Source organism: Osmerus eperlanus, chromosome 3, assembly GCF_963692335.1.
Source record: "Osmerus eperlanus chromosome 3, fOsmEpe2.1, whole genome shotgun sequence".
Taxonomy (NCBI): domain Eukaryota; kingdom Metazoa; phylum Chordata; class Actinopteri; order Osmeriformes; family Osmeridae; genus Osmerus; species Osmerus eperlanus.
Window position 1 is genome coordinate 22,583,624 of NC_085020.1, and position 141,575 is coordinate 22,725,198.

The following is a 141,575-nucleotide window of genomic DNA, read 5'->3' on the forward strand; positions in this document are numbered from 1 at the left end:
CGCTTTCATTAAATTGTTCCAGTTGAGAAAACGCCTTAATTACAGAATAATTGTGCAAAAAACTATGTTTTATCATCCCTTACATAATTCGGTTTCTGTTTATCACAGAAAAACATTTTTGTATCACAAGATTTGGATAGGAGTATGCCTTTAGTACTTGCAGCTGTCCAGTGGCATATATAACTAAATAAACAGTAAACAAGGAATTAGGAAACCTGAGCATTACAGTTTTTCTCGATTGGTTTCACACATTTTCTGAATGCCTACCTCATACTCTCAGAACTCTACACACAAATCAAAAAAACACACACACAATGGGCAAAACCCCTCACTTCTCCTGCAAAATTAAACTTAACATTCAAAACAATGTTATTTAATCTCAAAATGGTATTTTGTTTTCAAATGACAAACACAAACCATCATATGAATAGACATTTATAAGAACCATTTGAACAGTGATGTGCTCAATGTAAAACACTATGATGAATGGAAAACACTTCTTCTTCATTCATCATAGTGAGTTAGGCCTTTTTTTGTTCAGTGTTACATTTACTACAGACAGTACATACATAAGTGTGTTGTAAAATATTTGAGAATATTGTTTTTATACTCAGAACACAGAAATACACGGTAACAAATATATTTTACATATATGTACACAGTGTACATCCCAACCAACACAAAGTTGCACATACAGCGGTTTACATACAAAATAACAGAATAATTTACTGTATAGTGTATACAGTTACATTATTATTATTTTTCTTTGTATTTGCCGTAATTTTATGGCATCATTTTCGATGTTCCATGTTCATGATTTCAGTTTCGTGTTCAGGAGACAGAAGACGTTCCCGACCACCTTGTGTTGGTAATCTTTCAGTTCTGCCAAACATATAGTAAAATACTGTAAATACTGTGTAGGAATACAAAGTAGGAAAACATTTTCCAAATACTTGAAACATACTTTATTTTTACAGTCCTACAGAACAGTCCACAGGCAATACTTTACTACTGTACTCATTGAGTACTGTATTGATATGCTGTAGGCCTACTGCAATTTTGTAGTAAGAGTAGATTTCTTACCTATTCTCATTTCGGAAAGTCCCGATGATGGATGCTACAGTGTACCTGCTCAAATTTGGCTGTACTCTTTGCCCAGCCTCCCTCATTGTTAGACCATGGTTGACTACATGGTCAACCAAAGTGGCTCGGATCATCAGAGATTATGGTCCTTGGCCTTCCTCATCCTCGTCCTCCCTGTCCTCCTCCTCTTACTCTCACTCCTCTGCCTCTGTTTCCAATGTTGGCATCCATTGCTCAAAAACAGAAAAGGTCACCTGTTGCCCTTTTATTCTAAAGCTCTGATTGCTAATTGTAAAACTGTGTGACAGGTGTTTGTCCATGCGATGAGTCAGTGTGCGTATTTGAATGGCAGTGTGTTCTTTGTGAAAACAAAAGATTTTCTTCATGAAAATTGTGCCAAATGCAGAGAATTGTGTGTAGTGTTTTGAAAAAAGTATGTGTTAGAACTGCAATTTGAGTGTAAAGCAGGAATTGTGCTTGTAGTTTAGCACAATTGGTTCATGGGGTTGGTGCATGAGTTACATGTTGTGGTCATTGTGTCTCAAGTACCAGTATTTGTGTGTAAACAATTGAGAAAAACTGTAATTTAACCCCCAAAAAAACACAAAACAGTCCATAGAAGAAGTTGATAGGATGATGTTTAATGAGTGGATATGCTCCTTGGTTGATTTGGAGCACCGAAGCGTAACATATAAAATATTTAGCTGAACTGTGTGAATCCTTTGAGTGTCTTTTAACCACTGGAACTCTAGTGGCAGTTTAAATGAGGGGCCTAAATCCCCAGGGAGGCCTTCTCCTGGCAGAAAGAGAGCGCTCATTTACTCCATGACTATACAAATTGCCAAACCGCATTAGATGGAGATTTTGCTTCTCTAAACTAATGTCAGGTTAAATATGTTTATGATTCATTTCTAAACAAACATAGAAATCCCAGACTGGAGAGAGAGAGAGAGAGAGAGAGAGAGAGAGAGAGAGAGAGAGAGAGAGAGAGAGAGAGAGAGAGAGAGAGAGAGAGAGAGAGAGAGAGAACGAGAGAAGAGAGAGAGAGGGAGAGAGAGAGAGAGAGAGAGAGAGAGAGAGAGAGAGAACGAGAGAAGAGAGAGAGAGGGAGAGAGAGAAGAGAGAGGGAGAGAAGGAGAAAGAGAGAGAGAGAGGGAGAGAAGGAGAAAGATAAAAGGGAGAAGGAGAAAGAGAGGCATCACACAGCCCTGGTTAGGGCAAGATTTACATCATTTGCATTCAACTTTAAAGTACCTTAATTAACCTTTATTAGCCGGAGGTCTGTTGACCTTGAGGGATTAAATCCTCACAGTAAATGTGGACCTGATCTGTCTGAACCCTGAAGCACAATAAGGCAGACTTCTCCAGGAAGAGGCATTCAGGAACATACATGGTAATGGGATATCAGACACACTATGTATGCCATTATTACTAAGACAACATTAGGTGCTTCAGGTTTAGCCAGATCAAAAATGTAGCTGCATTCAAGGTATTATGCAACAGACAGTTGATGGGTGAGTGGGCAAAGATAGGTGAGTGCCTGTCATGGACAGGGCTGTTCCAAGCTTAGACAAGAGAAACGAACAAACATTATCTTGAAATCTCCTCAAGCAGGATCCGACAAATGTAAGAACGAAATGAAATGGAAAAGGCAACCAACCGTTAGGCCTACTTCACAGCACTTAATGAGACTCATCCTCTTAATTATACAATATTTTTCATTTTACATCTAGATTGAACTCCTGTGCTACTTTTGAAATGTCAGATGCCCCACTATGACAGAGTATCTAGAATGTTCAATATAGCATTTAGTTGCCATACCTTTCCCTGGTAAATAAGGATTGTACAAGTGTGAAACATTACTGTTAAACATCCACTGAAATCACATTGCAGCCTGGCAATCTATATTTTTTTAAACAATTGATACAAATATAGTCCATATTGTGTTTGTTACTTACATGAGAACAACACATTCAGACAACAAAATGCAGCATAATCTCTTTTATAGATTTTCTTGTTAGCCAATTTATCTCTTGACAGATATCTGGATCTGAAAAGGTTTTGACAAATTGACTTTTGAGGCAATCAAAAGGGGGGCACTGGGAGGAGAAACTAAATCTGATTTAAAGTCAGCTTGGAAACAGCTAAACCTTGTGGAGTTACCCATCTGACCGAGCCCAACAAGCAGCCAGAGAAAGTCATATCAAGGGGATTACAATGCTGTGCTTTGCTGACGAGTCTGAATAGCTGTGTCAACAACACATACAGGCACACTCCTGGAAGATAGGAACACAAGGACATACAGCCACAGGAAGCACATCAAACACCAGCAACATTTGAACCAATCAGAACCAGATTAAAAGGTGCATAATTGCATAACTAAAATGACTGACCTTTAGATTAATCGGTGCAATGCTGCCAGGTAAATGTAAATGACTAAATGTAAATGTAGGTAAGGACAGAATTTACAGTTCTATTTGGTTGGCTTTTAACTGATTTGTGGAGGCGTTATTAATAGTTAATCAGTCGGCACCTCTCAGGAATGAGAGGTGTTATTGTTATACAATAATTTCAATGGATATACGTTCATTTTGCAGTTGGATTATGTCCATTTTGTTCCATCTTCCCCACTCGGGCCCAGGGGCTAGGGCTCAGGTCTCTACTTGGCTCCACTCTGAATGAGACAGCTGCTTACTTCAGAGGTGTCAGAAACACATTGTGAAACTGAAAGTGGTTTGTTTACTATTGAGGGGATGTTTAAAATGTGTCACAAACATGACGAGAAAATACCAGCGTGCCAGAGAATCACATACACGTCTATTCCAATGTGTTAAAGCATACTATCACAACTCTCAACACATCTCCCAGACTAAAACAATCCCATCATTGTCCTGCAGCACAGACACAGATGCAGCACAGACACAGATGCAGCACAGACACAGATGCAGCACAGACACAGATGCAGCACAGGCACCGATGCAGCACAGACACAGATGCAGCACAGACACAGATGCAGCACAGATACATTTCAAGATGTGTGTGAGTCTTAAACTAATATTAGCCTCCACTGACAAACAGAGGAAGAAAGATATTCAACATTGTATGAGGCAGGACTGAAATGAGGATCTGCAGATATTCAGATGAGAAGCCTCTTGTGGAACATGCTTTGCAACACAGAAGGGAAGGCCGTCACAAACTTCTCCAGTTGGATTCCAGCATAATCCCATGCAGGCAGACGATTTACAACACCCAGAGATTTACATGAATATGAATGCACTGCACTGCAAAGGCAAATCCATTATTGTACAGCCTATTCTTGCACACACAAGAATATAGCTGCATGTCTAAAATGCCACCAGTGAGAAAAGATCCTAAATACAAACATCTGTTGTTTTCCGGATTCTTTTGACAATAACAATGAGGATATACTGGTCATGTACTTGCTTTGACCTTCCATGACAAAAGAAAAACCTTGTCATGCTCCAACACCAACACCTACCCAGACTTTGTTTAGTCATTTCAAGGTCATGGATTCAGCTGAAAACAACAAAAGGAGAGCATTTACGTGAGAGCTCTAAAACATTTGGGCCTGGTCGCCTGGGAAATCAAGCCCACCCTCAGGTGGTCACGGCCCACAGCGCCGCACGTCTGAGCACATTCTGCAGGGGCAAGGAGACCAACATCCTATCGCTCCCTTTTCAATATCTTCTTCAAACAATAGCTCACAATGTCGCACTCTCAACATTGTAGACTTACACCATGCATACATACTCAGAGAATTTGCATAACATCCATTTGGCTCTCGGCTTTCGGAACTAACTAGGGGGTACGGAGTAACTACAGTCTCGGCATCACATACTCGCCTGTGTGTCTTTGAATTGCATTTTAAACTATTCAAGACACTTAACATCTGATCAGCATGCGATGAGAACAGCACCTGCATGAGGGGTGTATCCTCCAGAGCCTTGTTTGATTGCTAATGTTCCCTTCTGAGACCTTCCAGTACAGGACAGGGGGGGGGGGGGGGGGGGAGTGATGATTGCTGGGAGAGAGGAGCAGAATGATAAAACTGGGGAATAAATATATATGATAAAATAAAACGTGGATGTTTCCACGACAAACCAGGATGTTTACAGGCCGGGGAGTATTTAGAGCCACACTCCTGGTCCCAGAGCCACACTCCTGGTCCCAGAGTTATGGCTCTGACTCCGAGGCACCTTAGGCTCTTACCCCACCAAATAAATTGTTGTGGCCAATTTTGTTACAGGGAGGTGTGTGAGAGGCGGGGGGCAGACCTGATGGAGGAGTTTGTTTTTCGATCCCTGCACCGTCTCCTCATCCCCACATTGATTCCACGGTGATCCTGATGAGGAATGAGAGCTGCTAAAACAGGTAATCAGGAAAATAAACTGAGATGAAAGCAGAAGGAGATCCTTTCTACACTGCTTTCAACTTCTTATGTTGGCTTGCTGCCTGGGTATGTACTTAGAGCAGACCCCACAAGCCTAAGATGTGCTATTAAGTGACTTAAAGATGATATGTTCTCCAGTCTACATCATGTTAATGGGGGTATCTGAATTATTCAACGGTAATTTTCTGTTCATCAAATGATGGTTCCGAACAATTTATGAAGTCTGTATGTAGATACAGAATGGTTAGAAAGTATCTGCAGACAAAGCTGTAAAGTCATTATCCAATCAAGAAGACTTAGAAAGAGAAATGACCCTGCTATTGTGTTTATCCTCTTTCGCATGAAAATACAGACGTGAGATTCCAGCTCCTTTAACGGGCTATAAAGGTCCTTCTATTTCACTGGAGCAACACAAGGCAACTCCAGACCCAGTAACACTGTCTCTCTTACTCACTGGCATGCTCTGAACTGGTTATCCAGAGTGTGGTCTCTCAGGCTAAGTTTGCAGTACCCAACATTTGGTCAAGTGAAGTAGACCATTCAGAGGGACTTTCGTGTGCATGACACAACGGGTAGAGCGCAGGCAGATGCTCAGCCCTGACTGGTGACCCTGAGATGGAGCTACTGGCCACTGCAGCCTCACTGTAATACCTGGCCTCATTACCACAACAAGGATTCTCCCACACTCCTGAGCACTAGGACTGAGAACGTCCACTAACCATGCCCGAGAGTCAGCAAATCCCCTCAGAGATACCCAATTATAGAACCAGGGCTCCTTCAGGCATGGGCTTTAAATACACTGGCCCCGTCCAGAGGGACTTTGGAGAGGCAAGTAGGGTGAACTTCAAAAGGGCTGTCCGAGAGTTCTGTGTGAGAAGAGCTTGCTGAAACGCAGTCTGGAATCAAGCTCCCGTGATCCGACCTGACACAAGAAAAACATCCAAATGTGTGGGACCGCCAAGCCATGCCTCACATATTCATTTAAAAAACAAACATTATGTTCTTACTTAAACATTATATTACATTCGAATTATTCGACCTATAATTCCAAATTAATATTTGGACCCACTGCACACCTTGCTACTGCAAATCACCTTCAATGCAGGGATCAATTACCTCCAGCATCAATCAATACATCTATGTTGAGGGACTAGACACTAGACAATGGCAGTAATACTTATGAGGGTTTACATCGTGGCTAAATAGACTTTTCGATAATGCACCCTAAATCAATCTGTTTGTGTGTCTTTGGCAATGACAAAGGTTGTTACCAAGACACATGTGCAGTACTGTATAAGGTGCACATTGTGTATACAACGAGCTCATTCCCTGTAGGGAATTGGACTTCACACACACTTTACACCAGAGCAGCCCCTGCATGTCAGACACACATCAAACACAAAGAAGTCTATGAACCTGCAGTTCCCTCTAGTGAAGACTGCAATTGAAAACATATTATTAAAGGGGACTTTAATAATATGCTAATTATTTGCATATTATTATACGATTATTTGCTAAACAAATAATCGTTGTGTTTCAAAGGTCCATAAAGCTGAGCATTCAGCACAGAGCTTGGTCACTGGGGGCTTGTTGAAAGAAAACAGGCACCTTGAAGACACTGACAATACAGGATCAGAACATTTCAAAACTGCATCCAAATAAGCTATGATTCCTCTCTCTTCACTGCATAAAGAGATGTACGATACAGTTATAAGATATTATTCTCGAGGGGAAGAGCTATGAGCAAACTACACTTGGAAGAGAGGAGAAGAAAATCGTAAATGTATGTGCCATTATTTGCGTGATATACAAACTCACGATTTTAATTTTAATAATTAAAGTATATTTCAGTAGATCATATACGTAAACCTCCACGCTACAACATTCAGATTATATCACAGTAGACTTTACCACCAAGCTGGTGGCAAGAAACAGAAAAACCTCCAAAAAAACTTCAGTCTAGAAAATGTGTCATCGATATTGAGACCTTAATTGTCTACGGTCTGACTTGACAGAGCAAAGTCTGTAATTGCGGTTATTACAATGTAACTGTTCTAGAGTTAGAAGACCGACAAAAAGAGCAGTTCCGGTCGGACAACCTGGCATTCTCAACATTTACATTTTTTACATTTTAGTCATTTAGCAGACGCTCTTACATACAGAGAAACCCATCATGTGGCTGGGATGGAAATTCGGATGTTACCACTGAATCAACAATAGGCCTATTCCTTAATAAGAGAACAAATTAACAGCATCTAAAACAGATTTTTTCACAAAGATCGCCTCCTACTTCTTGACCTCACAGTCAGTCAGACTAAAATCCCAAGCAGCCTGATAAAAACTCAATATGAATTCTTACTGACATGGCCGATACAACACGCTGTTAATACCATATTTATATACTTTTTTAAACACATATATGACTTGCATAGTGTGAAAAATTGTCCTCAATTCTAGCTTTGTTTCACATTCATATCACCAACCTGAAATAAACGAATCCCGTTCGGAAAACTATTTTCACGTGGACAGTGGACACACATACATTCCTTTGCAAATCAGTGTATAGCACCTGCAGTTATTCTCCGCACGATTCTAAACCTTGAGCTACAAACTGAATATAAGAAATTGCGCATGCACTCATGAAACAGACGAAGGCAAGGGAAGAGAGAGGTCCTGCAGGGTTTACAGTCAAGGAACTCAATTGCCTACAACGGGGACGTATAGGCTACAGTGCGCACTCAATCAGCGTTTAAGAAGAGATAAGCGCTTAAAGACATAAGTAAAAGTACATGAAAAATCTCCGACATTTTCAAAGATCCGTGCAGTATCACCAACGTCCAAATATGTACACTGTGACACCGTGTGAATTACATGCTCAGCCTACCTTTTAAATCGACTCCATCCCATTCACACTCCTGGTCCTAATGCTACGATTGAGACTGGCTCAGCATCCGAAGGGAGCATCTATTTGTCCCGAGGAAACTTGATGGCAGAGCATGGAACTTGACATTACAGCTGTCCAATCAGAGTATAATCCGAAAGCCTCGTAGCCAATCCGGTTTTAAAGGGAAAGAGTTCATTCTGCAGACTGTACTGCAGCAAGATAGTTTGACGCTATAGGGGAATTCAACAGATTTTTATTTTGGTATGGTTGAAAAATTGTAAACGGGGAATTCATTTATACCGTTATAAATGAACTTAATCTGACAAAGTTATTAATAATAGCCTACATTAGAACAAAAAAAACGGTTAAAATATGATTACAACTGCACCCCATACGATGTTCCCATCCTGACTGACTTGAAGTGTAAAACTGAAGTTGAGAGAACAGTGTCCTCTACAGGCTACCCACACTTGCGATTAGTCACACTAGTTACATAGACAGTGAGCAAACATTGGAATAAAATACTGATATAAAATATAAAGCTACATTTGAAGTGAATGAAATAATATAGCCTAACCTTGATAGAATAATTAAAACTGTACATTCAAATCGGAATAAACTATATTAATGTGAGCCAGGCATTTTCGCTAATCGATTGATGTCCAGGTTCTATAGGTTTTTGTAGAGATAGTATTACGGATGTGCGTGTCAAAGAAAAGTTTTTTATTACAAATAGCATAAACTTCCACTTCTCTCTGGCCGCTGCAGTAGAGCCCTGAGCAGCAGTACCGGTGCTCAGAGATAGCACGTGATGGAGTTTGAGACCACAGGATACCTGTGGTCTCAAACTCATTTTAAAGCGGTTGTATTTATTTTTAAAACAGGTCTTTTTGCCTTCTTCACTATCTCACTCTCGACTCTTGTTGATAAACATTTCCCTCTGCATCTCGAATTATAGTTTACCACTCTTTATTGTGGGGGATTAGGCCTACATAGTAGAAGGGTAGCCTATCCCTACAAACTTAATCTGGAGGTTAAATGTTTAAGGGATTATGTTGAGTGGAAAATATGCATAAAAGATTGCTACAGTATACACATGTTCCAATGTAAGCAAACGCTTCTAATGAGTAATATTGATCCATCATTACCCATTTATAAATAAAAGAGTTGCTGAACTGTAAAGTGATCCAAAAGTGCCGTATTTTTTCGAATGAACGCCGCAACGTTTACACAACGTTCATTTTTGGTGTGGCGTTTATTCGAGAGCGGCGTTTATTCGAAGAATTACGGTAATTGCAGACCATGAGTAGATACAATCTCTTTAAGTGTATACTTTCTGACAGTATGACGTTTATTTTGTGAAACCGTGTCATACGTTCCTATATTTAGACTTTATAGATGGATCAGAAACCACAGCGGAGCCTTTTCAATTAAATCTTTTTATTGCCCCTGGATCAGCAATAAATTAAAAAGTAAACCAGCCTGACAAGATGATAGCATCAGGAAATCTCTTGTACAAAGCAAGATAGGCTAATCTACGAAATAAAATGTGCATTGCAAAATATTTGCTTTTTTTAAATAGGATACAAATCTCCAAAACAAACATGATTAATACCAATTAATAGGATATAGTATATACTGTATATATTATAAAGAAAATATTTCCAAGATCATTTTTACTAGGCTGCACACCAGGTGCTAGAAAAAGGTAATTGTAAAAATGTTGATATGTTGAAAGAAAAAGGCCCAGACAAATATAAGCAGTAATGGTACACTTGATTCAATTTGTAACTCTCTCCATGGACGAAAACGACAAACTAAGATTATTGCAATACATTTGCATCAAATAATTTCTTAAAACGTAATGGGTAAAGATTGATGATATGATCATGTAGATCAGGGTACTGTATGACAGAAGTGTATAAAACACTTTGAATATCCAGTTGTAATTCTCTCTGCGTCTTACATTCTCCCTTTAGTTACCATTTCATCTTAAATGTGACGTTGATGTCATCAAACCTGACAGACCAATCACATTTGTGATGTCCATTTCTCCCAATGTAACATTTCACACTCTACATTTACCCTCATTTGACTTACTCTTCTCTAACCTGCAGCACATTCATTTCCTTCTAATTCCCTTCTCTTAAAATACCATTATTTACAGTCCACCATCTCCCACAATCTCTTCTCTTCGCCCACTATATTCATTTACATACATTTACATACATGACACATTTTCCCTCTTCTAAGGTCACTTCTCTTACCACCATCATTTTAACAGGCTCTTCCTGTTCTTCTGCAGGTGTGTGTTTGTGTTGCGTTCTCAAGGCCTCTACTGTTCTCCATGATACAGCACTGCGATTAATCTACATGTCATACTAATTCATTGGGTTGCTCTATTTTAAAGGACGCTTCTGGGAACAGCCTTTCTGTGTTGGTGTTTGGGAGACATGCTGGCCTCATCCTGAGGCGGCCACTGGGGTTTAATGAGCTTGATATCCTCCTCTAGCTGAAAGGGTTTCTTAGGGGGTTGTGATTGTGGGGGCCATACAACAGATATCTTATTACTATTATGTTTGGTTTCCTTGATTGGTTTTCGGAATTCCTTTTCAAGAGTATTTGACGTGTCTAATGAACTAACACTGCTCTGTGAAATTGAGTATCTCCAATTAAGTTGGTCTGGTACAAGGGTAACGCCGCTTCCTGAAGGTGGCGTCTGTTCGGGGCCGTTACCATGGTTCCCTTTGGACTTCAGGAGTTGTTTGTAATGGTGAAGACAGTACAGATGTCCATGGAGAGAGACATAGTTGCCAAGGCTGGAAAAGATTATGATTTAGAGTAAAGCACAAACAAGATGGTACAACTACTGCATACAAGTCAGTTTATAAACTTTCATTTTGGTTTTGGTGATGACAGTGTTAATGACTCAAAGCATACATCCATTTCTCGTCGTATAGATGTTCTCTTGAGTCGTATAGATGTTCTCTTGAATTTACCTTAATTTAGTTCTGCAGTGCTCGCAGCAGAAACAGGATTTATGGAACTTTTTTCTGTCCGCTATTAGAGCATCCATGGGATAGACCCTCCTCCGACACACAGTACACAGCTCCGACTTGGGAACTCGAACCTGGTGAAGTGAGGGGAAAATGTTTTCTTTCATCTCAGTGAGCAAGTACTGTGCAAGTATTTTGTTGGACTTGTTGGATCAGTACTCTGCGATGTTCATGCGAATATCAAAAAGGTTTTCATACAGCATCACAGAGTTTAATTACAGATGAAAACATACAAATTATGTCACATCTGCACCCATAGCACCACCCAAATCAGTAAACATGTCACACGAATGACACAGGCTTGTCATCCAAAAGGCTTATGTGGTTATACACTTTCAGATTCCTTCTTGGTTACTCATCACAAAAGCCAACTTCCAAACCCCCTCCATCACATCTGGAACAGCCATGTGAATATGGGATTGGTTAATATATAGTCACATGCCATTCCTGTCCATTAGTTTTCAATCCCATCATGCCGCTCTTTTTACCGGTTGTAACGGTCTGATGCGAAACGACGTGTGCTGCCCTCTCCTCTGAGACGTTGTAGCCCAGACTCTTGAAAACGTTCTCGCTCTCCGTCCACGTCTTGTGGAAGTTCTGGAGCAGCTCCTCCGTGGACGCTTCCGCACGGGCCTCAGCGGCCTTCAGCTCCTGAGCTTTCCGTTTGACCGCGTCAGCGTACGAGAAGGGGACGGGCACGGGCGAAGCAGACAGGGTCTTGTAGACGGGCACTGGCGAAGCAGACAGGGTCTTGTAGACGGGCACTGGCGAAGCAGACAGGGTCTTGTAGACGGGCACTGGCGAAGCAGACAGGGTCTTGTAGACGGGCACTGGCGAAGCAGACAGGGTCTTGGAGTGCTGGGAGACCGTTGTGATGCAACGTGACCCGACTGTCTTGTTGCCGAATTCATCGACGCTTGAGAACTGTTCAGTGACTGACTTTGTCCCGGAAAAGCCTGTTGGCTGAGCTGGCTTTGTTTCCACCTCATCCTGTCGAGGAGGGGAGGGGGTGCTCTGCCAGGAGCTCCCCTCTGTCCCCTGAGGACCCTCCTGCTTTGAACTGCCTGATGCTGTTTCCAACTCCTCCTGTTTGTTTTTCTCCTCTTTGAACGCGGCGCTCGCTTCACCAAGCTCAAAAACATTTTTAATAGTCCGGATGTCAAATGTTGGCATTTCGTCCTCCAGACTTTCTGATTTCTCTGAGTCAGCCTCAGGCTTCTCCATCTCTGCCCCAAGTCTGTCTGCGATCACAATAGGCTCCTTTCTAATGTAGATTTTCTCTTCTGGTGTTTCGAATTTGTTGACCAGACCTGACAAGTCCACCTTGAGAAGGTCCTCCTCTTTCTCTTGGTGTTCGGCCTCTGGTTCCTCCGTGTCTGGGCCCAGGCGCTCTGGGATATCGATGGGCTCCTTCCGAACATAGGTCTTATTTACCTTCGCTTTACGAGCCTCTTCGAAAAACTCTGTCTTGTCTCTCACCGATGTGATGACAGTCGATGAGTCAGACGTCTCTGCTGTAGCATCTGAATCAGTTTGGCGGAAGGAGGCGTTGCCCTCTGTGAACTGCTCCAGGTGGTCAGCTGGCTTGTCTGTGTCTACACCCAATCTCCTCTGAGCATCCACAAAGCAAGCGCTCTCCTCCCTCACCGATGTGTTATCGCTTGCTGTGTCGGACAGTTTCACCACATGTGTCTCTGTTTTGATTTGCCGATGGAATGAAGCAGGAGATTCCACAATTTCCGATTTCTTTTCTGTGATTTGCTGGGGGGGCAAAATTGGAGGCGGTGTTACTCCGCGGGAGAGCTTTGCTGTGGTGTCCTTCAGTCGAGTCAAGTTCTCCGCCCTGTCGAAGGTGGGGGAGGGGGTGACTCTGTTGATGCGAGACGTCGGGGTGTCGGACCTGCGAGGGGGGGGGGTAGGAGGCGTGGCCGGTCGGTGCAGCGGGGTGGGTGAGGGGGTTACGCGCTGAGGGGAGTCTGTTCTCCGTGCGGACTCGATGGTAATGTATGTGGGTGAGGGAGGGCGCATCTTTAATGATGGAGAGGGCGTTCTGGGGTCACTTAGCTTCACTGAGATCGTCTCTTGCTTTTTGCTTTCATGTGAAGTCTTTTTCTTCTCTACAACCTTCTTCTGACATTCAACTTTCGCAGAGCCAATACTTATTTTAGATATTCTCTGTGTTGTCCCGCCAATAACAATCTTTTCAGACACCTGCTCACATTCATGTTTCTCCACAGTGCCCTTGCCTTCTAAATACGTTAATGTGGCCTCTGTCAGTTTCTTCACATACTGTACTATTTCTATCAGTTTTTCCATATTATGTTCAGTTGCTTTTTCCTCCAAATCACTTTTCTCCTCTGAGCCCATTAGCCACTCAGGAACTGTATTGAGCAGAGTCTTCACAGACTTGGAATCAATCTGTCCTGTAGCTCCCTGCAGTTCAATTATGTGTGAGATTAACTTTTGAACTTCTGCTTGTCTCTGAACATCCCGTGTGCTCTCTGTTGACATTGTAACAGGTTGGCGTTGTGCTGGCTTGTCAGTCACTTTCACTGCAACATTCTTGCATCCCTCCTTAGACTTCACTCCTGTTTCCCCTTTCTTTTTCTGAGAAGCTTTTACTTGCTTTTGAACAGTAACAGTCTCCTGTTGTTGAAAACTCTGATAAACTTTACTTTCCGTGATTATAACCTCTTTGTGGACCTTGCTATGCTCCTCCTTCACGCCTGCGTGCATCTGGATGACCGTGACCTCCTGATTCTGGAGGGACTTCTCAGACACAGAGGAGGACTTCTCAGACACAGAGGGGGACTTCTCAGACACAGAGGGGGACTTCTCAGACACAGAGGAGGACTTCTCAGACACAGAGGGGGACTTCTCAGACACAGAGGAGGACTTCTCAGACACAGAGGCAGACTTCTCAGACACAGAGGGGGACTTCTCAGACACAGAGGAGGACTTCTCAGACACAGAGGAGGACTTCACAGACACAGAGGAGGACTTCACAGACACAGAAGAGGACTTCTCAGACACAGAGGACTTCTCAGACACAGAGGCGGCTGCTTCTGCGGGGGCGGCCTGTGTCACTCCGTTTGGTTTCCGGGACTTCTTCTTCTTGCGTTTGGGAGTCGGAGTCGCTGGAGGTTGATTGTCCTTGGCCTCTGGAGCAGCGGAGAGATCTGTCTGGGTGTCCTGCTTGACCCCAGGCTCGGCCACTTTCTCCACCCTTTTCTCCACAACCACCTTTTCCTTTTCACTCTCGCTTGTCTGCCTTGTATCTTTGATCTCCACTTGCGTGTCTTGTTTAATGCTCTTCCTTGTCTTATGTGCTGAATTTCCTGCGTTGACAACAGCCTCCTGTGTGGCCGTGACAGTTATGGAGGGCTGATTAGGTACTTTCTCATTTTCATTTATCTTTTTGTTCTCAGATTGGGGTGATTTTCCCATCTTTACATTCTTCACAGTGATTGTGTTTTCTGTTTTTGTTGGCGGATGAGCAACCTTCTCAGCCACAGGGAGATTATCTTTTATCTTTTTGTCTTCAGATTGCAAGGATTTATCAGCTTTCCCCTTCCTCTCTGTTGTCAATTCTGACTTTGCCGTGACCTTTACAGACGCAACTGCCTTCTCGGTTATCTTTTTCACTCCAGATTTATCGGAACCCTTTGTTTTTAGATTTTTGAATTCTTTCTTGTCTGTTTGGATCGAATCGTTTTTTGTGACAGCACTGGTCGAGGTCTGGACTTTGTTTGTTTCAATCGACTGAGACTGCTGGGAAGAGCTGGAAGCAGTTTGCTGTTTCATTTCCGTGAATGTCTGTTGTGTTGAGGATGAAAAGGATGTGATCTCCTGAACAGAGGCAACTTTTGAACTCTGATTAGAGACTATATGCTGTTTAGTTGAAGAAATAACAGTGGAATCTGGCAGATTTTTCACATTTACAGCAGTAATCAAAGCCGTGCTGGAGGGGGTATCTGAATTTTTCACTCGCTTGGATGATTCAGATGATACTGTGTCTGATTGGACTTTAGTCACAGTCTTTTTAGCCATCTCCTGGGTGAAATCAAATGTTACGCTGCTCTGCTTTGATTGCTCAGTACCTGCGCCCTCAGAGGAAACCATCTCAGGTTCAGCAGTGACTGAATCGTATGTAGAAACGGGACCTGGAATAGCTGGTGAAGGATCATCGTCTTTCAGCTTTCTATATTTTTCTTCTGCTTTTATCAATGGTGTGGTGAATCTGCTCATGTTAGACTTGGCTTTAATGGAAGGAGGAGGGGAAGGAGGAGGTGTGAATCTCACTGGGGAGACACAAACGTTCCTCAGCGGGCGTGGCGATACAGGTGGCATGGGGATTTCAGAGGAAATCGTTTTTGATGAATGACCCACAGACTCAGTTTGACTTTGGCTCGTTTCCACCACTGACGTTCTGGCCGTGGTGGTGTTGGTTGCCGACTGAACCATTCGATTCGTCTGCACCTGGACTTGAGGCCCCAGCTTTGGGACCTTCTGCAACACAGGAGCTTTGACTTTCTTGACGATCATTTTGGTTGCTTTAGCCGGCGCGGGGTGAGGCGTCTGGGAAGGCATGGAGTCGAGCTCCTGCTGAGACGGGGGGGGGGGGAGGAAGTCTTGCTCTGTGGTGCCGGGAGGGGGTGAAGGAGGTGGGGGCAGTGCATCCAGCTCAGAGTCAACAGCGGGTGGGGGAGTTGGGGGAGGGGGAATGTCGCTGATGGGTGGGGGAGGGGTGGGGCACTGGTTATCGTGTTCAGACATTGATGGAGGAGGGGGGGGCAGAGGCAGATCAGATTCTTGCAGTGTTGGTTTGGGGACATAAACACCCCTTTTAACTTTGGTTTTATCCAATTTGATGAAACCCTTTCGATTTGAATTCAGATTGCGGAACTCCGTCTTCAAAGTTTTGATGTCGTGGTTCTGGGTGATGGTTTTGTGTTCTACCACGGTAGCGGATTGCTGAGTGGTCTGAGATTCGGTTGTGCTGATTGTGGATTGAGTTGAGTGAGAATGATTCTCCACCGTAGAATTCTCAGTCTTCGAGGAATTAGCAGTTCTTATCTTTTGTACGTTTCTTTGTGCGTCAGCGCTCTGAGTCGTAGCTACAGGGGTCGCTTTGATCTCAGCCTTCACAGGAGTTTTGACTCGCCTGTATGCTCCAATTTTGATTTTAGGAGCTTCGCGCTTCGCTGTCTCCAACAATGACTTTATTGTGCCTTTAACATCCCCCTTTAAAACCTCCTCCTTCTCAGACTGGCTTTGTTCCTGAATCTCCTGAGTGTCATACAGAGACCTTATTGACATCTTCACGTCTCCCTCGGTGCTGGGTCGACGCTGCATGCGCGGGGAGGCTGGAGCTTCCAATAGGAGCTGGATAGTTCCTCTCACATCTCCCTGAACATCTATTTCATGCTGGAAGACCCTCCTATCACTAGAGGCGTCTTGCAGGCACATCATCGCTGAATGAATGTCCCCCCCCACAATCTCCTCCTTTTCCACCTCCTTCACCAGGTGGGTCGCCTTCGCCAGAGACTTCAAGGTTCCTTTGACATCTCCGGCCACGAGATCCTCGACCATGTTTTCAACTCTGGAGGTCGCTGACAACTCAAGGGACCTCAGGGCTCCTTTAATGTTGCCCCGGACGATATCTGGCTTCTCCACCTCCTTGTAGCGTTTCTGAGCCTTCTCCAGGCAGCGCAGAGATTTGGTTATGTTGCCTTTTACTACTTCCTCTTTCTCCACCACCACAGACTGGTTCACTGACTGTGACAAGGAATTCATAGTCGCCCTTAAATCCCCCCTCACAATTTCCTCTTTCTGCAGACCATCCATGGAGGCCATCGGTTCGGTCATGAAAACCTTCACAGTGCTGTGAACATCTCCAGGAACAATATCCTCGACCGTACGTTCAATCTGTGCTTGGCTGCGTCCCAGAATGAGTTTTGTTCCTTTAATGTCACCTCCAACTATCTCCTCTTTCTGGGCTTTGTCAGGCAGAACTTCATCCGGCCCTACTTGGAGCTGTTTGAGATAGTCAAGTGCTCCCGATTCGATACACGTGGAGAAAAAGTTGACATTTCCCTTTTCGGAGTCGTCTACCTTTATCCTTATCTGTTCCGAGTTCTCCAGGCTTGACAGGCTCTGGAGCGCGCTCTTAATGTTGCCCCTGACGATGTCCTCTTTCTCCATGCTCACGTCGTCTTGTTTATTTAGGAGGGAATATATTGTCATCCTCACGTCTCCCTTCTCATCCTCCTGGATGAGCACGCCGCGTTTGGCGGAGCCTGCCTCCTTCAGAAGACTGCTCACCGCTTCCTGAATGTCTCCTCGAATGATTTCCTCTTTTTCCACAGTGCTGTCTCTCTCCTGGCTGAACAGCTGCTGCACTGTTGTGCTGATGTTTCCTTTCTCTTCTGAATCGATCACGATGCCGCTCTCCCGTGTGTCTCGTCTGTTCAGGAGGTTCATCATGATGCTCTGCATGTCCCCGCGTATCACCTCCTCCTTCTGGATCTCTGGAGCCTGCTTATTCATTAGCTGGTATTTTGCCATTCTAATATCCCCAATTTCATCTGCTTCAAGGAGAATTCCTTTTGAACTTACCATTTTCTGACTGTAGAGTTCCTCAAGGGTTCCTTTGATACTTTTCCCCACGATTTCCGTCTTCTCCGTATTGGTCTCGTTAAAGTCGTGGAACGGAGTGGTTTCAAACAGCCATGTTGTTGTCTGCACGTCTGCCTTGGGGATTTCTTCTCTAGTGAATATGCCGTTCTCATCCACCTCTTTAATGTGGTCGAGGGGATTCTTCTCAAAGAGCCAAACTGATTGTTTCACATCTCCCTTTGCCACCTCCTCCTTCATGACTGTCTCCACAATATTTTCAGAGCTCATGCTACGTATTTTGTCAATTGTCTGGGTTTCAAACATCCATTTGGCTGTCCTCACATCGCCTTTTTGAATCTCGCTGACATTCACCGTTCGAACAGACGTCTGCGCCGGGTCGTCCGACTCAAAGCGTCTTTTGTTCATTCGGACGTCTCCTCCTTGAATATCATCTACGGTTTTGACGAACATCTTTTTGTCCTCGGCGATCCTGTCTAGAGGCTGCGTCTCAAATCTCCACTTTGCGGAAGTCACATCTCCTTTCTGAACGTCCTCCTGTGTGACAGACTTGATTATGTAGACCTCGTCAGTATCTCTGATAGAATCAAGGGGCTTGGTTTCAAATAACCATCGAGACCCTACCACATCTCCACGCATGACCTCCTCACTGGTGACGGTCGTGACCTCATGGTAATGCCCTTCTTTGTCCTGAATGGCGTACAGGGGCTGAGTTTCGAACATCATGGTGTAGTTCTTCACATCCCCTTTCTCTTCGTCTTCGCGGACGATTTTCTGCATTTTCGTGACGTCTGTCTCCTCTGTCTCGGAAGACACCTCTTGAATTTTGTCCAAGGTGTAGGTCTCAAAAATAAAACGACCTTTATCGACATTGCCGCCTTGCACGTCCTTCACAGTACGGCCGCTTACAGATTCATCTTGGCTGTCACGAATCGTATCTATGGATTGGTTCTCAAAGAGCCATCTGCAGTTGACAACATTTCCTTTCTGTATATCCTCTGACTGAAGGCTCTTCAGCTTGTGCATGACTTCCTTAGATGTGGAGGTCATGATATCTGATGTCTGGTTCTCAAAGATACACTTCATGTGAGACACGTCCCCAGATTGAACGTCTATCTCAGTTATTCTCTTAAAACCTTCCTCCTCCCCCGTGAGATTCTCAAGGTTCTCGGTCTCAAAGAGGAAGCAAGCCATTCGTACGTCCTTGCCCTGGACGTCGTCTTGTTTCACAGTACACGCTTTCAGAACCGTTTCTGTCTCATCTCGGATAGTATCGAGCGCTTGTGTCTCAAACAGCCACGTGCAGGTCTTCACATCTCCTTTGTGAATCTCTTCACTTTCATCCTCAACTTTGATTTCAGCCCTCTCGTAGAGGACGTCCATTGGTTTAGTCTCAAACAGCCACTTGCAGGTTTTCACATCACCTTTCACAACGTCAACTTTCTCTGCAGTCCCAACATCTTCTTCATCCTCCATATTGCTGAAGTATTTAATAGCATCGAGAGGCTGTGTTTCAAACAGCCACTTGGCGGTTTTCACGTCCCCAGACTCGACCTCTTGTTTGGATATCCCCTTGATAATTTGGAAATTGTTTATGCTTTCATCAAATTGGTCTATAGGGCGAGTTTCGAACATCCATTTGCAAGATGTCACATCTCCTTTGACCACCTCTTCACGGCGCACGGTCCTCACCTCGTGGTAGTGTCCGGAGCTGTCCTGCATGGCGTACATGGTTGTCGACTCAAAGAGGTCTTTGTTCGATTTCACAGAGCCACACGTGACACCTTCTACAAGGATCTTTTGAGATTCATCCTTTCTGCTCAGGTCTGTAGTTTCAAATATCTTCTTGTAGTTTGAGACATCCCCTTTATTCATCTCCCCGAGGTCGACGGTGCGAACCACCTCCTTCTTCTCATCTCTAATGCTCTCCAGGGGTTGGCTTTCAAAAAGCCACTTTTGGTGTCTAACATCCCCCTTCTCTTCTTCCAGGGCTACCATTTTTTGTAGTTTACCCACCTCAGCAAGATCTTTCAAATCGTCACTTGGGACTGTCTCAAAATAGTTTCTTGCTGATCTGACATTACCGGAAATAATCTCCTCCTTAGATGAGGGCTTCGAGTTGGAATCGTCTTTCAGTGTATCCATGGGCTGTGTCTCAAAAACCCAGCAGTTCTTTCGGACGTTGGCCTTGACGGTTGTGCCATCCTCCTGAGTGAGGTCTTCCTGCAGGTTCACGGTGCGAACAACCTCTTTTTTCTCTTCTCTTATTTGCTCCAATGGTTGAGTCTCAAACAGCCACTTCTGATGTCTCACATCTCCTCTCTCCTCCTCGTGCGTCAGAGCCTTTTTAAGCTTCCCCACCTCAAGACCATTCTTAGCAGCGGACTTTGGACTGGTCTCAAAAAAGTGTCTTGCGGATCGGACGTTACCCCCGATGACTTCCTCTATGGTAGGGGGTCTGGCGTTTGAGTCGTCCTTCAGAGAGTCCATGGGCTGAGTTTCAAACACCATGCAGTGTTTCCTAACGTCAGCGCCTACGATCTCCTCCCTCTGCAGCTTGGTACTTTCCCAGTCATAGTTTAAAGCGTCCAACGTCTTGGTCTCAAAGAGCCACCTACCCCAGCTGCTTCTGTTGTTGTCTTCCAAGGAGAGGCTGCACACCAACTTCACAGTGGTGCACGTCTTGGCGGTCATGTCCAGGGGCTGGGTGTCAAACAGCCAGCGAGAGGTGGTGGAGGACTGGGTCTCCATCTCCACCTTCCTCACAGACTTGATCTCCAGCAGCTGCCCCGCTGCCTGTCCCATGAGGACGCACGTGAACTGGGTCTCAAAGGTGCTGGTGACGATCTTCGCTTCTCCTTTGATCTCCTCCAGGACGGACCTCAGGCTGAGCAGGTGGCTCTCGTCGATGGTCTCGGTGTGACCCAGCGTTTCCATGTACTGACTCTCCACCATGTACACGGTGGAGTTCACGTCCTCTTCGGTGAACACGAGCTCTTTGGTTAGCTCCTGCTCCCCCAGCCTCCTGTTGAGCATCTCCATGGGCTGGGTCTCGAACAGCCAGGCGGCGGCACGGACCTCTCCTTTGTCCAGCTTGTTGAACTTGTTCCTGTATGCTGTGGACTCTGTGTTGTGAGAGCCCAGCTCGTCCATGGGCTGGGTCTCAAACATCCACGCCGTGCGCCTCACGTCCTTCCCCACGATGATCTCCTGCTGGGTGATCTTCTTATCGTCGTCCTCCTCGGGGAGCTCGTCTTTGATGGCGTCCAACGGTTTGTTTTCAAACATCCAGCGCATCGACTGAACCTCCCCGTGGAGGATTTCATCCCATTCCAGATACTCTTGGTCTGGGCTGATGCTGATGTTGTTAGGACTGCTGCCGTCGTCGTAGTACATGTATTCCTGGCAGTCTAGTTGTTGTGTCTCAGACACATTGGTGTGGTACTCTTTCTCGATGTTCTTGCGAACCTCGGGATGGATGTGCTTGTAGAGACGTTTCAACTCGAAGAGGTTTCTCTGCTTTGAGTACTCCTCGCGGTTCATTGGTTGTTTGGATGTGTAACTTGCTTCTGGGGGCTCCGGGGAGTAGAATTCTTCTGGCATGTCTGGACTGTCTGGCAGGAGCTGCAGTAAGTCTGGAGGAGGAGGCGGAAGGTTCTCTGATTCCTCAGGTGGTGGTGGAGGGAAGTATTCAGCGTCTTCATAGTCAAAGACACCTTGGTTTGAGTCTTCACAAGCTGACACTTCGTACATCTCACCAGTTGAGACTTTTTGAGATACATTGCAGGACCACTGAGAGCGGTTTACATCACGTTCCATCTTTTTGGGGGAAAAACATATTTATGAAACACTGTTCGAGAAGATCCCTGCCTTGTTTAGACAGCTAGTTTTATGACAGCGAGAGAACTTTGTTACCTTTTCTCACAGTAAAAAAAAAAACACATTTGAGGATTGACTAAAAGTATATATTATAATACAGTTTATATTATAATATATCATAATTCATATAATCTCTATTGTGTTCATGTGGATTTGAGACCAATCGATTTAATGATGTAACTGAATTACCTTTACTTTCTTGCTGGGAGCAGCTTCTTCTATGGTTTTTTCAAAGCGATCCCTCAGCTCCTTGGTGGTGAGTCTTGGGAGGTCATCCTCTGTGGGTGTTCACACCACATGAGCAACACTGTCTGCATCTACTGGGACTCTACAAGAGTGTGTGCCATCACAAGAGTATCATCACATTTCCATGCTGGGGTTTACCTGTTTCCTGATCATGGTTGTCATAACTGGAGGTCAAGTTGTTTTCCTCGTGTGTGGCCTGTATGAAAACATATGGGCTGATATGAATCAAATCCTACGCCGTTCAAACAGATCTTCTCATGCAGTGCACTGTATGGTGTCTCAGTCAAGCAGCAGATCTTAAATAGCGGTTGGCACGGTAGCAGTTTCGAAGAGCCTTTTGAGAATGGAACGTCGTTTTTTACCATGTCATTCTGGTAGAAATGGATGTGCTGATTGGCTGGGATGACGTGTCTGACGTTGCCTCTCACTGTGACCTCAGAGCTGGACACTTCCTGTCAGGAGAAACACACTGGCTGTCACACACAGCATGACACACAGCATGCACACAGCATGCACACAGGAACACACAAGGTACCATCACAGCAGGGCATTCAGGTCTACCTCTCATGGGGGCGAAATACTATAATTGCCTGGAGTGGATTTAATTATTGCTCAAACTGTGGAGGATAAGCATCCATCATTACTGACAATCAGGAGAAAGGCCTGATAATTAGAGGGGTTAACCCACCATACTTTGCCCTAATTACAGAAAGAGACAGTGCACTCTAGCAGTGGATGAATGCCAGAACCTCTAATCACTCACATCGTATTTGTCAGAGTGGAGAGACAGAGACACCTATTTGCTTCAAGTCTTCTCACAATGAGTCACACAATCGAGTTTACCTGACTACAGAAATGCAGCCATTAAAACCGTGAGACGGTGCTTTTACAGACACAAGGTAGACTAGGATAATGTCATTTTCTGCATGGTGACTGTGGCAGTAAGTGGTCAAGATCGTAACATGTGTAACCCAGATCCTGAGAGCTCTACACAGGCTTGGATGCAATGCTAACAAATGCTGAGAGCCTCTTCAATCATTCAACATTCCGCCAGATTCATGCTCTCTGGCTGAGTGTCCTCTGCGGCGTATCTCATGCCCGCTGGAACAGAGAGAGGGAAATGGATGGATGGATGGTCGGATGGATGGGCAGATGGATGGGTGGATGGATGGGTGGATGGATGGGTGGATGGATGGATGGCAGAGAGGCAGAATCAGACCCGCTGGGGTCAGACCGAAACGCACCCCTCGTTTCATTGCAGGTACCCTGTTCTCCCTCATGCATTAGGCCCAGCTGACGTCCACTCAGACCCCCCTAATTACCTGCACGCTTCTGTGATGGACATGGAACTGGGTCACATTGTGCGATGTTGCCGTTTCCTGGGCTTCAAATTGTTTTCTGACGCTGGCGAGCCCCCCAGGCAGGGAACACACCTCCGACTCCTCCATGACCTAATGAAGCAGGGAAATATCATTAGCAGGCTTCACCTCTACACGGCCTGGAATCAGACAGATGCCTAATGAACCACTGCCTCCTGTGTTCTCATGGAAACACTGCTGCAGCTGTACAGAGCAATAGCAAACAGACGTAACACACACACACACACACACACACACAGGGAATGGGATATAAATGCATGTGACATATTGTTTACACAATGGCAGGACAATATTTTTAGCTGGTTGCTTTTAGAGAAGCAGTGTGACTGGATGGTGTCTGGGCAAATACAGCTGGTAGTTTTCCAGCCACGGTGGAGTTCCCATGACAGCTCTAAGATCCAAGACATGAGTAATGGAAACCAGAGTTCTCCTGCAGGGGGCATTACAGCAACAGGTGATTGTGTTGCCTTCCCCTCCTCCCAGTCTGTGGCCAGTGAGAGAGGGCTTGCTATTTCCCTGGGTCTGACAGCCCTGCTGAACTCACCCACTGGTCAGCTGTCATCGGGTTCCACTTATACAGGCTGACAAAGCCATCAGCAGCTATCATACCACTCGCTGCTCTCCCGCGCCATGCGTGACAGCCAGCACTGTGCTACACTGGCATGACCGGGGCTGTTGCACTGTGCTGAACAAGCAGGTCGTCAGAATGCGCCACGAAGGATCTCTGTAACTTGGAAGGTCTTCAGAAAGTGTCAGATGTAATGCTGTTGGCCTGGCTAATGAGGGAGCAAAACGTGTATCTCAAAATAGTGGAGGCAGCTGATTACAATCCAAGTCAATGTCATTTTTAAATGAGTTTTACCCAGGCTCTGTGTGTGTGTGTGTGTGTGTGTGTGTGTGTGTGTGTGTGTGCGTGCGTGTGTGTATGTCCATGAGTGAGTGCAGGCGTGTGTGTGTGCATATGTGTGTGTGTGTACCCCACTGAAGGCGTCTGTCTGGTCTGTGGCCATAGGGTCTGTCGGCCTGTCTGTGGGACACTATCACTTCGTCCTCAGAGCGAATCCTGTTCCTCTGGTTCTACTGTTCCTCAGGAAGTCCTGCCCTGGATCCACCTGCGCTGCCGGCAGCTGGGCCAGACACACACAACACACACACACACACACAACACAGGCTCATTAGTCCGAGAAACAGGAGCCTCTCACTTCACCTCTGAACCGCTCTGTCACCAGGGGAGCCGTGCAAACGGTCCAAACAGAGGAAATAAAGAACTCAATTATTCATAATCACATTATCCATCGATACAGGAAGCGTAAACACAGGGGGGGATGTGTGAGAAGTGAACCTGTTGAATCACATCGTTGTGTTTGTGTTTGCACTGCAGCAGAACGGGATATTTTTTCTTGACAATGAGGGATCAGATTTCAAATCTAGCTAAAGACCGTACAAGGTTACGACGTTCTTGGAAAGCATGGACGGATGACTGTCTCGTCTGCCTCATCTGCCTCGTCTGCCTCATCTGCCTCATCTGCCTCATCTGCCTCGTTACCCAGCAAACGTTCATGCACATGTAGGAAGTAGGAGAGCTGTGAACAACATGTGGACTTAAAAAATCGTTTTAAAGTTCTAAATCTGATAGTGACAGCCAACCATTAATCTTTCAGTCATCATTCAGCACATCATTCATCACTCTCAGATGGCTTCAGAGGTCGGAGCATGGAGGCGTGGGCAGGTGGAGGAAGCACAGTGGGGTGGTGTGGAGGTGGAGGAAGCACAGTGGGGTGGGGCCCTCCCTGGAGGGGTGGTGCCCTCCCTGGAGGTGTGCAGATGTTCACCAGTGATGCACCACGCTCCTCCAGGAGATTCATTCAAATCAATTAAGCTACTCCCTGCGGACAGCCAGTTTTATAGATGGGGGATATAGATTTATGTTTGGCTCTGTGCTGTAAAACATTGTTAAGTTAATGAAGGCGTGACAGGGCAGACTGTTAACACTCCCCGTGGAAAACACATTAGGCCTGGCGCTGAGGCAGCACTGTGTCGCTCTGACTGAGGAGAGGAGGAGAGGAGGAGAGGAGGAGAGGAGGAGAGGAGCGCACGCTCGCCTCACCTCTCATGGCCGGCCGCTGTGACGCTACAAAACACCGGGCAAGAGGGGGACTTTGTCATTAAGAACTAAAAGGTTGTAACGTTTTGCGTTGAGGGAACTTGGATAATAATTTGAAAAAGTGGATTTCGTCTAATTTGTCAGATTCATATTGTTTTGGATCATAATTAGCATTTGCCACATGGGTTCTGAACAGAAGCCAACTGTTATTTTATAAAAACTGAATGAAAAATAGAACTCTGTCAGCGGGAAATTCAGTCATACTGGAAATGTTAGATGATATTTCCCTTACGTAATATGATTTATGACAGCAAAGCACAGATTTAATCATTTCAAATTATATTTTGTTGCATCAATATGCAATGAGGTTCCCAGTCAATGAAACATGTCAAATCTCTTCAAGGCACTCAAGAGAATATTTCTCATTGAAAGGACACTTCTTTGAACTGAAGATAAGGAATACTTCACAATTTATAAGTTACAAAAAAAAACTTTTTGTTTGATCTAGTAAACAATTGTCTGGATGTAAATCAGTGCGCGGCCTAATCAACTCAACGTGTCTGGGGAACAATAAAAACCGTGAAAAGCCCAGAATGATACAGAATTTATAACTTTTCTTTTGGTACTTTGTCATAAGACTGCAGCATGTTGGAGCAGAGCTCTCCTTACTCTATTTTAGCCCCCAAGGAATGACAGCTATGCTAGAGCAATCCCATCAGCCTGTCAGAGCGGATGGGGGACCAGCAGAGGCACTTCCCTAAATAAGGTAGGTTTCACCTACTCCAAAACCATAAATCCACTTTGGCTACTGTATATATAATCAGTGCTCTATGCTATTCAATCATACAAAGCTGTAACGTTTTAAAATTATTTTGCCAGTTGCCATTGTGGGAATGCAATGTTTCATGTACAGAGAACTGCGAATCCGATGCCAAATGTGTCTACAGCCTCGGGCCTATCTCATGTTGGGTTAGGAGCTCACGTAACAGGAAAGTGAAGTAATCTAGGCGCCAAGTACCTGCAAAAATAAATCAACCCTATTTTAAACTTTGGTGCCTGTCAGAGTCATATTTCTCTCTGAAAGCTGAAGAGAAACTGCAGGTCCATGCTTGGTTGTCCCAGAGAAGTGGATCTCGTAATCTCCGCATCCAAACACACAGTTAACGTACAACAAAGTACCAATCTGCAGGATTCAAATGGTGTTTCCATGGTGGCACCACCTTTCATAGAAACGCCATCTGTCTTTGACAGAGTGCCAGATACCTTGTTTGTGGTATGTTCAGATCAGCAGGTATGTTGAACCTGCCCTCCGACTGGACGCGAGGCCTTCAGGTTGGTTGTGAACCCAAACTTTCCCAAATCAAAATGCCCCCGTTGCTCCAGGTGGACCCACAGTCTGATGGCTAAACGCCAGTCCATCAGCCCTGGCCCGTGGTGATACACAGTGTCTGATTGGCCTGCTATTCTGAGGGTAGGGTGTTTGCAGTGTGAGAAAACAGCGAAAGCGCTGTCAGAGCCCACTCCAAAAACATGGATTCAGCGCTCAAAACCTACGACTTGGATATAAAAGTTCCTTTTCCATCTTTTACTTTCTTACTCATAAATTCCTCAAGTTTCACAATAAGTGACAGGACACGATATCAGAGCAGCACAGTACATCAACATCAAGGTATACTAATCAGTTGCCATGTGCTTCTAACCAGAGCCTGAATTAGTAGCACTGTGAGCAGACTAAACCAGACACATACAGGTTGCTGGTTAAAGACTGTGCCACCTACCAGGTCAACGAAGTCTATAAAACTCGTCACTCAGAAGGTAGAATCCCACACGAAGGCCAAAGCCACCCCTGTCCTGCAGGGCGTCTGTCCGAGCCACAAGCAAATCCCAGTCAGAGTTGGAGACCAGCTCCAGAAGTACGTTTTCTCCTCTGTCCAACGAGCGGACAGAGACAGCTGATTTTATTTTAGACCCCCCGCCCACTTGTAAAACGACGGGCCCAGAGGTGCTTTTTTTAGCAGGTGAAGCTTTCGTGCCTTTCGTGTCAACTCCCAGAAATCTACATGCGCATACTTCCTGTAGGCCATCACTCCAGGACCAGACCTCTGTCCGCTAATAAATCAGATCACGCCGGTTTCATCATCACCAGATTCCAGCTTGGCCCACTGTCCGCACTGACGCTGCAGCTGTCTCAGGCTTTCATACACACCCAATCACATACATCACATACATCAGGAGGGCTACAACAAATACTTAAACGGTCTCTCTGTCCTAAAATACTCCAGACAGTGTGAAAAGGACGACAGGGGACTGATTGTGTGAGTGACAGTTAATGGCAGCGAAAACGACCCTTACCCCCGCCCCAGCCTCCCCTTCCTCATCCCATGTGATGTGTGTTGTTGGGTTCAGGGGTGTAATATTAGGTGATGTCATGATGTGGACCTCAGGGGTGGGGGGATGGAGGGAGGGAGGGAGGGAGGGAGGGAGAGAGGGAGGGGGGGGATGATGGGGGGGCTGGGAAGGCATGGCTGGCAGAAGAGACACCTGCGGCTCGTCGTTAGAAAGAGAGAGAGAGAGAGGGGGGAGGAGAAAGAGACAGAGAGAGATTGAGAGAGAGAGAGAGAGAGACAGAGAGACAGAGAGAGATTGAAAGACAGAGAGAGGGAGAGAGGAGGAGAGAGAGAGAGACAGAGAGAGAGACAGAAAGAGAGAGACAGAGAAACAGAGAGAGAGAGAGAGAGAAACAGAAGGAGCGAGGGAGAGAGAGAGAGAGAGACATAGAGAAAAAGAGAGAGAGAGAGACAGAAGGAGAGAGGGAGAGAGAGAGAGACATAGAGAAAAAGAGAGAGAGAGAGACAGAAGGAGAGAGGGAGAGAGAGAGAGACATAGAGAAAAAGAGAGAGAGAGAGACAGAAGGAGAGAGGGAGAGAGAGAGAGACATAGAGAAAAAGAGAGAGAGAGAGAGACAGAAGGAGAGAGGGAGAGAGCCAGAGCAGGGCTGCTCGCCCCTGGCTGGCTTGGCTCAGCTGGAGTGAGAACCGAGGCGCCAGCCTGACTCTGGTATCCCCTGGAGACTGAGAGGAGGGGTGAGGTGGGGAGGAGGGGAGGAAGGGGGAGGGGTGTGGTGGGGGGAGGGGGGAGGTGAGGTGGGGAGGAGGGGAGGAAGGGGGAGGGGTGTGGTGGGGGGAGGGGGGAGGTGAGGTGGGGAGGAGGGGAGGAAGGGGGAGGGGTGTGGTGGGGGGAGGGGGGAGGTGAGGTGGGGATAGGGTTGGGTATCGAGAACCGGTTCCATTTTAGAACCGGTTCCAAATTTCCAAGAACCATGGATTCAATAAGACACACACATTTCGATTATTCATTTTGGTTCCTAACTTTATTGAGGGGTATTTTTCCATAGATGAAATGGCTAATTTGCAATTTGAGTTTTTTACGCACTGTCGTTTGTACTCCACCTGAGCATTTCACATGGCTACAGGCTCATGGGTTCTTTACAGCTCAAATACAAAGCCAAAACTTTTCTGGCCTACTGCCTCTCCATTAAATGATCGCCTGACAAAATGAAACCAAAATGGCTGAGTGGGGCACAAAAAAGACAAAAATGGCGGAGAGCTCTGAGATATTTTGAGGCGAAATATGGCCAAGACAAATGAATGGATGGATGTTGAGGATCAGTATGAGGACTGTGTTTCACATTCACATATGAAACACATACACAAACACACATTCACACTACTGAAAACTCACATCCACGTATGTGAAATGCTCGCATAGACACATATGAAACGCATTCACATTCACAGGTGAAGTGCTCACATGTGCTTTCATAGTACTGAAAACGTACACCTACATACATATGAAAAGCTCTCCCAGCGCATGTGAAACACATTCACACACTCATATATGAAAGTCTTATAAGAATGAGTAAGAAGCTTTGAACATTTTCATTATATCCAGAAGGCATTTCAATATATCTGGAAGTCAGTTCAGTATATTCAGAAGGCATTTCAGTATATCTGGGAATCAGTTCAGTAGTTTAGCTATTTTACAGAAACAGGGGCAAAATAACTTTAAACTAGAATGAAGATTTTAAATACTGGGTGACCAAACACACAGATCTAGAAAAAGTCAAGAAAGCAGGATTCTGGAATTTGATCGAGAGCGAAGATTTTTTTCTGTCGCTTCATTTCCTGGCAAGACACAATACGGCCCTGCCCTGAAATGCACCCCCACAATACAGCCCTGCCCTGAAATGCACCTCCATGTGATCACAATACAGCCCTGCCCTGAAATGCACCACCATGTGATCACAATACAGCCCTGCCTTGAAATGCACCGTCACAATACAGCCCTGCCCTGAAATGCACCCCCACAATACAGCCCTGCCCTGAAATGCACCCCCACAGTACAGCCTTGCCCTGAAATGCACCCCCACAATACAGCCCTGCCCTGAAATGCGCCCCCATGTGATCCTGGCAAGACACAATACAGCCCTGCCCTGAAATGCACCCCCATGTGATCAAGACACAATACAGCAATGCCCTGAATTGCACCCCCCATGTGTTTTTATGTTCTGTATATTCTAGCATAAAATGATTCTTACTGTACATTGCGGGGACTAATATGAGTAACCAGAGTAAGTTTCATGCATGTGTCACTTTCCCAGTCAGAGTTAGCAGGGGGTGCATTTCCTGGCAAGACACAATACAGCCCTGCCCTGAAATGCACCCCCATGTGATTTCTGTTCTGTATATCCCAGCATCAAATGATTCTTACTGTACATTGCAGGGACTAATATGAGTAACCAGAGTAAGTTTCATGCATGTGTCACTTTCCTAGTCAGAGTTAGCAGGGGGTGCATTTCCTTGCAAGACACAAGCCCTGCCCTGAAATGCACCCCCATGTGATTTATGTTCTGTATATCCCAGCATCAAATTATTCTTACTGTACATTGTGGGGACTAATATGAGTAACCAGAGTAAGTTTCATGCATGTGTCACTTTCCTAGTCAGAGTTAGCAGGGGGTGCATTTCCTGGCAAGACACAAGCCCTGCCCTGAAATGCACCCCCATGTGATTTATGTTCTGTATATCCCAGCATCAAATTATTTGTATTGTACATTGAGGGGACTAGTATGAGTAATCAGAGTAAGTGTCATGCATGTGGCACTTTCCTAGTCAGAGTTAGCAGGGGGTGCATTTCCTGGCAAGACAGAATACAGCCCTGCCCTGAAATGCACCCCCCATGTAATTTCTGTTCCGTATATCCCAGCTTCAAATTATTCTTACAGTGGGAAGGTGAGGAGGGGAGGAAGGGGGGGGGGGGGGAGGGAGGGGAGGAGGGAGGGAGTAGGGGAGGTGTAGGATGGAAGAGGAGGGGAGGGAGGGAGTAGGGGAGGTGTAGGATGGAAGAGGAGGGGAGGGAGGGAGTAGGGGAGGTGTAGGATGGAAGAGGAGGGGAGGGAGGGAGTAGGGGAGGTGTAGGATGGAAGAGGAGGGGAGGGAGGGAGTAGGGGAGGTGTAGGATGGAAGAGGAGGGGAGGGAGGGAGGGAGTAGGGGAGGTGTAGGATGGAAGAGGAGGGGAGGGAGGGAGTAGGGGAGGTGTAGGATGGAAGAGGAGGGGAGGGAGGGAGTAGGGGAGGTGTAGGATGGAAGAGGAGGGGAGGGAGGGAGGGAGTAGGGGAGGTGTAGGATGGAAGAGGAGGGGAGGGAGGGAGCCAGACGTGGCTGCCATGCATCAACTGTACGGCGTCTGCCGCCTGTGTAACCCACACCCGCCTCTCTAGATGTCAACTGCCTTGAAGAAGGACACCGTGGCATTCTAGCTGCCGCCACCCCACAGGAACGATGCAGGCGGATCCTGTTCACGCCGAGCTCTCTGACAGGCCGGGATGAGTCTTAGACACTGAGCCAAACACTCACTGCAAGTGGGAGAGACTAGACAACTGTTTAGCTTTGGCATGCTTTCAAGGAAAGTGTTTCCGGTTAAACGATGCTTTTAAATCTCATTAATGTGTAAAATAACGGTGACGTTTGCAGTTTTTCTGTGGCTGTTCAGGCCTCTTGTTAGCCTCATGGAAGCTCTGCTTCAGTCGGCGCCAGTTAGCCCTTTGTGATCCAGAAGAGAGGGAGAAGTCATGCAGAGCCGAGGAGGAGACACACACTCACACACTCACACAAACACACACACACACCCTCACACACACACACACACACAGACACACACACACAGACATACACACACCTACAGACACAGACACACACAGACATACACTCACACACACACACATACTCCTGGATAGGCAGGCGTACACACACGACTGTCAAAGGTGGGGTGTTGCCCTCACAGGAGATAAGAAGTGACTTCCATCAGACACTTAAAGCCTTTACATATCAGTGAACACATGCCAAGCCTGCCAAGCAGGGGAAAGGCTGCCACTGTCCAGCAGGAATAATGAGCTAACTATTTAAGAGACAGCAGATTCCTCTGCTGCCTGGCCCCTGGGCTCCACATCAGTCCTGCCACCTTCCACACTCTCCCTGGACCACGGCCCCCCGAGCCCCTGGGCTCCACATCAGTCCTGCCACCTTCCACACTCTCCCTGGACCACGGCCCCCCGAGCCCCTGCCAAATTCTTCCACAGCCTTGCCCAGCTGCACACTTTTGTTGCTTGTATTGTGAGCTGTAGTTAAGCAAGTGCTAAAGTATGATTAACAATTAAGATAAGGGTTTAGTTGATAAGCATCCAAATGAATTAGCATCGTTATCAGATATGTGCTGGAGGTTGATCATATCCCAGTCCTGTGTGTCAGACACACATCCCAGTCCTGTGTGTCAGACACACATCCCAGTCCTGTGTGTCAGACACACATCCCAGTCCTGTGTGTCAGACACACATCCCAGTCCTGTGTGTCTGACACACATCCCAGTCCTGTGTGTCTGACACACATCCCAGTCCTGTGTGTCTGACACACATCCCAGTCCTGTGTCAGACACACATCCCAGTCCTGTGTGTCTGACACACATCCCAGTCCTGTGTGTCTGACACACATCCCAGTCCTGTGTCAGACACACATCCCAGTCCTGTGTGTCAGACACACATCCCAGTCCTGTGTGTCTGACACACATCCCAGTCCTGTGTGTCAGACACACATCCCAGTCCTGTGTGTCAGACACACATCCCAGTCCTGTGTGTCAGACACACATCCCAGTCCTGTGTGTCAGACACACATCCCAGTCCTGTGTGTCAGACACACATCCCAGTCCTGTGTGTCAGACACACATCCCAGTCCTGTGTGTCAGACACACATCCCAGTCCTGTGTGTCTGACACACATCCCAGTCCTGTGTGTCTGACACACATCCCAGTCCTGTGTGTCTGACACACATCCCAGTCCTGTGTCAGACACACATCCCAGTCCTGTGTGTCTGACACACATCCCAGTCCTGTGTGTCTGACACACATCCCAGTCCTGTGTCAGACACACATCCCAGTCCTGTGTGTCAGACACACATCCCAGTCCTGTGTGTCTGACACACATCCCAGTCCTGTGTGTCAGACACACATCCCAGTCCTGTGTGTCAGACACACATCCCAGTCCTGTGTGTCTGACACACATCCCAGTCCTGTGTGTCAGACACACATCCCAGTCCTGTGTGTCAGACACACATCCCAGTCCTGTGTGTCTGACAAGGATTCTTCTCTCTGCAGCCACATGGGAGCTTTCCTCATTATGATGCCAGTCTTAGAATCATTTCAAACAGAATGCAAATAGTATCTGCACTTGTAAAAACAACACTGCGAAAAATAATTTACATAATCAGCTTATTTTATCTGCGTTATCTACAACCTATGGTTGATTAAATGAACAGAAATCTAAAAAGGTAATTTCCGTTTTCTAGGGCAGCACAAAGCAGCAATTTCCATTTCAGGTATTTTATTACTGCAGAGTAACATCAAAACTAATGTGTTTATTTCATGTCTACTTTTATTTGTAAATCATAATTTTGTTAGATTGAACGTTAATGTTATCCTGACATGCTACAATGGCAATTTGTATATTTCCTGCTGTGCATTTACTAGGCAGTTTAATCATATTACAACATCACACTGAATGTTACCAGTGCTAATTAATAGTCCTCCAACAACCAACAGCAAGATGGAATCACCAACACGGTGACCACCACATTACATCAACCTGGTGTTCCATCACTGCCTGACCCCTGTCACTGCCTGACCCGTCATCTGTTCCTGGTTACCATGGGGTGTCCACACAGCCCATAATATCTGAGCCGAGACCCTAAGAGCCCATTTTCATTACCAGGGTTTCAGTCAGGGTTGACACCATCTGGTGGTCTACAACAGATGAGCCCCCCCCGCCCCCCGCCCCCCGCCCCCCGCCCCCTGCCCCCCGCCCCCTGCCCCCCGCCCCCCGCCCCCGCAGAAATCAGCATGATGCTCAGCACCACAGCGCTCTGACGCTGAGTGGGCACAGCTGACACTTCACAGAGATTTGACCGTGCAACCCTGGCCGGCCTCCCAGTCTGGACGGGACACTGAGGTACTTCCCAGGGGTTGGACCGTCTGCACAGTACAGTAGCTTAGCGCTGCTGTGGAGGCAGGCTGCCTCGGGCGCTGCTGTGGAGGCAGGCTGCCTCGGGCGCTGCTGTGGAGGCAGGCTGCCTCGGGCGCTGCTGTGGAGGCAGGCTGCCTCGGGCGCTGCTACCCCCAGAAGACGGAGGGGTCTTCTGGCAGAGCTGCCCCCCTCCTCGCTGCTCCTCAGGCAGGCCACAATCACAGAGAGCCGTGGGCCGCATCACAATGAGTCCCATCCCCGCCACAGCCCCTCCGAGACAGATCGATACATCACAAAAAGAAGTCGAGGGGACGTTTTCTCCGACCACAGACACTCTGAGCAACATGTTTCACCATGTCTGTCGAGTCCCTCAAGCTGCACAGAAACCGTTTGTTCGATTTGACCCTCATAAAGATGTCAGTTTCATACAGTGTTACAAACAGGGTGTCCAGTTTTCCCTGGGTGGATAAACGGGGAGTTCTACTGTAGCATTGGCTGGGGTATGCAGGTAAGAGTCACTGAGCAACATCCCTGTAATTGACACTAGAGTATCGCTAATAAAATCACACACTAGGAAAATGCTATTTAGTAGCCCACAGTGTGACACCTTCTCCATTGCATCAGGTTACTTCAGCTTGAGTATACTTCATTCCTGCAATCCTGAGACTGGCACAGTGTCTAAGTACCAGTCAGAGGTTGGCTTATGGTAACTGCAGGACGCGACTATAGATGAAAGGAGAATATGTGTGGCGTCCTATCTGACCCCCCGAGCGCTGATGAACACAACCTGGTAGGTTTATTCAAGTCCCAAACTGGTCACTCAGCCGTGACACACATTCTCTCAAGAAACAGGTTGAGGCGAGCATGCAGGATAACTTTCCAAAATAAATCAACACTCACAAATGTACTGATTGCAAAGCAAATAAGTAAACCAGGAAAGAACTGACGTTTGGATGATAACTTGGAGAAGATCCAAGAATATAAATGAATTATAACTTTGTTTTGTTGAGATTTATTCCTGACTATACTGCAGACCGTGTGAGTGGAGGTGGCCTGATTTAGCAAACAATCTGAAAAGCTAATAATTGAAAACATTTCTAGATTATGTAAAGACTAATATAGCACTAGTAATTACAGAGCCTTTAGCTACATATTTTATGTGACCAACATGATGAAAATGTTACAATCCACATGAATAACTGTGAACATTGCGATATCGGCGTGGCATAGACAAACACTAAGCGCATGCATATTCAGCGCATGACATCAATAACAAAATCTGTTGTCATTCATTTTTAATCATTCCCCTGCTACAGTCTGTACTCGGTTACTTGTTTTTCCTTTCCTGACATACTATCGTGGCAGCCTGTACACTGTAAAAGCTAATTTCCCCTGCTTGGAGGCAGCTATGAACAACAATGGGAAGAATAGAATCTAGCAATTTGTGTACGATTTATTGAAGCACTATTGTTCTCTATGGTTTCAGTTGGTTCTTTGAAAGGAAAGTTTGGAAGTAAGTGTGTTTTTAATGGTGACGTTTAACTGTGGCTGAAGCGTGGTCGGCCTGGCTCGAGCCGCTTCAGTTCTACAGATGTTCTATTGAAAGAGCAGACAGGCTTGTCTCCCTGCAGACATGAGAAGGTTGCTGACCGTTCAGCATAGCAACATCCTGGACTGGAGGAATCAGAGTGGAAAATCCCACGGAGGGAGGCAGGCTCCAGAACCCCAGAAGTCTTCTCTCTCTAGCTGTCCTCTACAGCCACATCCTCCCCCACCACATTCAGCAGCTCCTGGATCTCCATCATGTTTGTTTGTGATGTGACAGCTCCACGGCTCAAAACAGGAAGCACACTCAAGCAACACATCTCAGGCCCTTGCTTCCTAATTGCCATGAAGCCAGGAAGGTAGGTGACATCAGCAACAAGATATGCTTACCTCCCTCTTTCTTTTATAAACTCTCTCAGGAGGATTGGGAGTCTGAGGGTGCAACAGCACAGCTCACTGTCTTCGAATCAGCGTTGCTGGGCACAGAAATATACCTCTTTATGTTTCCGAAACTGTTTGCAAATGAACTGCACCCCTGGTTGGCACATTTCCCAACAGTGTCTCTCCTGGGGGATTAGGCAGAACCAGTCTGGATTCAGACACAGCCTGTCTCTTCCCCGGTTAGAAGCTCAAACCACCATCTTAGAACTCCGCTGCTGGAGAACCCCGGGGTCTGTCAGATCAGCAAGACTAAACAGTCACACGAGAGAACGAGAACAGATGGGAGAGGAGCGGAGATAACAGAATGTAAATAGAAAGAAGAGAGGAGAAGAGAGGAGAAGAGATGAGGAGAGGAGAAGAGAGGAGAAGAGAGGAGCAGAGAGGAGAAGAGAGGAGCAGAGAGGAGAGGAGAAGAGAGGAGAAGAGAGGAGAAGAGAGGAGCAGAGATGAGAAGAGGAGAAGAGAGGAGAAGAGAGGAGAAGAGAGGAGAAGAGAGGAGCAGAGAGGAGAGAGAAGAGAGGAGAAGAGAGGACAAGAGAGGAGAGGAGAGGAGAGGAGAAGAGAAGAGAAGAGAAGAGAGGAGAAGAGAAGAGAGGAGAGGAGAAGAGAGGAGAAGAGAGGAGAAGAGAGGAGAAGAGAGGAGAAGAGAAGAGAGGAGCGGAGAGGAGAGGAGAAGAGAGGAGAAGAGAGAAGAGAGGAGAAGAGAGGAGAAGAGAAGAGAGGAGAGGAGAAGAGAGGAGAGGAGAAGAGAAGAGAAGAGAGGAGCGGAGAGGAGAGGAGCGGAGAGGAGAGGAGAAGAGAGGAGAAGAGAAGAGAGGAGAAGAGAGGAGAAGAGAGGAGAAGAGAGGAGCAGAGATGAGGAGAGGAGAAGAGAGGAGAAGAGAGGAGAAGAGAGGAGAAGAGAGGAGCAGAGAGGAGCAGAGAGGAGAGGAGAAGAGGGGAGAAGAGAGGAGAAGAGAGGAGAGGAGAGGAGAGGAGAAGAGAAGAGAAGAGAGGAGAAGAGAGGAGAAGAGAGGAGAAGAGAGGAGAGGAGAAGAGAAGAGAGGAGCGGAGAGGAGAGGAAAAGAGAGGAGAAGAGAGGAGAAGAGAGGAGAGGAGAGGAGAGGAGAAGAGAGGAGAGGAGAAAAGGAGATAACAGAATGTAAATTGACTGAAGAGAGGAGAAGAGAGAAGAGGAGAAAAGAAGATAACAGAGGAGATGAGAAAATCTCCTCAGGAGATGTCTCCCTCTGGAACAAATTATTGCATTCCCGACTCGCTTTAAAATGTCTGAGCTCTCTCTCTCTGCAAACGGCTCTAAGATCTTCCCTACCCTACACGCCTACTCATACAAAATAATTCAGGTTATTTTCCATTTGTGTTTTTCTTTGCTGCTGTTCGTGGCATTGTCAAAGAAAAACATTGCCACGCCGACTAAGCAGGAACGACATGTGACTGTGCTCTTGCTCATGTCAACACCAGGTTCTGGATGTGTTCTGTATTCTGAGGCAGGGGGGGTGTTCAGTTTACACTATTTAGAAAAGATGGGTGTCTGGATTTCCCGAGCATCTCTATGTTTAACTCAGATATATTTAGGATGGTGTTGGGTCACTGGCTACTTTGGAAAGGTGGTTTCCAATAGGAACACCAAGTCTGGCTCAAGATAGCATGCTCTAAAAAGGAAAACTCAAAATCAACGAAATGTCGCTTCTGACGTAGGCCTACCCAAGGATGTGCCGCATTGAAATAACCAACATTCAAATCATCACGAATGCTCCTTAAAAATCTGGAAAGCTTAGCTATGAAAACCACCCCAATACCTTGAACACTTGTGTGTTTAACATTCAACACAAACCTGGAGCATCATCGCAAGCTCTTGCACGAGCCCCCCTGTCAAACTGTCCAGAAACAGCAAGGAGATGAGATGAGGCTGTCAGTCGGTGAAAGTGTGCCAACATATTTCCAATAGTGATTACCTAGATCAGGGAGCCAGATTGAGACGTAAACTGTGAGGCGGGCAGCGCCTGTGCGCGGCAGGAGATGGGGAGAGGAGAGATGGTGTGTGTAAAGCTTTATCTCCCTCGCGACAGGCCAGCCCTCGTCCTGAGGACAAATGCTTGTCTGAGAAAGTTGACAGACAGATGCAGCTCATACGTGACTGGGATTGGCTGATTTATATTCCAGGACTCTGGTTCGCATCTTCATTTGGCTGCGTGTCTACCCTGCGTGATTGCTTTTCGGACTGAGGCAACAGGATACAACTGCTGTCGAGACGCTTTTTACTGCGTGTGTCCGCCACATGAACGTAAAGGCATTCAAAAATTGTGGGACGGGATTGTGTTGGAGGACAAACCAACCGACTGCGAGTACAAAAGCACTGAAAACACAAAGCATTTCCAATACACCCTGCCCCAACCCATCACCTGCACAGTCTGAATCCCATCGCTCGCTCTGTTCATTGGAGGAAGATTAGAGAACCGTGTCTTTCTAACACACATCCCACTGCTGTTATGACCGGCACAGTGATGACTTCCCTCCAGCGGCAGACCTCCTTCTATCAGATTGGAGGTGGGGGGAGCCCTGTCATTGTGAACAAATCAGCGGCAGCTCTTACAGCAGAGCGCTTCCACCTACGCAGTCAGCCAGGTACACGAGGCTGTCAGGCCTACAGACAGCCCGCCTCACCGCCTCACCGCCTCACCGCCTCACCGCCGCACCACCAGCTACCTTGTGAGGGGGCGACAGAGGCCGACAGAGGCTGCACCGCGCCTCTGATGTGAGAGGAGAGGGCTGACGGCATGCAGTGGAACGCGAGGCAAGCTTCCTTGTTCTGGCAGACTGTGTGTGTGTGCGTGTGTGTGTGTGTGCGTGTGTGTGTGCGTGTGTGTGTCTGTGTGTCATGCTAATTGGAGACACACTTTAGTCCAGTTGTGTAGCTGGTCCTAAGTGGAGTACTGGGAATGCAAGGCACACACACACACACCTACACTCACACACACACACCTACACACACACACCTACACACACACACATGGCTTGAACACTGCATTGAACAGGATTGTAAAGCTTTACCGCCTTCCAAGCTTGGGAGAAGACAGCTTTATGGGATTGTTTTATACAGTTGGTGCACCATAACCGAGGATTGCTGCCAAATTCTACAAAAATATCAAATGTCACAAGAAAGCACAGCAGAATCCCCTGTTGAGAAGAACATACAATTTTAGGGTTCAGAAAAAACAAATGAAAGTTAACAGGAAGACAAGGGGGTTTCAAGCAACGAGACATTTGTTCCATATTTGGAATGATGGAATTTGGATAAATCGCTTGGTGAATTCACACAACTGGCAAATGTGTGCCGCTGTGGACACGCTCTGAGAAATGGTAAATGGACTGCATTTATATAGCGCGTTTTTATGCCTTAGCGGCACCCAAAGCGCTTTACGATTTTGCCTCTCATTCACCCATTCATAGTCTCACTCACACACCGACGGCAGCGAGCTACCATGCAAGGCACCGGCCTGCCCATTGGGAGCAACTTGGGGTTCAGAGTCTTGCTCAAGGATACTTCGGCACATGACCTAGGAGGAGTCGGGGATCGAACCGCCAACCAACTCTCTCACCGGGACCTCTGCTTTCCCTCCCTGAATGATTTACGTAATGAATGCAAAGCATATATGTCTGTTTCGCATTACTCCTGATGATGCGTGCTGATCATCAACATACAGCCCAAGCATTGTTTGGAGACCTGCTTCACGACCACAACATTTTCATACAGTATGGATTTACTGCGTCAGGTGGCTGAGCGGTTAGAGAATCGGGCTACTAATCAGAAGGTCGCTGGTTCGATTCCCAGCCGTGTCAATTAACGTTGTGTCCTTGGGCAAGGCACTTCACCCTACTTGCCTCGGGGGGAATGTCCCTGTACTTACTGTAAGTCGCTCTGGATAAGAGTGTCTGCTAAATGACTACATGTAAATGTGAATGTACTGCTCTGGCAACTGTTGATGAACATACTATCTGGGTCTCTGTGAGAAATGACAAACAGTCTGCTTGACTACAGTGCATTGCAAAAGGCACGTTTACTGGATGAGGGAAATCCTGCAGGAGGCTCTTGGAGTTTTCTATCTGGAACAGTACCAGGTTTTGTTAGGCTTTGGTGCTGTTCGAGAATGCCCTGTTCTAGAATCTCCTGTTCTAGAATCTCCTGTTCTAGAATCTCCTGTTCGAGAATGCCCTGTTCTAGAATCTTCTGTTCGAGAATGCCCCGTTCTAGAATCTCCTGTTCTAGAATGCCCTGTTCTAGAATCTCCTGTTCTAGAATGCCCCGTTCTAGAATCTCCTGTTCTAGAATGCCCCGTTCTAGAATGGTGGATTGGCTCAGTTGTCTGTCTCTAAACGACCTTCACAGCTCCCTTCACAAACACTTCTTTCTCCCTGACTTCTCAACACCTCCTCATCACAGTTTGCCATGGCAACAAAACAGACTCCGTTCTGAAAAAAGGCATTCATGTATAGAAAAAAATGAAGAACACACCGGCAAGATAATGCATATCATTCAGCCTAAAAACAAACAGGGTTTTAACACAGGTTCCTAGTACATATTCAGACTACTACTGAAGCAACTTACTTGTTTAACCTGAATTTACAGTGTGTCAATCATTGTAACTCGCCTTATGCAGAGAGCTGTCAAACTGCCAAACACCATTAAACTGAGTTGATGTTTCAAATGCCTGTATTTTTCACATAAGAGTGTAGCAAGGAACCTCCTAGCTGACACACTGGAGAATATTGTGTAAAAGATGAACAGCAGCGGACCTGCAACCTTGTATCTAAAAGGCACAGCTCTCCGTAGGAATTATTAACATGGAGGCATAGAGCATATTGCCTTCTTTCACCAAAGCCTGCAGCGTGGGGATTAAACAGTGTAATTTGTGAGAGGCTTAGTGCCACTATTGAAAACTCCTCACTGGAAAGAATCACACAGTGGTTTGACAATGTGGGGAATGACCAATTTGGATTCACAGAGACCGGCAGAATAGGAACGTCTGGAATTATGTATGGGCTGAATGTTTCATTCAAACCCAAGCTTCCAGGCTATGGACTGCAGGGTCACAAACTAGAGGACAGGTTATCCCCTCCAACTCTCTTTCTCCCCCTTTCCTGTCTCTCTCTCTCTTTCTCCCTTCTCTTTCTCTCTCTCTCTCCTTTTCATCTTTTTTTCTCTCATTCTCCTTTTCATCTCTCTCTCTCTCCTTCTCACCTCTTTCCTACGCTCTCTGTCTCTGTCTCTGTGTCTCTCTCTCTCTCTCTCTCTCTCTCTCTCTCTCTCTCTCTCTCTCTCTCTCACCTCTTTCCTCCGCTCTCTCTGTCTCTCTCTGTCTCTGTCTCTCTCTCTCTCCCCATGTCTTCCCACCTCTCATTCCTTCACCCTCCCTCCCTCCCTCCATTCTTCACATTCCTAGGATTGAGCACATAGAGTTAATTAGATCTGCGGCCAATCCAAAAATGGATTATAAAGCATTAACAATTAAATGGGCAGATTTCTTTGGAGCATCGCTACTTAGAATGATTAAAATGGCACATCCAATATGCCTCAGGATTGGCCGAAGGTCCTCTCCAGCGCTCCTCTACACCCTACGTCTGAGCGGAGGCTGGGCCTCCTCCGCACCCTACGTCTGGGCGGAGGCTGGGCCTCCTCCGCACCCTACGTCTGGGCGGAGGCTGGGCCTCCTCCGCACCCTACGTCTGGGCGGAGGCTGGGCCTCCTCCGCACCCTACGTCTGGGCGGAGGCTGGGCCTCCTCCGCACCCTACGTCTGGGCGGAGGCTGGGCCTCCTTCCATCAGGGGCGGATGTGGCTGAGGCTTGATGACCTCACGTCTGTGGCGGCACTTAGCCCACCTGAGCGCACGCATCATCCTGATGGAATGTCAGGTCAGTGTTTCCCATAACTATCGTGCAGAGGAAACGGGACAGATATATAGCTGCTGCCAGCCCCCTCGCCTGTCTGTCTGTCACAGTCTCAGGTGTCGGTAAGATAATCACCAGGGACTTCAGCCACCAGCTCCCAGGGCCCTCTCTCCTTACTGCAGCACAAAGTTTGAGGCTCTGTGCGAAGACTGGGTCCTGAGAAAGTGGGCATCTGAGACACAGGATGAGTTTTTCTGTCAGGGAGAGCCGACCTGGGAGCTGGCGGTGGGCTGCCCCGCCCTCCCGAAGGAGGGCAGCGGCATGAGGAACAGCATGAGCACAGCGCTCCTCTTCACACGGCCTGCGACGGGGCCCATCACGAGGGTCCCAGGCATCAGGGGCGTCGAGGACGAGGCAAAACGTAAAGATGTGCAGCGAACAACATGCCACATTCATGGCAACAGCACGTATATATAGCCTTGTCCTAGGACACTGGCACGCTCGTCACCCAATCTCCGCACCCAAAGCTACGACTGAAACTAAAAAAGAATCTAAAAATAACTGTCTCAAGTGACAAAAGAGCAATGACACAAGAGAGGGTGCCCTACATTTCTGACAGCAAAATATGAGGTATGGTCAACCTTAGGCCGATGTCCAATCAAGACCTGTACCTGCAGTATGTTGGCTGATGAACTGAAGTTGCTATTGTAGCATCTGCCATCGGTCTTCATCTGTAAGAAGTTGACCGTGTCCTTGCCTGAAACTGCTGCCTACAGGATGCTAAAAAGAACAGCACATCTCCTCACAGAGCACATCACTGGTGTGATACATGAACAGCCACGAGGATGTGCACAGACGGCTTGTTTAGCCTACTGGGGACAGACTACAGTACAGGCAGACCTGCAACCACATTCTTTAGTTTAGACAGTGGATAATCACACGCAAATAATCTGATGCTCATAGCTATTGAGAAAAAGATAACTCTCAATAGTTGGTAATACTGTCACTCAACATGATGTTGGTGTAGCATTTTTTGGTACAAAAAAATCACAGTGACTTAGAAAACAGTGCTAGTCAAGCTGAGCCAGAGGTGTTCCAGAGTGCTATACTGCCACCTGGTGGCAGAAATAAATCTGAACATAGTTGTTCACTGTGTGGTCACATGACAACAACCAGTTAACTTTCAATTGGCTAGGATTAATCATACATGTCTGTTCAGGTCACATCATGCCAAATTTCTCATTTTCTCATCCAGGTAATTACACTTTCATTACCTATCGTTAAAATCAATTAAAGGTACATTAATTACACAACTGTGTTTCCTTTTGCAAGGCCTTTCCCCTGACTGTGACAACACAACATCTCAAAAGTATGTCTGCACTTTTTCAGGAGGCTGGAAAAAGATTAGGAGCATGAAACAGATGTGTGCAGCATGACATAGACTCCCATCATCTGAATTCCTAATCTGTACAATGTCATGTATTCATTTGTCAGAAATGTTTAATCAAAGAAACATACAGGGGGATTTGTACCTGCGACCAGCTGATCCACTGTCAAATGCTCTAACCACAAGCTTTACTTTTCCCACCCTGCAATATACTCATACAATTATTTACAATCACGCTACGAAAGAGAGAGGTTTCTATCCCAGACCACCTTGTTAGAGAAAGACTCGAATAACGAGGTTCGAGGATGAAAGTAATTTGCAGAACAGACGGCAGACACAAAAGGAAAATGACACAAGGGAAGTTTTCATTAACGCCTGTTATAATGACGTGAAGAGGGGTCAAAAAACACGACATAAACTCATTAAGAATTAAAAAGGCATCGCTTTATGCCATCTGAGGACATAATGTGTGAATGCGCAGCGTGTTTGAACAGATCCACTCAACGAGGGCAAGGTGTCAGTGGAGCCTGGAAGAGGGCAGTGGAGGAGGGCAGTGGAGGAGGGCAGCGGAGGAGGGCAGCGGAGGAGGGCAGCGGAGGAGGGCAGCGGAGGAGGGCAGCGGAGGAGGGCAGCGGGGGAGGGCAGCGGAGGAGGGCAGCGGAGGAGGGCAGTGGAGGAGGGCAGTGGAGGAGGGCAGCGGAGGAGGGCAGCGGAGGAGGGCAGCGGAGGAGGGCAGCGGGGGAGGGCAGCGGAGGAGGGCAGTGGAGGAGGGCAGTGGAGGAGGGCAGTGGAGGAGGGCAGCGGAGGAGGGCAGCGGAGGAGGGCAGCGGGGGAGGGCAGTGGAGGAGGGCAGTGGAGGAGGGCAGTGGAGGAGGGCAGCGGAGGAGGGCAGCGAAGGAGGGCAGCGGAGGAGGGCAGCGGAGGAGGGCGGTGGGGGAGGGCGGTGGAGGAGGGCGGTGGGGGAGGGCAGTGGAGGAGGGCAGTGGAGGAGGGCAGCGGAGGAGGGCAGTGGAGGAGGGCAGTGGAGGAGGGCAGTGGGGGAGGGCAGTGGAGGAGGGCCGTGGAGGAGGGCGGTGGAGGAGGGCGGTGGGGGAGGGCAGTGGAGGAGGGCAGCGGAGGAGGGCAGCGGAGGAGGGCAGTGGAGGAGGGCAGTGGGGGAGGGCAGTGGAGGAGGGCAGTGGAGGAGGGCGGTGGAGGAGGGCGGTGGAGGAGGGCGGTGGGGGAGGGCAGTGGGGGAGGGCGGTGGAGGAGTGTTTTGCCTGTAATCAGGAAAACAGTGAGGCCAGTCCTTAAACCTCTTCCATTCACACATGAGACGAGTAACAACCAGCTCTCAAAACCCCAGCCTCACTCTTCAGCTCTCCGAACCCCAGCCTCACTCTTCAGCTCTCAAAACCCCAGCCTCACTCTTCAGCTCTCCGAACCCCAGCCTCACTCTTCAGCTCTCAAAACCCCAGCCTCACTCTTCAGCTCTCAGAACCCCAGCCTTACTCTTCAGCTCTCAGAACCCCAGCCTCACTCTTCAGCTCTCAGAACCCCAGCCTCACTCTTCAGCTCTCATCAAACGCTGACCAGAACATTCCTTTGATACCTTCGACCCCCAGACCTATATACCCGAACACCCCTACTCCCCCTAATCCAGACCTATATACCTGTGCAGTCCACACCACCCAGGCCATTCATACAAGTACGATGAAGGAGTAAAAACAAGCAAAGGCTGGAATAAATTTGATTCAGAATGACAGCCTCTACTTGCTCTGAATCATTGGCTTTTTGACCCACAAACAATTGTCTAATTGTCTTGCTACAGTGCACTATTAAATATGTGTTTTTTAACCTGAGGCAAAACATGTAGTAGACAAATGGTGTTTGTGGGTGTACTTGACACAAAATAAGTGAACGGTGAGTCTGTAGCATTCAGAAGAAGCCATCCTGCAGCTCTCCAGAATACTGCATATAAATAACACATTTCCATAAATGTTTATGCTGTAGTGGTGAGCGCTGAGAATGGATCCACAAGTCCTTCACGTCTCTAGTTACCTGACCAGAGGTCACTGTTCCAACTCACAGGTTACCTGACCAGAGGTCACTGTTCCAACTCACAGGTTACCTGACCAGAGGTCACTGTTCCAACTCACAGGTTACCTGACCCGAGGTCACTGTTACAACTCACAGGTTACCTGACCAGACGTCACTGTTCCAACTCACAGGTTACCTGACCAGAGGTCACTGTTCCAACTCACAGGTTACCTGACCAGACGTCACTGTTCCAACTCACAGGTTACCTGACCAGAGGTCACTGTTCCAACTCACAGGTTACCTGACCAGAGGTCACTGTTCCAACTCACAGGTTACATACATACAGCCGCCATATGGCAACTCCTCATGTTGTGTAAATATGCACCTGATCACATAGCAGGGAATACAGCCAGGAATAATCGCTTCTCCATCTACTCACATGGGACACAGGATGACGTCGTAATTGGTATGAAGATGTACACCTACTGAGCCAACACTTCCCCTGTAGAAAACAGGGAAATCAAAAATGACACAAGGTCTATGACGTCGCATAGGAGTCGTACTGTATTCACAGTTTTGGGAACAAGCGGTGTATAACATTGTCTAGATCATTTCGGCTCGGTCTTCAGAAACAAGGTACTTTTGTCTTTCTCCTGTATTGTGACAAAGCCGTTCACAGCAGCGTTGGCGTGGCAGCGTGCTCGGGGAGGTGAGAGCGAGCGTGCTCGGGGAGGTGAGAGCGAGCGTGCTCGGGGAGGTGAGAGCGAGCGTGCTCGGGGAGGTGAGAGCGAGCGTGCTCGGGGAGGTGAGAGCGAGCGTGCTCGGGGAGGTGAGAGCGAGCGTGCTCGGGGAGGTGAGAGCGAGCGTGCTCGGGGAGGTGAAAGCGAGCGTGCTCGGGGAGGTGAGAGCGAGCGTGCTCGGGGAGGTGAGAGCGAGCGTGCTCGGGGAGGTGAAAGCGAGCGTGCTCGGGGAGGTGAGAGCGAGCGTGCTCGGGGAGGTGAGAGCGAGCGTGCTCGGGGAGGTGAGAGTGAGCGTGCTCGGGGAGGTGAGAGTGAGCGTGCTCGGGGAGGTGAGAGCGAGCGTGCTCGGGGCTCCAGTCCCTGAACGCGGGGCCCATCTCTTGATTGAATTTCCATGAGAGGGGCACTGTATCACCTTGCTTTAGGGAAGCCTACATGGACTTCCTCCAAGCAGCGAGGACACGGGTCGCCACGGGCGACAGGGTTTCACTTTCTATTAAGTCTAAGAGAAGTCTATCAGTAGATCTGCAGTGGAGCGAGGAAACCAACTTTGAACAAAAGCTCTCCAAAGCATTCTGAAGGCACGCACACATCCAGACTGTTTAGCACAGGCTCTCACACACGGACACACACATACACACACACACAGGCTCTCTCTCACATACACACAAAATGTGTAAAATGTCAGCTTTTTGGTCACATTGGCAGCATGCAATTTGCATTGTGAAATTCCAGAAAACAAACATTATAGAGCAATAATTACTGATGTGAGTAGGTCTACTGTAGACATGTTCACTAGTACTCAAGACAGATAGCAGTATATGGTTGTATATCACTCTACAATGCAGTCACAAAACAAAACACAGCGACTCAAATTCTTACTTTTCTGTGTTGGTTGTCCCCTTTTCAAAGTCACCCGAAGCTTGCTGTTGTAGAATGAACAGAGAGGGTGAGAAAGAAAGCGAGAGAGAGAGAGAGAGAGAGAGAGAGAGAGAGAGAGAGAGAGAGAGAGAGAGAGAGAGGGAGAGAGGGAGAGAGGGAGAGAGAGAGTCGGAGAGAGAGAGAGAGAGAGAGAGAGAGAGAGAGAGAGAGAGAGAGAGAGAGAGAGAGAGAGAGAGAGAGAGAGAGAGAGAGAGAGAGAGAGAGAGAGAGAGAGAGAGAGAGAGAGAGAGAGAGAGAGAGAGAGAGAGAGAGAGGGGGAGAGAGAGAGACGTGTCATTTCAATGCACAGGCATGATATTCAGGAAGCATCCGGTGTTTGGTGTTGACTGAGGGACACCAGATCAGCTTCGTTCACCTGAGAGGAATGCATAATTCAGCCCAGGCCAGAGAGACGCGTTTCAGAGAGCCTGATCCCATATCGATTCCCTTCACTCAGATTACACAGCCTGGAGGGCTGTTTGTTCATACCGTCAAGGTGATTTAAACACACACACACACTTGTTTTTAACTAGTAAAACTGGTGCGTTACTTTGATTGCTGCTGTGTACGTATTTTTAAATCATTCGTCCAAATCACAGAGCTCTCATTGTCTTTGACGCTTCCTGGCGTTCAGGGATAAGGATCAATTGGCCCTACACAGCAAGATTATTATCTAAGCGCTAAAGTGGATGTAAATTCAATATCGATGGGAAGTCAAGCTACCCACATACCTGTAACAAGGACTGGAAGCTGAATATAAAATGAACTGAATGAAATGTGAAACCGTAAGCCCTTAAAGAAATCTAAAATGCCCTCTGTCTTCCCCTGGTAGTCTTCCTCAATATGTCACATCAATGTAATAAAATCACAAATAAAAACATTGTTTATCTGACCTTAAATTATTTGGTGTGTCTGTAATTATCATCGTATTCACAGTTGTCTGGATGATTCACACTGTACCTGACATTATCAACACAAGATTACTGTACTAGGCTTGTAACTTTCTTATGAAATGAATAAGGACACTTAGTTTTTTCCCCATCACCTACTGTTCTGGGTGAAACAGCAGACTATTGTCTGTCGTGCCCATTGGTTTTAACACGACAATGACTAGTAACAAAAAAATCGTCTTGAAATGGTCGGACATTATATTTATTTAAACGTTATTATAACACGTAGGCCTACTTAAGTGGATTCTTAATTGGATTATTCATTAGTGATAGCTATTAACTCCCTGTACTCAATGTAAGTCGCTCTGGATAAGAGCGACTAAATGTAAATGTGTTAAGCTCTTGAATTTGAGCGTGATTCTGGTTTCATTCGAAGACTCTAATTGCTAGACTGTAAGATGTGTACTTTATCCACGAGATGGCACTGCACGTTCATTTTGTGTGGCTGTATCAGCGACCCATGTGTTACTGTCGTAACTCTGTAGGGAAAACCAGACCACTCTAATTCAGACATCTGTCTTCTATTAACATAGAATACACAAAGCTCAATTTACACAATAATGTTTTCCCTCTGTTATGTTCCCCTAACCTTCAGAAAGATTGGTGATTAATGTGGGCTAATAAAGGATTTTTCTCAGACAATGGAAGGTGTTTTTTCAACGTCTCGTTGCTTTGCGGCTTGAATTTGATAAAGATTCCATCTCTTGGCACGCTCATACTTGCGCGGGAACAATGCCTTTCAGTCCTGTGTCTGTCATTCATGTTGAAACGTTGCCATGATGCCATAAGCAGCTTGAATCGGGCTTGCTCGGCATGCATTGCATGGTGTCTAGTGGACAATTTCTGATTCCTGAAACCATGTAAGGTGATTGGTTAAGAGAAGTCACGTTGGGGTGTAGCTGTCAGACCGCTGCTGCACCATTGTTCCGCGAGCAGCCGGAAAGAGAGCGTCTGTGCTGCGCTGTAGATGCGACAACTGTACCGGCTGTAGGCAATTCTTAATTACGGTGCACTCACGTTATGTATTGATACAGTAGTGTCCTTGTGTTTTATAAATGAAACGAGTCCCACGTTCTATGAAGATAACGTTTATGTGCATGTTTTCAAGCGGGAGGGGCGATGGAGGAGCTGACAGCGTAATGAATGGTAAGTGTCTAATTTGGGCATCATTCTTGGGTATCACACAGTACGCTGTGTTTGAATTAGTGCTGCATCCATTCACGGAATAATTGTTTTGGGAAACGGGGAGTTAGAAAGTGCTCCTCTTAATAATGTCTACAATGTTGTCACTGGTGCTATATATTTATTTTACATTAGAATCTGGACAATGGTTAGAAATTACAGAATGATACTTTTACAGTAGCCTACCTTAAATTAATTCAAACAAAATAATTTACGTGAATGTACGAAAAAGATCACATAATATCCTTGATATTTACAAAACCAGTATGAATGACTTCCATCCAGTAAGTGCTTTCATAGTCCATTCATGTTTGATATGAAGCATTTTGCAGAGATATGTATTTTGACTCAAGGTGTCCCATGATTTGAGTGTGATTCCTTTTTTCTTTTTTTGCATTGGGCATGTGTATAGGGTTAGGTTTGTGTGTTCTGCACATGGGTTACTGTATGTGCAGACCTACAGTCCAGTTGCATGGGGACCCTGCAGAGTGAAGGGAGGGTGTTCCCTGCAGAGGTGTCCTGGAGCACAGGCAGCTCTGTGAGGGAGGGAGGCAGCATGCTGCCTGTGCTGTCCCCTCCGACCTCTCCCTCTGAGCCCCACTGCAGAGCGAAGCCTGGGCCTGCCCTCTGTGTGCCACGACTGACATGTTTCACACACGTTTCCACGGGAATGAGGCTCATCCTCATCACGCTGGAATGACATCATCCATACACCATGATGTTTGGTGTTATTGTGTATTTATGGGATGTTGTAACCAGATTAGTTGGGGTTTGTCTGAGGGGCTGTGGAGAGGTGGTTCCTCTTTGCTAATTCAGAACTTACACTGGACTGACGTTTTATAGACTGTCATCTTGGTTTTACCTGACACCCCTTTTAAATCTCACCGTACCTCAGAATCATTTGTGTTTCTATCCTCCCCAGGGCACACTCAATTCAGGACAGCATAACAACAACATCTTTGATTCGAGGTAAGCCTACAATATGTCTGTTCTTGTCAACTGGCGATGTCATGCTTTGTCATGAAATACTGATATGCAGTGCCTGCGGTCATTTGCAATTAGCCTTTATGTGTTGGGTTTATGGATGGGAGACCCTGTGAAAAGCTTGCACAGGTGCTGGACTGTTGCCACAAAAGCTCTCATGAGACTGGGACAAGTTGATTTAAGAGTTGATCGTTGCTGATATCCTGCCTATGGGATGTTTCCCCAGAGCTGTCAATGACAGCCCACATTGTTCTTACTGGCTCAAATTTCAGTCGGGAGACCTTTTGATAAATCGGCTATCAGATGGGAGGGAAATGAATGTGACCGTTTCATAACGTGGAGAGTGTAATCTACATTGCTCATCATCATTACTGAGAGTTAGTCATAACAGGTCATAAATGGGAGACAGTGTTCTTTTTTTCCATTTAACGAGAGCCAGCAAAGTGAAGTCTCATTGGTTGTGCACTTCTTCAATGGCTTTTAGTGCAGATGATCACCCACATTTAAATAACTGTTTGATTGTAACTGAATGGATTATTTTAAATTATCTTTTTTGAATGATTGAATCCCTCAAATTGATGCTTTTTAATCTAAAATGCACCGATATCAGAAACCCAAATCCAAAATTGATGGGTCACCCTGCTAGGTTCATGGGTATTTCACAAGGCAGAAGTCCATACTTATTGGTTGTAGTGAAATTGAGATTTAATGGCTCATCTGAATATTCAGTGCTTTATCAGGAAGTAGGTAGGTAGCAGAGGTTGTGTAATTGGTTGTCAGTGTTTGGCACTGCATGAGGAACCGTGCTGTTTCAGTGAGATGGTGACGGGGGGTTGGAATATGGCAGCTTGTCTCATTCTCCAGCGCTGCCGTCTTTGTTGTTCCCTTAACCAGACTCTTTTGTCAAACAGGAAGGAGGCACGGAGACAGCTCTGTGGAGCCCTCCTCTCGCTCTTTCTCTCACTCTCACTCTCACTCTCACTCTCACTCATTCATACACACACACTCAGACACACACAGATGTATTCCCTGCTAGCGACTGAGATCTGGGAGGCAAAGGGGCTCCCTCTCTTATCGTCACTGTTTATTTTTTCCTCTTCAATCCATCTGTTTATCTGTCCAATCTATGAAGCCCTCTGTGCCCATGGGGGTTAGAATTAATTAGTACAGCTGACACAGTTAAAGCACATTGAAACATTTACTAACTGTATTTATTGGGTGCGAGGCTGAATCATTAAACGGGTTCATTTGAATAACAGAGTTCTGTGCGGTGGTATTACAAATACTGTTGCCCAGATGGGGGCTGTGCAGTCAATATGGGCCATTAACGATTCACAGGAAAAGGTGGCACGGCTTTTAAAGATAACGGCACCGAGTAGTCTCCTGGCACGACTCCAGCGAGGGGGAATAGACTTCACAGAGGTTCACATTCACAGCCAAATCAATTTGGCTTCTCTTTTATGTAGGAATGACAGGAATTCATGATTTTTCTTCAAACTTAACCTGAAGTTCCATTCAGGATCACTTGTAGAACAGTCTCAAAGGTCAGACTTTTAATATTGTAATGGTGTGGAAAATCCTAATGCTTCACATTAGCGATTCATATCTTTAATCTTCTGGAATTTTCTTTCTCCTGTAGAACATTTGCCCTCAGGAAGGTGGAAGATTGTAGAGTCTGTTTTCTCTTTGGGGATTGAACAAAGAACACCTTAAAAATGCTTTTCAGTTTTGAAGATTGTTTCAGCAGCCTTGAAGAAACTCCCATCGACCCTCCCATTATCGGTGATAATAATGTCAACCTTAAAGTAAAATGCCATATTAGCACGATTGTGGGCTCAATGCCATGTATTGTACTTTAACTTAAAACTGCATTCAAACTGTCAGAGCTTTAATCAGAGGGTTTAAAGACACGATGCCTTGCATTTCCCCCCCCCCCCACTTGTTTTGTCTGTCTCTTTCATCGCTGTATATTTGACAGTAATAGGAATATTCTGTTTGTCCACAGTCTATAACGCTGAGCTGAACCCCGTGGCTATGTGTTTACTTCACCAGAGTAGTTACAAATGATTCAAGATGATTGGTTCTTTTGTGTGATTCTGTGCTGAATGTGCTGTAGTAATGCTACAGTCCTGTGACCCTGGCACCGCTGGCAGAAATATATAATGTAGGCACAGGGAACCTTGTTCATTTTAAAATGTATATTGATGTCCTCTATTTGGAAAAACACTCAAACGTTGCAGCTCACTGGTGAAATACACTTCTCTCTAGCGCCCTTTATACACTGAGATTTTTTTTCTCTCCTTTCGATCAAATTTTCATGTTTCCTCACTCTCGTCTCTTCTATTAAGGCATCAGTTGCAGAAATGATTTGGCATAGATTATTCACCTCACAAATTCAGTATTGAGTTAGGCTGTGATTTTGACTGGCCTGTGTCTCATTGATGGTTTGTTTCCTTATAACATGGACGTCTTATCTGTGTGGAAAATCGGATTTCAAGGGAAATTAGGTTCACAGTTGTGTTCTTCCATGAATCATGATGTAGCCTACCCTAATTGTAATGTTCTCAACAAACGATTTCCCCCTTCATAGAGTTGCGTTGCTCAACATGCCTTCCATCGCTATGGCAACCGGTATTAATGTTGGGAAAGCTCCGTTAAAATGACTCATATAAAACATGGAGTGGATTGCTGTACGCTTTGTTTTGGATTTTGTCAGGTCATGGAAGTATGATCATGTGGCAGTTTTTGAATGAATTGTAATCACAAACAAGTAGTTTATCTGCGAAAATTGATTTATTTTAGCCTACCGTATTTTGTTTACCTTGCATCACAGTTCAGTGCAAATAAAATCCCAGGTATTCAAATCCTTTCAGCAATGTGTGTGTATATAAAGTAGATATGAAAATACTTATACGTTGGCTTCATATACTTGCTTAAAATCTTCCTGCTAGAATTTCAATGGGAATAATTTGTCCCCATGACTACTGTGCAACGTGGGTCTACAAGTATATTCAGCTTCGTGAATTTTCCCAGATAATGGCGCAAATGTTTTACATATGAAAATGGTTCGAGTTCTCAACAGATACTAGTTATATATAAATAATAAGGCTCGTCTGCCGATCCTGAACTCCGAGTCCCCCGGCTTCATCAGCCCGTTTGAAAGATGAAAGCGCATCGTCTGAGAGAGCGGCTTTGACAGCTCTGTTTCTGCCAGAGAACCAGCCCCGCCGAACTTTCAGGTGGCATGGGAAAAACGCGGTCATAAATAATATAGGCTCGCATGAATAATTCAGGTAAGCATTGTGATTGACACGAGGGTAAAAGTAGCTGATTAGGCCTCCACAGTGCGTGATTCGAATTGCAGGGAAAACTGAAAAAAGTTGGGAAATGGTTCTAAAAACACCCTAGTAGTCCATTCTGCTGTAGAAGTCACTGCCATGCTCCCATTATGAGGCAGATAGTGGTGAGTGATATTCACCGCGTACACATGGATCCCCATTAGCTGGGTTTAAAGTGTGTGATAGATCTGTCCATCACATTAACTCCAGTGTAACATCCCTAAATTAGATCATCATAATAAGGTTGTAACAGACTTTGAAAGACGGTGCTGCATGCAAAGAATGAAATGAGCTACTTATTTAAATGATTCTACCAACAGACGGCTATAGAAAATAAAGGATAAATAATCATATTCTGGTTAAATTCCCTTATTGAATTCTCCTCTGCGTTCATTCTTATTCTTTGACTTGGGAGTTGCTGTGAGGATATTACCATCTCCAGCTCTCCAAGTTGCCATTGGGAGGTTCTGAAACGTCTCCAGCCCAGTTTGATGTGTCTTAATGACGGGGATGTGGGAAGCAGGCCGCTCGCTCACCTGGCTGCCCTGAGAGGAGCCACGCTACAAGGGGCTCACACCTCAGTCGAGGTATCTCTATTGTTCTGTGAGGAGGAACAGGACGTCACGGTATCTCTATTGTTCTGTGAGGAGGAACAGGACGTCACGGTATCTCTATTGTTCTGTGAGGAGGAACAGGACGTCGAGGTATCTCTATTGTTCTGTGAGGAGAGAGAGGAAGAGGAGATCAGTGGTCCTCAGTGCTACAGTAGCAGGCTGCCCCGTCCGTGTGCTGTGTGCAGAGCAGTGGGCTGGTCTGACTGCCCTCCCTCTTTCCCCTCCTCCTTTCTCTCTCTCATGTGTATGGAGCTGCTGTCTGCAGCCTCAGGCAAGACCAAGTTAACAATGTACAGAACCCATGTGAAGCCTCATTTGCATAAATCTGTGAATGTCGCTGCATTTCCTTAAATGGATTTCCTTTGTGTTTAATTGCAAGATTGTTTTCCCTGTGCATGTGGCATCTCAACAAGCTCCCTGCTTCGGAATATTAGCACTTCCTTTTGTTCCTAATTTGACCATCTGATCTGAAGCTGAACAACGTGATATTATTGCAATATAGTTACAGAGGAAAATCAGAGGATTTGTTCATCCCTCTCCCTAACCCCTAGCCCTGCATGCTTTTAACGATGCAAGAAGAGGCCATCTTTGAGTGTAATGACCAGCCTGCTTTTATCCGGCTCTCTGCAGACCTATAAATATACACACATTACAACGCTGCATATGAATGACACGTTTCTCTGAGGTTAAAGTAACAGTAAGTTCTCATTTTCACAAGATTACATTGGATGTGAATAGGCTGATGAGATGGGTAAGCCAACATGCAGCATGCTTCTGTTTTCATATGAAATGTTATTCAGATGTGGCTAATCTAGAGCAGCCTCCATTTAAGCCATCCTGTACATTGATCGTTTTGCATGAAGGGGTGGGGTGATGAGGGAGGGGGGGATGAGGGAGGGGGGGATGAGGGAGGGGGGGGATGAGGGAGGGGGGTGATGAGGGAGGGGGGGATGAGGGAGGGGGGGATGAGGGAGGGGGGGTGCGCACAGCGGCTGCTGTGAGTCTGTGGTCCCCCCCCCCCCCCAGGGATACAGCCATGCTAATAGGTGTGCCTGTCGTGTTATTTCTGAGCATATGTGATTATGGTACACAGAGAGAGTGACGGAGAGCTTGCTAGAGAGAGTACCTCATGACCCCTCACCAAACCTATTCCGCTGTGGCCTTTTCATGTATAATTTAAGAGTCTAACACCCCCCCCCCCCCCCCCCACACACACACACACACACACACACACACACACACACACACACACACACACACACACACATTCACCCCCACCCATCCTCCTCTGAACAGTGCCGATGGGTGTGGAATACATCAGCTGAGAGTTTATGTTCTCTGAGAGGAGGGGGAGAGAGGGGGAGAGAGGGGGAGAGAGGGGGAGAGAGGGGGAGAGAGGGGGAGAGAGGGGGAGAGAGGGGGAGAGAGGGGGAGAGAGGGGGAGAGGGATCCTCTGTTGACATCAGCTGTAGCTGTGTAATCATGCAGCTCACAGCCTCTCCTTTGGGGGTCGAGGGAGGCCAGCTGGGCCCTGGCCTCCCAAGGCCTCTGTTTACGGCTCTCTCTGACACCAGTGGTGGAGGGGGTTTGACACGCCGTCAGACTGGAAACACGTACCTCACCGGGTCCTCAGGGTGGAGGGCTGGAGACACGGACCTCACCGGGTCCTCAAGGTGGAGGGCTGCAGACACGGACCTCACCGGGTCCTCAAGGTGGAGGGCTGGAGACACGTACCTCACCGGGTCCTCAGGGTGGAGGGCTGCAGACACGTACCTCACCGGGTCCTCAGGGTGGAGGGCTGGAGACACGGACCTCACCGGGTCCTCAGGGTGGAGGGCTGCAGACACGTACCTCACCGGGTCCTCAGGGTGGAGGGCTGGAGACACGGACCTCACCGGGTCCTCAGGGTGGAGGGCTGCAGACACAGACCTCACCGGGTCCTCAGGGTGGAGGGCTGCAGACACGGACCTCACCGGGTCCTCAGGGTGGAGGGCTGCAGACACGTACCTCACCGGGTCCTCAGGGTGGAGGGCTGGGTCTGTCAGCCCGGCGCTCACATCTCTCTCATGGTTTTCATCCTACAGTCCCGTCACTCCTCCTGTCTAGTCTCACTGGCTCGTCTCTTCATCCCCTCCCAAACAGAGAGATCTTCCTGGCCATCTGTTAGTTTTTCTTTGTGTGAACGTTTGCTGTGCTGGATGCTAGAACAAACACTTGCACTCTGAGACCCGTCCAGATTGAGTCTTGTCTGACGCTGGCGAGATTCCCTCCTCAAGCGTCACAGAGAGAGAGCGCTCTGCTGTCTGAAGTCTGACTCATCCCCCCCCACCCCCGTGCACCCAACAGTCAGTGTCACCTCCACTGCGATGCATATTAGATTTTTTTTAATAGACAGCCCTGACATCAGGGAGGTCAAGATGAAATAAGGCAATTTTCTGCTCCAGGCTCGGTCAGGGGGGTCTCTGGAGGAGACATACAGCTGGAGGAGGAGCAGCTCTGGGTGGAGGAGGAGCAGCTCTGGGTGGAGGAGGGGCTCTGGGTGGAGGAGGGGCTCTGGGTGGAGGACGGGCTCTGGGTGGAGGAGGGGCTCTGGGTGGAGGAGGGGCTCTGGGTGGAGGAAGGGCTCTGGGTGGAGGAGGGGCTCTGGGTGGAGGACGGGCTCTGGGTGGAGGAGGGGCTCTGGGTGGAGGACGGGCTCTATGCATTGTAAATGAGGATTATTGTCTGGGCCATCATCTCCTCTTTATGATCTACAACAAGACGGTTAGTTACACTATTCTGACTGGTTGTGAGCACAACAATTATTTGTATGCTCTGATATGGATGTCAATATGTTGAAGAGCATGTTCTGTTCAAATGCATAAAGGAGAAGTTCATTGTTTGGATATTTTCCTCCATGTCCTTTCCAAGGAGATGGTATCAGTGAACACTCTTGAACCGATTATTTGCATTTGACCTACATCAAACAATGAGGGTGGTCACAGAGATTATGATTGTGTTTTCATTATAAGTCTGTGTGCTGATGTGCTTGCCTTCCACCTTTTTTTAAATGTGCTTCATTTAAATAAGAAAGTCACTTGCGAGTCGGAGCAAATATAGGTCATCAGCTCTGGTGCATTTCTATGTGAGGAACACCGTCTCTCCAGTTAATGTTTTGCATTTTTATGTAATCGAGCTGCATTAGTGTTACTCGCAGGATGAGCATGAAAGGCATGTAGATTAGACATTCTAGGATTCCGACAACACAATAGAAAACATATCCGCATTTATAGAAAAGAAATCTTGATCAAAGAAAATCTGAAAGGAGAAGAAATTGGTCAGGCTTGTGGTCTCCTTTTGTTGTGCCATCAGCATGGCCTTGTGCTGTCAATTAAGTAATAAAACATCGTTGGATCCTTTTTGTAGTTATTTCATCGCATGACTGCTTTTATACACCATGTTCATGTCTTGAAGTCTCGTCTTCAGCTGCTGTGCTCTTGGAGAGGACTGCAAATATGTAAAACAATCTGTATTCTTGATCTGAGGCAAAGGATCTGTTAACAGAGAATACGGCCCATACTCTTGACCTGGAGAAAGGATCTGTTAACAGAGTGTATGGTTTTATATATACAAACCAGGGGTGAACCAAATGTATATGTTACTTTTAAGATGCATGTTTTAAGTTGTTTTCTCTCTTGAACAGAGATCTTATTGGGATTTTTATTTTTGTTTGAATTGTTTATCACTTGTATTATTGTTTTTATTGATTTTATGTAAAGCACCTTGAGCTACAATTCTTGTATGAAATGTGCTATATAAATAAATTCTTACTTACTTACTTACTTACTTACTGCAGTCGTACAGATCGCCATCACTGATATACACAACCTCTGGGGCAGGGCCAGAACTCTGCTTTTACTTCACGTCCAGTAGATCAAGATGATCACACACACAGCTGAATGCAAAGGTCAAACTGACGTCCGCACTGCCTTTTGAAAAGGTGCGGCCTTGAAGGATTCCAGTGTGCTGTGAGTGTGTGAGGCTGGGGTGGGAGAGGCTATCTGTGTGGAGGGGAGGGCTAGCGAGGGCGATGCAGCACAAAGGGCTCTCCAGTCGGTCGACAGCCGTGTTTCAACGCCTGTTCGGATGAAACAATGTGATCCCATTAACCACACTGTCAGGAACCAGCACGCCTCGTGTTCGCTGACCCGCCCACAGGACACGCTCCCTGATTGGGCCCATGTGGGACTTCCATCCTCCTCCATCTAGCTGTGAGCCGTCAGGTGTTGACCACATCGCTCACGGCAGAGGTGTGAAGCAGTGTGTTTGTGTGTTTAATGGACTTAGTAGCCCAAAATGAACTCCCTTTTTTTTGTCTCGTGAATCCTGCATGGTAATGCATTTTTGCACTCTGCACTGTGGGCTTCTGCATTGCTTTGTGTTTGACTTGACTGTGGAGGCTCTACATCCAGGCAGTGCTCTGTGGGAGGCAGTGCTCTGTAGGAGGCAGTGCTCTGTAGGAGGCAGTGCTCTGTGGGAAGCAGTGCTCTGTGGGGGGCAGTGCTCTGTAGGAGGCAGTGCTCTGTAGGAGGCAGTGCTCTGTGGGAAGCAGTGCTCTGTGGGAGGCAGTGCTCTGTAGGAGGCAGTGCTCTGTGGGGGGCAGTGCTCTGTGGGGGGCAGTGCTCTGTGGGAGGCAGTGCTCTGTAGGAGGCAGTGCTCTGTGGGAGGCAGTGCTCTGTAGGAGGCAGTGCTCTGTGGGAGGCGGTGCTCTATGGGAGGCGGTGCTCTGTGGGAGGCAGTGTCAGGGCTTCCTGTTTGGATTCATTGTCCAGTTGAGCATGAGAACGGTATCAGCGGTGTTGGAGTCCTCAGACCTGTGGCCGAACTCACACTTACCAGGACCTCCGGACGTAGGAAATGTTCGGAGCCTTCATCACCCCACCTGTGACGGCTGACTTACTTTCTCTGTGTGATCAACTGAAGTTTCTACGGTTTCTGTTGATTGTCCTGTTACTATGGGGATGGTTGTGGAGCAGTCCTTTTCAGCAGGCTCTTGAGGGTTGTCTTATGGTACAGTGTGTGTGGGTTTGTAAATCCCAGTGGCAGTTCTTTTCCTGAGAGAATACAAACTGTGTATACTTCTAAATGATTTGCACAGTGTCAGGGTCCTCTTAGAGCAAGTCAAGTGTTTAACATTCTCCAGCTTGCATTTGACACTTCCTGGAGATGTTTCTCCATGTTTCAGGGTTGTAAGTCATGTTAGGCTCTCTCCTGTAGTTTTTAAGCCCAGAGCCACTTAAAATCTTCTGGGGTTATCATGCCAGGAATCAAATGTCCCTCTCTTTTTCCACTTCCTCTTTTCTACGTCACTCCATCTCTCTCTCTCTCTCCCCCTCCCCCCCATTTTCTTTTTCTCCCTACCACCCAGAACTCCTCTCCTGAATCACTCTCACTTCCCCCCCTCTGTCTCCTTTCCTTTCTCGCTCCCTCCCCGTCTCTCTGCCCCCCCTCCCCCTCCCCCGCCGGCTCATGCTGGTAAAAATATCTGCAGACAGCAGGGGCAGAGGCACGCCTGACTCTCTCGCTCTCTCTTTCTCTCCCTCTCTCGCGCTCTCTCTTTCTCTCTATCTCTGTCTCTCCCTCTCTTTCTCTTCCACTCTCTCTCCCTCTATCCTGCTCTCGCTCTTTTTGTCTCTTGTGCTCTTTCTCTGTTTCTCTCAGACAACCCACAATGTGATCTCACAGACTGCCTCCGCTCTGCTCTGCTCCGCTCCAGTCTTTCAGCCGGCTGCGGCTAATGAGCCTTTGTGTGGCCAGGGTGAGTAGGAGAGAGGGAGAGAGGGAGAGAGGGAGAGAGGGAGAGAGGGAGAGAGGGAGAGAGGGAGAGAGGGAGAGAGGGAGAGAGGGAGAGAGGGAGAGAGGGAGAGAGGGAGCGAGCTCCTATCGTTATTCAACAATAAAGCATATGGTACCGGCAGTGGAGTCCGGGGTGGAATATGTACAAGACTTTCTCTATTTTTTCTCTGTTGCTTTCTCCTTTCTCCCCTCCCTCTCACCTCTCTCTCTCTCCCATTTCTCAAGCCCCTAGAGTACAGGGGCTGCTACAAGTCAGTGGACTGAAGCGAAAATGGGAGCCTTTTCATTTATCATGTTTCACCTTTTTTTCTTTTCTTTGAGTACCTCCATTGAGATTTCCCAGTCCTGCCCTGCTGTGAGGCGGGTGTGCAGGGGGAACACCAGTGGACTCAGGTTAGTTGTTGCGTCGAGGGCTGCTGCCTCGCCCTGCTGCCTCGCCCTGCTGCCTCGCCCTGCTGCCTTGCCCTGCCTCTGAATGGCGTTAACAGGACTGATGTGTCCTGACTCGCTCCAGATGTTGTGGGCTGGAGGGCGTCAATGGAGACGAGCCGCTTGGCTGGGATTCCCCGCGGCAGCTCCCCCCTGCCTGGGCCCTTGGTCCACTGGGACTGGGAACCAAATGAACGAGTTGGAAAGGGGAAACTTGTCTGTAGCGTGTGGTGCAGGGTGTACGCCTAGGAGAGAGGGGCTGGGGATGCAGTTGATTAGGGACCATAGTTGGGTTTCCAAACTGTGTGTGTGTGCTTAGTGACGAGAGGGGGACAGGGAGGGGCTTTCCAAGCTGGGCTTTTGCTGCATTATTTTCCCCAGGATTCTCTTGCACGATGTTGCTCTCGAACGCAGCTCTGGAGGAGACAAAGAAGGAGCGGCATGATGTCGAGGAGGGGACATGCTCTCCTCCTGGTGACTGGATCAGCACTGAGGAGGGGACATGCTCTCCTCCTGGTGACTGGATCAGCACTGAGGAGGGGACACGCTCTCCTCCTGGTGACTGGATCAGCACTGAGGAGGGGACACGCTCTCCTCCTGGTGACTGGATCAGCACTGAGGAGGGGACATGCTCTCCTCCTGGTGACTGGATCAGCACTGAGGAGGGGACACGCTCTCCTCCTGGTGACTGGATCAGCACTGAGGAGGGGACACGCTCTCCTCCTGGTGACTGGATCAGCACTGAGGAGGGGACACGCTCTCCTCCTGGTGACTGGATCAGCACTGAGGAGGGGACACGCTCTCCTCCTGGTGACTGGATCAGCACTGAGGAGGGGAACAAGGTCTGCTTCCATTAGCAGCCCTACTGTTGCACATGATGTCATGATGTTATGATGTCATGGCCATCCACAGTTGTGGAGACGGCCCAGTGTTGTGATTCACAGAGGGCGGTAGACCGATGTTCAGAGACGGATGTGTGAGATGGTCTGTTCAATGACAGGTTTCTGTTCATTCAGAGTTGTGTGAATATTCATGTTTGTGGTGTACACTCATTGCTTTGGTTTGTGTGGAGTGTGAGTGGGCATTGATCTTATTCCACGGACTGTCTACACATGGATATTTTTTCTTTGACTCCCCCCAGTCCTCCTCCAAGCTAATCTACTGTATTTATAGTATCGATATTTTCCGGAGTGTAGGTGGCTGTTGGTGTTTAGCCAAGACAGCATCAGATGTGAAATCACTAGTTGTGCAAGTGTATTAGCATCTCCATGGAAACCACTTTGGATATCAAGGCATAGGGCAGCATCTGCTGAGGTCTAAGGATTCAGATGGATTTTTAACAATGGGAAAACATTGTGATTACATTGCAGGGGGCACTCGTTTTTGAGTTACAAAAAAGCCCATTATTGTTTTTATTGCTCGAGATATAAGTGAATTAGTGTATTAGTACATATCTGAAAAAGATCAGAAAAAGACTGGATTACTGTACTCTGTTTTGCCTTGTTTGTGCAAACATCAAGACTGCCTTGTGCCTGTTTCTGTTAAGGTGATCATTTTGTCCTCAAATACTGAAAGTAGCTAGCAATGAAGTAGGGCTGCAACAACGAATCGATTAAATCGATTAAAATCGATTATTAAAAGCGTTGGCAACGAATTTCATTATCGATTCGTTGTGTCGCGCGATTATTACGCCACTCAATATGTCGCGGAGATGTTTGAGTATTAAAAAAAAAGTTTAGCTGAGCGCGGAGTGGAGCAGAGGTCGAGGAAAGGCCATCGGAGAGAAGTTGTTGAGTGACGTTGTTCTGAAACACATGGCGGAGGCAGAGAAATCAGTACGACCCAAGTCATCCAAGGTGTGGGAGCATTTCACGCTAAATACATCGAAACAGTGTGTTAATTGACCGAGGTGAAGTTAGTTTCATATTCGACATTCGTCTCACATTCGGAAGACGCTACTTTGCAGCATCGCGTTAGGGACCGGGTGAAAACAACCCATACCATTTTGAAAAATGTAGACTTTTATAATATTTTTTGGAATCTAAAACCTCAAACAGACACCAGAGTATCTTAACAATGTCTGGTATACTTCCACAGCCTTTACTTTTTCAATGACGTTTCAAATAAAATGATAGAAAATCACTAATCTTTGAAAATAGCTTAATCCTCGCAAATTTTAACTTTTTTCAAAATTGTGTCAAAAAATCTTAAATATACACCAGATTATTCTAAGAAAGTCTGGCCTACTGCCACAATCTTTCAATTTTCATGAATTTTTTAAACAAAACTTAATCGAAAAAAGAATCGACAGATTAATCGATTATTAAAATAATCGTTAGTTGCAGCCCTACAATGAAGTGTACCCAACCAGACCACAGGAGGCTCTGATGGACCATTAGATATGGTAACATGTCGAATGAACCTGAACAATGTTGTGTTACATACATAGCACGTTAAGAACAATGTAGTGCTAGGGTTGTAAATCTGCTCTTTGAGTATTCACTTTATTGAATTTAACTGGACCCTTGCCTGTATAGGTACAACAGCCTTGTGAAGATAATTATCAGAAACAAAATGAGGCTGTAGCCAAGGTGCTGCTGTTATAATTTCGCCCCCTTCTCTCCGTGACTGATGACAGCGCTAGGTTGAGCGTTTTCCTCTGGAACATCTCCAGGCCTCGCCAGCACTGGCAGGGATCTGTCGCAGAGAGGCACAAGCACGGCCGCCACGGAGCTGACCCTCCGGCAGCCTCGCGGTCCTCTCCCGGTCGCGCCTGGCTAGCTCGCTGTCTCTCACGCTGGGTTAGCATCTGTAATGAGTCGGCAGCACGGCCCGGCGACAGGAGACCTGACGAAACGGCATGGGCCAGTCTGAATGGAACTGCAACACACGCTTTTCTGGCAGATACTCTGGCTTTGTATTTTTCTTTCTTTCTTTTCCGTTTCAGAAAGAAAGAGGAGGCCGGCTGAAGTTGTCAGTCATAATAGCTTCAGGCTGGAGCCTTCAGCCATGCAACTGTCATTTGATGACGTGCTCGAATCTATTTTTGGAAGATGCTGTCTGACGTCTGGGAAGGAACACCAGCAAATTGAGGAGAAGAATTCAACGTCTATTTTCGCCCCAAATACAGATGTATTGTTCTTGCAGATAATTGGTATAAAAATCTTGTGGAACATCATGTTTGGATGCAGCAATTTGTTTAGCAGATTGTTTGAAGCATCTATTATTACCGCCTGTAATTTGGTAATTGTGTCTCCAGTTGAGGGATGAGCCTGTAGGCTACTTGTTTATATTTGTTTAATTGCATCATCAGTCAGGGTTTAATGGCGGAGGCTAATGGCTACTCTCCAGTGCCAGTCGAGTGGTCTGGGGCCCTCAAGAACCTGCCCCAGTGTCTCCACAACAATCATCTCCTTAGGTGGATGACTCAGAGAATTATGGAGCGGATAAAGGAATACATTGAGAAGAAAATCATAGCCGGCACCATAGAACATTATTTACAACAGCCTCCCACTTTCACAGACTTGTGAAAGTGTGTGGCCTTACAATGCTTCATGACTGCATTTATACCGTGCTTATAAATGCAGTAGCAGGAGGTCAATTGCTGGTATATTACCTCATAAACCTGGGTGTCTAGTGCCATAGACTGTCAAATCACTTGTCCATAGGGGGATGAGCCTGTTAAAGTCCTCTGACCTCTTCATTCATCCACTTCCCAGCCCTCAGCAGCTCCTCCAGGTCCATGTCATGTTAGCTCTGTTTAATAGGACTCCTGTCATCATTTCCTATCAACAGTCTCTTCATGTCCGGCACTCGTAAGAGCAGATTCCCCCCCAGGAACACTGACGTCGACATTACGAAACCTTTTCTTTTTTTCTGTGAGTGTGTCTTAGTGTGTCCATCTCATGGTTCATGTGTGCAGTCAATCACATCATTTTCTTCTCTGCAGTCCCTTTGGCCGAGGCACAGTCAGGCTTTTTTTAATTTCCCATAAGATGTGAATTAATTAATTTTGAAGCTAGGGGATATTTTCAATCAGTTGTCTAGTTGCATTGTGTTATTTGGGAGTTCGGGGGTGAAACAGCAATTAAGTCGCACCATTTCTTATTTTCATCTGCTCAGGATAGATATTTAAAACTTGCTGGAGGCCTTTGCTTCATCAGTCATATTTCATTTTCTCTGTCCTGTGTTTTTCTCTGAGTTGAAGAAACAATCATTGTAATGCTCATCATTCCTATAGAATAGAAGAAAGACTCACCAGTCTGTCCTTTTCCCTGATGTTCACCCAACACGCCATCAGAGACAACAAAGGAACTTCCTGTGAGGTAAACAGTGTGTGCCATGAGCAGCTTTCTTCTCTTGCAAGTCTTTAGTGGCAAGGTGATCAGTGCCCCGAGGGGGCCTGGAGAGGCGGGGTGTAGGGAGGGGAGGGGTGTGTTCTGGGTTCGCTAATTGATCGTGTCGAGGACCGCGGCCCTGAGCGGGGTATGTAATGACGTGTTTGTGCGCCGGCTTGTGTGTTCCAGGTGTCGAGGGCCATGAGCAGAATACTGAAGAGGAAGTTCGAGGAGGTGGAGGCGTGCTCCTCTCCCTGCTCCTTGCTGCAGGAGGCAGTGGAGGCGTGCTCCTCTCCCTGCTCCTCGCTGCAGGAGGCAGTGGAGGCGTGCTCCTCTCCCTGCTCCTCGCTGCAGGAGGTGGGCCACGAGGAGTCCTGCAGTGAGAGTGGCGACAGCAGAGACAGTGTCAACACCTCAGCCTCACGTCCCTTCCCCCGTGAGTCACCACACACACACACACACACGCAACACACACACACACACGCAGCACACACACGCAACACACACACACACACGCAGCACACACACGCAACACACACACACGCAGCACACACACGCAACACACACACACACACACGCAGCACACACACGCAGCACACACACACGCAACACACACACGCAGCACACACACACGCAACACACACACGCAGCACACACACGCAACACACACACGCAGCACACACACGCAACACACACACACGCAGCACACACACGCAACACACACACACGCAGCACACACACACGCAACACACACACGCAGCACACACACACGCAACACACACACGCAACACACACACGCAACACACACACACGCAACACACACACACACACACGCAGCACACACATGCACGTAGCACACACATGCACGCAGCACACACATGCAACACACACGCATACGCAACACACACACACACACGCAGCACACACATGCACGCAGCACACACATGCACGCAGCACACACACACGCAACACACACACACGCAACACACAGACACGCAACACACACACGCAACACACACACGCAACACACACACACAGCACACACATGCACGTAGCACACACATGCATGCAGCACACACATACACAACACACACACATACGCAGCACACACGCAACACACACGCAACACACACACACATGCAACACACACACGCAGGCAGCACACACATGAACATGAAAGACTGCACTGGTCAATAAGGCCAGCACTGACCCAGACACCAACAAACGAACAACATCATATGTTTGGGTTATGCTACTAGAAGGGAACTCTATTCATTTATTATTAATCTGAACATATATGATGTATTTCTAAATGCAGGCCGTTTAGACAAGAACAGGTCATGTGACGTGTGGAGTACTCTCCGGTCACACTGAGGACAGGTCATGTGACGTGTGGAGTACTCTCTGGTCACAAAGAGGACAGGTCATGTGATGTGTGGGGTACTCTGGTCACACAGAGGACAGGTCATGTGACGTGTGGAGTACTCTCCGGTCACACAGAGGACAGGTCATGTGACGTGTGGAGTACTCTCTGGTCACAAAGAGGACAGGTCATGTGACGTGTGGGGTACTCTCTGGTCACACAGAGGTTCTGGTCACTGGTACTAGTCACACGGTTACCATGCCTCTTGGTTACCGTAGTTATACTGGAAATTGTATTTGCAGGTGAATTATTGTGGGAACCGACCCTCACTTGATTTACAAATATAGTTTTAAGGAAACAATTTGTATTGTAATGGCCCTGCTCGTGCAAGAGTGTCCTAAGAAAACTAGTGTCTGTACAGTACGCTCAAACATGAGGTCTTCATGCTGGGACTAGAGGATGTGGACTAGAGGATGTGGACTAGAGGATGTGGACTAGGATGTGGACTAGAGGATGTGGACTAGGATGTGGACTAGAGGATGTGGATGTGGACAACCAGGAGTCTAGGCTGGGACTAGTGCTAGACCCAGACTTAGGGTTGACAGAGAGAATGAGGGCAGAGAGGGAGAGAGAGCTTGGACAGAGCAAGAGCTGAAGAGAGGGAGCGAGCGAGCGGTCTACCACAGACGCAGAGCTAGAGAGAGAGGGAGAGAGAGCCAGAGAGAGGGGGCTACAGCAGGCAGAGAGCTGAGGCTGTAATAAAAGAGAAGACTGCCCAGGCAGCCCAGTCTCTCATTAGGAGCCCTGTCAGCACACAGGCCCCACCAGATGAATGGGATGATGCAACCTGGGCTCTGTGTGTGTGTACAGTGTTGTGTGTCTGTGTGGGTGTGTATTTCTGCTGTGCTCCTAGTGTGTTCAACTGTTGGAGAACCTCCACAGCCTAATGGACCTGGGATCCTTTATTTGCCCTTAGGAAAGCCTCAACAGCATGTTTGGCAAAACAGCAACCTGCGACATCGCTTCATTGAGTTTGTTTCGAACAGTGTCAGAAAAGCGATTGTTTGCAGCCGTTCCTTTCTCTATTGGATGTCTCCTGGCTTGCTTTGGGGTTGCAGTTTGAACAATGAACGTTTGTTCTTGACTCACTTTAATAGATAAAGCTGGAGACTGCAGACGTTTTGGGGGGGGGTGACAGAACTCCATCCTGTGGCGAGGGGGTGTTTCTGGAGGTGACAGAACTCCATCCTGTGGCGAGGGGGTGTTTCTGGGGGGTGACAGAACTCCATCCTGTGGCGAGGGGGTGTTTCTGGAGGTGACAGAACTCCATCCTGTGGCAAGGGGGTGTTTCTGGGGGGTGACAGAACTCCATCCTGTGGCGAGGGGGTGTTTCTGGAGGTGACAGAACTCCATCCTGTGGCGAGGGGGTGTTTCTGGGGGGTGACAGAACTCCATCCTGTGGCGAGGGGGTGTTTCTGGAGGTGACAGAACTCCATCCTGTGGCGAGGGGGTGTTTCTGGGGGGTGACAGAACTCCATCCTGTGGCGAGGGTGTGTTTCTGGAGGTGACAGAACTCCATCCTGTGGCGAGGGGGTGTTTCTGGAGGTGACAGAACTCCATCCTGTGGCAAGGGGGTGTTTCTGGAGGTGACAGAACTCCATCCTGTGGCAAGGGGGTGTTTCTGGGGGGTGACAGAACTCCATCCTGTGGCGAGGGGGTGTTTCTGGAGGTGACAGAACTCCATCCTGTGGCGAGGGGGTGTTTCTGGGGGGTGACAGAACTCCATCCTGTGGCGAGGGGGTGTTTCTGGAGGTGACAGAACTCCATCCTGTGGCGAGGGGGTGTTTCTGGGGGGTGACAGAACTCCATCCTGTGGCGAGGGTGTGTTTCTGGAGGTGACAGAACTCCATCCTGTGGCGAGGGGGTGTTTCTGGAGGTGACAGAACTCCATCCTCTGGCGAGGGGGTGTTTCTGGAGGTGACAGAACTCCATCCTGTGGCGAGGGGGTGTTTCTGGGGGGTGACAGAACTCCATCCTGTGGCGAGGGGGTGTTTCTGGGGGGTGACAGAACTCCATCCTGTGGCGAGGGGGTGTTTCTGGAGGTGACAGAACTCCATCCTGTGGCGAGGGGGTGTTTCTGGGGGGTGACAGAACTCCATCCTGTGGCGAGGGGGTGTTTCTGGGGGGTGACAGAACTCCATCCTGTGGCGAGGGGGTGTTTCTGGAGGTGACAGAACTCCATCCTGTGGCGAGGGGGTGTTTCTGGGGGGTGACAGAACTCCATCCTGTGGCGAGGGGGTGTTTCTGGAGGTGACAGAACTCCATCCTGTGGCGAGGGGGTGTTTCTGGGGGGTGACAGAACTCCATCCTGTGGCGAGGGGGTGTTTATGGGGGTGTGACAGAACTCCATCCTGTGGCGAGGGGGTGTGTCTGGGGGGTGACAGAACTCCATCCTGTGGCGAGGGGGTGTTTCTGGAGGTGACAGAACTCCATCCTGTGGCGAGGGGGTGTTTCTGGGGGGTGACAGAACTCCATCCTGTGGCGAGGGGGTGTTTATGGGGGTGTGACAGAACTCCATCCTGTGGCGAGGGGGTGTGTCTGGGGGGTGACAGAACTCCATCCTGTGGCGAGGGGGTGTTTCTGGGGGTGTGACAGAACTCCATCCTGTGGCGAGGGGGTGTTTCCGGGGTGTTTCCAGGGTGTTTCAGGGGGGTGACAGAACTCCATCCTGTGGCGAGGGGGTGTTTCTGGGGGTTTTCCAGGGTGTTTCCAGGGTGGCAGGCCCTCTAAGGCTGCCTGTCAGCTGCTACTGAAAGCTTGCCTCCTCCAGCCTCCCATCACTGCACCACACTGCACAGCAGAGCACAGTGTAGGAGAGCATAGAGTATAGCAGGGGATAGGATAGCATAGTATTGTATAGTATAGCAAACAATAGCATCATATACTATAGTACGTTGTATTTCCTTGTGCCTATTTTAACTGGGGACATTGTGATAGGGTTAGACAGAAATCTGTTGTCTCTTTCCTCTTTAAAATAGAGCTTTGAAATGCAAAGCACACAACAGGCCAGTTCAGAAGGACTACCAGAACCCTGCTTTGATGCCCAAGGCTTGTACTGTACCATCCAGTCTGTTGCAGTCTACTGGGTGGTATTGATTGAGAAAGGATCGCCTTAAAAGCTTTGCAAACAAAACGTGTCAAGTCTCAGGCAGATCCCATTGTCCCTTTTATCTAAACTACAGATAACGGTGTACAATTGTACACAATAACAATGGATTAAAACTGTCAGCTATGAAATGGAAGCATGCAGTTAACTGATAATTATTGTAATATTTTAGTTGCATTTCTCTGAGTGCGACGTGCTTCAGCACATCAAGCCAAACCATAGGAAGCTGTTTCCAGAAGACAATGATTCCAACCAAGGGCCGTTCACACTGAGTGTTTGGTCCTCATGGTGCTGGGTGGGGAGCTGTTGGAACCAGATGGTTTATTTCTCTCCTGTTAGTCTAACAGGGAGCGAGCAGTGGGGAGGCTGTGTGTGTGTGTCTGTAAAAACCACCACTCCACACTACTCCACATCTCCAGGGCTGCCAGGGCATTATTTATGCTCTGCTCCCCACCCCTCCCTGCCAGAGATCTGTCCTTAGAAGCCACACGGAGGCCTTGCATGCCAAGTGGCAGCAGAGCGATGATGAAGTGAACCCTAACCCTGTAAAGCTGGGTTGACTGGGAGAACAAGTCCCTGTGGCGTAGAGGGATATTGCACCACTAGGTTTAATAACAATGCAATGAATGTGAGTTGTGTTTCCTGCCGAAACATAACCACGCAGTCAATACATTGGCAAAACAATTAGCTTTTTCACACTGCGTAATGCAACGCCGACATCAAAACGCAGAACTCGTCCACGCGCGAATGTGTCTAACTGCCAGCTCTCGTTTCTCCAGAGGAAGCGCCTGTAATCGCCATCGCTGTCTAGCCTGTCCCCAACCGCTCCCTGTGTCTCCCCCCCTCGCCATCGCAGTCTAGCCTGTCCCCCACTAGCCTGTCCCCCACTAGCCTGTCCCCCACTAGCCTGTCCCCCACTAGCCTGTCCCCCACTAGCCTGTCCCCCACTAGCCTGTCCCCCACTAGCCTGTCCCCCACTAGCCTGTCCCCAACTAGCCTGTCCCCCACTAGCCTGTCCCCCACTAGCCTGTCCCCCACTAGCCTGTCCCCCACTAGCCTGTCCCCAACTAGCCTGTCCCCCACTAGCCTGTCCCCCACTAGCCTGTCCTCCACTAGCCTGTCCCCCACTAGCCTGTCCCCCACTAGCCTGTCCCCCACTAGCCTGTCCCCCACTAGCCTGTCCCCCACTAGCCTGTCCCCCACTAGCCTGTCCCCCACTAGCCTGTCCCCCACTAGCCTGTCCCCCACTAGCCTGTCCCCCACTAGCCTGTCCCTCACTAGCCTGTCCCCCACTAGCCTGTCCCCCACTAGCCTGTCCCTCACTAGCCTGTCCCCCACTAGCCTGTCCCCCACTAGCCTGTCCCTCACTAGCCTGTCCCCCACTAGCCTGTCCCCCACTAGCCTGACCGCTCCCTGTGTCTCCCCCTCGGCAGCTCACTCCATCCTGAAGAGGGAGAAGCGCCCGAGGACCAGACGCGTGCGCTTCCACAACGTGACGGTGTACTACTTCAGCCGGAGGCAGGGCTTCACCAGCGTGCCCAGCCAGGGAGGCAGCACCCTGGGCATGTCCAACAGGCACAGCTGGGTGAGGCAGTACTCCCTGGGGGAGTTTGCCCTGGAGCAGGAGCGCATCCACAGAGACATGCTGAGGGAGCACCTGAAGGAGGAGAAGCTCAACTCCATCAGGCTGAAGGTGGGGGCGAGAGGAGCTGCGTCGCAGTCACACCGTGCTTTTGTTGGGAAAAGAAAACCATGCAATGATCTTCAATAGCCTTTATTGTGTGACCATATGTGCTAGAGATACTCTTAGAGATGCACGTCATTATATTGCGATTCGTCCTGATGAAACGCTATTAACGGACTTTTGAAAAGACTTCCTGTTTACATGTTGGGAGGATTCCCCAGTCCCCTGTATGGATGTGCAGCAGTGTGTCGCCCTGGCCTGAACCCGACCCCTTTCTCCTCTCCAGCTGACCAAGAACGGCACCATGGAGTCGGAGGAGGCCAACGCCCTCACCGTGGACGACATCTCGGACGACGACCTCGACGTGGACAACACGGAGGTGGACGAGTACTTCTTCCTGCAGCCGCTGACCACCAAGAAGAGGCGTTCGCTGCTGCGCTCGTCGGGCGTGAAGAAGCTGGACGTGGAGGAGAAGCACGAGCTGCGGGACATCCGCGTGTCCAGGGAGGACTGCGGCTGCGACTGCAGGGTGTTCTGTGACCCGGAGACATGCGCCTGCAGCATGGCAGGGATCAAGTGTCAGGTACCCCCCCCCTCCTCCTCCTCCTCCTCCTTATTCCTTTTAATCTTCCTTTCTCCTGTTTAATCTTATTCTTCTGTTTAATCTTCTTCTTCCGTCACGCTTGTCTTCTCATCACTCTCATCTTCTTATCGTCCTCCTGGGAATCTGCTACAGACAGACTGTCTTCTACTTTTTACGTTTTATTCATTTAGCAGACGCTTTTATCCAAAGTGCCCCAAAGATTTTGCATATTGCAAGTACAGTCGAAAATCAAGGTTCAGAAGTGCGTATCTCTCACAGTATTGCGAAGGTTAGAGCCAAGGAACGGTCTGTATGTTGCCAGGCAACAGTGCAACACCATCTCAACTACAATACGACAGTATGAACACAGTTCCAATGTTCCAATCATGGTTGTATTGTTGTATGTGTGTAGCCACACTCTGATACGCTGATAAGTCCTGTGTTGTCGTCACCTGCAGGTGGACCGCATGTCGTTTCCGTGTGGCTGTACGAAGGAGGGGTGCAGCAACGGGGCGGGCAGGGTGGAGTTCAACCCCATCCGCGTGCGAACCCACTTCCTGCACACCATCATGAAGCTGGAGCTGGAGAAGAGCCGGGAACAGCAGCAGGTTGCCCCCGCCAACGGTTACCATGGCGAAGCCAACGGAAACGGCCTTGGCAACGGAAACCCCCTGGTCCAATCCCAGCCCGGCCTGGACTACTCGCTGTTGGACCCCGTCCAGCAGACGGCCGTCATGCACCTGCAGAACCCCGACGAGATGGACGAGCCCCTGGAGGATGATGAGGATGAAGACGAGGATGAAGATGAGGACAATGAGGAGGACGAGGAGGACAGCAGCAGTGTCTGCAGCGGACTGTCCGACTCCAGTACTCAGAGCTTAGCCAACAGTGACTCGGAGGACGAGGACGAAGAGGACGAAGACGATGAAGACGATGAAGATAAGGCTGAGGACTTTGAGAATGGCGGGACCGGTCCGCCTGTGTCCCTCTCTGACTCCGCCCCCCTGTCCTCTGTCCTGTTCTACACCGAGGGCTCCGTCACTCACGACGACCACGTCAACGGAACCTCCTACCTGCTCAGTTCCCCAGCAGAGTACTACCAGCTGAAGAGCTCCAGTGCCGTCTCTGCCAACATGGCGTCCAGCCGGCCCAGCCAGGGCTATGGAGAAGCCTTATCATTCCAAGACACAGTCACCGCCCCCAATGGGAACATGCCTCAAGGACCGTTCAGTATGGCTCCAGACCAGTACACAGACTACCCCAGCCAGGCAGACGAACAGTACACAGCAAGCCACCGTTTCTCTCTCACCAGCGGTGAGTCGGTAACCCCGGTAACCCTGGTAACCCCAGCAGTCTGCTGCTCACCAGAGCAGGAAGCCGGTGTTCTGTCCAAAGCCCCCCCCCTCCAGGAGCCTCCGCAGCCCTCGAGCCAGACGGACTTCCTGAACAACAACAACTCCCAAGGCAGCAGCGGGACGTGTTCACCCGCCAAGCAGCCACAGGAAGGGTCTGGTGTTAGTGGCGTGTTGTCTGAACAGCGCTCTCTAGCAGACACCAAGGACCTTGTGCTGCCAGAGCAGTGCCCTGAGGTAGCAGCCGTTTAACATGCCTGTCTGGCCAGGTGTCTTTACATTCATGGTTGTTTTCCTTCAGGAAGACACTCTGACCAACTGAAACTGGGCAGGAAGTCAGTCATGGCCTTTTATTTGACCCTAAAATGTTGAAGAAATTCAAGACTGTGAAAAAGGATGTTTTGATTTTGAATTGATTTAGCTGCAGGTCTATGAGGGGAAGCCTGTTATTGGTCTCCCTGGTGATCTGAACTGGACGATGAAAGCAGTCAACTAGACTAAACATTAATGCTCTTAGCCTGTGCAATGTATCTTGTAACTTCAGAAGTTCTAGTTTTAAGCCAATATTGTCAATGGAACTTTTCTATGTCTTATGTGTCAAACGTGCAGAAAAAAAGGTTTCTTGTCACAGTTTATTTATTGGTTCTGGAGTATATGTATACTGTACTTATATTAATGTTTTGATAATGATAAGCATGCTACTTTGGAGATATCAGCAGCGTTTATGAGAAACTGGCTATGGGTTTATAAAGACATCCATGTATGGTACTGTACTTTACAAATGTTCTTTTTGTTTTGTCACTTGTAATCCATGCTTTTCTTAGTTTAGTTTGTAAAAGCATGAAAAATACTCAGTGGCTTGTAACTGGATTCAAGGCATTACATTGCCAAGAGCATATCTTTATTGGAGGCATTTGAAAAAGTCAGATCTTTGCACTTTCAGACAGGGGTCCAGTGCCATGCAATCCTGTTAATGACACATACTTGAACATTGATATGATGTTGCTCAAAATGAAAAATATGTCCTCTCTTATCTTTGTTCACATACTTAGTAGTTTTGATATTTATCTCTAGAATATCATTCATGGGTGCTGAAAATTACAAGGATGCCACTATAAATAATGTATTTATTAATCATCATTAAATTATTTTGACGGTCTATACAGGGATTCACTGATGTAGCACTTTGCCATAATTTCAATATCAAGTACCCAACCATAACATTGACAGGCTAATGTTTACATTTTACATTTAGTCATTTAGCAGACGCTCTTATCCAGAGCGACTTACAGTAAGTACAGGGACATTCCCCCGAGGCAAGTAGGGTGAAGTGCCTTGCCCAAGGACACAACATCAGTTTGCATGACCGGGAATCAAACTGGCAACCTTCGGATTACTAGCCCGATTCCCTAACCGCTCAGCCACCTGACTCCCAATGTTCATGTGAAGGAGCCTTAGCTCAGTTTGATTAGGAATCTTTGTTAGCGAGCCATAATTGACGTAATGTTACATGACCGATAAATATAAAGTCATATTTACAAGTCATAGTGGAACACAAGTGGTCACGCCCCTGTCACTGCACATTCCTGTTTCATATGACAATTTAACAACTTCATTCATGAAGACCCTGATGAACCTTACACAAGTAATTATGTTGAAGTGCAATATAGTCTTTGAGATGGCCTCCTTCAAAGATATTCCTTCAGTTTTATATGTTGGAGCGTCGCTCTAATGGTCAGTGGTAGAACCATCCATATCACACACAAGTAGATACTCAGTAATGAAAAGCTGTTCAAAGATGAATAGTCTTCAAGGTTGGACAATCAGGTTGATATCAAGCCCTAGACGCATATCAGTAATCAATATGACCAGGACACAGCCAAATCCAGACGCATTCGCTTTCATCACCTTATAAAGACCATGCAGAGAACAATACATTCTTCAGAACAGAACGCCATCATTCAAACTGATAAACTAGAGAAGGATATAAACTTTGCTCTCAAAGTCATGCTCCAGATGTTCGTCCACGTGGAAGACCCTGTCACCAGTCCTTCCCCTGGAAGGCTAGGGGACACCACGGTCCACAGTGTCGTTTCGTGGCTTCAGCGCTCGACTAGAGACAGGCAAGGTTATCTGACCTTCCTGACAAAACAGACCTTCCTGACAAAACAAAGAGTGTGATGTACAGCTGTCAGGCAATCAATGCTTCGAACGTGGTCTAGACAGACTGAGTGCCAAAGCATTTGAGAAGGATCGAAACCGTGACGTTGCATCCAGTTTAAGTAATTCTGCTGTGTTTATGATTTTCGGTATTTATAATGAATGATATATTGACATGAATTGTGTATTTATTGTGGTTTACTGAAACAGTTCTGTGTTGAGTAAAAACACTTCTGTCTTGATTGTCTTATGTTTCTATTATGGTTGTGAACTGTACAGCTACATGTGCCTGATTTTGTTAACTTGGTTAGTTATTATGATCTTGACTATGTGAAATAGCTTTTTGCACAAAATGGTATGTTTCAATATGTGTTTTGAGTTCAGACTAGATACACGTTTTTGCTTTTTAACAATTCATGACTTTGAATTAAAATGAAGGGAGACCATGTGTGAATACCGACCTTGTCCACAGGAGTGCTGTTTCCACAGTGTGCCCTCAGTGCTGTTTCCACAGTGTGCCTTCAGTGCTGTTTCCACAGTGTGCCTTCAGTGCTGTTTCCACAGTGTGCCCTCAGTGCTGTTTCCACAGTGTGCCCTCAGTGCTGTTTCCACAGTGTGCCCTCAGTGCTGTTTCCACAGTGTGCCCTCAGTGCTGTTTCCACAGTGTGCCTTCAGTGCTGTTTCCACAGTGTGCCTTCAGTGCTGTTTCCACAGTGTGCCTTCAGTGCTGTTTCCACAGTGTGCCCTCAGTGCTGTTTCCACAGTGTGCTCTCAGTGCTGTTTCCACAGTGTGCCCTCAGTGTTGTTTCCACAGTGTGCCTTCAGTGCTGTTTCCACAGTGTGCCCTCAGTGCTGTTTCCACAGTGTGCCTTCAGTGCTGTTTCCACAGTGTGCCCTCAGTGCTGTTTCCACAGTGTGCCTTCAGTGCTGTTTCAACAGTGTGCCTTCAGTGCTGTTTCCACAGTGTGCCCTCAGTGCTGTTTCCACAGTGTGCCCTCAGTGCTGTTTCCACAGTGTGCCTTCAGTGCTGTTTCCACAGTGTGCCCTCAGTGTTGTTTCCACAGTGTGCCCTCAGTGCTGTTTCCACAGTGGGCCCTCAGTGCTGTTTCCACCGTGTGCCTTCAGTGCTGTTTCCACAGTGTGCCCTCAGTGCTGTTTCCACAGTGTGCCTTCAGTGCTGTTTCAACAGTGTGCCTTCAGTGCTGTTTCCACAGTGTGCCCTCAGTGCTGTTTCCACAGTGTGCCCTCAGTGCTGTTTCCACAGTGTGCCTTCAGTGCTGTTTCCACAGTGTGCCTTCAGTGCTGTTTCCACAGTGTGCCTTCAGTGCTGTTTCCACAGTGTGCCCTCAGTGCTGTTTCCACAGTGTGCCCTCAGTGCTGTTTCCACAGTGTGCCTTCAGTGCTGTTTCCAGTGTGCCCTCAGTGCTGTTTCCACAGTGTGCCTTCAGTGCTGTTACCACAGTGTGCCCTCAGTGCTGTTTCCACAGTGTGCCTTCAGTGCTGTTTCCACAGTGTGCCTTCAGTGCTGTTTCCACAGTGTGCCCTCAGTGCTGTTTCCACAGTGTGCCCTCAGTGCTGTTTCCACAGTGTGCCCTCAGTGCTGTTTCCACAGTGTGCCCTCAGTGCTGTTTCCACAGTGTGCCCTCAGTGCTGTTTCCACAGTGTGCCCTCAGTGCTGTTTCCACAGTGTGCCCTCAGTGCTGTTTCCACAGTGTGCCCTCAGTGCTGTTTCCACAGTGTGCCTTCAGTGCTGTTTCCACAGTGTGCCCTCAGTGCTGTTTCCACAGTGTGCCCTCAGTGCTGTTTCCACAGTGTGCCCTCAGTGCTGTTTCCACAGTGTGCCCTCAGTGCTGTTTCCACAGTGTGCCTTCAGTGCTGTTTCCACAGTGTGCCCTCAGTGCTGTTTCCACAGTGTGCCCTCAGTGCTGTTTCCACAGTGTGCCCTCAGTGCTGTTTCCACAGTGTGCCCTCAGTGCTGTTTCCACAGTGTGCCCTCAGTGCTGTTTCCACAGTGTGCCCTCAGTGCTGTTTCCACAGTGTGCCCTCAGTGCTGTTTCCACAGTGTGCCCTCAGTGCTGTTTCCACAGTGTGCCCTCAGTGGTTCAGATTCAGGTAGTAGGATAACCACGTCCGAGCATGTGGTATCGCGCCCTCTTCTGGCAGGAAAATGAAGTGACAATAACCCAATTTATGACAGAGAAAATACCATAAATCAAGAATTTATTTGACAGTTATGGATGAATAGTAGTAGATGAATGGAAATTATTTTCTTTTATAATAATACCTAAAGACAAATACCACAACCAGAAATTTCACCTTGTTTCACTGACAAACAGTATTTCATATTTAACAATATAGCCCATGTTCAATAGTCCACTCATTCAACAGTGCGCTGTCGCTTATGTAAACTGGCCAGCCCCAATACATCAAAATGATATCAATGTGAGGTACTGACATCTCTTTTGTATTTGACTGACAGTACAAAAACATTTAATTTAATAAACACTTATGACTGACAAACATAACATTGTTAAAAAAGTAAAGAGAGATTCCCTGGCTACAGATACATCTGAAATTGATCTATGAGCAATGATGTGTACAGACAGACAAATGCAACACCATTTATTTATGAACCAATAAATCTGGATTAGAATGTTAGAATCACAATATGACTACCAGAATGGCAGAAACATCCTATTTGGAAAAATATCTAAGAAAAACTGAGAATAACTTCAAAGAAGTTTCACAGAACAACTCAGCTTTTGTCTAAATAATAGATGGGAAAAGTAGAATAACCAAATAAACTGGTTGCTGTGGTGAAATTAACTCAAGTACATGTTGACAAGTGTTTTACAGGTCAATGTTGTTATTAAACACTGAAATCATATTTATGAACTGGCTAATTTTTATGAACTGGCTCGTAAAAACGATCAGGGGAAATCAAAAGGCATTGCGGCGTTGAGGAGCCATGGCGCCCCCTAGTGCTGGCTGTCTGTACCTGCGGCGTTCTCTGCACTGCAACAGGCATGTCACGTCCGCTACACGTGCAGATAAAAAGGCAGTAGGGAAACATATTGAATAATCTAGATCATAAAACATTCCGGTAAATAGAAAGGAAATTGGCGCGTCTTTGGTGCCTAGACTATTGCATTTTCTTGAGTGTCCACTTCAGTTGTTGACATAAAGATGTATAAATTATTCAGTGTGGGCAATAAAGCACAAAACGTCCAGTATGTAACTAACTAAATAATAGATACGAAGCCCCCAGGTCAATAAAAGTAAATGAAAAATGTTAAAGGAGATAATACACAGTGGTTTTCTTCAAAGGATGATCTCCTCGGTTCCATTCAAGATCGGCTCCCAGCTCCAGGTGACAGTCTTGACTAAACTGAAAGCGAGCGTAGACCGGCATAAATTACATCCCAAATCCCGGGAAAAAAAAGAAAGAAAACGAAAAGTAGTCAGTTTTGCAGCTTTAAGTAAAAGCTTTCAAATGCTTCCTTCCGGAGGTTGCACACAGTACTTGTTCTTGAAGTCCTAAACTTTCCAGCAGTAGTTCAGTTATCCGAGTATAAAAATAAATAAAGAAATAGATTTGATCCAAAAATCTAAAAAGTATGCCGACTGCTTTTTGATAAAGTTCCTCTGAGGACAAGTCTATCCTGCAGGTGTACAGGAGACCGCCCTCAGGGGGGGACAGGAGACCGCCCTCAGGGGGGGACAGGAGACCGCCCTCAGGGGGGGACAGGAGACCGCCCTCAGGGGGGGACAGGAGACCGCCCTCAGGGGGGGACAGGAGACCGCCCTCAGGGGGGGACAGGAGACCGCCCTCAGGGGGGGACAGGAGACCGCCCTCAGGGGGGGACAGGAGACCGCCCTCAGGGGGGGACAGGAGACCGCCCTCAGGGGGGGACAGGAGACCGCCCTCAGGGGGGACAGGAGACCGCCCTCAGGGGGGGACAGGAGACCGCCCTCAGGGGGGGACAGGAGACCGCCCTCAGGGGGGGACAGGAGACCGCCCTCAGGGGGGGACAGGAGACCGCCCTCAGGGGGGGACAGGAGACCGCCCTCAGGGGGGGACAGGAGACCGCCCTCAGGGGGGGACAGGAGACCGCCCTCAGGGGGGGACAGGAGACCGCCCTCAGGGGGGGACAGGAGACCGCCCTCAGGGGGGGACAGGAGACCGCCCTCAGGGGGGACAGGAGACCGCCCTCAGGGGGGGACAGGAGACCGCCCTCAGGGGGGACAGGAGACCGCCCTCAGGGGGGACAGGAGACCGCCCTCAGGGGGGGACAGGAGACCGCCCTCAGGTGAAGACCCAGAGCTGGAAGCGGTCAGAGGGGTTGCAGGAGGCTAAGGCAGGCGACCCGTGGCGGGCTGTCAGACACAGGTTCAGTCCTGGCATGAAGAACAGCTGGTTCTACGTAAACAAGATACAACCATGTTAACATCCAGCCTCTCACATCACTGGAAAACCAACTGTTAGACGATGGGATTCTCCCGTTAGGGCTACCAGAGCCGTACATATAAACTCCTGCCATTTGGGCTCCACTTGTTATCTTCTTGTAACGTTGACATGATGTGTGATCGATGTGGGGTTTTACGATGCGGGCTGTGTGCTTCCGGGTCTGGACTCACCTCCTTCACCTCCCACCTCTGCTCTGGCCCCACGGACGTGCTCCTGCCTTTGAATTGGCAGTCCTCCAGCTTCAGGGCCCCATCCACCCCCTGGAGACACAGCTCCTTCTGGATGTTGTGTCGGATCTCATGGTGCGTGGAGTACTCGAAATACTGAGGGAGGGAAACACACACTAAACACACGACCGTGCTGCGTTCAGGGAGGAGAGGGAGAAGAGGGAGGAGAGGAGAGTGAAGAGAGGGAGGAGAGGAGAGGGAGGAGAGGGAAGAGGAGAGGAGAGGGAAGAGAGAGAAGAGGAGAGAGAGGAGAGGAGAGGGAAGAGAGGGAAGAGAGAGAAGAGGAGAGGAGAGAGGAGAGGAGAGGGAGGGAGGAGAGGGAGGAGAGGGAGGAGAGGAGAGGGAGGAGAGGGAGGAGAGGAGAGGGAGGAGAGGGAGGAGAGGAGAGGGAGGAGAGGAGAGGGAGGGAGGAGAGGGAGGAGAGGGAGGAGAGGAGAGGAGAGGGAGGAGAGGGAGGAGAGGGAGGAGAGGAGAGGGAGGGAGGAGAGGGAGGAGAGGAGAGGGAGGGAGGGAGGAGAGGGAGGAGAGGGAGGAGAGGAGAGGAGAGGAGAGGGAGGGAGGGAGGAGAGGGAGGAGAGGGAGGAGAGGAGAGGGAGGAGAGGGATGACAGGGTCGGCCGGCCGGGCTGCGTCTGACCTGGTTTCCTCCGAGGCCGTGGCACGGGTACATGATGAGCTGCTTCCCCCCCTCGTTATTCTCTCCTGCGTCCAGACACGAGTCTTTCCCCAGGTTCTTCACCTGGAGGAGGTCGGGGGGAAGAAGAAGCTATTTTCAGTAACAGACAAGCTGTTCAAACAAGACTTCCACCAGCCCCTTCACTCAAGGCAGGCTAGAGGTGCTGCTCTCCTCTTCCTCTCTCTCTCCTCTTCCTCTCTCTCTCCTCTTCCTCTCTCTCTCCTCTTCCTCTCTCTCTCCTCTTCCTCTCTCTCTCCTCTTCCTCTCTCTCTCCTCTTCCTCTCTCTCTCCTCTTCCTCTCTCTCTCCTCTTCCTCTCTCTCTCCTCTTCCTCTCTCTCTCCTCTTCCTCTCTCTCTCCTCTTCCCCTCCTCTTCCTCTCTCTCTCCTCTTCCTCTCTCTCTCCTCTTCCTCTCTCTCTCCTCTTCCTCTCTCTCTCCTCTTCCTCTCTCTCTCCTCTTCCTCTCTCTCTCCTCTTCCTCTCTCTCTCCTCTTCCTCTCTCTCTCCTCTTCCTCTCTCTCCTCTTCCTCTCTCTCTCCTCTTCCTCTCTCTCTCCTCTTCCTCTCTCTCTCCTCTTCCTCTCTCTCCTCTTCCTCTCTCTCTCCTCTTCCTCTCTCTCCTCTTCCTCTCTCTCTCCTCTTCCTCTCTCTCTCCTCTTCCTCTCTCTCTCCTCTTCCTCTCTCTCCTCTTCCTCTCTCTCTCCTCTTCCTCTCTCTCTCCTCTTCCTCTCTCTCCTCTTCCTCTCTCTCTCCTCTTCCTCTCTCTCTCCTCTTCCTCTCTCTCCTCTTCCTCTCTCTCTCCTCTTCCTCTCTCTCTCCTCTCCTCTCTCTCCTCTTCCTCTCTCTCTCCTCTTCCTCCCTCTCTCCTCTGGTCTGGAGCACAATCCTCTGGAGGTTCTGGGTGGAAACCCACATCGACCAGGCACAGCACTCTGCGGTTCTGGAAACAGGAGGGGGGCCAGAAGGAAGGAAGGGGGGGGGGGGTGTGGGCGTCTTAACTTACCGAGCCAAAGTAGAGCGGGTTGAGATCGGGCATGAACACCTCAGGGTAGACGTTCTTCAGATACCAGGAGAAGCTCTGGCACTGCAGACGCTCGCGGAGGTCCACGCGGCTGGAAAGGTCTCCGAAAGCTCTCTGTGGAAACATCCAGCAAGCAGCAGGCTGTCACACAGGGAACATCATTATTCACTCTGGCCAGCCTTTGAACTGGCAGGAGAGGCTTGAATAGCACTTCCTGTAGGCCGCAGACTGGGGCTGAGGGGTTGCTGGTGAGGTACTGAAGGCAGCAGCAGCAGCAGAAAAAAAATGATATTTACCACAAGACAGACCAAGTCAAAATATCTCGGAATATTATGGAAGGTACAACCTAGACCATTGTAATTAATTCGTAGACACATCCCAACTGTCAAGCTAACCGTGTGGTATTTAGGGGTGTTGAAGCTCACTGCCCTTTGAACTCCTCCGAGAGACTACTGACAGATGTGAGCCATAATGAACAGGATGCGCTTAACAGCCGTCCGAACTGATAACTGTTGGAACCCAGCGGGAGGGGTCTGCAGGCTGTACCCCTCTCCCTGCAGGTGCGGCCTCCGGACAGCTGTTAATAGCCTGGAGATAAAAGTTCACAGGACAACACGCCCTGTACACGTCCTTTAACACCTCCTAGCCTTCCTGTCTGCTACCCTGCTCCAGACCCTCAGCGCCCCAACCTATTAGTGACCAACTATTTACACACATTCTGAGGAACATGCGCTTTATGCCATGGTGCCTTGAACTGTCTGTTCCAGCTGTAGAATGTGTCTGCACGTGCAACTCAGTCCATACTACATGCAACCAACAGACAGGCCGGTGTGGGGGGCTCCCTAGACTTGTCTTATTATGAGGGAGGGGAGGGGGGATGCTAAATGGTCTGCAGGACAAATGAAAACATTTGTAGGACCATGTGGGATGGAAGACAGGAGGAAAAACATTCCAGAGAAAGAGCTACTGTTATGGAGGGATTAATAATGCCTTGAGGCTCTGTCCTAAAGCAGAAGGAGGAGGAGGAGGAGGAGGAGGAGGAGAGGGGGAACCACAATCCACGTTCTGGGTAAAACATCGCCATGTCACCCACCCACCTACTCCACCCTACCCCACGACGTACATCTTTAGCAATCTGCGCCGCTTGCTGGTTGCGCCGGTAGAAGATCTCCTTGTACTCGTCCATCCACACCTCCGCCAGGCGGACCTGGTTGCGAGCGATGACCTGCGTGCCTTTGGGGAAGCTGTGGGGGCTCTTGGTCCTGAACACGTGGCCCACCGTGGAGCAGGGGATGATCTCTAGCTGCCCCCCGCACTGCCACACCTGACACACACACACACACACACACACACACACACACACACACACACACAGGGTTGGGGTAACCTGCTCCACACGCACCTGGAAGGCGAGGCATCTCACGCAGACGACAGGTGAAAGGAAGGATTGTCGAAAAACCAGCAGGGCCGCTGTGTGTTCTCTCACCCTGAACGACATTTCGATATTCTCTCCGCCCCAGATCTCCATCTGCTCGTCGTAGCTCCCGATGTGATAGAAGTAGTCCTTAGAGATTGAGAAGAGCCCTCCGGCAAAAGTTGGTGTCCTGAAAAAGCAAAAGGAAAACTGACTGAATAACACGCAGACATTCAGCAGACCATTCCCCTCAGACCGATGGACAAAGGCATATTCCCACAGTATAGCTTGTGTATTGTACTTGATGGGATAGGTTTCATCCTTCCTCCTGTGCTTCTCCCGGTCTGGCAGGCCCTCCCAGCCAAACGACAGGCCCCAGTCAAAGTTCCCGCGGTTGTGGTTCTGTCCGTACGGCGACGGCTTCATGAACTCAAAGGTGGTGAGGTCGATGGTGGTGATGTCGGGGCTCACCACGGCCGTGTTGTTCTCCGCTATCCTGGCCAGCAGAGGCTCCAGCCAGCCACTGAAGCACTCACCTGGTTCACATTTCAAAAAGGTGGACAGTTAGTACAACATCACGTTTTATTCATTTCGCTTTCATCCAAAGTGGCAGGCAAATACGCATATAGAAAGCGCAGCGGAAAATCAAGGCTCAGAAGTGCATAGTTCTAACATAATTTTGGTCATTTACCAGGCACAGTATGAAATACACTCAACGACAAAACAACCGCTTGAAAATATAGTTTGGCATCTTAACATAAGATTATTAGATGGAATTATTAGATGATATCAATGATTGACAGAAACTAAATCCTTGCTACGAAAAGACCTTGTCCCCTTCTTAAACAAAGCAGACAGACAGGACAGTCAAGGTTTGCCCAAGACAAGGCCCCACTTGTACTGACCCAGTGAGGACTGGGTGCGTGTGCGTGCGTGGTGAGTGAGTCAGCCAGTCTGACGTCAGGGAGTGTGAACTCACAGTGAGCGTCTAGGAGGGTGAGGGTGTCTCCGCTGGCCACGGAGGCTCCCGAGCAGGCGGGCGGTGATGAGGCCCTTCCTCTCCCTCTGCCTTACCACGCGCACGATATGGAGACGCTTCAGGTACTCGTCCAACTCGTCCTTCAACACCTCTGGCGACAGAACGGGAACACAGTTAGGGACCGCTGGGACGTTCTGTGCCTGACTAGTGACACAATCATACGCTCTATAACTGCCCTGCCAATAAACTTTCTAACTACACTTACAGTACAGTAACAGAATATGCTATTCATCTATGGGCTTTGGTGGTGACACCATCATCCCCTCTTAACTGTACAATCGGCAGAGAGACAGAGACAGACACAGACACAGACACAGACACAGAGACAGAGACAGAGACAGATGACAGAGACAGAGACAGAGACAGAGACAGAGAGAGAGAGAGAGAGAGGAGAGAGGGAGAGAGAGGAGACCAAACCCCACAGAGCCTCAAGACTAGCAGCCACCTTATTAATCCAAAACAAATAGCAAAACAGCAAAAAGAAAAGTACATTGTTTATTGGAAAGAAGTTACACTAAAGCAAAATAAATTAGAATGCTATTTGAATCTAAAAAGACAGTACAACAATGGGCAGAATACCTGATCACTGTGTCTGAACCAAAAATAAGGAAGACATTAACCTAAATACAGACTCAGTGAGCACAGCCTGGCATAGAGACAGGCCGTCACAGGCAGACATGGCTGCCCAGAGAAGAGAGGCTGTGCTCTGTCTGCTCACAGGGAGAAAGTGAGACAGAGCTCCACTTCCTAACAGAATGTGACCACTATACAGACATTCGAACCAAATACTTCCCCAAAATTACCAGCATATACAAGGAATTTGAAAATGTAACAAATAGAGAGAGACTGGTTTATTTATTGGGAGAAAACCTAACTGCTGTATTTTAACAGCAAAAATATGTATCAGCCTGTCATGGCCTTAGAGAAAGCCACAATGAGGACAATTTATAATATGGCAAAACATAACATGTTTTAATTTTTGTTTTATATTTTGTTTAAATTTTACTGTAATTTTTCAGAATTTCAAATTTAGTATTAGATTTTTACTATTATTATTATCATTATATAACCTGTATGTGCGTATGTAATGTATATGGTATGGGTATATGCGTGTGTATATATACGTGTGGGTGTGTATACATGTGTGTATGCGTATACATATATATATGTATATATACATATGTGTGTGTGTGTGTATCTATTTACTTATTTATTTATACCGATTATTTGGCAACATTAATAATATACCAACTTGAATAATAATAACATGGATACAAGTTGTACACACTGTGTGGTGTAGATACACTGTATATGTTAAACTGCCGTGTGTGTCTCTGTATGTGAGTGTGTGAAATATAAGTATATATAAGGCCATGATTGATTAATATTTCTGTAATTCTACCGTTGCTTTGGCAATATGAACAATTGTTGTTTTCATGCCAATAAAGCCCTTTGAACTGAACTGAACTGAACTGAACGAGAGTAGAGAGAGAGAGAGAGAGGCAGAGAGAAAGATGAAGTGAGAGAGAGTCAGAGAGAGAGGCCGAGAGTCAGAGAGAGAGTCAGAGAGAGTCAGAGAGAGAGAGAGATCAAGTGAAAGAGGCAGAGAGAGAAAGAGGCAGAGAGAGGGAGAGGGAGAGAGAGAGAGAGGAGAGAGAGAGAGAGAGAGAGGAGAGAGAGAGAGAGATCAAGTGAAAGAGGCAGAGAGAGGAGAGGGAGAGAGAGAGAGAGAGAGAGAGAGAGAGAGAGAGAGAGATGAGAGAGAGAGAGAGAGAGAGAGAGAGAGAGAGAGAGAGAGAGAGATGAGAGAGAGAGAGAGAGAGAGAGAGAGAGAGAGAGAGAGAGAGAGAGAGAGAGAGAGAGAGAGAGAGACAGAGACAGAGACAGAGAGAGAGAGAGAGAGAGAGAGAGAGAGAGAGAGACAGAGACAGAGAGAGAGAGAGAGAGAGAGAGAGAGAGAGACAGAGACAGAGACAGAGACAGAGAGAGAGAGAGGTGTCTGGCCACCATCCCCAGCATGGCAGAGTGCCTGACCAGTTTCTGGGGCTACAGAGTCAGGGTATAGCTGCTCCACACTCCTTAATAGCAGGCCATTCTCAACAAATGAGAGAGTTTAGAGTGTCAGTCGGGCTGCATTCCCCCAGTCCCCCTCTCCCTCGTTTCGCTCAGCCTGGGGGCCTGTTTACGAGAGAGAACCGACTCACAGCTCAGCACCACCCCAGCTAGCTGCGCTTCGGAAAGTATTCACTAGCAGCCCCCTGGCCTCCTCCTCCCCTCTCCCCCAGCCCCCTGGCCTCCTCCTCCCTCTCCCCCAGCCCCTGGCCTCCTCCTCCCCTCTCCCCAAGCCCCCTGGCCTCCTCCTCTCCTCTCCCCCAGCCCCCTGGCCTCCTCCCCTCTCCCCCAGCCCCCTGGCCTCCTCCTCCCCTCTCCCCCAGCCCCCTGGCCTCCTCCTCCCTCTCCCCCAGCCCCCTGGCCTCCTCCTCCCCTCTCCCCCAGCCCCCTGGCCTCCTCCTCCCCTCTCCCCCATCCCCTGGCCTCCTCCCCTCTCCCCCCAGCCCCTGGCCTCCTCCTCCCCTCTCCCCCAGCCCCCTGGCCTCCTCCTCCCCTCTCCCCCAGCCCCCTGGCCTCCTCCCCTCTCCCCCAGCCCCCTGGCCTCCTCTCCCCTCTCCCCCAGCCCCCTGGCCTCCTCCTCCCCTCTCCCCAGCCCCAGAGCTGGGCTCCCTGCTGCACATTTCATGGCACACCAAAGAGGCCGCCTGGCCCCAGCGAGATGTCTGAAATCAGAGCCGGAGAGCAGGGTGGTCCTGGCGGGCCGGGGAGGGGGGGGGGGGGGGGGCTGCCTACCGTCCACGCTGGCGTCGTCCCACCAGGATGATCTCCTTGAGGAAGATGGCGGGGGAGGTGTGCAGGACGCTGTATTACCGTCCTCAGCAGGGTGCTCCAGCCTTCGTTGTGGAACACGATGATCACGCTGGTGGTCGGCAGGGGAGGGCAGCGCTTGAATGTCTGCTCGATGCATCTGGAAGAAGAGGACAGAGATGCTGGTCCTCTCTCAGAAGCCCCGCCCCTTCCCCTGGCAGTCACAGTGAAGCCCCGCCCCTTCCCTGGCAGGCACAGTGAAGCCCCGCCCCTTCCCCTGGCGGGCGCAGTGAAGCCCCGCCCCTTCCCCTGGCAGGCACAGTGAAGCCCCGCCCCTTCCCCTGGCAGGCGCAGTGAAGCCCCGCCCCTTCCCCTGGCAGGCGCAGTGAAGCCCCGCCCCTTCCCCTGGCAGGCGCAGTGAAGCCACAGTTCCACACCTGAGGACTGACCCCCCAGAGGGGGCGTCCATTTCAGTTGTGACACTAGGATGTGAGGGGAGGACTTTGAAATGCCAACCAACACCAGACTGGGATAGATTCTATGTAAATTACCCTTTTAAACCGGAGGAACATGCACAGACTAGTTTAATTAGCCAAGCAAAACTTTAGGGTTTTTTTTCTACAACTGGCCACACGAACTGGGCAGACATGCTCAAACAATGTTTCAGACAGAAAAACGCTCCCTGTGGTTTGAGGGAAATTTTCCTCAATAACTTAGAGCAAATATTAGAGAGCTGTTTGGGTCCAGCAGTCATGTCTGTTGGAAACATATTATCTAATGTTATCCATTCTTCCCCCTGTGGTCTTCCGATATGTGACTTTGCTTTTATATTAAGCCAGTAAGACAAGTAAGAGTTCCCCTTTTAAATGACAGTTGGCTGAATAAAACCAGGCTGCACACGAACCAGCAGGGGGCGCTGCATTGTTTTCAGAATGGTCCCATTCTCATTCATGCTTTTAATTAACCCTTGTGTTATCTGCGGGTCATTGTGACCCCCCCCCCCCACACACACATGTTGCGACAACTTTACCTCATACAAAACAAAGTGAAGCATTTTCTTTAAACCGTCGGGCTGTCTCACACCCCCCCACAGCGCGAAGGTTAAAAGAAAATGCTTTTTATTTGTTTTTGTATTGGGTAAAGTTGTCGCAGCACAACGATTCGTTGTGAACCTTCGGATCATTGTGACCCGAAGGCAGCACAAGGGTTAAAGAGCGTTTGAGAAGGTACCGTTGACTTAAGCCAAATCACCACGCAAAATGTAACACGAATGAGAGATGGCGTGGAAACGCCCTGCCATCTCAAAACACATGAAGCACCACTCATCCCTGCTGAGAGCAGAGGAGATGAATGCAGTCAGATGGAGAGCGGGACCTACTCCGGAGGTCTGGTGTCAGGGCCAAGGTCCCGGCTCAGGGAGATTCGGTCGCTGGCGAAGAGGTTGAAGCAGTGTTTCTCGTCTCCACGCTCTTTCTCCTTCTGCTCCGCGGCGCTCAGCCCCTCCTTGTGGAAGGGCTTCCCAGAAGCCCCTGGGGCGTTGGGGTCCTGCGGGGGCCGCTCCAGCGCCGGCCTCAGCTCCGCTGCCGTGTAGACGCCCGGCAGGCAGGACTCGGAGTCCGCACTGCCCTGCTGCCTGACCGGGGCTTTGATCTGCATCTTTGGTATGGCGTCCCGGAAGTTGTTGACGGCCCCCATGACCATGCCCAGCACGGCGTCCCTCTTCACAGCCATCTCCCTCAGCCAGGGCTCCTCCTGGCTGTCCTGGCTGCCCACCTCCCACTGGATCAGGAACAGAAACGTGACGAATATCAGGGCGACGACGACCAGCTTCAGAGGGTGTAACCTCCTCCTCAGGATCCTGCGGAAGCCTGTCATCCTTCTGGAGATGTGGCGAGGCTGCATCAGCTGAGGTCCTGGTTTGGAAAAGTTGAGGAAAAGAAACAAAGTTCAACCACAGTTAGTTCACCACACCACTAATGCTAGGCTACTTTACAAACCCCTGTGAGTAGGTGCCTGTCAAACAAACAGAGGTGTGTTCTTATTTTGACTGTGTGACTAAAAAGTGGGTTGGACAGGGTTTGCCATGTCACCACACTTGAAATACTTACACACTGAACTTCAACATCCCACACATGAACCGTGAAAAGAACTAGCCACTATAATGTAACTCTTTCCAAAACACTCTCATCATAGACGTTACTACGCATCCAACACGGGGCAATATGAATATCCTGGTTTATCAATTGTCAGCCTGTTCCAATTCAATTATACATTCTTTTTCGGAAAGTAATACTCACTTACCGTGTGAGACGTTACATAATAAGAACTGTAGTCCACTCAAAGTTTAAAAGTCCATGAAATTACATCTTGCGTTATAGCTTTACGAAATCCTTCTTCAAAAATGTGCAGATTCCAATAGTTGGTTATCCGATGTCTAGTTGTCACAGTCAGCACAGTTAATCCTCAATCTCTGCGAACTACTTCCGTCTCGTTGGATCCAGGTGCGCTCCTCGCATGCAGGTAGAGGGTGGAGACCTGGCTGGTGGCACGCGTGCGTACAGAGGATCTCCGGGTGTCAAAGACATCTGTTACTGGGAGGAATAAACATGAATACCGATCACCAATGCCCCCCCTCCCCCCGTATACATACAATTCTAAGAGTTTAGGACTCCAAAATGCAGAACACAACATATGGATAATGGCAGCATTCGTAGACACAATATGTTTAGCCGGCGCTTTTTTAATGCAGCGCTAAAAAAGCTAGACTAGCACCACCATCACCAGACTAAACTCTTCATATGAAGTTATAAGGAAAACAAATTAAACTGGTTGCAGGAGTCACTTTGTCTGAAAGCAATATTGGGATAAATCTACTCAGCGGGATGCGTCTGATCCAATAATGGTGTCAATTCTTAAAATAATAGGATTTGTTCAGCCAGCCATTCATTGAGACTGTTGCTGGGTAACAAATAGTTGAGGAACGTACCCTATACCTCTCTCATAGCGTTCTCAAAGGCACCGCATCCAATCAGGCTACCTACAGAAATAACGGGTGGTCTAGCACAGTAACAGAGGACGCGCATTTTGATGGAAGTAAAAAGAAACAATATTTAATTTCTAAAATCAGCAGTAGGCTACGGTCCCGAATGATACTGCTGGTCAATCGGGAGACAAAATATAATGCATCGTAAAGAAACGTGCGCCTAAATGAAATAACTTCAAATGATCAAATGATCCGCATCTAATTAAATGTTCTTTGAATTGTAAAGCACCATAAGATCGAAGAGTCGCTTGAGTTTCTGTCATTTAGATATCGAGACGAATATAATGAAACTAACTTACCTTAGCCAATGTGTTGGACCTTCTGACATACAGTACCAACACCCTCCTTCTAGCCAAATCACCCCCGGCAGATGGTATTCATAAATAGTTCTGTGCTGGAGGGGGTAAAGAAAAGACACGGTAGCCATCCGAGGAACACCCTACCCGGGTGCAGTTAGAGGTCCTGTCAAGCAGGAGTAACAAGTTCCACGGTTTACCGTGCGTGTGTTTTCTCTGACTCCGTCTCCTTGTTAACGACATCGCATGAAGCTTTACACTGCCGTAAAAGTAGCTCGATTGTTTGTATATGAAAGGCACTTTGACCGAATTATTGCTTTTATGATTTTGTGACTACTTTAAGTGCTTACTCATTATGCAGCTACGTTTTACTTCAAGGGAGGCCTGGTATGTTAGGAACGTTGATAATAATATGCGAATACTTGAAAGACAAGTGATGGAGTACTGCTATATTACAAGGCTAAAACAAGACTTACAATTATAATATGGGTGTGTAGTCATGCAGTGAGAGCTGACATTCAATTGCAGCCTAAACCTGCCATTAGGGAGGGTGCTCTGCAGGCGGCAACTCCCAGAGCGGTGTTTCCTTTCATTAACAAGCACAAGTCCTTAATGTGTTCCTTAAAAAGTCGCTGACTGGATGACAGTGACCGAGGAAATTAAATGAGTAAAATACGTTAAAAAAAAATATGACTGCATTAATTAAGACATGTAATTGGCTTCCATTGTACTGTTATGCTTTGTAACAAAACAATCCAAAAACTATTTGATTCAAATGTTTTTTTATTTTATTAATGTACAATCAATAAAACGATCATGGCACAAGACAACAATCCATGATGTACCTGTATCTTAAAATGATCAGTTCCACAAAATACTGTAAATCGATTAAACGCAGTGCTAATCACACACAGACACACACACACACGCACACACAGTGTAAAAAATGCTTGCTCTTTCTAAATAACTAGCTCCCATTAAGACCTCAAGGCTGACCGGGCCTTGTCTAAGATGTCCTTCCTCATCCTGGGGTAGTTAGGATGAGCATCCAGTACCTAGGAATGACAAGAACATGAAGATCAACACAACATGCTGGTTTAGTGACCAAGCAGCCGTCCCGTACATGGAGATGTGCTCTTCTAACTCACCTTGTGACACACATCAATGGCATCGACGTACCGCTTCGCCTTCAGGTAATTGAATGCCAGCTTGTAACCTGAGGTAAATGCATTTGTGTTTACGACTATAAATATTAGTACGTCATTACTGTCCTAAATCTTGTTATCAAAGTCTGTATGACGTCTCAGACATCCATACGGATACACACCTATGGTGGGGTTGGTCTGATTGCCATATTTCCAGGCCATTTCATAGTTCAAAGCCGCGTCACGGAAAGCCTGCTCCTTTTCCATGATGTACCCCATGTATTCGTACGCTTTGCAGCAGGACTGTAAGAATCAGAAAGAATCATTAGTGATTAAATGTGATACTTAAAACACACCAAGCATGATGACATTGGAACACAGAGTAAAACGAGCCGTACGGAATATACACTTTTTGGACCCAGGAATGTCTTTTGTCTCCAGTAACCCAGCCAGATAATGTCATTAATTCAACGAGACAATCCTTTGGGATATTTACCTTATTATGGCGAAGGCATCTCTTCAGGAGGTCCGCAGCCATGTCATACTTTCCTGACTGGATGTAGATGTCGGCCAGAAGCAGCCAGCTCTTCTCAAACTCGTCAGCGTCAACAATGCTCCAGTTCATCTTAGCTATGCGTTTAAGCTGGTTCCTGGCTCTTGGGGTTTGTTTGATTATCATGTAAGCCGTCGCCATGGCCAACAGTGCAGGCACATGCTCTTTCTGCAGTGGAGACAGACAGCTCAGTGCAGGCACATGCTCTTTCTGCAGTGGAGACAGACAGCTCAGTGCAGGCACATGCTCTTTCTGCAGTGGAGACAGACAGCTCAGTGCAGGCACATGCTCTTTCTGCAGTGGAGACAGTGCAGGCACATGCTCTTTCTGCAGTGGAGACAGTGCAGGCACATGCTCTTTCTGCAGTGGAGACAGTGCAGGCACATGCTCTTTCTGCAGTGGAGACAGTGCAGGCACATGCTCTTTCTGCAGTGGAGACAGACAGCTCTAATTGGATGTCTTGACTGTTTAGAAATACTTTTATTTGGGGAATTGTAGACGCTGTGTGCAAAGGATAAACTGACATGAAGAGGAAACTAATATTAAGGCAACAAAGTTTTGCTTACCGTAGACTAAGATATAACGAAAGCAATAATGAAAAAGAGCAGTCACAAAGCAGAACAAATACCCAGTGGAAGTTACTTAAGTCAACATGAGATAACCTGTGCTGCCTTCGGGTCAGTGTGATCCACCTTTTGCACCACGACGGTGGGTCACACTGACCCGAAGGCAGCACAAGGGTTAAGCAAAGAGGAGGAGATAGCGAATGTGGAACAGCGAGTCAATATACACTGAGGGCGTGACACCCTCGCACGCCCCATCTGGAGCGGGCTTACCTCACTGTTGGCGATCTCTGTGAAAACATTCAGGGCTTTCTCCACGCTGGCCTTGTGCTTGGTGGCCAGGACGCAGTAGTTCTCCAGGATGCGCAGCTGAACGTGTCCGCTGGCTGTCTGAGGCTTCAGCTCCTTCAGAAGCTTCTCCGCTGTGCGCACCGCCAGCTGCTCTGACTCCTGCTTCTCCGTCGAGTTCCTGAGAGGAGAGACCACCAGGAGGGGGGTCCAAATGAGGCCCGACAGAAGAAGCGTCGGAGAGCATAGCATGAGTCTGGTAATCCTCAGAACTGCACAGATTAGCGGCGCTTCTACCGACCACGGCAACTCACCCCATGTCCCCGTCCAGGTTCTCAAACACTTCCCCTCCCATGGTGTCATTGTCTGGGTTCAAACAGATTTCGATCATGTTGTACACGGCGTTCTGACCCCAGTCGTTGTCTTTCCGGGCTTTGTTGAAGTGCCGTAATCCATCGTTCGGTTCTCCCGTGTACCTTCGCATCAAACAAACCCAGTTTAATTAGTTAATGTTCAAGCAGATTACCTTTTAATCTTCATGATTTAATCTCTTTTGGATTAATCTCTTTACCAAAGATAGAGGCCTTTGCAGTAGTTAAAGCCAGGGTCAAACTTGGCCCTGGAGGAATGTTTTTCAGCCATGTCCAGAAACCTGGGAACTTCCTCCAGCTTCCCAGCTCTCCTCAACAGGTCAATCAGTCGTGACAGAGTTGGGTAGTTGTCTAAGGAACAACACATGTTAAAGAGATTACTGCCATTTAAAAACAGCTAAAAGTTTTTTTTACATTTACATTAAACTTCTTCAATGTCCTTTCTCGAGCTTGAAAAGCTCAGTTTCTGCAGGGGGGGGGGGGGGGGTGAGCGAGACACAGGTGGCGGGTGGAGCTGTGTCTCCAGGCCTCAGAGACACAGGGGTGGAGCTGTGTCTCCAGGCCTCAGAGACACAGGGGGGGAGCTGTGTCTCCAGGCCTCAGAGACACAGGGGGGGAGCTGTGTCTCCAGGCCTCAGAGACACAGGGGGGGAGCTGTGTCTCCAGGCCTCAGAGACACAGGGGGGGAGCTGTGTCTCCAGGCCTCAGAGACACAGCTCCCCCCCTGTGTCTCCAGGCCTCAGAGACACAGGGGGGGAGCTGTGTCTCCAGGCCTCAGAGACACAGGGGGGGAGCTGTGTCTCCAGGCCTCAGAGACACAGGGGGGGAGCTGTGTCTCCAGGCCTCAGAGACACAGGGGGGGGTCCTGAGCTGTCACACCTGGTTTGCGCTCCAGGAGCTGCTGGAAGTGGAACACGGCCTGGTCGTAGTCCTGCTTCCTGAACATCAGATCAGCCATCATCTGAGGAGGGACAAGAGTGAGTCACTGACGTGCCCCTGGGGCAGCCTGGGACAGCTAAGGAGAGCCTGGGGGAGCTAGGGGCAGCCTGGGGGAGCTAGGGGCAGCCTGGGGGAGCTAGGGGCAGCCTGGGGGAGCTAGGGGCAGCCTGGGGGAGCTAGGGGCAGCCTGGGGGAGCTAGGGGCAGCCTGGGGGAGATAGGGGCAGCCTGGGGGAGATAGGGGCAGCCTGGGGGAGCTAGGGGCAGCCTGGGACAGCTAGGGGCAGCCTGGGGGAGCTAGGGGCAGCCTGGGGGAGCTAGGGGCAGCCTGGGGGAGCTAGGGGCAGCCTGGGGGAGCTAGGGGCAGCCTGGGGGAGCTAGGGGCAGCCTGGGGGAGATAGGGGCAGCCTGGGACAGCTAAGGAGAGCCTGGGGGAGCTAGGGGCAGCCTGGGGGAGCTAGGGGCAGCCTGGGGGAGCTAGGGGCAGCCTGGGGGAGATAGGGGCAGCCTGGGGGAGATAGGGGCAGCCTGGGGGAGCTAGGGGCAGCCTGGGGGAGATAGGGGGAGCCTGGGGGAGATAGGGGCAGCCTGGGGGAGATAGGGGCAGCCTGGGGGAGCTAGGGGAAAGGCAGGGTTGGCGGGGGATTACCCACCAGCGTTGCGTCTTCGTTGACCTGGTCGCTCTTCAGAAGCAGACCACACTGCTGCTGGCAGGCGTCCATGTCGTCCAGGAACAGGTAGAGCCGGGCCAACTCCAGCATCACCTGACACAGGCACAGCGCATTCTGACTAACCAGACACAGGCACAGCTCATTCTGACTAACCAGACACAGGCACAGCTCATTCTGACTAACCAGACACAGGCACAGCTCATTCTGACTAACCAGACACAGGCACAGCTCATTCTGACTAACCAGACACAGGCACAGCTCATTCTGACTAACCAGACACAGGCACAGCTCATTCTGACTAACCAGACACAGGCACAGCTCATTCTGACTAACAGGATTTCTTAATGTTCAAGCATTAAACATTTTTTCCATGTAGTGGATGCTTTTATCCAAAGCGACCTCCAAATAGTGCATGTAGAAAATCAAGGGTCAGACGTGCTTCTTTAGTTCAACAGTATTTCGTCAGTCAGAGTGTGTGTTTACTCTGCACTGCCAAGTAACCAGGGGAATTCTATTGTGTTTCATTCCCTGTGCCTTCATCTGCTGAACAGTGTGCACCTCAGACCTCGTCACATTAGTTCAAGTATTCACATTGGAGTTCAGATAAGGAATGTTAATAGATGCCAGACACAAGGATGAAACAGCACAAAAGGAAGATCCAGAGATGCAGGCCCGCCCGTCTCAGAGCCAGCTGCAGGGAGGACACAGGGAGGCTTGATTCAGCCGCACCAACCTTGCTGTCACTCTCACAATACACAAGAGCTTCTTTGTAGAATTTCACGGCTCTCTCAAAGCCCCTCTGACTCGTGTAATGTTTAGCGATCTCGGCGCAGATCTCGGCGGCGAGCTGCTTGTGGGTGGGGACGGCGTCCGGCTGCTCCATCTGCACGCGCTTCAGCACCTTGGCCTGCACGTCCCGGGCCTGCGGGGGGGGGGGGCACAGCGCGCGCACACGCGTGAGTCCCGCACACACGCACCGGTACGGCCAAGGAAGGACTCGCATAACTTGAGGAGACAGGCTGTGGCACCAAATTCATTCTGGGAATGCACAAAATCTGACCAATGTGAGCGATTACCCTTTGCAAGGACATTAAGGCTTCCTCGTTTTTGTCGACCTTGTTTTGGATCTTGGCTAACAGGACCAGGTAACGGCAGTCGTCTGTGAGGGCCTGCAGTTCGTTAACTAAACAAAACAAAAAAACAAGTTAAGTTTACAATGATCTGCTGAACCAAATCTAATCTCATCATCTGTTTAGCCCTCAGAGAAGACAGGGAGATCCTGGGGAGGGGTTCTGCTGCGGGGGGGTCAGGCACTTGGCTGGTGGGCGAGGGGGGGGTCAGGCACCTGGCTGGTGGGCGAGGGGGGGGTCAGGCACCTGGCTGGTGGGCGAGGGGGGGGTCAGGCACCTGGCTGGTGGGCGAGGGGGGGGGGTCAGGCACCTGGCTGGTGGGCGAGGGGGGGGTCAGGAACCTGGCTGGTGGGCGAGGGGGGGGTCAGGCACCTGGCTGGTGGGCGAGGGGGGGGGTCAGGCACTTGGCTGGTGGGCGAGGGGGGGGTCAGGAACCTGGCTGGTGGGCGAGGGGGGGGGGTCAGGCACCTGGCTGGTGGGCGAGGGGGGGGTCAGGAACCTGGCTGGTGGGCGAGGGGGGGGTCAGGCACCTGGCTGGTGGGCGAGGGGGGGGGTCAGGCACTTGGCTGGTGGGCGAGGGGGGGGGTCAGGCACCTGGCTGGTGGGCGAGGGGGGGGTCAGGAACCTGGCTGGTGGGCGAGGGGGGGGTCAGGCACCTGGCTGGTGGGAGAGGGGGGGGTCAGGAACCTGGCTGGTGGGAGAGGGGGGGGTCAGGAACCTGGCTGGTGGGCGAGGGGGGGGTCAGGCACCTGGCTGGTGGGCGAGGGGGGGGTCAGGCACCTGGCTGGTGGGCGAGGGGGGGGGGTCAGGCACCTGGCTGGTGGGCGAGGGGGGGGTCAGGCACCTTGCTGGTGGGCGAGGGGGGGGGTCAGGCACTTGGCTGGTGGGCGAGGGGGGGGTCAGGCACCTTGCTGGTGGGCGAGGGGGGGGGTCAGGCACCTTGCTGGTGGGCGAGGGGGGGGGGGGTCAGGCACTTGGCTGGTGGGCGAGGGGGGGGTCAGGCACCTTGCTGGTGGGCGAGGGGGGGGGTCAGGCACCTGGCTGGTGGGCGAGGGGGGGGTCAGGCACCTGGCTGGTGGGCGAGGGGGGGGTCAGGCACTTGGCTGGTGGGCGAGGGGGGGGTCAGGCACCTTGCTGGTGGGCGAGGGGGGGGTCAGGCACCTGGCTGGTGGGCGAGGGGGGGGGTCAGGCACCTGGCTGGTGGGCGAGGGGGGGGGTCAGGCACTTGGCTGGTGGGCGAGGGGGGGGTCAGGCACCTTGCTGGTGGGCGAGGGGGGGGGTCAGGCACTTGGCTGGTGGGCGAGGGGGGGGTCAGGCACCTTGCTGGTGGGCGAGGGGGGGGGTCAGGCACCTTGCTGGTGGGCGAGGGGGGGGGGTCAGGCACTTGGCTGGTGGGCGAGGGGGGGGTCAGGCACCTTGCTGGTGGGCGAGGGGGGGGGTCAGGAACCTGGCTGGTGGGCGAGGGGGGGGTCAGGCACCTTGCTGGTGGGCGAGGGGGGGGGTCAGGCACTTGGCTGGTGGGCGAGGGGGGGGTCAGGCACCTTGCTGGTGGGCGAGGGGGGGGTCAGGCACCTGGCTGGTGGGCGAGGGGGGGGTCAGGCACCTTGCTGGTGGGCGAGGGGGGGGTCAGGCACCTGGCTGGTGGGCGAGGGGGGGGGTCAGGCACCTGGCTGGTGGGCGAGGGGGGGGTCAGGCACCTTGCTGGTGGGCGAGGGGGGGGGTCAGGCACTTGGCTGGTGGGCGAGGGGGGGGTCAGGCACCTTGCTGGTGGGCGAGGGGGGGGGTCAGGCACCTTGCTGGTGGGCGAGGGGGGGGGGGGTCAGGCACTTGGCTGGTGGGCGAGGGGGGGGTCAGGCACCTTGCTGGTGGGCGAGGGGGGGGGTCAGGCACCTGGCTGGTGGGCGAGGGGGGGGTCAGGCACCTGGCTGGTGGGCGAGGGGGGGGTCAGGCACTTGGCTGGTGGGCGAGGGGGGGGTCAGGCACCTTGCTGGTGGGCGAGGGGGGGGTCAGGCACCTGGCTGGTGGGCGAGGGGGGGGGTCAGGCACCTGGCTGGTGGGCGAGGGGGGGGGTCAGGCACCTGGCTGGTGGGCGAGGGGGGGGTCAGGCACCTGGCTGGTGGGCGAGGGGGGGGTCAGGCACCTTGCTGGTGGGCGAGGGGGGGGTCAGGCACCTGGCTGGTGGGCGAGGGGGGGGTCAGGCACCTGGCTGGTGGGCGAGGGGGGGGTCAGGCACCTGGCTGGTGGGCGAGGGCCTCTTGAAGGATCCTCTCGCACCTCTCGTGCTGCTTCATCTTCATCAGCAGCTCGGCCAGGTCGTAGCGCAGGAAGCTCTGCTGCTCCGTCTTCAGCGCCGCCTCGTAGTAATTTATGGCCTGTGAACAATAACAACACGGCCGCCCGTCAGGGACGTGTCTGAGGAGCGGGATGTACTGTATGCCTGCGTGGGATGTTGCGGGTGGAAACCTTGACGTAGTTGTGAGTCTTGACGAGAGCTTTCCCGATCTTGCTGGCCAGCGCCCCGTCTTGGGGGTTTCTTTTCAAAGCCTCCTCGTAGACGTCGATGGCTTTCTCTGGCTGTAGAGGGTGACAAATGACATGTTTGTGTCCAGCTAAGTGTTCCGCAAAGTACTTCATCAACTGGTATTATGCAACCTTCGGGTGTGGGGGGCGCCTGTGCGGGGGCAATGACACTGGTTGCAGTTTATAAATATTTGTGTAACAATGTTTTAGATTGACTACTTCCTGTGAGTGCTCACTCTAAAAGATAAGGAAATGGCTCTTACTCTGACGCATTCATACCTCTTGGATATTTATATAAGCATCCCCGAGCAGTAGATATGTGTGAGGACAGGGCTGCTTTTCCACCAACTCTCTGAGGAAGAGAGCAAGACATTAGGCTGGATACCTCCGCTTGGGGAGATCAGGTTGGATCTCAGTTGTGACGTTCCAGCTCCTCATGGAACAGACAGGGGTCTGCTCTGCCCTGTTCTCTCACGCTTAATCACCTCCCTGTGCTTCCCCAGCGTGGCAATGCCCGTCATCACGACTGCAGTCATCCGACATCAGGGAAGAACTACAGTTCCCTGCATACTTCTCCAACAGCTTTGTATATTACATCTTTGCTACAAATGTCCCCTTACAAAAAAAAAGTATATTAAAGTATACTATAAGTGTACTAAAAAATGATAATGATATAATATTGTAATATAAATAATAAATAATATATATAGAAATAATATAATGATAGTACACTTTTAGTTCACTTTTGATATACTTTTAAGAAGTATGCTTAGAAAATAGTTCACTTTTGATATACTTTTAAGAAGTATACTTAGAAAATAGTTCACTTTTGATATACTTATAAGAAGTATACTTAGAAACAAAATGTTTTATACATTTCTTCTGGAGTAGGATGTAGGCTACGTTTTATTTTATTATACAGCAAAAGCAGTCAAAATACTTTTAAAGTACATTACAAGTTACATTTTTTAGATCCATCTTGTATATTCTAATTATTCATGTCTAGGAAAATGTATTATGCATTGCACATTGAATCTTTTTTGTTACTGAAGCTGTAACCTTAATTACGGCCAAAACATTTTGATGCCCTATACTCTTATACGATACTAATAATTATCAATTGGAGTATTAATGGAAAAAACGAAAAAGCTACTTGAGAAAGAAGCAGAGAGAAGGGTTGCATTATGCATTTGAAGGTTATACTGTCAAACTGACTGAAGAACGAAATAACGACGTGAAAAAATTAAGATGGCTCATTGGCTGGTCAATTCCCATGATGCAAGGCGGTAAATCCTGTTAGAATTTGCTGATAAGTTTGCCGTTTGTTGAAATACAAATGTAACTTTTTGTTGTACTACACAGGTTACTTTAGAATATTCAAAGGTATACTTTGAAGTACTTGGAAGTATACTTCATAAACTAAAAGTGTACTACACAGGCAACTTTACAGTATTCAAAAGTAAACTTCAAATACACTATAAGTGTACTTTAAAGTGTACTAAATGACCTAAAAAGTGGGCCAATTCAGTTTACTTAGTACAAAAATAGTATATAAATAAGTACACTGCTAGTATGCTTTAGGTACCATGATAATAGTATACTTTTTATACTTAAGTATACTTACAAATTAAACTTGAAGTATACTTCTTTTTTGTAAGGGTCTGAATATTATATTTAAATTGGCTGTGATATACCATTCTTCTGACTACCTGACTAGCTTGGCCGCTGCTGTAGAGGGGCCTGATAGACCCCAAGATAAAACTTGTGTACTCCTAAATGGACCTTTATAAACGCTACCTGTAACAACTGGCGTAGAGACGTTTCTCCTTCCTGTGATGAAGGTATATGTCGGCCATTTTCTCCTTGGCCTGGATGTAGTAGGGCTGCTCTGGGGTGATGTTTCTGAGCATGCTCAGTGCCAGCTCGGCGTCGCCTCGCTGCAGCGCCAGGTCGGCGTTGGCGATGGTGACCCGCAGCTCCTCAGAGGTGCCCGAGAACTCGTTGATGGCGTCCTGCATCACCTTGGCAGCCTCGTGCTGAAAACAGCACAAGCCCCGTCCACAAATAACTCAGCACAGCAGACAGAAGCCAAGGCAAAAGCGCCCGTTCAATGAATTTTTATAGAATAATAATTCATTTTATTTGAAGAAATCTCAACACTTTCTGGAACGACGCCAATGAATAAAACATAGGAGAACGTCAATGCAATTTCTCAGCAGGGCAGACAATCTTGGCTGCATTTCACAAGTCAAATTAGGGCAAAACAATAGACGGCTTGAATCAACGTGTTGTTACTGCGAGACTTTGTTGCTGAAGCGGATTTTTCCTCCAAGTGAGTTTACCTGCTCTCCGTTGAGCCACAGGCCCTCCGCCAGCTCCAGGAACACAGACACGCAGTCAGCCAGGCTCAGCTCCACCTTCCTGCCTGGGGGCTTGGGGGAGGCCCCGGCCTTGCGCACCCCCGGCAGAAGCATGGCCATCTGCAGGGTCCGGATGGCTTCCGTGAGCTGGCCGCTCTTCTTCTGGGTCTGGGCCTTGATCAGGTGGTACACAGGGTGCTCTCTCACCTGGCAGGGAGGGGACACAGGCAGAGACCAACGCAGCGGGAGGACGATCAACGCCATGTTTGCGAAAGACGGAAAAGTTACCGGAACACGCAATAACAACAAAAAAAACTGCAACAGACTTTTTTTTTTTTTATCTCGAATATGGTCCAACTTTCCTGGCAGGCGGCATTGGTAGCTCATCATTCCCAGGGGGGTATGGGGGGTGGTGGGGGGGGTTCTCACCTCAAAGTTGTGGCTGAGGCAGAGCTCCAGGGACTGAGAGGAGAGTTTGAAGTTCCCCTGCATGAGGTGGATCTGCGCCATGAGCAGGTGGCCCTCTGCATGCGAGGGACACTGGTCCAGACAGTGCTGCAGACTGCTCTGAGCTGCTTCTGTGTCACCTGGGACAGCACAGGACGTCAGGAAAAACCAAACAACGTATCCATGAGTACAAATAGAGACTTTTGTGATTGCTGGTGATCCAGTAAAGTCTTCACTGGATCGGCAGAGGAATTACCAGCAGACCCACCTGACTGAAACCGGACTTTAGCCAACAGGAATATCCCCTGTAGCAAGCCAGGTACTATCTTCACCACGGTGTCTAGGACGGAGTCACAGTGTTGGAGCTGAGGGGCTGCAGGCTGGCCCTGGGCTGGGGGCTACAGCACAAAGGGAAACAATGTTTGTCTGTAGAATTAGTACAAGAAATGAATTAAAACTACCATCAAAATGTCTAAATGGTCTTTAGGGATTTAAAACAATTCCATTTCTAATTGCATTTCAGAGTTGTGTGCCCAGGAGGAGAGGAGCCCCTCCAGACAGACCAGGAGGAGAGGAGCCCCTCCAGACAGACCAGGAGGAGAGGAGCCCCTCCAGACAGACCAGGAGGAGAGGAGCCCCTCCAGACAGACCAGGAGGAGAGGAGCCCCTCCAGACACACCTTGGCCGGGCAGAGCGCCAGGTACGCCTTGACGATGTTGAGCAGGAAGTCGGGGTTGAGCTTCTCAAAGTAGTCCACCCCCAGCGGCAGGCCCTGCAGGGTGGAGAAGTGGGTGTCCACCGCCTCGTTCAGCAGGGTGCTCACCTCGTCCTGGGGACGACGCCTCTTCACCGCCAGCACAGCTCGCAGGTACAGCAGCTCCTGAGAGAGAGAGAGAGAGAGAGAGAGAGAGAGAGAGAGAGAGAGAGAGAGAGAGAGAGAGAGAGAGAGAGAGAGAGAGAGAGAGAGAGAGAGAGAGAGAGGTCATAGATGGACAGGGAGGGAGAGACAGAGAGAGGGAAGAGAGACAGAGAGAGGGAAGAGAGACAGAGAGAGAGAAGAGAGAGAGAGAAGAGAGAGAGTGAGAGAGGGAAAAATGGATAATAGATAGCGAAAGGGAGAGAGAGAGAGAGACAGTCACAGACAGGCAGACAGACTGTAGGATAAGACAGAGACAGACTGCATGCCCGGAGCTCCTTCATCAGTATTCAGCTCAGAGACACCAGTAGGCAGCAGAGGGTCTCCATGGTGACAGGTGAACCCATTATAGCAAAGACCTACAGAACCAGCTGTCACCCCAACCGGATCCCAACACTAAGACCATAACCTGAACAAACCCTGCCAGAGAATCCCGGTGACCATGGTGACAAGCCAGACAGCATACATCAAACTACTGGGCTTCATTTGTTGACAGAATGGAGGATGTGAAAGTCACCAAACAGGATATAACAAGGAGAGAGAAAAAAACTGGGCTAAAAATGATGCGAGTCTCACAGCTGATTTTCCAATAGACTGCTGGATCTCTGTGAGGAATTCCAGCTGCTGCTCTGCATCTTCCAAGTGTCCCTCCATCAGCTGACACCCAATCATTCCTGTGAATGAAAATGAGACGTAAGAAACTTTACAACCACACCTCTCAAACTGCCTCTGTGGATGAAGAGGGCCTCACCGGTCAAGGCTGACACGCTGGTTTCGTCCAGGGTCATGGCGGTCTTGTACCACTTCATGGCCTCCTTGACTCTGCCCTGCAGGACCAGCTGGTAGCCCAGCTCAGTGGCCAGCTCAGCGTCGCCTGACGCCTGGGAGAAGGCTCTGTCCACCAGGAAGTGGCTCTGCTCGATCACCTTCTCATTTCTGCCACACTAGTCACGAGACCAACATAGTCATGATGTCATCTTTCAGCATGTTTTGGTTGGGGGGGGGGGTGATTGCACGTGGGTTCTCATGATCTGCTGTTATATGCTATACCACTGAGCTATAATAATCCTCATTCATTCCAACCGTCCTTTAGAATCAGTTTTGCCTGGACCTTACGGCCGATGATGTTACTACTGATATGAACTGTGACAAAGGGGGAGTGATGGGTCGTACCACTCGTGTGAAAGCCAGAGACATCCTGTAGCACAGGTCAGGGTTGTTGGGTTCTTGAATGTCCAGGTTGCTGACAAGGTTTGCCAGCTGCTTCACCGACTATGACACGCAGGGATAAAAGTCATTTACCCAGATACAGCATCTTTCACCACACGCGCATAACACATGATTACATCTTTCATCACAAACACCTCCAGGTATTTTGATAAGTTGTTTATTTTGGGTGTCCTGTGGTAGGTGGAGGGTGTTCTGTGGTAGGTGGAGGGTGTTCTGTGGTAGGTGGAGGGTGTTCTGTGGTAGGTGGAGGGTGTTCTGTGGTAGGTGGAGGGTGTTCTGTGGTAGGTGGAGGGTGTTCTGTGGTAGGTGGAGGGTGTTCTGTGGTAGGTGGAGGGTGTTCTGTGGTAGGTGGAGGGTGTTCTGTGGTAGGTGGAGGGTGTTCTGTGGTAGGTGGAGGGTGTTCTGTGGTAGGTGGAGGGTGGAACGTACCTCGGTGACGGCTCCATCTCTGCATAAGGAGAGCAGGGCCAGCATTCGGAGGGCTTCTAGGTTGTTTTTATCCATCTGTAAGAGCCTGGAAAGTGATACGCAAGATGGAATTCAATCACCCGCACAATCCACTGCCTCCCAAGACAAGAGAGGAACTACGATCTAAGATGGAGAACTCGCCAAACAATGAGCCAAGCTGGAGAGAGAGAAGGAGAGCTCAGTGTGTGAGAGTGTCTTGCAGAGCAGAGCCTGGGTGCTCAGCTGGAGCAGCGCTCCACTCGGGCTCTGTGGAGGCCAGCTCCACCTGAGTGATCCTCCCCCCTGACCATCAGAGGACCGGGGGGAAACACACTCTGGGAAACGTGTGTGGCTCTAGCGCTCTGTGGCTCAAAGGGCTTTTCTATGCTGCCTGGGTCTGGCCGCACTCCAGGGGGGGGGGGGGGGGGGGGGGCGACAGGGACAATGGCTTAGTCAGTATGCACTGGTTCGAGGCATCACGCTAGACTTTAATTTGCACTTGAATGCTGAGCTACTGAAGCTGACACTGTCTTTCCATCCATGGCTGCCCCTGGCTGAACAAACCCAGTTTGGACTGTTGAGGTTGCAGGGAGCGAACCCTTGACCTCTGGAGTCTGCAGAACACATCAGCAATAAAGTACTCCTCATAAAAACAAGTATACGACTCCAGACACAAATAGTCCTCTGCATTCTAAGCTAATAAGGACATTGTAAAATACAAAATTACATGATACACTCCCCAAAAATATGTTGGATTTTTTTTTTTCCGCTTAAAATTTGTTAGGAAAAGTATCACGAACAATAACATCATAAAATATATATATATATATATATATATATATAAAATAGATATTGGGGGGGAGTGAAGCTGGGTGTACCTGTGGGCCGCATCCACAGCCTGCTCCCAGTCCTGCAGACTCAACAGCAGCTTCATCTTCTTGATGAAGGCGGGGAGGAACCCGGGGAAACTAACTATGACCTGGTTGATGATCTCCAGAGCACCCGAATAGTTCTGGCGAAACTCGTAATACTGCGCCTGAAACAGACAGGAAAACAACAGGTCTGGGTGCACGTGGTCCGCGAGAGCAACAGAACAACAGAACCGACAACTTAGTGAACAGAGTCGACCGGTTAGTGGTTACAACGATCGAATCTAGTGAAAAGCTATTCCTCATGGAGCAGAAAGGAGATCCTGCTTGTGTGCATCGCAGAATGGGTCATGTCTTCACCACGAGGGTGCGTGTCGCATTAAAGCCTGCGTCTGTGTGAACTAGCGACGTGTCACACAAAAGCTAAACGCTTTCTGAAATATGAGAAGCGACAGAGATCTCGACACTGTGTCAGAGGAACAATATTATCCTCCCTGATGCAGCAGTGGTGTGCGCGGCCCTCCTACCTTTCCCATCAGAGCAAACACGTCCACCCTCTCTTTCAGACCCTCGTCAAAGTATTTCCCAGCCTTCTTGGCATACGCGTCCTTGTTAGACGTCACGTCGATCCAGCCTTTCAGGATAATCCCCTGAACAGAAGACAGCGATCAACACAACATTACAAAAGAACTTGGATCAAATCGTTTTTGCCGACAATGCTGGCGACGTTTAGACGCTTGTAGCACGGACAAAAGCAGCGGTAGAGGACTGACCTCTCGAGAACCGTTGGAGATCTTGATCATCCTCTCAGTGTACTCCCTAGCTTTGTCGTTGCGGCCCAGCACCCAGAGGAACATCCCGGCGTTGTACAGGCCCTTGGGAGAGGCACTCTTGCGGTCCTCTTTCACCTTGGCGTCCAGCTCTTGAATCACATCTCGATCTACGTTGACGTTACATTTCACATTTTGTTCATTTGGCAGACGACTTTCGTTCAAAGCGACATTCAAATAGTGAATACAGAGAGTACAGCAGAGGATCAAGGATCAGGAATGCGTAGTTCTAACAGTGTCGGTGCTTAGAGTGACACTGCTTGTAAAGAGAGATATATAAATACAGTTTGATTTGGGTTACAGTCAAGGAATGGTGTGTAAACATATCTACATAATCACACACTCCTTTTACTTATCATTGACTTAGTGCTGCAAAATGGCATGTAAATAATGAAGGACGTGAAGATGGACTGAGACAAACGTGAGCTCACCTGGGTGTGGCCTTTTTTTCTCAGCATAGACGAGAGCCATCAGAGTGCAGAGAGACACATCTCGCTTGTCCTTGATCGCCCCCAGCTCCTGTATGGCATCTTGGATTCGATCTGCGTTGAAAACACCCAGACAATAAATAACATCTGCCAGTAGAAGAGAACTGATAACGAACTCCATCCAGCCTTCTTTAAACCAAATAAGTCAAGTACCTTGCATGAGAGTGCCATAGGCATGGAAAAAGTTGAAGATTGGCTCATTGTTGAATTTTCTTTGGGCTGCAGCAGCAGTCTTCAGTACGTGGTTGAAGAACTTTTCGTGACAATAGTAGTTTATCAAAGCCTGTGAGGCAAACAACGTGCATTATTAAAATGGCTTGAATAAACAGCACACGGAAAAAGCTGTGAAATAAAATAATAAACAATAGCAGAATCAACGACTTGATTAGCCTGACTTGGCTAACCCTATGCTGTAGCTAGCCTACGTATGACACTACGTTGATCAGACTTTGATGGATAGCCTACATCGGGTAGCTTTATGTCAAGTGCATTTAAAACTGAACAGACATCTAAAAACTGAAATCAGAACGCTAACAAATCTAGCAATATTGTTTCCTTCGTGATTCCTGATATGTAACAGTTTGTTTTTTTGAGGAGGTGGTGCGGGCATAGCCTACTGTAAAACACAGATGAAGTCTTATTTAACATTTTGGCACATCGGCCAATAGGCTAGCCTACACACAAACTAAAAACTCAACAGTTAAAGGCTTTAATGTCCATGATAGTTTATGAGCCTCATATTTTACTGGTTTGGTAATGTCTAGAATCGCATCGTACTAGTAGAGCTCAACTAGTAGCTACTTACCAGTGATAGCTCTTCGTCCTCCATTCCTGCCATTACGATGTTTGATAAGAAACGACGCACAAAAGATAAATCTTTACCTAGAAATACCTCCGTCAGCTACACTGTCAGGGATATAAAATAGATAAAACACAACCAGAAATGTGTTACATTTTCGCCATCTTGCATCCATTAAGCGTCTCTCGGTAACTTAGTTACAACTCGCCGCCATGTTCATTTTTCAGTGTCTGAAAGCTTTATTCAAACATTCACAAGGTGTCGCCAACACACCGCCGGAGACAGCAGCACGGGACAGAGCACTGGATAGGATACATAACCTACATATACAATCTCTAATGGACGTAAACTATTAAGAATATGTGCAAATTATTACAAGTTTAAACATAATTTAAATACGAGTTTTAACGCTTGAAGTTTTGAAGATACGTAGAGAGGTAGGCTACCTCTATGACTACTGAACATGCTGAAAATGCACCAAATTAGCTACAACTTCGGAGTGTGTCTGAGGTTATATTTGAGGAGTGCAAATATATTGTAAATTGTAGTCATTTGTAATCATAGCTCTATTTAGCTCCCTGTAGCCTACACAGATGTCCAAAGTGCCAATTGACTTCTCATAGACCGCTATTTATTTTTGGAGTTAACACTTTATCCCCTGGGGGGAAACGTTTTCGATAGATAACAGGCAACCAAAGGTCTCCCCTGACTTGAACACAAAGTCTATCTTGGCCACAAGTGTTCTTTTTTTTGGCATTTATTTAATGCCAATTGACCTGCTTTGTCGTAATTTGAAATCGTATTGATGAGTGTGTATCAACCTGATTAGGCATTGGATTCAGCTGTGAGGATTGAATGGCGACCAGCCCAACCCGTCTCTCAGCCCGGGAGATGTCATTGGAACCGTTCTGCCCCCTTATTGACCTGTGGCTGCGTTTTATTTGAGTGTACCTCCCCAGTGAAACCCCCCGACGTGGTAGCAATCAGAATAGGATCCAACCAAAACACATAGTACATTCACATATGACTGAGAAACAGTCAAAAATGGTTAACTTAGGGATCAGATTCTGTGTAATCATTTGGACCACAACATGGAGACAGATTTTTTTTGTGCCATGTACATGTACATGAGGACAATTTTTTTAATTTGTGGAAATCGTTCAGGCTAATTGCCCTGGTGTGCCTATGGCTCAAATTCACAAAGGTCAAATGATAGTGGTCAAAGCAACCTGAGAACGTCCAGGTTTTTAGACATGCACATCCAGCCGCAAAGATGGAGGGACACTATTTCCAAACTTCCCTATGCAACAAAATTATAATCCAATCTGTAATTTCCATAAACCCTTACCCACTTCCATAAGCTTTCCTCACCATGTTCAATGGAAACATATTTCCATTCAGTCACTGTTAATTGGTGGCTCAATGTTACACAACACAAACAATTGATTGTGATATACTAACTAACCCATGATGTCTAGTCGTGCAGGGCCAGCTCTGAACCCATGGTGGAGGCAAGCCAATGCCCGGTGTGGGCACAGAACAACTGTCACAAGGGAGGCCTTTCCATGCCTTGTCAGATACTATTTAACACAAGCACTGGCACATAATCATTATTCTCTGTAGCAGACATCAGGGAGGGAGTAAATCAGGTTCATATCGAGCTCTGAGCGTGTGCAGTGGTGACACGGAGCTGAAGCTGTTCTGTTACACACAGTTTGGTGATTCCACCAGCATGTACAATTGAATGTTATCATTATTTTTAATGATTTCATCCTCACAGGTTTACACACACCCAGTATTGATCCTGTGAGATTGTTGCAGTGACCGGCAGAGCAGTGGTCAAGAATCCCCTCATACTAAGTCGTCCAAGCTATTATTGATCAAAATATAAAATCAATTGGTGAATTATGGTGATGCAGAGATGTTCTCAGAAAGTGTGACATGCTCTCAGTGAGGGGCAATAAACAGTTGGCTTGTTACAAGAACACATTTGAAACCCATTTAGACTGCACAGTTTCCCGTGGGAAATCCTGCCACAGCAGAGTGGGGCTTCATGACCACACCTACTGTGGTTCTACTAATCTATATCTGTCAGTAGTGTACTTCCGATGAGAAGGTTCACCGCTTCAAACTCCACCTGGGTAATCACTCATCACTTGACCTAATGGGACCTTATCGTGCACTTCAATGTTTCCCCTACCATTATATTAGGGGGGCGCCCTGCCCCCCCAACGGCACCCCCCCCTTGAAGGTCAAGTTAATTTTGTCATTTTAATTTTTTTAATCTTTTTTTTTTATATAGCGCCAGATAACAAAATAAGTAATTTAAAGTTACCTTTCCTATAAAACAGGTCTATAGCTTGCTCTTTTATTAAACAAACTAAATGACCTTATGTTATTTATCTTATTTACATGACGGCATGTCATTTCTGTCTCTATATGGTCACCCCCCCCGCACCCGCCACTGCCCACCCCCCCCCCCCCCCCCACTGCACTTAGCTATGTATGACTTTATGTGGTAACTGCAAAACCAACCTTTATTGCATGTTATCTTGTTCTGATCCTTAACCTGTTTCTACTGTGTTGCACTTGTGATATGATGCTGTTTTTGTTGCAGTCTCTTATTATCAGAATGATGTCATATTGTAGTTGCGTCAGAAGCACACACATACCTCTGCACTAATCCCTGAAGTGCTGTTAGAACGGTGGACTTCTGGTCTGTATTCACTACAGTATGCACTATTTGTGTCTTTGGGTAGTAAAAGTCTGCTCAATGAATAGAATGTAAATATCACTGGCCTCTATTGGCTCACAGAAGCCCGTATCTCATGCTGTTCAAAAAAAGTGTTCCGGGAAACAGTAGAAAAGCCTTAGCTTTTGACTTTCTGCTTTGCCAAAGGTAGATCGTCATATTTATGGCAAAGCTATCCTGTCATATGATACATATAACAGGATAGACTGAACTGGTAACAACCTAGGGCCTCATGTCAGTAAGACCAATTTGTGGTAAACACTGAGCATGTCACATTTCATTTAATTATTTGCAATCAAACATTCCCTCCTCACACTAGGAATTCCAACAAACCTGGCTTAAAGTAATTGCACATATATAGACAGTAAGTGTTTGTGTTTGTGTAGAAAGGGGGGAAGGGAGAGTAACCATCCCAATGCATTTCCTGTTTGAAGCCATCTCATGCGAAAGCTTTAGGAAATATTACGGACGACATGTCGTTGTATTGACACATATTGGACGTTTCTTATTTCATTGTTTTTCACATCCTTTTCCGAGGCTAACTTCTACATCTTGACAGGGGCAAAGATCCCACCAGAGTTCATGCATGAGCATGTGCACATGTCCAGAGACATGACAGAGTACAGCAGGAAGGGGGAAGAGAAGGGACTGCCCCCCCCCCCCCCCCAGTGAGGCTGCTGAGGCCCAGGGAAGGAGGGCTGACTGCCCCCAGTGAGGCTGCTGAGGGCCAGGGAAGGAGGGCTGACTGCCCCCAGTGAGGCTGCTGAGGCCCAGGGAAGGAGGGCTGACTGCCCCCAGTGAGGCTGCTGAGGCCCAGGGAAGGAGGGCTGACTGCCCCCAGTGAGGCTGCTGAGGGCCAGGGAAGGAGGGCTGACTGCCCCCAGTGAGGCTGCTGAGGCCCAGGGAAGGAGGGCTGACTGCCCCCAGTGAGGCTGCTGAGGCCCAGGGAAGGAGGGCTGACTGCCCCCAGTGAGGCTGCTGAGGCCCAGGGAAGGAGGGCTGACTGCCCCCAGTGAGGCTGCTGAGGGCCAGGGAAGGAGGGCTGACTGCCCCCAGTGAGGCTGCTGAGGCCCAGGGAAGGAGGGCTGACTGCCCCCAGTGAGGCTGCTGAGGGCCAGGGAAGGAGGGCTGACTGCCCCCAGTGAGGCTGCTGAGGGCCAGGGAAGGAGGGCTGACTGCCCCCAGTGAGGCTGCTGAGGCCCAGGGAAGGTCTGAGCAATGACGAGCCAGCTGATGACGCGTACGGACCAATTGTGTTGTCAGGTTGCTGGGCAACAGGAGAGGAAAATGTGCAGCATCACCCCTAATTTAAACGACTCTCCAAAAACAAGCTGCCCCCCAACCTGGCGGTGTTGCCAGGACCCGCCTCCCAGACACCATCCATCTGTAGTGACTGAACAGCCAGAGGAACACACTTAGGATTCAGGGCTTTAGAACTAGCTAACGACACAGCGCTGATTTGTAGTGTGCACCTGCAACTAGGAACATGACTCTTGTTTTAATATAGGTCATTAAGCAGCATGGACAGCCTAACTTAGAACCGGGAAAAACTCTGCAAACAAACAATCTGAATCCTATTAGCAGGGAGTGGTGCAGGATGACGGTCTTATCATTCCCGTGAATGACTTTGGTGGTAAGAACCGCTTCCGGTTTACTGGGCTCCTAATTGCACAACCCAACGTAAGAAAAAAATCTGATGTTTGGACCATTATTAATAATTAATCAATTGTTCCACCCACACTGAATGCTAATAGCTTTCACCAGCAGCCGCTGAACCACTCATAAACCATGTTAGATCATCCTGACAACCAGCTGTGTGTATCCTGTACACATTTCAAATATCGCCTTGGCCTCAGCCAATATTTACCTAGACGCCACAGATAGTTTCCTAAAATTCTCTCTCTGAAAACATTGTCTCAACATACAACCAACTGCATACAATAGATGTGTTTGGGTCTTTGGTAGAGAGATTCAGATGAAACCTTCCTTCTGAATCCCCACCCCACACTCACACACAAGAACATGTTTTTTTCATTTCATGCAATATCATATTAGCTTAGAATTTGCTTCATTTACTGTTGAGTGCTCATTAGAACCATGAAATGGACACTTCGGGATGCTAAACAGGATCTGAGGCTGACTGTGTGAGCAGGCAGGGCACGAGAAGTGTTTTAGAGTCATAAAGGGGAAGTTGGAAAAGATCATGTCTAATGCTTTTGCAATTATCTGTATGGTGTAGTCACTTGAGACATGTACCGTCCAATAAGTGACACCCAATAAGTGCGGAGAAAAAGCTGTGTGCGAAGCAGTGCGAACTAAGAAACAAAGCTCAAATGTTTATCCATTGAATGTTTATGTATTACAGTAATAATGGCCTGTCCTTGAATACATTTTTGGTCATTATCACCCACAAGTGACTCATGTCCCCAACTGACTCAAGTACCACAAGGCTGATGCTAAATTGTGAATGTTACTAGCATGCTACAAAGCACCAGTTTCATCCTGCCTCAAATCTCTATCTTCTTCCGACTGTCCCTTTCCAGCACGGCCATGTAGAGCAGAGAGACTGAGGAGGGAGGTTGACTTGAGGAGGGAGGTTGACTTGAGGAGGGAGGTGGACTTGAGGAGGGAGGTTGACTTGAGGAGGGAGGTTGACTTGAGGAGGGAGGTGGACTTGAGGAGGGAGGTGGACTTGAGGAGGGAGGTTGACTTGAGGAGGGAGGTGGACTTGAGGAGGGAGGTGGACTTGAGGAGGGAGGTTGACTTGAGGAGGGAGGTTGACTTGAGGAGGGAGGTTGACTTGAGGAGGGAGGTGGACTTGAGGAGGGAGGTTGACTTGAGGAGGGAGGTTGACTTGAGGAGGGAGGTGGACTTGAGGAGGGAGGTTGACTTGAGGAGGGAGGTTGACTTGAGGAGGGAGGTTGACTTGAGGAGGGAGGTGGACTTGAGGAGGGAGGTTGACTTGAGGAGGGAGGTGGACTTGAGGAGGGAGGTTGACTTGAGGAGGGAGGTTGACTTGAGGAGGGAGGTTGACTTGAGGAGGGAGGTGAATCTGAGGGTAATGACGAGTGACACAGAGGTTCTACAGATACCCAGCTGCCAGCAGTACTACCAACACCTGCTCCTCGCCGGCCAACCAGCTTCATCAGGTGCAGCCAGGACCGGGCAAGTCTGAACACCATCAGAGGCAGACATCAGAGGCCGACATCAGAGGCAGACAGCAGCTGTTCTACAGTCTCTTCACATGAGTCAGCGCTCCAACATGACATCTTAACCCTTGTGTTATCTTCGGGTCATTCTGACCCATCAGTCATTGTGACCCACCGTCGTATTGCGACAAATTTACCTCCTACAAAAACAAAGTGAAGCATTTTCTTTTAACTGTCGGGCTGTCTCAGACCCCCCACATTGCAATGGTTAAAAGAAAATCATTGTTATTTGTTTTTGTATTGGGTAAAATTGGGTAAACACAACGGTGGTTCGTTATGAACCTTTGGGTCATGTGACCCGAAGGCAGCACAAGGGTTAATAAACAAAAGGGCATAAGGTATTGCAAACTGAACGTCAAAAACAAGAAGCTCAATGGGGTTTCCTGAACAATTATTTTACAATCCTAATGGAATGGTGTATTAAAATACTAATGAAGAACAGAAAGCACAAAAGAACATAGCAAACACAGTACCGACATGAACCAGCCAGGAGACAGGTGAAGACAGGAGAAAGTAGGCAAAATAAAAATAAATAAAATAACTTCATGTTTGGGTGGCCTCACTCTTAACCAGTTGAAATCATCGAAGGCAAGTAGATGTACAAGGAATAAATGAGTATTTAGCAAACATACCTGAGGTACATGTAGTCTTTATTATTTTGGCTCTTCAGTGAGATGGGTCATAGCAGTATCTGCATGCAGTTTACTTTTACACTACAAGCAGTATGCATCGAAAAGATGGAGTCTGAAAGATGTAATGCAATCAAAACATCCTTTATGTATGTATAATGTATACATATTGTAATGTTTATTACATGCAAAACATGCTTTATAAATGTATACTTTATAACACGTAATTACAGATGGTCTTGTCACACAAACCATGGAATTCCTCTTTTTAAGGAAGCAAAATGTCAAAAGAATGAAGAACACAATTTCTATAAAATGTAAACAAATGTCGGAAACAGCCAAGGACTTGTGCAGCTACAACAACATCCTTGAGACAATCATGTTCAGAATGGTCTGATCCATATTTTACATCTTAGATATTTATTATGATAAAGCTGTTGAGGCAAACTGTGGGACCACAGATTACAAATGACACACAACATATGCAAGAATCAAAAGAGACCCCATTTAACTAGATCACCTGGGAAGTTTCTGAATAAAAAAGTGCTGTGAAGCTTGAATAACAAAAACGTCTTTGATGCAGAGTGTCCATCTCATATTTCTGTATTCCTTTAGACATTGAGTGAAATGATGGACTAGTCTGATCTCAGCTCCTGCTGAATGCATTGTTCTGATTCATCTGTAAATTTGGAATTTACATACCATATATACTTCTTAACATGAACAATTTCCATTACACATTACCAGATAATATATATATATATAATATATTTGTATATTTCATATACTATAGAATGTACATGTACATGCTGATACATAATGTGAATTTGAAGAGGGAAGCCATTTTGGTTTCGGTAAATGACTAAGCAGTTTTAAACCACTGACCAATGGTGTTGTATATCGTACCTTGAATACAGTAGACAGACATGCTCCAGTAGACACCTTTTCTAGTAGCACATAATAATACAAAACAGAACACAGTGTTTCACTTGTGGTGAATGCCACTTCATCATACTGTGCAAATTACATTAGTTTGCTTCACTGTTGTGAAAATACGTTTTACCACACACACACACTGCCTTGGTCTGTCAGCATAAGAACCAGGTAGTTTCTGTAGAGAACATTCTAGTGTCAGGGTGTGAGTGCAGGCGGACCCAAATGCAGGCAAGGCAGAATCAAAGAACAAAAACTTGAATTTCGCCCAAAACAGGTACACGGCAGGTATAATCACAGCTAGCATGACAAGGAACCGACAAGGACTGACACAGGGAGCAGACATATACACGAGCTGGGTGATCACACATGGACAACAGCTGGGTGATTGGGAATGAGACACAGGAGGTGCAGGGAGTCAGAAGAGAGACAAGACCAGGACCAGAACACCCAGGGAGACACAGGACCAGAACACCCAGGGAGACACAGGACCAGAACACCCAGGGAGACACAGGACCACTAGGGCAGGGAAAACCTGACAGAAAAACCCACAAAGGCACGTCTGTGGCCATGACAGTACCCCTCCCTCAAGGGACGGCACGGGATGGACCTCCAGGCAGGGTGACCAGGCGGGTCCGGTGGGCGACCCGCAAGCAAAGCAGATCAGGGGGTCGTTGGCGGGGGAAGGCGTGCTGCTTGGGAGGTGGCCAGGAGGCCCAGGGGGGTCTCCTTGCGGGGCTGGGCGCTCGGCAGCGCGGACTCAGGGGGTCGAAGGTGGTAACATCTCTGCCGCTGGGGGGTCTGGGATCTCGGAAAGCAGAGCTGTGAAGGACTTCTCAGGGGGGGAGCCACGGGGGAGTTCTCAGGGGGGGAGCCACGTGGGAGTTCTCAGGGGGGGAGCCACGTGGGAGTTCTCAGGGGGGGAGCCACGTGGGAGTCCTCAGGGGGGGAGCCACGTGGGAGTCCTCAGGGGGGGAGCCACGTGGGAGTCCTCAGGGGGGGAGCCACGGGGGAGTCCTCAGGGGGGGAGCCACGGGGGAGTTCTCAGGGGGGGAGCCACGTGGGAGTCCTCAGGGGGGGAGCCACGTGGGAGTTCTCAGGGGGGGAGCCACGTGGGAGTCCTCAGGGGGGGAGCCACGTGGGAGTCCTCAGGGGGGGAGCCACGGGGGAGTCCTCAGGGGGGGAGCCACGGGGGAGTCCTCAGGGGGGGAGCCACGGGGGAGTCCTCAGGGGGGGAGCCACGGGGGAGTCCTCAGGGGGGGAGCCACGTGGGAGTCCTCAGGGGGGGAGCCACGGGGGAGTCCTCAGGGGGGGAGCCACGGGGGAGTCCTCAGGGGGGGAGCCACGGGGGAGTCCTCAGGGGGGGAGCCACGGGGGAGTCCTCAGGGGGGGAGCCACGGGGGAGTCCTCAGGGGGGGAGCCACGGGGGAGTCCTCAGGGGGGGAGCCACGGGGGAGTCCTCAGGGGGGGAGCCACGGGGGAGTCCTCAGGGGGGGAGCCACGGGGGAGTTCTCAGGGGGCAGCACAGTGTGAGCCAGGGGCACAGGGCAGGACTGAGACAGGGGGTGGGGTCTGGGCTGGGATCTGTGGGCTGGTCCTGGGATCTGTGGGCTGGGGTCTGGGCTGGGGTCTGGGATGGGGTCTGGGCTGGGTCGTGGGAGGCTGTCCAGAGCTGACCAGCAGGAACATGTTGAGCTGGTCATGGATAGCGTCCAAACGCAGAACCATGTGACCCACTCACGACCTTTCCTTGAACCACAGCTGAACTGCAATCCACTTCAGCTGTCTGTCGATCAGGTTTAGAGTCTGAGGCGTAGCTCTGACCGACTGAATACCCACAGCCTCGCCAAGTACAGCAACCTCAGCGCTGGGTCCACACCAGGACTCGCCCGTGGTATCTGGGTTGAATCATAAGTTAGCGACACAACCAAGAGTGGCTACAAGAGTTTCTGATGAATGAATGACACGTGTGTGTGAGCACATTAGCACCCTCTGTGTGTGTGTTTTACTGTAGGCAGTGCAAAGTTACTGTTATAAAATAGAGGAGTTCTGACTATGTGCTCTGACGAAGGAATGTCTAAGATTTGTGATGGTGTGAATAATGTGTGATGGTGACTCCAAGTCCTATTGAAGGTCAGTACTTCAGAAATCATTAAAGAAAGAGATGGACAGATCAACCATGGTGAATTATAACATGCATAATTATGGATAGGTATTCATGCAAGTACACGTCTATTTAACTGCAGCAGTTTCCTACTGCCATCGTGAGTGGTTGGGTGAAGACAAGACCAAAGACAAACGACTGTTTACAAAAATATCGAAAGCACAAGAACAACCTATGATCTGGGAAAAACAGAATGATCGTAAACGAGCTTCTGTAAGAAATATCAGTTTGTAAAATGGCAGGAGAAGTGTATTGAAGACACTGGGTGCAGCACTAAAAGATCGAGCCGCAAATTAAGTGAAATACTTAATAATTTACTGATTGTCACAAAGCCTGAGAGACCCATGGCCCTGTTCAGAATGAGTGTCTTCTTTTTAAATACCAGAAAATACCAACTAAAAGTCAAAGGTCAGCCATGACAGCCTGAGAACTTCCTGAGTCTTCACTCCAGGCACCAACATGTAACTCTGAACTCAAGCATTGTCTATTTGGCATAGATATCCACACCAATGGACGGAAGGACGTCCACTCCACACATTGGCCACCTTCAAAGGCATTTGGTCATTTAAAGGCTATGTTGCATCTTTCCCCACAACCCGCTCTACTTTTCGTCTTCCTTCCCATCTTTGCCTGCGACCTCCTGCTCGGTTTTGTCTTTCTCGTATTTGTCAGCGTCTTGTTTGGTCACGCTGTCGTAGGAAGGGGGAGATGCCGTGGAGGGCGGCGTGGCCGTCTTGTCCGAAGTCGACGTCTCGTTCAGCCTCTCGATGACGAGGTCCTCCGTGTCCGCCAGGGTCTCCTGACTGGACACGTTGGAGGCTCTTTGAACAGAGTGTCGGTGGATGTAGTGTCTGGCAGCCCTCTGGATGACGATGGCCGACATGTCCTCCTGCTTGCGTCGCAGCGTGGTGGTGATGGGCTCGTAGGACACCTTGGAGGGGTTGGATGCCATGAAGCGCTCCTCCATCTGCCCGCGGAGCATGTCCATCTCTCCTCCCTCGCCCAGGACGCGCTTGGTGAAGGCGAACAGGATGTCCAGGCAGTGGATCCTCTCGCCGCTCACCATGGGCAGGTCCATGGAGATCAGCTGGATCTTGTTGGGCTTCGCTATGCGCAGCGGAGGGTCCAGGGCGTCCGCGAAGTCCGACAGCTTGTCGTACTCCACAAACTGGGTGGCGCGCGGGTCAAACTTCTCCCACACCTCGTAGAACATCTCAAAGTCGTCCTCGCTGAGGGGCTCGGCGCTCTCCTCGGTCGCCACGCTGAAGTTCTCCAGGATGACGGCGATGTACATGTTGACCACGATGAGGAAACAGATGATGACGTAGCTGACGAAGAAGATGATCCCAACCGCGGGGTTTCCACAGTCGCCCTTGTAGGGGGTCCCAGGGTGCTCGCTTTTCTTGTCACAGTCGTCAGTGTTGAGCATGGGTGCCAGCAGGCTGTCCCAGCCCCCCGACGTGGTGATTTGGAACAAACAGATCAAGCTGTTGCCAAGCGTCTCAAAGTTGAACATGTCGTCGATCCCGGCCTGCTTCTTGACGTACGCAAAGTTCGACATGCCAAAGATGGCGTAGATGAACATGACTAAAAACAGCAGGAGACCAATGTTGAACAAGGCAGGAAGTGACATCATCAAGGCAAACAAGAGCGTGCGTATTCCCTTGGCACCCTTGATGAGGCGGAGGATGCGGCCGATCCGGGCCAATCGGATGACTCGGAATAAAGTTGGCGAAACAAACAACTTTTCAAACACATTCGAGAGAAACATGCCTGGGGAGGAAAAGAGAGAATTAATAACAGCAAAACAGGTGCAGCAAAACATTCCACTCCAATCAAATACAGAGGTGGACCTTACCAATTACAGACATGATTACTACGATGAAGTCAAATACATTCCAACCAATGGTGAAGTAGTAATGGCGGAGAGAGATCATCTTTAACAAACACTCTCCCGAGAACAGCATGATGAAGACCATGTTAATCCAGTACAGAATATTTTCCATGTCTTCAGTCTGGTCGTCCGTCTCCACCATCATGGTGACCATGTTAAGGCAGATGAGAATCATGATGAAAATGTCAAAGCCTTGCTTTGTTGTGAAATCGAAGATGCATCCTTGAAACTTGTTCTGGAAGAGACCAAAAAAGGAATTTGTTCTAATTTGCAGGACACCGGAAAATAGAAACTGTGGAGAAACGAGTCGTGTCGGCCGTGTTGTCTTACGTTTGGCCGGGGGATGGGCTTCTGGGGCTTCTTGGAGCCCAGCTTCTTCATGGCATTGTAGTACTTCTTCTGCTCCTCCGTCATGAAGATGTCCTGACCTCCAAAGTAAAGAGGAATAGACAACATTAAATCCCTGTCAACATGATTGCGTCTTTCGAGTTCTAGCGATAACTCCAAAATAAGATACTTATCTTCTTCTTTTGCTGGTTGAAGTTATCTATTATGACCCCAATGAAGAGGTTGAGCGTGAAGAAGGATCCAAAAATGATGAACACCACAAAGTACATGTACATGTACAGGTTGATCTCATAAACTGGTTGTTCATCCACCTGCAAGACAAGAATATCGCACTAGCATCCAGTGTTCTGTCCGCGTGTCTATCACCACGGGGGGGTTCCTGTCAGTGAGGCAACCACTCACATTACGGGAGTCCACTGCTGCATACATGATGTCCATCCAGCCTTTGTATGTAGCCTGTAAGAACATGAGAAGAAATGTTACAAAACAATGACGACACACTCAACGCACGGTACATCGTCGAAGACGTAGTGGAGATGAACGCTGGCTGTGCGGAGAGTCGGGACGCCTGCTCACCACTTGCAGCAGGGCTAGATATCCTGCGCCCACGTTATCGAAGTTGATCTTGACGTTCTTCCAGCTGGCGCCGCCGGGCGCGGCGTTGAGACAGGCGGTCTTGTTGGCGATCTCTTCCAGCTTGAAGCGGTAGTTGCTGGTGACGTTGACACAGTAGTGGTACTTCCCTGCGAACAGGTTGACCCCGATGATGCTGAAGATGAGCCAGAAGATCAGACAGACCAGCAGCACGTTGAAGATGGAGGGGATGGCCCCCAGCAGAGCGTTCACCACCACCTGGACACACACACACACACACACACGGACGCACGCACACACATACACACACACAGGCGCACGTGCATGGATGCACACATACACACGCACCGACGCACGCACACAAGCGATAGCACAATCTCAGATTTAAGGTCATAGACGATATCACACTGGTTGAACAGTTTTGGATAACTGGCGATGCTTTAATTCTTCTTATCATGACAGCTTGTCTGTGACTGGTGATGGTGAGATTAGGAAAACACGAGAGAGTGAAGTGCTGAAATGGAAGTGTTCACATCAGTATGTGCCCCACACAAGTAGCACCAACGCCATAGCTCATACACGATGACAACGACAACAGCCAGGAAAGAAGTTGGGAAAGAGTGAGGATAGAAGGGAGGGAGGGATTCTGTCTATGGAGACACTATGAGGTGTTTCACTGGGGTACTGTGTCAATTGTGTGTAAAAACGACAAAAAACGGAAAAGAACCTTGTGGAGGCAGGATGCAGTTTACTGTAAAATGAAAAACACACACATGAATAAAGAAAGAATAGATTCATGTTAAAGGCACCCAGCAAGCTACATCCACACATTGTACATCCATCTCAGGCCGGTGAAGTAGAGAGAAACCAGTCATGCAGATGGGAGAGTTCAGAGGCTACCACGTGCGGGGAGACCACCGTCACACCAGCAGAGGAAATCTAGACCACCACAACATGCAAGCCGGCTGATCGATAGTAGCTCCATTGATTTGAACAGACCAGAGCTTTCCCTCCCTACTGTAGTTACGTAAGCCTTCAAATTCTTAGATTGAACTTGTATTGCACAGCAACATTAGCTGGTACTGTGAGAGGATCCCAGCTGATGGCTACATTGAAATGAAGGATGTCACTTTTTTTTACTTTCGACTGTGTGGAACTAGTGTCATTTCTCTGATAATACTACCACTACATTCTAAACATATTATCATATTCTTGAATTCATTGACTGCTAATGGGGCATTTGCTACTGTATGTCATAATGATCTAATGTTAGAGAGCTCTACAAAAACACAATCAGCTGGAAAAGAGGGAATGGGAGAGGAATGGTACCTGTGCTACACATGCATGGAGTGATTCTGAATGTGGGCTGTCATCCTGTGCATTGTGCTGTGGCCCTGGGTTAGGAGACTGAGTGTCTGTCAGTGCTGGCTTCAGCAAGCCTCTTCCTGTCTCTCTGTGGTGGTGTGTACTGGGAGAGCGTGAGGCAGGGCGGGGGTGTGGGGGGCGGGGGTGTGGGGGGCGGGGGTGTCGGCTCCTGGCGCTTCTCTCTCACCCTCATGCCCTCGAAGCGGGACAGCGCTCTCAGTGGCCGCAGAGCCCGTAACGTCCTCAGAGACTTGATGGCCCCCAGCTCAGCATAGCCCAGGGCGTTGGCCGCGAGGCTGACCAGGGAGACCTGGAACATGCCGGCACACACACACACACACACACATCGACATCAGGGGGAGACAGACTGACTGGCCTTGACTGTGTACAGAGACACATATATTCAGATTGTCCATTTTAGCCTTAGTCTTAACAGTCAAGTTAACCAAATGTACTAGTCTGTATGTTAAAATGCCAATTCAGAATCTTACATCAACAATGAGGAAGTCCAACCAGCACCAGTAATTAGTGAAGTACTTTGCAAATCCATAAGCCACCCATTTCAGTAACATTTCTAGAATAAAAGTGTATGTGAAGATCTTGTCTGCAAACTCCAACAAAATCTTAATGGTCTTCATTTTCTCTATATAGATGTCTTCAAAGGCCTGGGCAAAAACACAAACAGATAGGGTCATTTGGGACAGTCCGTTTGCTGGCGGGCAAAATAGACAGATGTTAAGTTTGTCTTTCATTCAGGCATCTTGTAAATCAACAAGATATGTTTTTTATGAATCAAACACAACAATATTAGATAGGCACTTGAAACCCAGCTATTATTACAGGTGCTTATCCAGAGCACTATGCGATGGTTACCACTAAGGACAAAAACCAACACAGCAGGTTTAAATCAGACCATCCATGTCAGATATTCTGAGCAGTTGAACACCTGGCCTTCCCAGAGCCCCCCCGCTCACCAGGGCCGAGCTGCTGAGCAGGATCATGAAGATGATGAACGTCTCAAACCAGTTGTGCTCCACGATCCTGAAGCAAGTCTTCCTCAGGGTCCACCACAGCTTCCACCTGCCCTCCTCCACGTTCACCTGGCAACAGTGGAACCTGCGGACGCAACCTGAAAACACACGTGATGTCACGGCGACTCAAGCGATCTCGACTCAAGCGAAACCTGCGATCGAGAGGCCGCAAGTTTAACCCCTCCATCACACCGCCTCCGAACGAGACAAGCGTCTGCTGAGATGACACCTACGCGCCGTTATCTTACACCTGCTGTAGCAGCGAAGTAAAGACCGAGCGCTCTGGGCTGTAGTCTCACCGTCAGGGAAGCAGCCCTCAGGATCCAGGGACTCCTCTGGCTCCATGTCCACCGAGTCCCCCCCCTCGCCCAGGCGCGGGATGTCCACGGTGCTGCCCTCAGACGAGCTGGGCTGGGAGTCAACCGGCATCTGCACAGGGAACCCAGTCAAACTGGTGTTAGCATTAGAACATAGCCTAGCTGGCATAGCTAGCCGTTAGCACATAGCCCAGGCAGAGCAAAGCTAGCCGTTAGCACATAGACCAGGCATGGCATAGCTAGCCAGGTGGGATGCTACATGCTGTAGTATCTCCCTAGGACCTGATCTAGCGGACTGAGCCGTTGAGCTCACTGCTAGCGGTGTATCAGTTGTACAATTCTGTAATCACAGGGGGACTATCCTTATCCCAGCACTTCTGGGATAGGGACTCTAGCACTCCTATTAGGTGAAGTACTGTTTCATGCAGAGGCTATCAAAGGTACCTACAGGCTTAATATTTGAGACACATTTGAGGTGCTATGGGAGGCCAGACTTTTGATTGGCCATCACTGGGACATACTGTTGCATCTCCAGAAAGCCTGTAGGTAGAATTGATTGAGCTCAGGTCACACATCATGCACATGTTTCATCCAAGTCAGTCATCCACAAGAACATGTGTGTTCCCTTCCTTTCATGTGCTTTTTATTAGGGGTGCTCCGATCAGGATTTTTGGGGCCGATCACCGATCGCTAAAAGCAGTATCGGCCGATAGTGAGTACCAATCACCAATTAAGGGGTCTATTTGAAGCCTTCTATTCATCATGTAGCATTATCTATTTTACTATTCTTAACAACAATGTATTTTAAGTATAACAATGAAGAGATGATAAATTATCATGAATTCACAACAACTGTTTATTTAGTGGCAGGAAACATGTTTAACATATTCCACTGTCTTTCTTAGAGACGCTTTTTAGAGACGCAACATAAACCATAGCAGCCTATGCTGGGTTATTGATAACTGCTTATAAATAAACAAATGTAACTATCCTGCCGAATAATAAATTACAAAAACAGAATAAACAAGAGTCTTTATAAATTTTTACTTTAGACTATAAAATCTGACACATAAAAGGCCATAGTTAAAATATTGTTCCACATTTTTCTCTGCATTTAGGTAGGAGATAAAGGACTAGGGGCAATAGGTCACAGAGGTCACAGAGGTCACAGAGGTCACAGCAAAAAATCGTCTCTTTTGATCGTCCTTTACAGTGAGTACCGATCTGAGTATTTAAAATGATAATGATCGGCGACCGATCGATCGGAGCACCCTTACTTTTTATACCAACATCTTGGTCTGAAGGAACTGCAGACCCAGTAACACAATACATTCTCATTCACATTAAAACACCTACATGTGCAGTCTCTGCACACGAGACAAGCCTGCGTCATTTCCAAACAGAGGATGTCGTCCACATTAGCTTAACAGCGGAGAAGAAGAGCTAAGCAGCTAACCAAGCCAGGCAGGGAGGAGACTGTCTGTGATCCAGAGCTATGTTCTAAGTATTCTGATCAGCCCTGGGGAGCTCACATAAAACACCTCCAGGCAAGCAAATGTAATAGCTTGGAGAAAACAATCAAATTATTTCTTATACGGTGTGTATGTACCAATTTGTGTATGTGCCAACTTTGATCACAAAGGTTGTGAGCATATCTGTCTTCCAGCTAACCTCAAAAGGTATACCATGTGGTACTTTTTCAGACAGTTGAGGTTTTGATCGAGAACAAGATGTCGGTCTTGCTCCCTCAGTCGTGTGTGTGGGTTGGGCGTGTGTGTGGGTTGGGCGTGTCGTCTAAAAGCCCTGGAAGTACAGAGGTTATGAATGCCTTGTTGGAGTGCCGCAGCCCTGGGCTGTCCTGGGACCAGCTAATGCAGAGTGAGGAATGATGGAAGCACGCTCTGATGAGACACTGTAAAGTGCTGTGAATCTAATAGAGAAGGCTCTAGAAGGCCATCACTACTTTAAAAGGCCACTCATCCAGCAAGACTGCATGGAACTCTACCACCTCCAAATTACTTTCAATAATGGAAAGTAAAGATTTGTCCTTTTATGCATTCTATAATGAATGGTTTTAGGAGTAACCTCTTTATGACATATAATATATAGCTTATACAAAAAGACTAAAATGTCTACCAAGGTCAAATAGAATACAAATAATCTGATACAGTACGCTCCTTTTGGCTATACTTTCATGGATATTAAAATAGTACTGCATTACAAAAATTGATTTGTGCACAAAAATATTTATTTTGAGACCTAATTTGGATTTTTCTTTTAATAGATGTCTGCTTTCATCATTCCATTATGAACAATATTTATAGATGAATATGCCATAATATATATTTGAACTGTGATCCAGTTTGCTTAAATAAAAGATGTCAATCCGTTTTGCAAAGCTCAAGGTCGATGCTGACTTTCCAGCCTTTGAGTCTTCACAAACCACACCCAAGTAAACTAATTAGGAAGGATGGTCTGATCTGAACATGGAGGTGATACTCATTCATAAATGTATTGCAACAACAACAAAAAACAACCTTTACAAAAAGTAAGGTTTCGCAACATCAAAACTGCTGCTTACTAGCAGAGTGGTGAGGAATTATTACCAAGCAGAGACAACAATAGGTGGGCAAAGCAAAAAAAATGGGGAAGTTGTGATGTTGTCTTATAGATGACATAGACGATCTCCATGGTGTTATGTACAAGAAAGTGGTCTTACAAGTGTCCTTACTGAAAACCCTGAGAGCCTCCGCAAAGAAGCTGGAATAACACACAGGGTTAAGCGTGGTGAGTCACACCCTACCACAAGTTACCAGAAAGTTCATTTGTCTGTAAATGAAACAAGTGTTAGTAAAACATCCACACATCTAGCGACACACATTAGGTACCTAAGATGTACCTTCATTCATATGAATTCTAAACAACAAACGATGACTCGAATCACAAGGGCCAGAAACACAACATGACATCATCACCATGACACCAGCTTACACACATTTCATAACTGGCAGCATGTGGTGAAATCCAGCCCTCTGAGTGGGCTGGAACTGGCCTCTCTGGGAGACGAGGCAGACCAGCTCCCTAAAGAGGAGGATGCAGATCTGGAGCACTCAGCCTTAAATGGCAAATAATGTAATCTGAAGACTGGTGTTTTCCTGTCTCCGTGGCCTCTCCTCGTTAAAGGGAGCGCCGGGTCTCCGGGGAAACGCCATGTCACATGCTCATACTTGGGTTGCCATGACTAACGTGGTAGGAGGAGGGGGGGGGGGGGGGCTGGGATGGGGGCTAGGGTGGGGGCTAAGTGCACCCGCGCTGCAATGGAACACTTATCCATAGCAACAGATACGTCTACACAGAACAACCACATCCAATGCTGGAATCAGGCTGTGTTGCTCACCAGATTGGTTTTCCACTGCAGGCTATGAGAGTTTATGTTTTTGCAACATTTTACAAAAAAGAAAAGAATATTTGAAGGTGACTTTATTGTGTATCGTATAAATAAATCTATGCTTTTAAATAACTATGTAGACGTCATGTGAAAGTGAATACAATCTTTCACCGAAAACAAATTGTACATTTGAGGAGCTCAGTGCTTTACCCTTGAAAAATGTTCTGAATTTGTTCTACAACCACCAAGCAATTATCACTTCAGAGGACAACAATGTTGGAGGTAAACACTCTCAAATCAGGTTTCATTAGCCAACTTCACATCTATGCGCACTCGCTCACTCGCTTTCTTACGTGCTGATTGAGGACATCGTCTCCCTATGTCCATTCCACAATAATTCCATATTTCAACACTTTAAAATACCAAACTAAGACAGCGTCCTCACCTCTTTGCTCCCCTCTGTGTCAGAGAAGTCGCTGCTGAAGTCTTCCGCGTTGAGGTTCTCAAAGTCCGACTCCCCCACAGCGATTGGCACAGTGATCGTCAGGCTGGCGTTCTGAAGGAAGGGCATGTAGTCGCTGTTACTGTTGACTATGTACTTCCCTCCGTTGTTGTCCACGCCGGTGGCAGTCCCGTTGCCGTCCCTGGGGAAGGCCAGATCCTTCAGGATCTCCACCGTGGTGTGGTTGGTTATGCAGTTGTGCTCCAGGGCTTTGTGGAGGTCGTCCAGAGGCTTGTCGTCTCCCTGGCTCCTCTTCTTCCTCCTCCTCTTCCTCAGGCAGACGTGGTGCACCGAGCGGCAGATCAGGGCCTTGGTGAAGTCGGCAGCGCGCTGGATCCGTCCGATGGCGATCTGGAGGTTGTTCATCTCGCTGTCCTCGTCCGTGGCCGCCAGGTTGTCAGCGCTGAAGGAGCTCAGTAGCAGCGCCAGGAACAAGTTCAGCACCTGGAGTGAGCAAACACACATGCACACGCACACGCACACACGCACACACACGCACACACACACACGCACACACACGCACACACGTGCACACACGTGTTTCTTAAATGGCTAGTGAGGTAATTATGGCGACAACAGAAGGATGTCCAATGGAAGGCCACTGTTGAAGACGTACCACCAGGTTCCCGATGACCATGACCATCATGAAGACGATCAGACACATGCCCAGGCCAGACACCTCCATGCAGTCCCACATGGTCTCTATCCACTCCCCGCACAGCACCCGGAACACGATCAGGAACGAGTGGAAGAAGTCATGCATGTGCCAGCGAGGGAGCTCGCAGTCTTTGTTGATCTTACACTTGCAGTCTTTGTAGTTCTTCCCAAACAGCTGCATGCCCACCACGGCGAAGATGAACACGATGATGGCCAGGACGATCGTCAGGTTGCCCAGGGCGCCCACCGAGTTCCCGATGATCTTGATCAGCATGTTGAGGGTGGGCCACGACTTGGCCAGCTTGAACACTCTGAGCTGAAGAAACGACATTGAGGAAACAGGTGAGACTCCACTGTCCACTGGAATCACATGTATGTACGTATGTAAATCCTAATCGATTGACTCGAACAGTAGGATAAGCAGTGGGATCTCCTTCTCGTACCAGCCTAAATGACCTGAGGACAGACATTCCAGGCACACTAGCCAAACCGAACTCCAGCAAGCTTATAGTGACTACAATGCTATCAAATATGTTCCATTTCTCTTGGAAATATTGATACGGGTCCATAGCGATGATTTTGAAGCACATCTCAGCCGTGAAGATGCCTGTGAACACCTGTGTGGAACGGGGGGGAAAATGAGTGAGAACTGAATTGCACTCTGCATTTATTAAGATTGGAACATTAGGAGGCAAAAGAACAAGCACAAAAGCCCTGGACTACTTGCCAGGTTTCCCGTAGAGAGCATGTTATTAAATGCTATGGAGGAAGGGTAATGCTCGATAGCCATGAACACCGTGTTGAGGACAATGCAGATGGTGATGGCTAGGTCTGTAAACGGGTCCATCACGATCAGGTTGACCAGCTTCTTGAACCTCAGCCATGCTGGGCAGCAGTCCCAGATCAGGAAGGTGCTGGAAAACTTGTACCAGCAAGGCGGGCATGTCTGTCTGGACTCTTCAAGCTCTGACACAAAACGAGCAGACACAATTCAAAAGACAACAATGTCTTTAATGTTACAGCTTTTTTATTGGTTTAGATGTTTTGGGGACAATGTTCTCCTACCTTCCATGGTGTTGGTTATAATACTCGCCACACTCAGGGCTCTCTGTCTGGCCACAGGGTCTCCCAGGAAGTCCATGGGGGCCTGATAGGCTCCGCCCTCATCCCTCATGTACTCTGTGTCTGAGGTGGCGCCCTGCACACACATGTTCATGGGTTACAGGAAGTGACATCACTGGAGGAATCTGTTATCTACAGGAAACCAACAGAGAAGAATACAACTAGTATCGTCTATAAAAAACGACTACAGATGGGGATCAAAAGACAAATAACATGTTAACATTAACATTACCAAGGGATTCAAAAACAAAATGACAATGTATAAAAAACAAGCAAAAGACAGTAAGTCAAAGAGAGTAAAAAAAGACAAATAAACCATGTGGAAGAGAAGGGAAAGGATCAGGTTCACGACAGTACAGACAGACAGCAGCACCACAGCACAGTCACAGCTGACGTCCACAGCACAGAGGTGGTGTGGCCAACCACAACACACAGCTCAGGCCCCAGGCCGCGCCCACGCGTCCTTACATTGTCATCAGAAGTGACCATATCTACTGTCACCTCAGGCAGCAGCAAGCCTGCTGGGGACGAGGGAAGAGAAGCCCCGCCCACAAGGGACACCACCCCGTTGCGGTCCACGGAGCAGTGCTTCTTCCTCCCGTTGGTCGACAGCAGGACATGTGACAGCAAGCTGTTCTGGCTCACGCTGCTGTAGCGACGGTCTGCCCGTCGGGGGACGAACAGAGAGCTCCGCCTACTGCCGTTGTCCTCCAACGTGCTGTTTTCGTCATCGGCAAAATGGTTGTCCGAGCCGCAACGTGCAGGGCGTCCCCTGAAGCTGAACACACTGGCCTGGCTGTTGCGTCTGGAGGAGAACACACTGGCCTGGCTGTTGCGTCTGGAGGAGAACACACTGGCCTGGCTGTTCCGTCTGGAGGAGAGTAGGGGGCCACGGACACTCAGGAAGGACTGGAGAGAAACACATTCCTCAGAGCCTGCTACAGAAACACACCACTGTACCTCTGGCAGAAACACACCAGTGCACCTCTGACAGAAACACACCAGGGCACCTCTGACAGAAACACACCAGGGCACCTCTGGCAGAAACACACCAGTGCACCTCTGACAGAAACACACCAGGGCACCTCTGACAGAAACACACCAGTGCACCTCTGACAGAAACACACCAGTGCACCTCTGACAGAAACACACCAGTGTACCTCTGACTGAAACACACCAGTGTACCTCTGACAGAAACACACCAGTGCACCTCTGACAGAAACACACCAGTGCACCTCTGACAGAAACACACCAGTGTACCTCTGACAGAAACACACCAGTGTACCTTTGAGAGAAACACAGCAGTGTACCTCTGACAGAAACACACCAGTGTACCTCTGACAGAAACACACTAGTTTCCCTCTGACAGAAACACACCAGTGTACCTCTGACAGAAACACACCAGTGTACCTCTGACAGAAACACAGTGGTCGAGTTTGGGTAGAATGATCCCTATGCTCTTAAAAATGGAGATGAAGAAGATCATGAAAATAATGATGAAGATGATGATTACGACGATGAAGATAACGATGATGATGTTAACGTTGCCGATAATGAAGATGATGATGAAGATGATGATGAAGCTAGCAGTGATGATGAAGATGAAGATGGCGGTGATGAAGATGAAGATGATGATGATGAAGATGGTGATGAAGATAGTGGTGATGATGAAGATGGCGGTGATGAAGATGGTGGTGATGAAGATGGCGGTGATCAAGATGGCGGTGATAAAGTTGGTGGTGATGAAGATGACGAAGATGAAGATGGCGGTGATGAAGATGAAGATGGCGGTGATGAAGATGGCGGTGATGAAGATGGCGGTGATCAAGATGGCGGTGATGAAGATAGCGGTGATGAAGATAGCGGCGATCAAGATCACGATGATGATGAAGGTGTTGACGCAGCAGGAGAAAACGCAGCGATGATCTCAAAACCCAAACCAACGGGGGAAACGCAGGATGGACAGATGGGAGTCCAGAGGTACAAACATGAAGGTGGGGACGTTAATGCCAATGACCCAACGACCAAACATTCCAACACAAGCACCTGACTGGCAGACGGGGGCGGGGACGAGGAGGTGACTCAGGGATCAGAGAGAGCCTCAGTCTCACCTGCTGCGTAGTGGAACACCTCATGTCGTAGGAGAGCAGGTTGGCGTCCACAGAGAAGCGTAAGCGGTTCCTCTTGATGCTGTCCTCAGACTCGGACCGGTGGAACTTGCTGTCGGCTCTCTCCATCTCCGTCTTCTTCTTCTTGTGCCGGTTCCGGCGCTCCTTGGCGCTCTTGGAGCTGAGCCGGGACGCGGAGGACGACGTCTCGGTGAGCTCTCCTCTCTCACTGGACTCCCTCTCAGCAGCTGCTGCCACCACCGCCTGCAGCGGGCAACACACACACACGCAGACACGGTGAACACACACATGGTCATTAGGGGCAACAAACAGCAGAAACTGCAGTTTCCTCTCTCTCCTCTCTTCCTCTCTCTTCTCTCTCTATCTACTCTCTCTTCCATCTCTCTATAATTCAACTCAATTCAATGATGCTCTATTGGCATGAATGAATGAACATCAATGCCAAATCCCTATAAGATTAAACTAAATATATGAATTACTTAAAAATAATTTTTACAATAATTATAACAAGTAATTTTCATAACTCTCCTCTCTCTCTCCTCCCTCCCTCTCTCTCTCCAGGGGAGGGCAGGCGGCAGGGCCGGTGTGTACCTGCTCTCTCCTCTCTCCAGGGGAGAGGGCAGGCGGCAGGGCCGGTGTGTACCTGCTCTCTCCTCTCTCCAGGGGAGAGGGCAGGCGGCAGGGCCGGTGTGTACCTGGGCGTCCTCCTGCTGTCTCCTCAGCTGTTCCAGGATGGCCTGGAACTCCTCCTCCTTCTGCAGGGCCTCCTCGATGGTGGCCTGGTTCTGCTCGTCGTACGCCATGGCCACCACGGCCAGGATCAGGTTCACCAGGTAGAACGAGCCCAGGAAGATGACCAGCACGAAGAACATCATGTAGGGCTTCCCTGAGGCCCGGAGAGTCTGTGGTGTGTGTGTGTATGTGTGTGTGTGTGTGTGGGGGGGGGGGGGGTCGGGTGGGGAGGGGTGGGGTGGGGAGAAGGGTAGGGGTCAGAATGATGTCAGTGAGTGAGCATGGGTGAAAACAACCTAAAGTCCTGATGTGTTAATTGGGGTTATTGGTTTGATTCATGTAACTGTTTGATAACAGATTAATAACTGACTGACTGAACAGAAGACATTCCCAGAGCACCTTGGTCCCACCAGTTCCTCAAAACTGTGTACCCAAAGAGGGTTGAGACAGGAAATAATAATATAATCAAATTATAAAAAAAACACGTGATCCTGTCCACTCGGACCATGTCAAACCTGATCTGGGAGTTTTCTCCACTATTGTTTGTTTAATGCATTAAGACCATAATGCCTTCCTTCCCTCTATTTAGGAGACAGTCATCAATCTGCTGTAAAGGCCATTCATCCTGTGTTTACCTGTATCAGCACCTGAACCTTCCCTCTTGCCCTGGACCAACATGCACCTGCACTCCATACAACAGCTTGTTTGAACAGCAAACAGACAATGCCCTCTGATATTTCTACGTATAGACAATGGTAAATAACTGAAATCAGTATTGATTTTCAAGGCTGTCCACTTTTGGACGCAGCCCAAAAAAAACTATTTTGTGTTTAGTTTAGTTTTCAGGAGGGAAAGGGGTGGGGTTTAGGTTGAGGAAAAAACGCTAAGAGCCTCTCATGATGTGACTCATCAGGTTTTCCCAGCGTTTCCTGCGGCGGTGTGTAACAAGTGCGGAGTTCCCACAGCTGCAACCAGTAACAGAGGACCAGAGGGAGAACCCAGCGGACTAAGTCTGTCCCGTCATAGGGAGAACCCAGCGGACTAAGTCTGTCCCGTCAGAGATACCCAGGAGCTTCACTGCACACACAGTGTCTGGCACCTAAGTCTCTCACTACTGACAACACAAGAGACCTGGAGAGAAACCGTGGCTGATTTCAATCAAAGCCATGTTCCACGTACTGATGCTCGGCTGGGAGATTTCATCAAATTAAACCACAAAAGATTTATGTCACTACCAACCTTCCTACAAGGTGGAGAATGTTCACATTTCAAGCTTAGTATTTTGTGACTGTGTGTTTGTGTGTGTGTCTGTGTACATATGTCTGTGAGTGTATGTGTGTGCATGTGTACTGTGTGTGTGAGAGTTTGTGTCTGTGAGTGTATGTGTGTGCATGTGTACTGTATGTGTGTGTGTGTGAGTATGCATGCCAGTGTTTGCGTTATAGTGTGTGTTGGCGCCTGTGTTTAAGCGTGTTGGCGCAGACATGTTTGCGAGTGCACGTGTGTGTCGGAGAACAACTAGGTGAGCCCCTGAGTACCGCAGGCCGACCTGCTGGTAGAGGTTCTCCCAGTAGTCCTGAGTCATCAGTCTGAACAGAGCCAGGAAGGCCCAGAGGAACGTGTCAAAGCTGGTGTATCCGTAGTCTGGGTTCCGGCCCGCTTTGACGCAGAAGTACCCCTCTGGACACTGCCTACAACAGAGGAGAAGCCTGTGAAACTCAAACACCGTTGAGTGAAATGAAATGAGACACCTCCATTCACAGTACTGTGTACGGGTGACTGTCAGGATGAATCACTGAGAAACAGACTAACACTGTCGACAGGTTTATTTTCAAATGTGGGTGGGACCATCTTTTAAATAACTGAGGGTGTGGCCGGTAAATATTACTTTCTTGATAAAAAGTGGAGAGGACAGATTTGAAGTTTTCTAAATTTCTCCCGCGTATAATGAAACTTACGTCCCGGTACACACAAACTTACATCCCGGTAAACACACATTCATTCAAGTGTCTGAAGCTGTAACACACGCATATAACGCACATACACAGGCACACACAAGAATTAACTGGCCACAGACACACAAAATATGATATTCAGATAGATGTAGGCTGGATCTTACCCAGCTTCTGTGCCATTTCCACAGAGCAAGGGGTCCTTTTTACCTGGGATGATGTAATAATTTACTAAAGGGAGAAGAACAGTACACAGAAAGTCAAGTAAATGATTTAGCAACTTGGCATCACTTTATACTGAGGTCACATTAACCACCATGTAACTACAAATCAATATCCACAGTAAAAACTGCTATGTAATTCAATGGTATCAAGTGTTTGGTGTAGATAAGTTATTAATAAAGAATAAGAAGGCACAGTGTGGGTGGGGGGGTATACAGGGTAAGGGGATGTTTTAAAGGGACAGTTCAAGATTTATTTGACCAAAACTAGATCAATGTTAACGTGCACTTTCCCCTGAAAAGCACAACCACCCCGATACCAAGTTTCACTTGTGTAATAACTTAAATGCAACTACATTGTAGTTCCTACAGGCATTGCTGTGTCATCACTTGGTAGTGCAAGTAGCCTCACAGCAGGTGTTCCCCACAACTTTATTTGGACTCAGAAGCCACACTGATGTCCCAGAAACACTGGCCCTTCCATGACTGACACCAAGGGAAGCCACTCACATGGATCGTTGATGTGCTCGCTCCAGTTGAGGTGGGTGAGGCTGCTGTTCCGTACACACTTGTGTCTCAGATGGCCCATGAACAGCTGGAGGCCAATGAGAGCAAACACACTGAGGCAGAAGACTGTGAGGATCATCACGTCGGCGAGCTTCTTCACAGACTGGATCAGAGCTCCCACGATGGTCTTCAGACCTGCAGGACGCCACACACATCTGTCAGTGTCTGAAAGCAGTCCACGCGAGCAGGGAGTGTCAGCAGGTTGATGTAGGGGGCACCGAAACACCACAGCATGAAGGTATACCAGCCAATGAGCTCAATCCATTATTGAGAAAAATATGTAATATGAATGTGTCTATGGAAGCAGCTCATATAATTGTGAAATTACTTTCAACCGGCTGCCTTAGGAGAATGCTATTCTCCCCAACACCGTTATATGAGCCCTGATAACCGTTGCTTTCCAAGGTTCCTTTAACAACCCTGAATCGGTCAGTGGGTTGACAATGAATGTGCTCCTACAATTTTAATAGCGGTGAGTAGTCAATTGTACTGATGGACAGATTTGATACGTGTGTTGAAAACCTTACTTTGTTTACTTTAGTTTGGATCAATAAACTGACTAATGCAACAGGTTCAGTTGGGTTATGGCACACCCTCATTGGACTATCTTTACTCATTGTTCTGAATGAATGAAGATGTCCTTCAAGGAAAACATGAGTGTAGCACTTGGACACAGGCAGAGGACAAGACAGGCACTCCCCCGAACGGCAGGGAGAGAAGCAGGACTGGACATCACATCACATGCACAGCAACGCAAGGTTCATCTCCATGCCAACTCAAATCTACCAGACCCCGTTGAAGGTCGCCAGGAGAAAAATACAAAATAAATGAATAAAACAAAATGAACTTTCACGTCTAAAAAGCGAGAAATCGGTTCCATGGTGATTCCTGCTTGCTATGCCGGCAGCATGAGAGCAAACTAAAACCATGGACCAAAACAGAAGCAGCGGGTGGAGCACTCCGGCCTGATGCTGATGGGGTGAACACCAGCCTGAGCACTCCTGCCTGAGGCTGATGGGGTGAACACCAGCCTGAGCGCTCCGGCCTGAGGCTGATGGGGTGAACACCAGCCTGAGCGCTCCGGCCTGATGCTGATGGGGTGAACACCAGCCTGAGCGCTCCTGCCTGAGGCTGATGGGGTGAACACCAGCCTGTGCAGCTGCCTCTCACCTGGGATGACCGATATCGTTTTCAGAGCGCGCAAAACCCTGAAGGTTCTCAGGGCTGAGACATTGCCCAGGTCCACAAACTCTGTCACATATCTGGAATAAGGGGGGGAGGGTCACATACAGGTGCCATGACAGGACGACAGCCAGCAGTCACGGGAAAGAGGAGAAGGAGGAGGGGGAACACAAGGGCTAGCTAGCACCTCAAGCAACCACTGCTTACCTGGGATAACTGAAATAGTTTTCAAAGCTCTCAGTACTCTGAAAGTGCGAAGAGCTGAAACATTGCCTAGCTTTACAAACTCAGTTACATACCTGCAGGGAATTACAATTCACAATTACAACAGAGTTTGTATAATTTCGAAAGACGAGGTACAGTACATATATTTACATTTAATATGGCCAAGGCCCTAACCCTTCACAATCCACATGACTGGATAGAGGTCAGGTACATTTCACATGAGGACATTCAACACTAGAAACAGCTCAGGACTCTGTGCAACATGCCTCCCTCCATGATTGTCCTGCTAATGCAACTCATTAAAACATAAGGATTTAATCAAGAGGTGCTTGCAGGCTTCCAAACTATCATCTGCTACATCCATTATGCTCTCAATCTAGTTCCTTAGCGTCCTTTCATCAACACACAAACAAATGGTGGTCGAATCTGTATAAATGGCAGTAATGCACTCTTGACTAAAAGGTGCTAGTAAAAAAATGAGGACATTGTGGCTAGTAATGGATTTTGTTGTGGGAGGTTAACAGCCTTTGACAGAAGTCCTCCTTGCTCTAAACGGCACTATGAACAGAACCCATGAGGGCAAGAAGAAACACTTGTATACCATTTTGATCATTCACAATTTCATAATGTAAGTGAATTATGAGAGACAGTTTAATACTCACGCCATGACAATCACACAGAAGTCCAACCAGTTCCATGGATCTCTTAGAAATGTGAACTTCCCTATATAAAACCCTCGAGCCAGAATTTTAACTAACGATTCAAATGTATAAATCCCAGTGAATGTGTACCTGTTCAAAAGAAAGGTCACAAGTTAATGCACACACAACACTAAATACTGTATATCGATATGTGTGTGTATATTTTGGGGTACATGAAGGACTTACTCCACATTCTTGGCCCAGTCTGGGGGCTGGCTCAGGGCCATAAACCCACAGTTGGTCAGGATAGTGAGCATGATAATCATGCTGAACAATGTGAAGTCAGTTGTCAAGGAAACAGTCCAGACTGGCTGATTCGACATTGTTTACACGCGACACACGACCCGGACGGAGAACAGTTCACACAACGAGTCTCGCTTTGTTAGTTATCTTCAGTATGCAAACAGGAGATGGACGCAGGGACAGATTTCTTCTGACTCATGAATGTCGAACACTGTGTACTGTCTGAATGAAAGGATATGAATGTACCAAAATCTTAATTGATATTCTTCTAATAAGGTTGAAGGGGCTCAGGACACACAAGGCAGGACTGGCGTTGAAACGGAAGATGGTTTTTCCTCTGTTCAGGACTATGAAGGTCTGAAACAGAGAGTGGACAGACACACATGTGTAAGGCGATCATTTAGTCACCACAAACACACTCATGATTATCCCAGTTGTGCAGCGCTACAACACCACCGAATCCAGAGGTCAGGCTCAGCCCGTGTGATTGGGCGCCGTGCTTCCAGAGCCCTGCAAACTGTCACCTGGGAACAAAGGCTTAGCGGGGATGACACCCAGCTGTATCACCTAGACAACAGCTTAGGCTGGCCCAAACAACAAAGAGAAACCCCCCCTGGCTGAGGATCAACTCACTTTCTGATTGCTGTAGAAGGAGTCCAAGTCCTCCAGGGGTGTGGACACCAGGCCGGGGGGGATGTCCCCGTAGATGAAGGGCAGCGGTTTCCCCGCCTCCAGGTCCCTGTTGGGCCTGGGTCGCTCCTCGTCATCGTTGCTCGCCTCCCCTCGGGGCTTCTTGGCTTTCTCCGCTGCGACCCGCCTCTCGATGGCCTGGAGAGACTCGCGGGAGAACGGATGGAAGCTGTCTGGTCCTGGCGGTACAAGCAGCTGTTCCATCTTTTCATTCTGCACGTTCAGGGGGAACGGAGAGCGTCCAGGACGAGAGAGGGCTGGGGACACCAGAGAGACAGGCGGGCCGGATTCAACACAGGCAGATTGGTTCGGTTGATAGGAGACTAATGAACTGCTTCAGCATTCAGCAAATTGGAAGGAGGCTCAAACAGTGGAACAGTAACCTAGAGGAAATGATCCCCAGTCATGGAGGCAGATGTGAGACAGTAAACAGATGTTTCTGCTTACAAAGGACCTGAATCTAAGATCTGGAGAAAAGTGTTGTTCTCGAGAAGCAACACTCAGAACGTGGAAACGATCCTTGACAGAACCCTCCACCAGTCCTCAAATCAATGTTCTGGGGCAGGTGTGAGGCAGGTGAGGCCGTTAGATCAAGCACCTGACTGGAGACACGTCCACATGCTTATTACCACTGAATGATCTCATTGGAATAATCAATGCTATGTAATCAGGAGGACCAGATGACGACTTTTCCTTGAGAGTTTTCCTTGGTTCATCTTTCCCTGCTGACTGAAAATAGATATGGCTATCAGGATCTGAGACTTATATATCAATATATATTCACGACATCTTTGAAAATTACAGATGTAAGTCAATGTTTCAGTACACTATACTGACACACTGACTCAATAACTTGAATGATAACTACATCTATATATATCAGGAGTCAGGTGGCTGAGCGGTTAGGGAAGCGGGCTTGTAATCAGAAGGTTGCCAGTTCGATTCCCGGCCGTGCCAGATGACGTTGTGTCCTTGGGCAAGGCACTTCACCCTACTTGCCTCGGGGGAATGTCCCTGTACTTACTGTAAGTCTCTGTGGATAAGAGCGTCTACTAAATGTAAATGTAATATATGTTTGCATGCATCTGTCACATTATGTATATATAATGAATATGTCTGTAATAATGCGAAGCCTATACTGATTATATTCACTGGCAGACATCTCACACACTAGCCAATCAGGGACAAGCACTGCTTGACAGACGGTGACAACACATAATATTATAATGACATCACATATGAGACAACTGGAAAACTAATGTAGAAGTGCCCCTCTGTTTCAACATAACACAAGACGCACATGTTCAATGATCAACCCCAAATCAATCACCTTTTATGTGGAGCTCATTGAGGTAGATCCTCTACATGCAGTACTGCGAATGACAAGCGAGCCTGATCTACTAAAGGAGCCCAAGATGACTGTAAAGAATTGGTAGTCAGTGTCATGCACATTGCCTTGTGTCTACATATCTGTCTCCATGCAGTGAAGGATGACACAGATCATCGCTATCCACGCCAGTGAGACAGCAGCTATGGTGATAAAGGGAGGCACACCAAGCTGCCACCTGCATTTTGAATGGAACAACCAATTCCGAATGAGAACTTCTTGATCTTTGGGAGTCTAAATTCGAAGGATTTGATTAGTATATTCCAGAGATGCAAGAGTCTGACTGAACAGGTGTAAAAGGCATGAACAGAGATACAGTGAAGGTTTCAGCTATATTTCTACATGTTTGACACAGTCATAGGTTTTGATATGTTAAATGTTAATGTTAGTATTTTAACTCCACCTTCCTTTAACCTTCAGTAAAGCTTACCTGGGGATTGATCGACACCTGAACACAAGCCCCAGCTTTTAATTAACTCAGTGTCTTCAGACAGAAGATGCAGGCTGACTCAGGCAGGCTGACTCTGGGATAACTCAAAGTAGCTTTAACTTTCCTTCCTCTAGATGCAGAGAGGCTGGCCTCTCCTTTCCTTCCTCTAGATGCAGAGGCTGGCCTCTCCTTTCCTTCCTCTAGATGCAGAGAGGCTGGCCTCTCCTTTCCTTCCTCTAGATGCAGAGGCTGGCCTCTCCTTTCCTTCCTCTAGATGCAGAGAGGCTGGCCTCTCCTTTCCTTCCTCTAGATGCAGAGAGGCTGGCCTCTCCTTTCCTTCCTCTAGATGCAGAGAGGCTGGCCTCTCCTTTCCTTCCTCTAGATGCAGAGAGGCTGGCCTCTCCTTTCCTTCCTCTAGATGCAGAGAGGCTGGCCTCTCCTTTCCTTCCTCTAGATGCAGAGAGGCTGGCCTCTCCTTTCCTTCCTCTAGATGCAGAGAGGCTGGCCTCTCCTTTCCTTCCTCTAGATGCAGAGAGGCTGGCCTCTCCTTTCCTTCCTCTAGATGCAGAGAGGCTGGCCTCTCCTTTCCTTCCTCTAGATGCAGAGACGCTGGCCTCTCCTTTCCTTCCTCTAGATGCAGAGAGGCTGGCCTCTCCTTTCCTTCCTCTAGATGCAGAGAGGCTGGCCTCTCCTTTCCTTCCTCTAGATGCAGAGACGCTGGCCTCTCCTTTACCACATCATCTTCTGCCTTCCTTTAGCTTTTGTGTATACTGTAAGAAAACATTCTAGCTCTGTGTCACAAACTAGCTCCAAGATGAAACCAGAATCAGTCATAGTTCTCCCAGCAGATCTGTTATAAAGTACAGTTAGGTCCATAAATATTTGGACATTGACACAATTTTCATCATTTTGGCTCTGTATACCACCACAATGGATTTGAAATGAAACAATCAAGATGTGCTTTAAGTGCAGACTTTCAGCTTTAATTTCAGGGTATTTACATCCAAATCAGGTGAACGGTGTAGGAATTACAACACATTTTATATGTGGCCCCCCCTTTTTAAGGGACCAAAAATAATTGGACAAACTAACATAATCATAAATCTAATTGTCACTTTTAATACTTGGTTGCAAATCCTTTGCAGTCAATGACAGCCTGAAGTCTGGAACCCATAGACATCACCAGATGCTGGGTTTCATCCCTGGTGATGCTCTGCCAGGCCTCTACTGCAACTGTCTTCAGTTCCTGCTTGTTCTTGGGGCATTTTCCCTTCAGTTTTGTCTTTAGCAAGTGAAATGCATGCTCAATTGGATTTAGGTCAGGTGATTGACTTGGCCATTGCAGAACATTCCACTTCTTTGCCTTAAAAAACTCTTTGGTTGCTTTCGCAGTATGCTTCGGGTCATTGTCCATCTGCACTGTGAAGCGCCGTCCTATGAGTTCTGAAGCATTTGGCTGAATCTGAGCAGATAATATTGCCAGAAACACTTCAGAATTCATCCTACTGCTTTTGTCAGCAGTCACATCATCGATAAATACAAGGGAACCAGTTCCATTGGCAGCCATACATGCCCACGCCATAACACTACCTCCACCATGCTTCACTGATGAGGTGGTATGCTTTGGATCATGAGCAGTTCCTTCCCTTCTCCATACTCTTCTCTTCCCATCATTCAGGTACAAGTTGATCTTGGTCTCATCTGTCCATAGGATGTTGTTCCAGAACTGTACAGGGTCTTTTAGATGTTTTTTGGCAAACTCTAATCTGGTCTTCCTGTTTTTGAGACTCACCAATGGTTTACATCTTGTGGTGAACCCTCTGTATTTACTCTGGTGAAGTCTTCTCTTAATTTTTGACTTTGACACAGATACGCCTACCTCCTGGAGAGTGTTCTTGATCTGGCCAACTGTTGTGAAGGGGTTTTTCTTCACCAGGGAAAGAATTCTTCTGTCATCCACCACAGTTGTTTTCCGTGGTCTTCCGGGTCTTTTGGTGTTGCTGAGCTCACCAGTGTGTTCTTTCTTTTTAAGAATGTACCAAACAGTTGATTTGGCCACCCATAATGTTTTTGCTATCTCTCTGATAGGTTTGTTTTGATTTTTCAGCCTAACGATGGCTTGCTTCACTGATGGTGACAGCTCTTTGGACTTCATATTGAGAGTTGACAGCAACAGGATCCAAACACAAATACCATACTTGAAATTAACTCTAGACCTTTTATCTGCTCCTTGTCAATGAAATAACGAACTCCCATGAGGGAATAACATACACCTGGCCATGGAACAGCTGAGCAGCCAATTGTCCAATTACTTTTGGTCCCTTAAAAAGGGGGGGGGCACATATAAAATGTATTGTAATTCCTACACCGTTCACCTGATTTGGATGTAAATACCCTGAAATTAAATTTGAAAGTCTGCACTTAAAGCACATCTTGATTGTTTCATTTCAAATCCATTGTGGTGGTATACAGAGCCAAAATGATGAAAATTGTGTCAATGTCCAAATATTTATGGACCTAACTGTATACCCATGGCATTGTCATATGGCAAGGGCCATTATGACAGATCTGCAGGTCTAGAAAGTTGGCCAACTCTGTTTAGTTTTCAAAGCTAGAGAATATTGACAGTGAGGATATTACTGGTACAAATAGCCAACTCACAATGTTTAGAACTTCAGGCTGTATTGGTAGCTGACCCAAATTGGCAACCGGCTCGTTTGTTTCCCCCTGGTACCCGACATGTCAGCCTGTTGTCTGTGTCACCCATCACACGTATTGGCTCTGACCTCAGAGAAGCTTTCACCTCCTCCTGTTGCCCCACACACTCGTCACAGAAAGCACTGAATGAATATGAAAAATACTATTTGTAGTAATATGACGTGTTCAAACAATAGAACAATGGAGATGAATACTGACATAACCTTGGTCTTCAAGCAGGCCCTTCACTTTCATAAAAACCATAGCTATTGACATCTGAGTCATATATGACCCATGAGTTTACCATAAGTGATGGTAAAGATGATCACACTCAATATAAACAATAACGTTATTAGGTTGAATAGAACAAGTCTTTAATCTAACATGTCTAACTTGTCTGAAATGAATTGTATGGCCGACTGACCAGCCATGGAACGATCCTCAATGGACGAGTTGGAGCAGTGCTGTCCAGGGTTCTGAAATGCCCCCAGTTTCAGTCTTGACAAAAATGCATTTACTAATTGCTCTAAAAATATAGCAGAAGAACATAGGCTAACAATAACAATAGAAAAGCAGAAAGGTGCGAACCAGATTCTCACAACAACATCCTTATGTTATCTCATAAGGTTTCATTGGCGGAACTTCTGTCCCACGCGCCTGTGGTAGGCTATGGAAGGTGTGATTCAGAGACGGGATTTTATTAACTAATAACACAAATGTGGACACAACTTCAGGAAGTATGC

At 48.3% G+C, this 141,575-nt stretch overlaps 6 protein-coding genes across 10 annotated transcripts in view; 1 reads left to right on the forward strand and 5 right to left on the reverse strand.

Annotated features, from left to right (window-relative positions):
• The window catches only part of b3galt1b (UDP-Gal:betaGlcNAc beta 1,3-galactosyltransferase, polypeptide 1b), a 42,398-nt gene extending 33,978 nt beyond the window's left edge, over positions 1–8,420 (reverse strand). Inside the window, exon 1 of the mRNA XM_062456174.1 lies at positions 8,379–8,420. The gene's annotated coding sequence lies outside the window, so the exon portion shown is untranslated. The remainder of the gene's footprint in view (positions 1–8,378) is intronic.
• A 1,381-nt stretch (positions 8,421–9,801) lies between these two features.
• Positions 9,802–27,603, reverse strand: xirp2b (xin actin binding repeat containing 2b). 4 transcript variants are annotated; one of them, XM_062457947.1, is made up of 10 exons: positions 27,457–27,603; positions 24,552–24,701; positions 23,518–23,646; positions 22,558–22,647; positions 22,334–22,391; positions 22,139–22,227; positions 19,495–21,889; positions 11,923–19,389; positions 11,378–11,508; positions 9,802–11,197 (listed from the first exon to the last, which is right to left on the reverse strand). In XM_062457947.1, the coding sequence occupies exons 2-9, from the start codon at positions 24,582–24,584 to the stop codon at positions 11,417–11,419; spliced, it is 10,353 nt and encodes a 3,450-aa protein (XP_062313931.1). In that variant the 5' UTR covers positions 24,585–24,701; positions 27,457–27,603; the 3' UTR covers positions 9,802–11,197; positions 11,378–11,416. The 4 variants fall into 4 exon arrangements, with proteins under 4 accessions (XP_062313931.1, XP_062313932.1, XP_062313930.1 ...); XM_062457948.1 differs by having other exon boundaries at positions 11,923–14,345; positions 14,490–21,889; XM_062457946.1 differs by having other exon boundaries at positions 11,923–14,408; positions 14,469–21,889.
• A 21,485-nt stretch (positions 27,604–49,088) lies between these two features.
• Positions 49,089–74,257, forward strand: csrnp3 (cysteine-serine-rich nuclear protein 3). The gene is made up of 7 exons (XM_062457949.1): positions 49,089–49,126; positions 49,248–49,285; positions 50,244–50,290; positions 65,048–65,294; positions 70,821–71,080; positions 71,358–71,654; positions 72,113–74,257. The coding sequence occupies exons 4-7, from the start codon at positions 65,060–65,062 to the stop codon at positions 73,256–73,258; spliced, it is 1,938 nt and encodes a 645-aa protein (XP_062313933.1). The 5' UTR covers positions 49,089–49,126; positions 49,248–49,285; positions 50,244–50,290; positions 65,048–65,059; the 3' UTR covers positions 73,259–74,257.
• Positions 74,258–79,368: 5,111 nt separating this feature from the next.
• On the reverse strand, positions 79,369–89,474 carry galnt3 (UDP-N-acetyl-alpha-D-galactosamine:polypeptide N-acetylgalactosaminyltransferase 3 (GalNAc-T3)). Its single transcript, XM_062457950.1, is given in 14 exon segments — positions 79,369–79,586; positions 79,805–79,957; positions 80,498–80,599; positions 81,538–81,669; positions 82,679–82,879; positions 83,042–83,159; positions 83,271–83,505; positions 83,949–83,997; positions 83,999–84,099; positions 86,853–86,871; positions 86,873–86,926; positions 86,928–87,027; positions 88,246–88,780; positions 89,169–89,474. Coding segments are annotated over 13 exon segments (1,902 nt in total). The 5' UTR covers positions 88,770–88,780; positions 89,169–89,474; the 3' UTR covers positions 79,369–79,472.
• Positions 89,475–90,977: 1,503 nt separating this feature from the next.
• On the reverse strand, positions 90,978–107,508 carry ttc21b (tetratricopeptide repeat domain 21B). 2 transcript variants are annotated; one of them, XM_062457952.1, is made up of 30 exons: positions 107,361–107,508; positions 106,778–106,878; positions 106,126–106,255; positions 105,916–106,026; positions 105,428–105,594; positions 105,182–105,304; positions 104,664–104,821; positions 103,768–103,852; positions 103,282–103,380; positions 102,860–103,052; positions 102,685–102,782; positions 101,872–102,072; positions 101,461–101,590; positions 101,175–101,332; positions 100,728–100,952; positions 100,183–100,421; positions 98,665–98,737; positions 98,329–98,439; positions 98,099–98,237; positions 95,812–95,918; positions 95,469–95,657; positions 94,718–94,828; positions 94,006–94,087; positions 93,327–93,477; positions 93,070–93,231; positions 92,741–92,936; positions 91,848–92,072; positions 91,534–91,654; positions 91,355–91,422; positions 90,978–91,261 (listed from the first exon to the last, which is right to left on the reverse strand). In XM_062457952.1, the coding sequence occupies exons 2-30, from the start codon at positions 106,808–106,810 to the stop codon at positions 91,184–91,186; spliced, it is 3,963 nt and encodes a 1,320-aa protein (XP_062313936.1). In that variant the 5' UTR covers positions 106,811–106,878; positions 107,361–107,508; the 3' UTR covers positions 90,978–91,183. The 2 variants fall into 2 exon arrangements, with proteins under 2 accessions (XP_062313936.1, XP_062313935.1); XM_062457951.1 differs by lacking the exon at positions 107,361–107,508 and having other exon boundaries at positions 106,778–107,041.
• An 8,236-nt stretch (positions 107,509–115,744) lies between these two features.
• Positions 115,745–141,575, reverse strand: part of scn1laa (sodium channel, voltage-gated, type I-like, alpha) — a 27,315-nt gene continuing 1,484 nt past the window's right edge. The window contains exons 2-27 of the mRNA XM_062457953.1: positions 136,262–136,575; positions 135,867–135,985; positions 135,572–135,661; positions 135,347–135,475; positions 134,448–134,539; positions 133,221–133,412; positions 132,657–132,720; positions 132,087–132,228; positions 130,501–130,707; positions 129,788–130,048; positions 128,145–128,585; positions 127,620–127,752; positions 127,282–127,520; positions 126,998–127,171; positions 126,514–126,870; positions 125,841–126,341; positions 121,990–122,119; positions 121,634–121,788; positions 121,151–121,324; positions 120,847–120,969; positions 119,277–119,552; positions 119,103–119,156; positions 118,874–119,011; positions 118,683–118,787; positions 118,317–118,587; positions 115,745–118,231 (exon numbers count right to left, since the gene is read on the reverse strand). Of these exons, the coding sequence (XP_062313937.1) occupies positions 117,060–118,231; positions 118,317–118,587; positions 118,683–118,787; positions 118,874–119,011; positions 119,103–119,156; positions 119,277–119,552; positions 120,847–120,969; positions 121,151–121,324; positions 121,634–121,788; positions 121,990–122,119; positions 125,841–126,341; positions 126,514–126,870; positions 126,998–127,171; positions 127,282–127,520; positions 127,620–127,752; positions 128,145–128,585; positions 129,788–130,048; positions 130,501–130,707; positions 132,087–132,228; positions 132,657–132,720; positions 133,221–133,412; positions 134,448–134,539; positions 135,347–135,475; positions 135,572–135,661; positions 135,867–135,985; positions 136,262–136,522 (6,000 nt within the window). The 5' untranslated portion in view covers positions 136,523–136,575 and the 3' untranslated portion in view covers positions 115,745–117,059. The remainder of the gene's footprint in view (positions 118,232–118,316; positions 118,588–118,682; positions 118,788–118,873; positions 119,012–119,102; positions 119,157–119,276; positions 119,553–120,846; positions 120,970–121,150; positions 121,325–121,633; positions 121,789–121,989; positions 122,120–125,840; positions 126,342–126,513; positions 126,871–126,997; positions 127,172–127,281; positions 127,521–127,619; positions 127,753–128,144; positions 128,586–129,787; positions 130,049–130,500; positions 130,708–132,086; positions 132,229–132,656; positions 132,721–133,220; positions 133,413–134,447; positions 134,540–135,346; positions 135,476–135,571; positions 135,662–135,866; positions 135,986–136,261; positions 136,576–141,575) is intronic.

Bases quoted from the DNA above. Each gene is read 5' to 3' on its own strand.
- ttc21b (XM_062457952.1), bottom strand. From the start codon at position 106,810: ATGGCAGGAATGGAGGACGAAGAGCTATCACTG. The intron at 106,027-106,125 runs GTACTTGACTTA...TTTTCAACGCAG, and splicing joins CTATGGCACTCTCATGCAAG to ATCGAATCCAAGATGCCATA. The intron at 102,783-102,859 runs GTGAGGCCCTCT...TTTCATTCACAG, and splicing joins CAGCGTGTCAGCCTTGACCG to GAATGATTGGGTGTCAGCTG.
- xirp2b (XM_062457944.1), bottom strand. From the start codon at position 24,584: ATGGCCACAGACCAGACAGACGCCTTCAGTGGG. The intron at 22,648-23,517 runs GTAATTAGGGGG...TTCTCCTGACAG, and splicing joins TCCATCACAGAAGCGTGCAG to GAAGTGTCCAGCTCTGAGGT. The intron at 11,509-11,922 runs GTAAAAAGAGCG...TCACTTCACCAG, and splicing joins GCATCAGACCGTTACAACCG to GTTCGAGTTCCCAAGTCGGA.
- csrnp3 (XM_062457949.1), top strand. From the start codon at position 65,060: ATGAGCAGAATACTGAAGAGGAAGTTCGAGGAGGTGGAGGCGTGCTCC. The intron at 71,081-71,357 runs GTGGGGGCGAGA...TCTCCTCTCCAG, and splicing joins TCAACTCCATCAGGCTGAAG to CTGACCAAGAACGGCACCAT. The intron at 71,655-72,112 runs GTACCCCCCCCC...CGTCACCTGCAG, and splicing joins TGGCAGGGATCAAGTGTCAG to GTGGACCGCATGTCGTTTCC.